The 144,179-nt window shown below is 41.2% G+C and overlaps 2 protein-coding genes across 2 annotated transcripts; one reads left to right on the top strand and one right to left on the bottom strand.

Annotated features, from left to right (window-relative positions):
• Positions 1–31,448: 31,448 nt before the first annotated feature.
• Positions 31,449–137,561, bottom strand: NXPH2 (neurexophilin 2; the record flags this gene model as incomplete). Its single annotated transcript, XM_079781701.1, is given in 3 exon segments — positions 31,449–32,192; positions 137,510–137,527; positions 137,529–137,561. Coding segments are annotated over 3 exon segments (795 nt in total).
• Positions 126,572–128,437, top strand: LOC307106512 (tRNA (guanine(6)-N(2))-methyltransferase THUMP3-like; the record flags this gene model as incomplete). Its single annotated transcript, XM_079783085.1, has 2 exons — positions 126,572–126,739; positions 127,261–128,437. The coding sequence occupies 2 exons, from the start codon at positions 126,572–126,574 to the stop codon at positions 128,362–128,364; spliced, it is 1,272 nt and encodes a 423-aa protein (XP_079639211.1). The 3' UTR covers positions 128,365–128,437.
• Positions 137,562–144,179: the final 6,618 nt, after the last annotated feature.

The following is a 144,179-nucleotide window of genomic DNA, read 5'->3' as shown; positions in this document are numbered from 1 at the left end:
GTTCTTCCTGGGAGAAATCTGTGGTCCATAGATGTTTACCAATTCACAACAAGGTAAGGACAACAATTTAAAATAAGAGTATAGGAGCTGTTATAGCAAGCTGAGAGAGTAATTTTACATTTAATAAATCTAATAATAAAATTGGGGCTGTATTTATATCTTTTCTGTTTTTTTATGTTAGGAATTATTTTAATGAGAAACATATAAAAAATAGTTAAGCAGTATACTGGCATATAAAAATGTGGCTCCAAAATAAAAAGAGCAATTTTTTAAACATAGTGACCTCTGAACGGCATATGGGAAGGATATATTTACTAATACAGTAAGGGGCAGTTTCAGTATAACACAACAGGTCAAGTGTGCTGAGACTGGCATCACTACTGGGGCTTTCTCTCTGCCTCTCCCACTTACTGTGATTTTTAGAAACTACCTACTCTGTGCTTTTCTTATTAGCTGTTCAACAATAACAATTTTATCATAGTCATAATCAAACCCGCCTTTTGGGGTTTCTATGAATATATGAAAATTGCTTAGAAGAGGATCTGGCATGTTGCAGCTGCTCAATTAAAGGTGTTATACGTTAATAATTTTCAAGAACAACTAGTCAGCTCAAAAAGACAATAAAATACCTGGACTCCCTTACATGAAAATGTCCCAGTTATTTATGAGTATTAATTAGAAAATGACCTTTTCAGAGGCAGGTGCTGCATCGTATCAATCTTGGCAGCCATAGTATCTACCCTCGTGGCTGGCAGTGGACAGAGATGCCTGGAGCACTCCTCCCTGAGCCTTAGCAATGCCTGGCTCTTCTTGCCATCCAACCTCGACTTTCCAAGTCCTTGCACTGCCCTGGCCGTGTGGTTTGCACCAAGACTCCCAGGACCACTTCGTTAAAAGTAGCTCATCATTCCCTTTCACTCTCTGGTCTATTATTACCTGGTTTGTTTTCATCACATTTGTGATCACTGCCCCAAATTATCTTTTCCCTTATGGAGTTACTTAGCTACTGTTTTTCCTTTGCCACTAGAATATAAAGCTTATGGACTCAGGAAACTTGTGTGTGTTGTTATTTGCTACTTCCTCACATCAGTGCCCAGAACAGTGTTAGGCACATAGTACTTTCTTTTCTCCTTTATTTTGTATCGTGTTTTAAGGGCCTGCTCACTCAGAGTCAATCACAAATTAACAAAACAAAATGAAGCAACATGTAAGACACAAAACTGGCTCTTTATTTTTTTTTTTATTTTTTATTTTTTTTTTCAATTTTTTTATTAAGGTATTATATGTGTACATATCTTACCATTGCCCTCCCCACACCCCCCTCCCATATATGCCCCCACCCCCCAGAGTTTTGCATCCATTGGTTATGCTTATATGCATGCATACAAGTCCTTTGATTGATCTCTTATCTCCCCCACCTCTCCCTAACCTTCCCCTTGTAATTTGACAGTCTGTTTGATGCTTTACTGTCTCTGTATCTATCTTTTTGTTCAAGATTATAATGTTCTTTATTATCCATAAATGAGTGAGATCATGTGGTATTTTTCTTTCATTGACTGACTTATTTCACTTAACATAATGTTCTCCAATTCCTCCCAGGTTGCTGCAAATGATGAGAATTCCTTCTTTTTTATGGCAGCATAGTATTCCATTGTGTAGATGTACCACAGTTTTCTGATCCAGTCATCTGCTGACGGGCACCTAGGCTGTTTCCAAATCTTAGCTATGGTGAATTGTGCTGCTATGAACATAGGGGTGCATATATCCTTTCTAATTGGTGTTTCTAGTTTCTTCGGATATATTCCCAGGAGTGGGATTACTGGGTCAAATGGGAGTTCCATTTTCAGTTTTTTGAGGAAACTCCATACTGTTCTCCACAGTGGCTGCACCAGTCTGCAATCCCACCAGCAGTGCACGAGGGTTCCTTTTTCTCCGCATCCTCGCCAACACTTGTCGTTTGTTGATTTGTTGATGATAGCCATTCTGACAGGTGTGAGATGGTACCGCATTGTTGTTTTGATTTGCATCTCTCGGATAATTAGTGACGTTGAGCATGTTTTCATGTGTCTCTTGGCCTTCCTTCTGTCTTCTTTTGAAAAGATTCTATTTAGGTCTGTTGCCCATTTTTTTATTGGATCATTTATCTTTCTTTTATTAAGTTGTATAAGCTGCCTGTAGATGTTGGAGATTAAACCTTTATCAGTGATGCCATTTGCAAATATGTTCTCCCATGCAGTGGGCCTTCTTGTTGTTTTGTTGATGGTTTCTTTTGCTGTGAAAAAGCTTTTTATTTTGATGTAGTCCCATTTGTTAATTTTCTCTTTAGCTTCCATTGCCCTAGGGGCAGTGTCAGTGAAGAATTTCTTTTGGCATATGTCTGACATTTTGCTGCCTGTGGATTGCTCTAGTATTTTTATGGTTTCCCGTCTTATGTTTAAGTCCTGTATCCATTTTTAGTTTATTTTTGTGTATGGCGTAAGTTGGTGATCAAGCTTCATTTTTTTGCATGTATCTGTCCAATTTTCCCAACACCATTTATTGAAGAGACTGTCTTTATTCCATTGTATGTTCATGCCTCCTTTGTCAAATATTAATTGAGCATAGTGGTTTGGGTCAATATCTGGATTCTCTATTCTGTTCCATTGATCTATATGTCTGTTCTTGTGCCAGTACCAGGCTGTTTTGAGAACAGTGGCTTTGTAATACAGCTTGAAATCTGGTATTGAGATCCCTCCTACTTTATTCTTCTTTCTCAGGATTGCTGTGGCTATTCGGGGTCTTTTTTTATTCCAGATGAATTTTTGGAGAGTTCTTTCAAGGTCTGTGAAATATGCCGTTGGTATTTTAATGGGGAGTGCATTGAATCTATAGATTGCTTTGGGTAGTATGGACTTTTTAATGATGTTGATTCTACCAATCCATGAACATGGTATGTTCTTCCATCTGTTTACGTCTTCCTCTATCTCTTTTTTCAGTGTCCTGTAGTTTTCCGTGTATAGGTCTTTTACCTCCTTAGTTAAGTTTATTCCTAGGTATCTTAATTTTTTTGGGGCGATGGTAAATGGGATTGCCTTTTTAGTCTCTCTGTCTGTAAGTTCACTATTGGTGTATAGAAAGGCCATAGATTTCTTGGCGTTAATTTTGTATCCTGCTACATTGCCGAATTCATTTATTAAGTCTATTAGTTTTTTGACGGAGTCTTTCGGATTTTTTATGTACAATATCATGTCGTCTGCAAATAAAGACAGCTTTACTTGTTCTTTTCCAATTTGGATGCCTTTTATTTCTTCTTCTTGTCTAATTGCAATGGCTAATACTTCCAGTACTATGTCAAACAGGAGTGGTGAGAGTGGGCATCCCTGTCTTGTTCCTGTTCTTAGGGGAAATGTTTTTAGTTTTTGTCCATTGAGTATGATGTTTGCTGTGGGTTTATCATATATAGCTTTTATTATGTTGAGGTATGAGCCATCTATTCCCACCTTGTTGAGAGTTTTTATCAAGAAAGGGTGTTGGATTTTGTCAAATGCTTTTTCTGCATCAATTGATATGACTATGTGATTTTTATCTTTCAATTTGTTTATGTGATGTATCACGTTTATTGATTTGCGGATATTGTACCATCCTTGCATTCCTGGGATAAATCCTACTTGGTCATGGTGTATGATCTTTCTGATGTACTGCTGGAGCCGATTTGCTAGAATTTTGTTGAGGATTTTGGCATCTATGTTCATGAGGGATATTGGTCTGTAATTCTCTTTCATTGTGTTGTCTTTATCTGGTTTTGGTATTAGGGTGATGCTGGCTTCATAGAAGGAGCTTGGAAGTGTTCCTTCCACTTGAATTTTTTGGAATAGTCTGAGGAGGATAGGTTTTAGTTCTTCCTTGAATGTTTGGTAAAACTCTCCTGTGAAGCCATCAGGCCCCGGGCTTTTGTTTGCCGGAAGCTTTTTGATGACTGCTTCAATTTCGTCCATAGTTATTGGCCTATTGAGCTGTTTAGATTCTTCTTGATTGATTTTTGGAAGGTTATATTTTTCTAGGAATATGTCCATTTCCTCCAGGTTGTCCAGTTTGTTGGAATAGAGTTGTTCGTAGTATTTTGTAACAATCCTTTGTATCTCAGCGGGGTCTGTTGTTATTTCACCTCTTTCATTTCTGATTTTGTTTATTTGGGTCCTCTCTCTTTGCTTCTTGGTGAGCCTGGCTAGAGGTCCATCAATCTTGTTTATCCTTTCAAAGAACCAGCTCTTGGTTTTGTTGATCTTATGTATTGTTTCTTTGGTCTCTATGTCATTTATCTCCGCTCTGATCTTTGTTATTTCCTTCCTTCTGGTTACACTGGGCTTTTCTTGCTGCTCTTTTTCTAGCTCTTTGAGTTGTAGGGTTAAGTAATTTATTACCATTGTTTCTTGTTTTTTGCAATAGGCCTGTAGAGCTATGAACTTCCCTCTCAAGACTGCTTTCGCTGTGTCCCATAGATTTTGGATTGTTGTGTTTTCATTGTCATTTGTTGCCATGATGTTTTTTATTTCTTCCTTGATCTCTCTGGTGACCCAGTCCTTGTTTAATAGCATGCTGTTTAGTCTCCATGTGTTTGATTTCTTTGGATTGTATTTATTGTAGTTGATTTCCAGTTTTATGCCACTGTGATCTGAGAAGATGCTTGATATAATTTCTATCTTCTTGAATTTGAAGAGACTTTGCCTGTGACCCAGCATATGGTCTATCTTTGAAAATGACCCATGTGCACTTGAGAAGAATGTATATTCTGTGGCTTTGGGGTGAAATGTTCTGAAGATGTCAATTAATTCCATCTGGTCTAGTGAGTCATTTAGAATTGCTGTTTCTTTGCTGATTTTTTGTTTAGAGGATTTGTCCAGTGGTGATAGTGGGGTATTAAAGTCTCCTACTATGATTGTGTTGCTATTAATCTCTCCCTTGATATCCTCCAGGAGTTTTTTTATGTATTTGGGTGCTCCTATATTGGGAGCGTATATGTTTACCAGAATTATTTCTTCTTGTTGGATTTCTCCCTTTAGTATTATGAAGTGGCCTTCCTTATCTCTTGTTATGGCATTTACTTTGAGGTCTATTTTGTCAGATATAAGTATTGCTACCCCAGCTTTTTTTTCATTTCCATTTGCCTGAAAGATATTTTTCCATCCCTTCACTTTCAATCTGTGTGAGTCTCTTGTTCTGAGGTGGGTCTCTTGTAGACAGCATATATATGGGTCGTGTTTTTTTATCCATTCAGCTACTCGATGTCTTTTGATTGGAGCATTTAGTCCGTTTACATTTAAAGTTATTACTGAAAGGTATTTGTTTGCAGTCATATCTATTTTTGTGTCTGTATTCCTTCTTACCTGTTTATTTCTTCTTTTTACAGTATTCCCTTTAGCAATTCTTGCATTGCTGGTTTGGTGGTGATAAACTCTCTGAGGCTTTTTTTGTCTGCAAAGCTCCTGATTTCCCCTTCAATTTTGATTGATAGTCTTGCTGGATATAGTATTCTTGGATTCAGTCCTTTGCTTTGCAACACTTTGTATACCTCCTTCCATTCACTTCTAGCTTGTTGTGTTTCTGATGAGTAATCATTTGACAATCTGATGGGTGTTCCTTTGTAGGTAACTCTCTGTCTCTCTCTTGCCGCCTTTAGGATTCTCTCTTTATCATTTATATTTGCCATTGAAATTATGACATGTCTTGGTGTGGGTCTTTTGGGGTTGATCCTGCTTGGGACTCTCTTTACTTGCGTAACTTTTATCTTTCCCATATCCGGGAAGTTTTCTGTCATTATTTCTTCAAATAGATTTTCTAATCCCTGCTGCTCTTCTTGTCCTTCTGGCAGCCCTATTATACGCATGTTACTTCGTTTCATGTTGTCCCGAAGCTCCCTTAGGCTTTCCTCCTGCTTTTTAATTTTTTTCTCCAATTGCTGTTCAGCTTGAGCTTGTTTCTGTACCTGATCTTCTAACTCACTAATTCGGTCCTCTGCTTCTTGTAGTCTACTGTTGAAACTTTCCATGGTGTTTTTGATTGTAGCTATATCACTTTTCATTTCTTCCTGATTCTTGCATAAGTTGTTGATTTTCTCATCCATCCGATGTATAAATTCCATGACCATTACTCTGAACTCCTTTTCGGTCATGTTGCAAGCTTCATTTTCACTAATTTCCTTTCTTGGCGACTCCACATTTTCTTTCCTCTGTGAGTTATTTCGTTTCCCCATTCTGGCTATTACCAGAAAGCTCAAGCTTCTGTTTGCGTGGACCTGGGCCGTGTGCTGTGGGGACTTCGCTCCACCCTAGTTTCACTGAGGTGCTCTGACACTAGGACGTGTGGCTGTCTTTGGTTGGTGGGAACCAGACTTGCCCAGGATCAGCGTCCCCAGTGTTCTGTGTGGTCTCGTGTGCACATTTAGAATCAGGGGCCCTGTCTGCACCACACTGTTGGTATGTGCCGAGAATGAGATCCTTAGCATGTGCCAGGAGTCAGAGTTTCCCTGTGTCTGCACCAAGACTCGAGTGTCAAAGTCTCTGTTGCCTTGTGCGGTTTCTCGTTGAGAATCAGGGTCCCTGTGTGTGCACGCACCAACAATTGGGGTCGCTGGCTCTTAGTGTGAATGCGCTGTGAGTCAGGGATCCCAGGCAGCTGTGTCCGGCGTGCCAAATTCCCTGAAGTGGAGCTGCGTCCTGTGTGTGCTCTCTCTGCTGAGCCAAACCGGCTAGAGCGCACTTTCTTAAAAACCTGAAGGTGAGCCGGCTCAGTGCACTCTCCCGAAGTCCCAGAAGGGGGGCGGAGTCTGTCCTGCGCGCCAAATTCCCCAAAGGGAAGCCCCTCTGTGCAGGCTCTTAAGAATCTCCGAAGGGGGAGCTGTGACCCGCGAGCCAAATTCCCCCAAATTCCCCGAAGGGGAGCCCTCTGTGCGCACTGACAGATTTCCCCGACGGGGAGCTGCTTCTGTCCCGTGCGCGAGCGTGCGCCAAGTTCCCTAAGAGGGAGCGCGTCCCTGTGCAAAGCTCGGCAGCTTGGGCTGGGGGCGGGTCTATCAGTTACTATGGCGCTGTCTGTGCGCGCTCCTGTGAGCAGCTTGGGCGAAGGGCGCGTCTATCAGTTACTATGGCGCTTTCCGCGCACCTGTGGGCGCTCAGCAGCTTGGGGGAGGGGCAAGTCTATCAGATACTATGGCGCTATCAGCGTGCCTGCGAGGAGGGGGATAGGCTCTTTGACTCACGGAAATCTGCCGGGAAGTCTGGATTCTTGTTGTTTGTTTGTCTGAAGCTGTGATAGCAGTTCTCTGTCCCCGGTGGCTGCAGGGTCCTGGTTTGTGTCAGAAGCCAGGATCCGCGTCTCAGGCAGCTCTGTTTCTCAAGATGGCGTGGTCTCTGCGTCCGCACCAGCCGCCGAGAAGTGTCCGCTTTGTGCGCGGGGCTCCGCCGTCTAGGGCTGCCCTGTTCGGGAGCCCCTTGGAAGACCTGCAGAATCTAACTGACCCTATCTCATACACACACACACACACCACACATCTACACTCTCCTCTATGGGTTCCTCACTCACACTCTCTCTCTCCCTACCTTCCTGCCGGTCGCCATCTTTTTCTCAAGACACAAAACTGGCTCTTTAGCACAGATGTCTGAGAGACTCATTCAATGGGACTTATTTACCATGTTCACATGTACATAAACTGAGCCATGGTGTGTCCCATGACTTGCCCAAAGGCTAACAAGTAGTCATAAACCTATAAACAGCCTTTGATCAAGAATTTAGAGACAGGACCTGATCCAGGAAGAGAGATCTCATCGGAGCTGACTATAGTTTACTGCAGACTCCTGTGTGGTAGACAGGGAGGCCCCTGCCGAGGCCATTTGTTCAGTCCTCTCTGTGCTCCATTGTTAAAGATGGCCCCGCAGACATCTATTTACTAAACCTTTGTTTTCCATCTCCAGGTGAATTGCCTCCCTGCCCTTTGAAGCCCCAAATCCCCTCCCCTGCCCTCTGCCTTAGCTCCAGGATGGCATGTAAACCTCAACTGCCCAGCGCCCCCTTGGGTCTCCATTCTTATGGCAGCCTGCATGTATGCTCAGATAATAAACTTTGGAAATGTCCTCCTGTTCATCTGTCTCTGTTAAATGTGATTGTTAGCCCAGCTAGAACTTAGAAGTTTGTAGGAAAGTTGTTTTTTGCCTTTGTTTTTGGTGCTCTCACAACTGGCATAAAAGCCCGGATCCTGGCCGTATGTTCTCTACGCTCCTCCGTGCGGAGTCCCGTGCCTTTAGCAGGCTGACACATTGAGCTTCTTAGATTGTACAGGTGTGAGGGTGTGTGAGTTGTTAAACTTTTTCATCGCAGATGACCAACAATTTGCCCAGACTCTGAACGTTCCCCCAAACCAGGGCAACAGCTGACACCCCGACACTTGTGCTGAAACAGTGGGGTCCTGTCCTGGGCTCTTGAACGAGGCCAAGGATTTTCATTAGTACCGCATTTGCTTTGCTAACTAAACACGCTTATTTGGTTTTAATATATCAGGCTTTGCTATGCAGAACTAGATTAAACTGTCAATCATGTCCCCATATTTCATATTGTTTCCTTTGGGCAGGGGCCTGCGTGATGTTGCACACATGTCTCGTCAATAAAACAGCCCTCTGGATTGAAATCTGTTCAGGACTTAGAGTAAGATGTCAAATTAATTGTACTGAAATAATGAGTTAGCACCAAATGCTAATTAAATATTGATGAAAGCCATACTTTCAATTATCTTCATTATAGCCCCATGTTTTATGTAGGCATTAAATGCTTGCAGCGCCGGTACGCCTGGCAATTAGCTGTGCACTATCAGAAAAAGCCGGAGTTATTGCTCTCCAAGTTAAAAGCACTTAGAAACCACTCGGAACATAGAAACTCAGAAAAAAAGGCAGAACTTTTCTTTTTCTGAAAACGTGTGAAATTCTATGAATTCTGTGCTGCCCCTTTGCAGGATTGGACGCTGCGTTAGTTGACTGGGCTGATTAGCAGTCAGAGGCCCCTTGACGTTCCTCATGAGCTCTGCTGAGTCAGGGCTGTTTCCACTCCAGTTCACTGGCGGCAGCCTCTTCTCTTCAACACCTGCACCGCCTCTCCCCCTTTCCTGCCTGTAGGTGAAATGCCTGCCCCTGGGGAATAGGACCATTATTACCACCGATGGAGTGGGGATGAAGATAAGCAGCCCCTGCACCGTTTGCATTGGAATCACCAGGGTTACGAAGTCATGTGTAGATTCCTCAGCCCCAATAGATGACCCCGCAGAGGAGGAGGAGGCCGGGGGTGTGGATGATACAGGTTGACAACAAGTATGTGACCCAGCGTTTTTAACCCTGGCTGCCTAGTAGAATAGACCTGGGGTCTTTGAAAACATTGACTTTGTTGATCTTAATTAAGTAGGACCACAGTACATATGTGTATGTGTGGACACACACACACACAGACACATTCACGTGATTCTAAAATGTAGATAGGTCAGGGAACCAGTATAACGGATCCTTCAGCAGTATGTACACTTTGCCCTTCTTTCTACTTAGAAGGTTTTCTCCCTGCTGTGCTTGAGAGTTGGTTCGGTTGATGAAGGCTTCTGGCTTCTGGCATCGTCTAAAACAGGGGTGGGGAACGTCTGGCCTGTGGGCCATATGAGACCCTCAAAATCATCTGGTCTGGCCCTGCCATGGCATTAGGGGTGAGTATATTAAATATTTGACCAAATACAGCAGGCTTATTTTTTAAAAAATATTTTTTATTGATTTTTTTACAGAGAAGAAGGGAGAGGGATAGAGAATTAGAAACATCGATGAGAGAGAAACATCGATCAGCTGCCTCCTGCACATACTGGGGATGTGCCTGCAACTAAGGTACATGCCCTTGACCAGAATCGAACCTGGGACCCTTCAGTCTATAGGCCGACGCTCTATCCTCTGAGCCAAACCAGTTAGGGCAAGCAGGCTAATTTTTAAGTCGATAATTTTGTATGGCCCATGAATGATGTTATAAATATCCAAATGGCCCCTGGCAGAAAAAGGTCCCCCACCCCTGGTCTAAAACATTCTGCGCTGTGGAACGTGGATCTAGTCACTCCTGACTCCCCCAGTGGCTTCCACCTCACTTTTACACTCAGAGTAAAAGCCAAAGTCCTCACCTTGCATGGTCTAGCCCTGGCCACTTTTTTAGCATCAGCTCCTACCACCCCCCCTTTGCTCATTGGATTCCAGTCACACAGGTCTTTGTGCTGCTCTAGAACAGGCGGAGCACACGAACCATATTTGTGGCTGGCTTCCTTCCTTCAGTCACGTCTGTGCTTAAGCAATATCTTCCCAGAGCAACTTCCTTGGCCGTTCTACGTAAAAGAGCACCCCATCTCTGCATCACAACCTCTCCTCCTCACCCCCACTCTATTCATCTTTCTAGCATTTAGCTGGAGTACTTTCCGCTTCTTTTATCATCTGTCTCTCCTCTGAGAAGGTAAAGTCCATGAGAGCATGGACTTCAAGGGCCCACTCACATACCTAGTGCCTGATAGGTGTTGAATGAATTAGTAAAGGAAGGCCGGCGAGAGGAACAGAACTGACACTGCTGAGCACTTTCTATCTGCTGGGCCCTGCGCCAGGCTTCATAACCACTTTTGGGGATAGTAATGTTCTCACCGTTGCACACCTGAGTTCAAGACTCTAATGCTCTCTTTCTTCTATTTCTACTTCAACTCAGTGAATGCATACAGACAGCTGTAGAATCAAATTCATTGTTTAGAATGACATTTATGGAGCATTTACCGTGACTCTCTTCCAGACCCTTCCACATGTTACACGTGGTTCTGATAGCAGCTTCCTCTCTTTACACCTTTGCCGGAGGTTAACCAGCCTGTTAACATGCTTGCATGTGCTTACTTCATTTGCTGAAATAATGTACAATCCAGGAAGTGGATTTTATTGCCTCCATTTTACAGATGAGAAAACTGAGGCTCAGTGAAGTGAAGCAACTTATGCAAAGTCATACAGATAATGGATATGCCCAGGACTTCCGGCCTCCAAGTCCATACGCTCCCATGGCTCCATGACAAGCTGTCTCAGTGGTACCTGAGAGGTAGAAAAATGCTTACTCACAAACATGTTTATCTTACTATTACTTACTGGAGGCCCAATGCACGGAATTTGTGCAAGAGTAGGCCTTTCTTCCCCCGGCTGCCAGCAACGGTTTCCCTCCCGCACCCGGGACCCGGGACCCGGGCTGCCCTCACAGCCCTGACTTAGTCCAGTCTAATTAGCATATTACGCTTTTATTATTATAGATAATAGCTATTTATAATAGATAAAGTGCATATAGTGAGAGGAACATGAACCTTGCCAAAGGAAGAGAGGCAGAATAATCATTGAAATAATATTTCAGAACATTGGAAATAACTTTCTTGTCTAATTAATAAAATGAGGGTGTTATATTCATGGCATTCATGGGAGGGAACATTACGCCATAGTGACTGTGAAGATTTTATATGTAATGTTTTAGCACACGATTAAATGAGGTGGGGAAAAGTTCAGTTTATTAATGTAGCATGCAGCAGGTAGCTGTCCAGGCATCCAGGTCTCTGCTCATTTTGCCAAAAAAGCAGGCTGAACTTTCATTCATAAAATCAACAGCTCCCTTAGTGAAGCAGCTGCGGAGTCAGGAGAGAATAGACCCACCCCTACTGCCACTTCCTGGGTGGGCTCTCGTGGGCATAAGCCTATCAGCACACCGACCTTGTCACTAGGGAGTGGCATCTCCCCTAAGTGGGCCAGAGCATGAAACTAAGGGTTTCTATTAATGATTTAGAGAGAAATCGTCGCTCAATCTCCTTCATGATGGAGTGGCACAGGGTACAGAGTCTGAAGCTGAAATGGCTGTTTTGCTGCTGCAAACAATGAAGCCAGCCTGAGAACAAAGCCCACCCTGTGAAGAGCAGAGGTGACAGAACTGCAGAGAAAGGAGCTGGAATAGTAGAGAGAAAGCTGTACTTTTGGAATTTTCTGTCTCATGAATTAAGAAATGTCTTTGATGGCTTAAGCCAATCTGATTTGGAATTTTGGTGAAACCATCTTACCTGATACAATTAAGTAAAAATAGCAGAAAATAAAACTGCAAGCACACATAGTTAAGGTGTTATTTTTGCACATAATGTATTTCTCAAAATGTTTTTAAAGTCAAATAATAGTGTGAGATGACGATTGAACGGAGGTAGGCAGGTTTAAATTGAGTGAATGAGGGGAAGTGCCGAGAAAGCAGTGCGCAGACAGATGTAGCAGCACGTGAAGGACCTCTGCTAGAAAGGAGAGATGAGCATAGAAATTAAGTTAAACCAGTGTGGCTGAAGGGTATGAGTGAGGGGAGGGTGGCACTGATGCAGGTGTTCCGGGGGTCTGGAGACCCGAAGATCCGGAGACCTGAGGGTACATAACCCACTGTGGGTTCTTGGCTTTGCTCAGGAAAGAATTAAAATGTGAGCCAGGATAGAGTTCAAAGTGAAAGGGAGTTTTTTTTTTTTAAATACATCTTTATTGTTCTGATTATTACAATTGTTCCTCTTTTTCCCCCAATAGCTCCCCTCCAGCTGATTCCCACCCCACCCTCTGCCCTTACAGCCCCCCCGCACTGTCCTCATCCATAGGTGTACGATTTTTGTCCAGTCTCTCCCCGTACCCCCCACACCCCTTTTCCCCCGAAAATTGTTAGTCCACTCCTTTTCTATGCCCCTGTTTCTATTATATTCACCAGTTTATTCTGTTCATCAGATTTTTAATTCACTTGATGTTTGGATTCACTTGTTGATAGATATGTATTTGTTGTTCATAATTTTTATCTTTACCTTTTTCTTCTTCCTCTTCTTAAAGAATACCCTTCAGTATTTCATATGATATTGGTTTGGCAGTGATGAACTCCTTTAGCTTTTTCTTATCTGTGAAGCTCTTTATCTGACCTTTAATTCTGAATGATAGCTTGCTGGGTAGAGAAATCTTGGTTATAGGTTCTTGCTATTCATCACTTTGAATATTTCTTGCCACTCCCTTCTGGCCTGCATAGTTTCTGTTGACAAATCAGCTGACAATCGTATGGGTGCTCCCTTGTAGGTAACTAACTGTTTTTCTCTTGCTGCTTTTAATATTCTCTCTTTGTCTTTTGCCCTTGGCATTTTAATTATGATGTGTCTATGTGTCTTGATGTGGTCCTCTTTGGATTCCTCTTGTTTGGGGTTCTCTGTGCTTCTTGGACTTGTAAGTCTATTTCTTTCACCAGGTGGGGAGAAGTTTTCTGTCATTATTTCTTCAAATAGGTTTTCAGTATCTTGCTCTCTCTCTTCTTCTGACACCCCCATAATTCGGATGTTGGTACGCTTGAAGTTGTCCCAGAGGCTCCTTACACTATCATCATATTTTTGGATTCTTTTTTCTTTTTGCTCTTCTGGTTGGGTGTTTTTTGCTTCTTTGTATTTCAAATCTTTGACTTGATTCTTGCAATCCTCTAGTCTGCTGTTGGATCTCTGTATATTTTTTAAATTTCAGTCAGTGTATGCTTAATTTCTAGTTAGTCCTTTTTCATATCCTCGAGGGTCTCACTAAATTTATTGGCCTTTTCTAGAAAATTCTTGAAAAACCTTATAACCATGGTTTTGAACTCTAGATCCAGTAGTTTGCTTTCCTCCATTTCTGTCATTTGTGACCTGTTTCTTTATCTCTGCATTTTGGCTGCTTTCCTGTGTTGATAGAGTGGCTTTGTGTGCTAGGTGTCATATAGGGCCCAGTGGCTCAACCTCCCCAGTTATCTGAGGTGGACACTCTTGGTGCACCCCATTTGTGGGCTGTGTGCAAAGTCTTGTTGTAGTTACACCTTGATTGTTGTTGGTATCACTGGGAGGAATTGACCTCCAGGCAGATTGGCTGTGAGGATCAGCTGTGTCTATGATGGGAGAACTTCTGTGCTGGAGACACACTTATGAGGCAAGACTTGCTTCAGTGGGGCTTTGGTGCTCACTGAGTCTGCCCCCTGAGTGTGTCCCTTATGGATCTGAGGAGTTGTAATCTGGATGGTCCTACTCTGACCCCTAGGTACACTGGCTCTTGGATCTTCAAGGAGGTGCTAATTTAGCCTCTGCCTGAGGCCACCCAGCAGGAGCTTCGGAGAGATCTGCAGATTTCTCTTCTTTGTTTGGGTTTTGGAGGTGCCCAGATGAGGCCCAGCTGTGAAGCAATGCAAGTTGCTGCGGGGCCTTGGGCCTTCTTTTGGATGTTCTGGGTCTCACTGACTCAGCTACAGTTTTTAGGTAAGTTTAGATTTCAAAGGACCAGGCCATTCATATGCAAAAGTCTCTGCGCACAGCTGGGGTGGGGTGGAGTCTCAGGGCGCAGCAAACAGCAATGGCTTCCTGTCAGCCCTGCCCTAAGATGCCCCCGGGTCTCAGTGTCCCTTGGTAATCGCTGCAAGCACCTCTGAGAGAAAGCTGCCCTCGAGTTCCACCCGCTGCCAGACAGTCCAGTTTCTCCCCATATGAGTCTGGGTCCCCAGAGTCTCGCATGGAACTGGAGTTCAGAGCAGTCAGGAGCTTGTATCTCACTCCCGCTTGAAAAAGACAGCAGCGTACTCAGTTGCCAGCTCTCTTCATGCACGCGCCTCCATATCTCTGCCTTTACTTCTGCAGCTCCTCTGAGTCTCAATGTGCTTTTCTCTTTCCTTCTGGTTGTAGAATTTCCACTCAGCCAGCCTTCCTGTGTTTCTGGATGATGTCCGTTTTGTCTTTTAGTTGTAGTTTTGAAGTTGTTGTGTGAGGCAGCAGTTCAGGTGTTTACTTATGCTGCCATCTTGGTTTCTCCCTTCCCCTTCCCCCCACCTCGTGAAAGGGATTTTATTACTGAAGCAGTGAGACCATAATGGCCTACTTCACAGACAGAGCAGCCCCCTTTTAGTGGAATTTGCTTTCTTTATTGAGGTTCATTTAATCAGTGGGTAGGGTATTCAATGTGGGGGAGGAATACTCAAGATTTCCCCAGGAGAGGGGTGGGGATTTCTCAGAGGAACTCTTCTGGCCATTTTGTGTCCTTATATGGGCTTTCTGTTTCAGATTATGGTGGTGCGGGTGTATGCTAATTTAGTATGCTAATGTATTACAATGAGCGTATAATGAAGCTAGGGGTTACTGTTAGGTGAAATTAATCCCCATGATGGATTAGGCTGGTCTCTGCAGGTATTAAACCAATAAATCCAGTAGGGTATGGTATTTCTTCTTCTTTTTCAAATTTATCTTTATTGCTGAAAGTATTATAGATGTCCCACTTTTTACCCCCATTGGCCCCCTCCACCTGGTCTGCCTTCTTTTTGACAGCCTCTCTAACTTTATTTATTTATTTATTTATTTATTTATTTATTTAATACATTTTTATTGATTCCAGAGAAGAAGGGGGAGAGAGAGAGAGACATCAATGATGAGAGAGAATAATTGGTTGGCTGCCTCCTGAATACCCCCCACTGGAGATTGAGCCCACAGCTGGGCATGTCACCTGACCTGGAATTGAACTGTGATCTTTTGGTTCATAGGTCGACACTCAACCACTGAGCAACACTGGCTGGTCTGTAACTTTTATTGATTGCAACTGTTCTGCCACATACCCTATCTCAGGATCTAGTGGGCCTGGGAATATTGGGAGCGTCCTATCAAGCAGATGTTACTTTTTAAGTCACAAGGAGTTGTGTCTTAATTCTAAGAGCAAATAGAAAGTCAGTACAGGTTTTAAAGGGAGTTTGGGGAGCAAAGGCTGGGTTAATATGGAGGGAGAATCAGATTCACATTCTGATCTGGAAAGACTATTCTTGCTGTAGAGGGAATGAGTGAAATATGCACTTAGGGCCCATGTCAGTGCACACGGAAGTGGGTGGTGGTTGTACCACAGCATAGTTAGTGGAGAGGGAGAAGAATGGGTGATTTCAGAATAAAGTCAATGAAGTGTTCTGATAGACAGGATATGGGGAGGTGAGGGCATTCCTCAGTCTGGGGACTATAATATTTAGAATTTACCAATAATTAGAAAAGGTATAAAACATGAAGCTGTATGGCAGTATACATTAACAAAATTAACACGGAGACCATAGACTACACTGAAACTGGAGTAGGGTGGGAGCTGGAGGGGTGGTACAGGCTGTAATGAGCACAGGCTGCAGGGAGAATGGCCCTGAAGGAAACGGAGGATTTGTACAGGGAGTGGAGTTATATGATTAAAATAATGTAGTGGACTGTTTGCTATCTCCAGGTATGCAGAAAATCATTTTTAAAAAAATACTCTAAGAGAGACTAAAAACCTGTGGGACCAGCCCAAGGTTTCATCCAGGTGACAGCAAAGGTAACTTAGTCCACAGAAGAGGCTGGAGGGGTTTGAGATAGAATCAAGTTGGTTTCTGCTCAAATTCTGTTGAGTCTGCAGTGTATTAAAATATTGATTGCATGTGTGTCTTTTGGCAGTGCTAGTGATTTGTGGGAACCTACACCCCAGGATCAAAAACAAATCTGTGGGATTTTACCTACAGCAGGAGTTGGCAAACCACAGCACCACGGCCAAGTCTGGTTCCCAGCCTGCTTTTGTAAGTAGCTTTATTGGATCATGGCTGCTTTAGCAATACAATGGTAGAACTGAGGAGTTGTGACAGAAAACCTTTGGCCTGCAAAGCTAAACGTATTTATTACCTTGTCCTTTAAGAGAAAATTTGCTGGATCCTGATGTAGAGAAACATAAGAATGAAAAGTTTACTTTCTAGTGCAGCATAATTTTAGAGATATACTGGTTTAATTTTTTTAAATTCACAAATATGTGGAGATTAAGAAATATACTTCTAAAAAGTGACTGGATCAAAGAAGAAATAAAAGGTGAGATCAAAAGATATACAGAGACAAATGAGAACGACAATACAACATACCAAAACTTCTGGAATGCAGCGAAAACAGTAATAAGAGGAAAATTTATATCATTATAGGTCTATCTTAAAGAAATAAATTTTAGAGATAAAATAGGCAGGTTTAGGGAGTTTTAGGAATAAAGAGGTTTCATGGGGGAGGAATGCATAGGTGAAGGCTTAGAGCAGCCAGAAGACATACATTCACAGAGAATAGAAAAGTGCCACAGGGTATGGGGAAAAAGGAAACAAACTTTCACAGAGGATAGAGAAATGTCCACTGATGGCAGAAAGAGGGAAACAGATTTTCACAGGAAATGGAGAATGCTACAAGATAAGGGGGAGAAGAGGGGAGCACCACGTGGGGTTTGGACTTTGAAGCTGATAGTCTGCAAAAAGAGTGACCAATTAGAAGAGCATAGGATCATAAAGTGGGGAAGGGGTCCAATTAGAAGGAAGCATGAAGAAACGAAGAACTGCAGCATTTATACACCTTCGATAAAGGGGCTTTGTGGGTTACCCCCATGGGACTTCCTCCCTACATGGGAGTTTATATTTGCTTCCAATAAATTTCCACCCTTTTCATCTACCATCTTTTGTCTGTGGCTTCATTCTTTGAATCCATCTGGACAAGAACCCGGGAAAGAAATCACCCTTGCATCCTGCTCAGGAAAACAACCCAAATCAGTAAGAAACAAGAAAAATCTCACTTAAACAACATTACATCTTAAAGAACTAGAAAAAGAAGAATAAAACAGCCCAAAGTCAGCAGAAGAAAAGAAATAATAAAAATTAGAGTAGAATTGAATAAATGAAAAAGAATATGTAAAAAAAATAATACAACAAAGAGCTCGGTCTTTGAAAAGATTAATAAAATTGACAAACCAAGAGAAAAAAAGAGAAAAGACTTAAAAAAAAAAACAAACACACACAAAAAAGCAAAATCAGAAATGAAAGAGAAGTTACCACAGACATCACAAATATACAAAGAAGCATACTAGAATACTATGAAGCTCTATTTGCCACCAAATTCAATAATCTAGAAGAAATATATAAGCTTCCTAGATTGAATCATGAAGAACTGGAAAATCTAGAGACCGATCAACAGTGAGAAAATTGAAACCGTGGATGAAAAGAACAGGCCACATGCTGACCTGACAAGCTCAGGGAAGGCCTGCATGGCGGTCTTGCAAACTCAGAGACTTAAAGTAACCACAAAGGATGGGCTAAAATTAAACTTTAACTAAAATCAGTTACGGTGGGTAGTCACATACTAGGCCAGTGTCTTCCCTGACAAAGGTCAATCTTTACCTTAACTGAGCCTATTGTCTTTTTGGATCTATAATAACATATCCTTTGAAATGTCTGGGTACCTTGTAACTTCCCTTTTCCAGACCCCTCAAAACACAGGCACTGCTCTGCCAGAGTGGAGACCACAAATCCCCTCATTGTTATTGAGTTAATTGTTGACTGTTAACTATCCTGTACCCACGTAAGAAAAAGAAGTGTGTGTCTATCATTTTATTTTTCATCCAATCTCAGAGGTTTTCCTGCTTTGCTTTCTTCCACCCCCCCTAATATATCACCAGTGGATTTCATATAACCCACTTACGTCTCCTCCTTTGATTGGAATTGTCTAAAAAAAGGTAAAAAACTGCCATTCTCTGGAGCATTATCCTAATACATTGAGATTCTGCTTCCCGGAAATTGTTGACACTTTAGCTCAAATAAACAAAAATTCTTTACAGGTTTGAATGTTTTTTATGTTAACAAACCATAATCAAAAACCTTCCCCAAAAATAAAAGTCCAGGACCAGATGGCTTCACTAGTGAATACTACCAAACATTCAAAGAAGATTTGATACCTATCCTTTAAAAAAAAAAAAAAAATATATATATATATATATATATATATATATATATATATATATATATATAGATTTAGAAAGGAAGGGAGAGGGAGAGAGAGATAGAAACATCAATGATGAGAGAGAATAATTGATTGGCTACCTTCTGCATGCCCCACATTGGGGATTGAGCCTGCAACCTGGGCATGTGCCCTGACCAGGAATCGAACTGTGACCTTCTGGTTCATAGGTTGACATTCAACCAATGAGCAACACCAGCAGGGTAGGAATGATTTCTGAATGATAAGTCTATCAAACTTACTGCCTCCGCATCCTTTGGTAGTTCCTCTATTCTTGTAATACCTCTGTAAATAGTCCCTTTATTAAGTTTACTCCAAAATACTTTTTCAGGGTGGTTTTTGGTTTCCTGCTGTGGTACTGACTGATAGATACATCACCTAAACTTTTAAAGAACCATTTTGAAAGATGGACTTTAATAATTCTACAATTATGGCCCCAAATACATGGTCCCAGAAGGTAGCCTTTCTCCTTCCCAATTGAATTAAATACATGTTATTGAATGCACCAGGGATCAGGCACTTTGCTAAGGGCTAGGGAAGAACAGTGAACAAGAATAATGAAGAAGAGGCCATGGTCTGAGCAAGCTGACAGTCTAATAAAAAGGACAACACTTTGCTTATACAAGTTGCATACCCATTGTTTACCATTGCATCCACATTGTACCGTGTGTAAGTAAGGTTGCACCTCAAGGCAACATCTGTTAAGAAGTACATGGTCTCTAGCTATAGTTACTCTACCATAGACCATGTCGTTACCACTTTATAAGAAAATCGAGTAACAAGAATATTCGATAATTGGTAGTTTTATTGACCTGTGCTTAGACTAAGATGCTAACACTCATCATGGAACCCTCCATGTGGATACTCAGAGAAGAGGTACATGAAAGTCAATTGAGAAAGTGTGGGGATGAAAGAGTTAAAATTTCTAGTTGGGTAACACCAGGATGTGTTTTAAAATGTTTTCTCCTTCACTCTACACACTTGTATCATTTGTGAGTTGATCCCATCTTGCCTGCTTTCCCCCCATCCCTCACTACAGAGAACAGAAAGATCATCATTCTTTTATTTGCAGCTGATAGAATTTTATTATATTGAGTTAGAAAAGACCTGAACAAACAACTCCCTTCTGATTTTTGCCAGAAAAAAAACAATGTTAACAGCTTATTTCTTAACTAACATTGTTATTTTAGGAAATGTCCTTTGGTAAATGTCCTTTGCTTTATTGAAAATTTACTTTATATATTTTCCTTGGCAGGCCTTTTGGAAATAGTTTGTTTAGTGGCGCACATCAGAAAACTGCCTCACTGATAGCTGGGCCATTGAGAGGTGCTTTTGGGAGAGCTTGTTTGGGGAAGGAGAGCGGCCAGGTTTTCTTCTTTCTCCCACTGATTTTCACATTCGAACTATTATAACCAGGCTTTGTGGAATAAAATGTTGAGGATCCCAAAGTTCACTATTTTACATGCTGGAATGAATTAAAAATAACCTCTGTTAACTATCTTTAACCTGCTCTTAATACCCTTGTTTCAAAAGGATTTTCTTTCACATCATCATTTTATGTGATTGCACAAAATTCTATTGCACAGATGCAACTCAATATTCTTAACCAATGTCCTATCTGAAAATTTCAGTTGTTTTTAGTATTTCCATATTAATAACAGTGCTTCAGTGGATATTCCTGGCACTCAATCTTTGTGCTTATCTAGGACTAGCTTCTTGGTACTGCAACAGTGAATAAGCAAAATCTAAAGGCTTTTCAAGATACTGCCTTTGAGAAAGGCAGACTATGAACAAGTTTCCTTTCCTGCATACATTTTGCCTTGGATATTAAAAAACAAAAACCCTTTAAACACTTTTTCCCCCTAATTTTTTAGGTGGAAAAAGTGTATCACAATTTATGCTAATTTGGTTAATGATGAGAATGAAAACTGCTTTCACACATTAGCCATTTATCTTCCTAACCTTCGTCCTACTCTCCCTTTTGTACTAACTTCCTTCTTTCCTCCCTCCCTCTTACCTCCTTCCTTTTTTTCTTCCTTCCTTCCTTCTAATGGCAGGTTCATGCTCATGGCAGACACTGTAATTGGGCTTTCCCAATGTCCATTCTCCTCTTCTTTTTCAGTGAAACAACTTCAATTTAATTCAGGGCTGTCATCTGCTAAGTTGAATTACAACAATAACAGCAACAACTGTATTTCTCAGCTTATCTTGCAGCTAGGTTTGGCCATATGTCGCAGCAGTTCTGGCTAATGAGACAGATGGAACCGCAGGAAAGGACTTTGGGGAAAGCCCTTTAAAATGGGGTGGTAAACCAGCTTGTTTGTCCTGGCTTTTGTACGATGGCCTTCCTTTGCCTCCTGCCTGACATAAGACTGCATTGCTGCAGGCCTTTCCACGGTGAGGTGAGGAGGTGAGCCACCCTGTAGCAAAATTATACCTGACAGCTTACCTCCAGATTTATTTTACATGAAAACAATAAAACTTCTTTTGCTTGAGCTGTTCTAAGTTAGGTGCAGCTGATAAAATGTTTTCTGTCCATATTTAATTGTAAAGAAAAAATACATATATGAAGAATGTATATGTATTTTTAATCCTTACCTGAGGATATGTTTTTATTGATTTTTTAGAGAGAGGAGAGAGAGAGAGAGAGAGAGAGAGAGAGAGAGAGAGAGAGAGAGAGAGAACCATCAATGTGAGAGAGAAACATTGATCCGTTACCCTGACTGGGACTGAGCCCTCAATCTAGGTATGTAGTAGGTATGTGCCCTGACCAGGAATCAAACCTGCAACCTTTTTGGTGTACGGGATGACACTCCAACCAACTGAGCCATGAGGCCAGGGCTGAAGACTATAATTTGATAATTGATCTAAAAAAGGGCTTTAGACATAAAGTGTATGAACACCTTATTTTGTGAGTATTGCCATCATTGCTTATCTTTTTTCGTGTGGTCTATATTTATATTAAAAAGTTCAAGTATTACATGTATAAGTCTTTTGTAGTTTTTGTCTTAGTGTCACATTTGGAAATCCTTCTCCAGTACATGATTATTCACTTACATTTTCACTTAAAACTTGGTTTCATTTTTTTTTTACATTGAAAAACTAGGATGACATATCTACTATTTTCCCCTTCCCGGCTCATGCACACATTGCTAATTAATTCTGACACTCATCCTTAGTGAGCAGCCAAGTAGGCTGCAAATTCTTTTCAACACCATCTTCCGGACCTCTACTACCAAGCAATAAAGTTTCATGTAGCATAAAAGTAATTTCCCATCCTTGATTTACAGTATTTTAAAAAATTTTATTCCTACATGACACTTTACATACTTTCTTGGGCATGATGGAGCATAAATAAATATATAGGTAGACTGATCTACTGGTACCTTTAATAATATTGGTCAAGCATCATTGAGGTCAGACAACCTGCTATTAATATTTCATAGACTAGAGAAGAAGCTGAGAAGAGACTTTATTTGGTAATTATGTAGCTTCCAATCTAAAATGAAAGTCAGTATAATTCAAATGATGATATCCCTCAAGCGACAAAATCACTGATTTATCTAACTGAATAAACAATTATTTAGACAGACACATGTTTTCTTTTGGCCTCTTACTTCCACAATATAGGCTAGTGTTTGCGTAATCTGAATGCTGGTGGAGAGTCTGGGTCCCTGGCATATTCAGAACCATGCCATTTTAATGGCACGACTTCTGGGGAGATGAGCATCTTTGCACAATAGCTCAGAAATAGGAAGTAGTAATTAACAAATTAGAAGCAATAAGTACAAATCTTTAGGAAGCAAACGGTTCTTCAGCAAGATTTGAGGAACTAAAAGTAAGTGGAGCATCAGTAGACCCTAAAAATAAGTTATCGGGAGCGTGGAATTTAGGAGTTATGGAGATTTGTCTTTGACCTTAAACTTGGCCCATTCCTTTATTCTCCCTTTTGTAACCTGCCCACCTCTTACTTAACATACAACAGGCTGATAACTATTATGCTTTTCTGTTTTGCTCTCTCCTTGGAATGCAAAGGGGCACTGCAGTTACAGATGCCCATACAATTTAAAGGAAATGATTTTTAAAGTATGCATTCTATAGTTACTTTGAGGTTTAATGTATATTATTGGGCCCTGAAAGGAAATGCCTAGACAACCTCTGAAAGCTTCCCTTTAGCTAGTGTCTGCCACAGTGCTACTAACTGAAGATGAGTGGCTGGCTGCTCTGATGTTATCGATGGTGATACCACCGCATAAAGTAGGAAGAAATAAATGGGACTGGGCTTCATTGGTTTAATCTCTAGAAGAATCACGGAGCTAAGAAGAGAGGTTGTGGGAGGGGATCAATAGTTGACAAATGAAAAGAGTCTCAGTCAGTTGGAAAGGGCATTTATTTTCCCATGACGTAGCGGAATAAATCATTGTGGAATCCCACAACTCAGGGCTGTCTTTTGCAAAATAACAGTCTCTGTTGTGTGTGTGTGTGCGCGTACACACCTTTAACTAAAATCTTTGAATGCTATAGTACAAATTTTCTTACTCCATTGTAAACTCAGAAAATAGAAATGTAACTATCTAAATTGATTCTAGAAGAAAAGCAAATCTATCATCATCGCCATTGTCCTGGTCAAGAATTTAAGTAACATGTAAATTATGTGGAACAATGCTAGGTACCATGGAATGCGCAATAAAATGTGATTTCTGTTCCTGTCAAGTATTTTGCCTTCAATAAAGTAGCTTATTGCCTACAAGCAACATATGGTTTCTATGTTCTTTTCTATTGAGAGATTTATCTGAAATCATTATGTTTCTCTCACTAATTCTTTGTATAAGTCAAATTTATCTTCACCTTAGGAGGCCTCTTGGTTGCATGTAACATAAATTTATTTGAACTATATTTTGGGGTCATTCTATATCTGCCCTTCATACTCTCCATCCATTCACTGTATTCCAGCTCGTGGCTGGTGTCTGCCACTGTGCTGCTCTGTGCTCTGTGAGGCTGAGCTCTGTGGACTCCTTTTCTTGGACCATCTTGTTGATTGACTTCTGATTGGGTTTGGCAATGGAAGGCACCATCAGATATGAATGAGGGTGAGAGAAGAGAGATCCGGATATTAATTTCTTTCCTCTGCTCTTTTTTTGGGCAGCAGCTATATTCCCTTAACGACAGCTCCCCTTAGGCGAGGCGGCCTTTTCTCACTGCTCCCGCTCTCACTGGCTCTCAGTGTACTATTCCTTCCTTTACTTCTTAAGCCTAAGGTAGTAATGGCTTCCAGCTGTTGCGCATTTATGGGTGCCTCACTGTTTTGTCAGTTTTTATTGTGGCAACAAACAACTGCAAATTTTCAGTAGCTTAAAGCAACCGACGTTTGTTTTTTGCTCATACATGAGGGCTATGGGTCAGCTGTGGCTCACATTCCAAGTGTCCTCTCCCTCCTGATGCCACGCTGAAATAATATGAAGTTTTCATGACAGAGGGCAGAAACTCAAGAAAGCCAACCGGAATTCCACAATTGCATGCAGAGCTTCTGCGTAGATAGGGCAAAGGTCAAGTCTATTCACCCCTGTGTGGCCAAAGCATGTAACATGGCCAAACCTAAAGTCAAACAAGCGAGGACATGGACTTCTCCCACAGGATCTCAGACTATCTGGGTGACTATGTTTTTGCTAGGATGGTATCAGATCCATAGTAGACATCAATAAGCATCAGTTTCCTTCCCCTGTAAGGACTCTTTCACTTCTACAATATTCTAACTTGCATTGTTCTTTCAGTGAAAGTGGAGTGGAATTGTGACAATGCTAGGTGTTGTTTGCTACATAGGTGCCATAGGGTATTTGTTTATTTCTCACGTAGCAGTCCAAAAGAGTGAGTTGACTTTCCAGAATCTATTGGGAGAAGAATCTGAGCTTAATCCTCTCCATTAAGATTTGTAATTTCTGCTTTGACTCATCAAATTCTGAAAAATTGTTTTATATTTTTTAAAACCATTCTTGTCACAGAGTAAATGACAAAAAAGAGAGAAGGTGAGGGTGTCCCATTGCTTACACAATCCTGTGTGTATTCCATTTTTGAGTTCCTATTGAGCCACACACTATTTTTCATGTAATTTGCTTAGGAAATGTTCTTAGTACCTTTTAATTCCAGTCAATTTTTTATACATAAGATATAATGGTATATTTATTATATTACCCTACTGTAATAATTGCAACTACATGAAAAAATACATGTGTGAATCTATACACACATATCCATATACTAGTATAGGGCTAAAGATGAGAAGAATAATATAAGGATAAGTATATTTAATTTATTAGTGATGGAACTAACATGGGTGATATTTTTAAATTTTTGACATTAGAAAGTGATTTATTAAATTTAAAAAGGAAACAATAACCAATTAATGCATGGTAATGCTTCAACTAACCAGATACACAAATGGGAGCATCCTGGAAAACTGAAGGAAACATTTTTAATCATTTAAAACACTTCAAAATATATTAACTTATCTCTGTAGGATACATAAGAAAGTTACCGTTTGGTTTCCTCTGGAGAGGGAATCAAAGTGGCCATAGAAAGCGGTTGGAGGGCGGTCTTCCACGTCGGTACCTTTGGAATCATGATCCCACTTAATGTATTACTAACAAACCTAAAGATAGAAAAGAAACATATGCTTCTTCCCTGTCTTTGCAGGTTAAGTAGAATTAGCACAATTCTGAAATTGCTTTTTTATTACCTTTTAAGAATTCTCCACCTCTGTTTTCCATGGGTCATTTGTAAAACGTATGTTTTTAAGTAAGTTACTCTCTGATACATTTTAATGCAACTTACCAACTTAAAAGGCAATAGCTTTGTCTAGGTATTGTGGGGCATTCAAAAAAGTATAATATGTGATCTCCAGCTTTGGTTTACTTACTTCTTTTTTTGGATGTTAGAACACATGGAGAAGTATAAAAAATGAGGCAAGTTCAAAGTTGTGCATGTGAAATTATTACTGCAATGCATAGCATTGACTGAAAGAAACAATTCAAATAGATGGAGATCAGAGTGGGCTAGAACATCGATAGGGAAGACTTTATGCAATATTTGTGTGAGGTGCAGTAACAAATCCATCTTAGTAATTCGGCGACTGAGAGAATAGAGTATTTGTTTATTTCTCACATAGCAGTCCAAAGCAGGCTGGGGGTTAGCAGCATGGCTCTCTTCCATGGTCGGAAAGACACTCAGGTGGGCAGTGCTTTGCCTCCTTCACTGTGTAGCATCTCAGGTCCCTCGGGGCATCTCTTTGAGAGAGCCAAAGGGGAAGAGCACAGAGAAGCATGAGGGCACTTCCATATGGGTCTATAAATATGAGTCTCTGCGTATGAGTCCAGGAAGCATACAGAGCTTCTCCTCGCATTCCATTTACTATAGCTCAGCAACAAGACTGCATGAGACAGGGGCATGCGATCTAGTTAGCCGGCCATATAACTGACCTTTCCATTGCAATGGGAGAAGGAGGAGCGTCCGTTCTGATGGACAGCTGACAGTCTCTATCACAAATATGGAACATCAGTGATTTGGAAGAAGAGGAGGAAGAATGGCTTTCCCCAGGCAGAAAGAACAATAAGAATCACCAGGCTGTTAAATCTCATCAGGTCTCTTTTATATGATAAACAAAACTTATCCTAGATGTTTTCTAAAATTGTTTCCAGCTTTCAAGTTTCTGTGCTTCTGGCAGCTAGCATTCAACGGGCATTGTATTCAGCTGGAGCAATGCACTTACGTCGAAAATGGTGCAAGATAGCGTTTACATCACATGGGTAGAGTGGGGTCTTGAATAGTCACTGCATTGCACTGGGAATGTTTTAAATATCAAGTGACAGATACTGAACATAGCATACACCTTGCCAGGTGCTATGGAGAACACGAAGAAGTTAATGCAATTTTTTTTTCTTGGAGAATAGATTACATACTACTTATGGGAAGCTGAGTTGGATAAAGACAAGAGAAGATTGAAAATGAAGGATGGGATATGTTCCCAGGCTTCCAGACTTCACAGCATGACAGAGGAGATAGAGGTGAATATGAAATGACCCTCGAATGTCATCTACAGTATTTTTATGAAGAAACAAGTCTCTAACATGAGCTTGTTTCCCTGTGATTTGTCTCCTACAATTGAAAATATTAAATTTCCATTCTTTGGAAGTTCTGATTAATTATCTTGCGGTTAACTATAGTTTTACTGCAAGTAAAAGTGTATAACTCCATCTCTATTTTATAGACTGATTAATTAATTTAAGATTCTTTATGTGGTAGAATCAGACCTTTAGGGAATTAAGACATTCCACACAATTTACCTATTTCTATGAAAATACATTATCAGGTATTATAATCACTTAAAAATTCTTCCAAATGTAGTATTCAATGTAGCTACTGTTAATTCTTAATGAGATATACCTATAATACTCCAGGATTCTTATCTTTTAATATAATGGCTCTATCCTGACTTTATTTTTCTTTAGTTTTAGGTTTTAAAATTTTTGTGTTTTTAAAGAAGTTACAATCCTGAAGGTTTTAGAGAGAGAACATTTTCATGTTTAGTTTTGGCCTCTGGATCATGTCTTGATATAAGCTCACTGCAATTATTTTTGTTTTGTCTTGAATATCTGCTTTAGCTTAGCTTTCTTGTGTAACCTAAGACCTAGGACCAGGAGTCAAGGCACCTGCATTTCAGTTGGGTTTGTCACTTATTGCTGGGCATGTCCTTTACTCTGATGGGGCCTCAGTTTCACTTGCCTGTCAAAGGAGAGGGTTTAACTAAGAGACAGTACAGGCCACACCCTCTGCAATCTTACTCTTCCACGTGTGATCACTTTTTTTTCATTTGGTTAGCAATCTTTTAGTTTAACATTTTGTTTCTACTTTTAATTTTTCAAAAATTTTTGTTAATCCTCACCTGAGGATATTTTATTCCATTGGTTTTTAGAGAAAGTGGAAGGGATGGAGGAAGGGGAGAGAGAGGGAGAGAGAAACATTGATGAGAGAGAGACACATCAATTGGTTGCCTCCCAAACCTACCTTGACTAGGAGGGCCAGAGATCTAACCTGCAATCCATGTACTTGCCCTTGACTGGGAATCGAACCCACAATTCTTTGGCTCTAACCATTTAGCATACCGGCCAGGGTTAATTTTTGTTTTTAAAAGTGTCCATTCCTTTAACTTTTTAAAACAAAGTATTGTCAGAAGTCCATTTGAATCACATACCCTAGGGTGCTTATTTACTATGAAGATTCTTAATTCCTATAGCACTTCCATTAAATCAGACTTTCTAGGGAAGTTCTTCTCAGTTTTTAATGCTTATGCAAGTCTCACGAGGATTTTGTTAAAATGAAAACTCCAATTCAGCGTCTGGGCTGGGACCTGAGATTCTACATTTGTAACAAGCTTACAGGTCATACTGCTGATCTGCCAACCACACTTTGAAAAGCCATAATGGCAGGTCCAACCCAGCAGAACCTTATCTTAAATGCAGACAGATCTCTAGCTCAATGTTAAATGTTTAAAATGTAGCAATCACGCCTCAATGTAGCATGCAGCGTCTGGGTCATATCAAGTAAAGAAGAAAAGCGTTTTACAATAAAGATTAAAGACTATAATGCAATGTGTATCAGGTGCTCTTAGGAGTGGCCATATCAGAGAACCATACTCGTCGTTGCTGTTACTTTAGATCATGAGACTGTGCTGAAATTCCAAGTACCACGACGTAAGGGAGTGCTTCTTCTTTACTGACTGCCGCCGGCCTGCTGTGCACAGGAGCCTTCTCCCTTTTCCCTTCTGCAGATTTGACAGTGTGTGTGGCCGGTGTGACCACATTGGACTCGGTCATGGACATACGGTCTCTTTCCTCCTTCTGTGTGGTGATGAGTAGAAAGACTGTTTCTGCTGAGGGGTGAAAAGGTCTCCAAACTAGTTTGCTTTCTAGTAAAGCAGGCCTGGAGAGCCCCTGAGAAGACGCCTGGCATCACCCTGAGGATTACATTTCTGCTAGTGTTGTTTTTCTAAGTTTTGAAAATTTTTTATTGAGGTATATTGATGTATGGCATTATATTCATTTCACATGTATAATCTATTAGTTTAACTTTTATTTTTAAAGGGTCTTTTCCTTTTAATTTAAACAATTTGTGATTGGGTGTAAAATTGTCTTACATTAATACCCTTGAATATCCGTTTCTTCCACCGCAGTGCGCAAAGGCAAAAATGGTTTTGTAGAAATGTGTGCATTTGCATGTTGAAATGGAATCTGATTTATATTGTGCCAAGCGCCATTACTGACAATTATGTAGGCTTTGAAATAAAGTTATGACTTAAAAATACATGTGGCATATGTTCTACTCCAATTTAAAAATACGCCTGGGGCAGCTTTCTTTTCTTTTTTTTTTTAAATCCTGCTGAAATCTAAACTGATTTAGTGTGGTTTTTTTTTCTTTGTGTGGATATAACGTTTATGTCACTCAACTATTGAACATCAGATAGCTTTAAATCTCATTTCATGTTATAATAATAATATGATCATAATGGCAACTCACACTTAAGGAGTTCTTACTAGATGCCAGGCTATGTGCCAAGCTTTATAGTAATAATCCTTTTACTCTGCTTTATAATCTCCATAGTTGAGCTGCTCTGTTTAATACATATGGAGAATCTTAATGCTCAGTTGATATCGCGCGCACACACACACATGCACACATGCAAACACACATATGTATGTGCATACACAATAAATACTTGTGAAGAAAAGAAACAAGAATAGTCTTAAAAAAATACCCTGAAGTCATGTGACAGATTTAGCAAATTCTTTTTATTTACATAGAAATGTGTACACATACTTTCTCTGTACACAGAAAATTCTAAGTATATATACATCTATGGTTCCCACATATTTTACAATAAATAGTATTTTAATCTTGTTTCTAGACGAAAATAAAAGATGTTTCGAAATATTTCACACCAACCACAAAATTACAAAAACACCTGATGAACTCAGAGCAAAAATTTCAAGTCTGTACTACCACACACTAAGCCTAGTACAATTTTTGCAAAAGACAAAATGAAACACGGTGCAGAGAGCAAGGAAAGGAAAGGGATGGAGATGCAAAATAGAGAGCAGAGCTGTTGACTTTTTAACGATGTGCTGGGAGCAGTTTTGTTGGTTGGGACTGGTTTTCCTTCAGTCCTCAATTTAGTGCTTCACTTTAACTGGTTTTTACAGATAAGAAGGGGGGGGGAGGAGTAAACATCTAAAAGTTAACATGTAAAAAAAGGTAACCATTCTATGAGTCTTACGGGTTCTCAAAACCTTTTCACTGGTCACCCAGCCCCTCATTCTGTGCTAGTTCCAAGGTCATCCTGTTCTACCATCCAAGCTGACTGTCCACCCTCAGAGACAACAGGAAGTACACCAATTGTGTACAAACATTAATTTTTAAATAATTTCAAAAGCCTGATGAGTCAGGTATCTTGGTTATTAGTACTTAATAATAATTGGTAATGTTTAAATAGACTCTATTTCCACATAGAATATGATCGTTCAAATAATTAACGATGCAAGGAGAACTTAACCTGGGAGGCTGGGAATAATGAATCCGTAATCCTGGAATGTCTTCCTTCCACTTGCAAGTTTTCTCCTATTGCAGCCTAAGAAGCATTCACTTTCTCCCCATTTCAGAGTTGTCCTACACATGTATAGAAAAATCATACTACCAAATGAATAGAAAGAGTTTATAGGTTACAGGGTGAATGCAGATTTATGACATTTTTTACAATCTCTCACAGCACTGAATTTGGCAGAAGAATCTAAAAGCATCATGATCTTCATTATTGTTGAATTGACTTATAATACATCCAGATTTGCTTTCCCAATACACCAATATTACTACTCAGATGAGAATTATAAAGGCGGTGACCAACATAGGGCTGTTTAAATCACGGTCACCCAACTCCAGCTCAGATAATAGTGTATTCAGTTGCACTGTGGCACTGTAACTTCACACACGAGTGTTGAAACAAATTTCACCCCTTCATCTCTCATCTCAGTAACCGCACAGATGGGGGGTGGGGGTGGGGGTGGGGTCAGCAATAATAATTAAAAAAAATCCCACATCAGAAGTGCAAGTCACCTATCAAATACAACCTTTACAGTGACTTTACTGAATGTGCTGTTTTTAAGGTAACCGTCCAAAACAGTTCAAGGCAGGCTCATTCCAAGAGCAATGTTTATCACATGCATAATTCGATTCTTTCTCGTTACATGTTGCTACCACTGATGCTTCTTTTAGGGAAACAGTATTCTGAGGACCTCACCATCCTACGTGACAATGATGGCTTCATAAACAGTTTTGACTCTTCCGATGAAGGTACTTATGATCGAAACAAATACACTTTACGCTTAAAGATGTTTCATTTCCTTTCCTTTTCTTTTTTAATTTGTAAACCTCCTGGGGAACTAAGGTTCACTGCCATAAACAGGATCCTTTACCACGAAGAGCTGGCTTGGTTCTCGGTCATTCCAATGACATAGAGACCCGTCCCTCCTCTCTGTCGCTGCAGAAGGACTCAGCCGGAAGATAAGTAAGGAGTCTCACTGTGGTAATTGTAGTCGGGGCAGACTTTTTGCACGAGTTTGTAGTCGACGCTGTAAAAGGCAATGTAGATGCAGATGACCTTGAAGGGTTTGGAGCAGAGCCAGGACACGTGGCTCTGCGTCTGCTCCTGGTAGCAGATCTTGGACGGGTCGAAGTTGCACAGGGCCGTCTTCTTCGCCCGGTCTGTTTTTTCATACTCGATGCGGCAGTTGAAAGATTTGGACTCCTTGGTCTCCAAGGAAGACGGCGGGGCCACCTCAAACTCCACCACTTTGGAGGGGGGCACCAGGCTCACGGAGACATTGCCCAGGCCCGTGGAGTTGTGTCGGAAGTAAACGCTGAACGTCCCGTTGCCGTGGTCAACAATCTTCCCCGTGATCAGGAGGTTGAGTTTCACAGTTTTGATGTTGGAGTGGAAGTCTCCCCAGCCGAACATTTTCTTAAACTTTCCCGTTTTGACTATTGGCCTCCGTTTAGTTCTTGCCAGAGGCTCCTGGACCTCCGTGGCGTTGGCCAGCCAGTCCCAGAAGCTGTCCAAGCTGTCCGCGTAGGCCAGGTGCCCGGGCTTCGGCCCCGGGGACTGTTTCACAAACAGGCGCAGCGGGTTGAGGATCCGCGAGTGAACCACGTTGCCCACCAAGGTCCCCGGGGCGTCTTTGTCCTCCCAGTCCAGCCCGTCTGTGGCGTGCACCACCGTCTTACTGTCACAAAACAGCTGTGGGGAAGAGAAGAGAAGTGCACGTGAGGTTAGACTTTGAGCACACGCCTACTAAAAAGCCAAAACACCAGGGGAATTCTGGCAATATAACTTCGGTTCTTGCTCAATAGCACTTGCACACACAGCTGGCACAGCAGTGTAACAGGACGAGGATTTAATTCAAACAACTAAATCCTTAAGTACAAACATTAAAGTGATGACTCTAAGAAGAAAATGTTTCATTTTAATGGGTTGAGGTGATTTTACTCTGTTTCCCAATCTTTACAATTCTGTCTTTCCAGATTGGGGAAAGAAGTATATTTTGGTCTCTTCTTTAATAAAACCATTAAATTTGTGATGTCTTTTCTTTCAGGTAGAAGACCAGTCTGGAATGTTGAAGGTTTCTCTCAAGGAGCTAGACACCATCTGGAGAGAAGATATTGATGTCTTAAATATGTTTAGACATATTAAGGATATTATTATATTCAAAAACAGGTCATATAATCTCATGCCTTTTTATATAATTCCATCTCAAACTCTGTAACAAAAAAGGAGCATGGCTAATAATAGAGTGCTGTACAAAAGGTTTAGCTGAAAAAATATAATTTTAAATTTAGTTGCCTTTATAGAAACAAATAAATTAGAAATGTATAATTTGAATTAATTAGTAGACTGTATACAATGCAATACATTTTATTACAACTGAATTATACTCTGAAAGATAGAACTGCTAAGAAAGAGTTATGTACACATGGCTTCTAGACTCCACAGTATTTTGGTTCAAATCACACTGCACATGATTTTTCTTTTGGTTCTTTTGTCATAGTGTAAGCGTCCCCGGGATTTCTAAAAAGCATTAGTGAAGTTCAGTATCGATTTTGAGGCCCAGAATCATAATACATGGAACTGTTGCCTGGAGTGAATATTTATAAATGAGTTATAAAGTCTGGAAAATAGAGGTTTCCAGGGGAAACACAGATAGCCTCTTATCTCTAATGGCACCGACCAAGCTGGTGATGATTCTTGGGAAGACTGTCAGCATGATGAAGAGGATGAGAAGGGAGTGAGGCTGTGTTTATGGACTGTTTCCCCAACCCTTTCGAACTTGGCAGAGCACCTCACGAAACTGGTTTCAGATTATTACAAAAATTATTGCTTTCTATCCAATTTTGGAAAAAAAAGACATAGCATGGATTATAAATATTGTACTCAACTATGTGGTAGAGTTTAATAACATGTCATATTTTATAAGTTCTTAAAGGTTTAGAAGTTCAAATTCTAATACAGCTCTAGGAAAAGTCTGTTCACCTATGCCTCATCCCCCAAAATCACTTTAAAGTAGGAATCCAAGGGCTTAAATATATGTGTAGGCTTTCTTATTTTTGCTTTTGGAAGAAGAGCTCATAATATGTTTCGGCCTCTTTGATTAATTTCCTGAAGACTTTGCTTCCTCAAGTCTAGTATTTTTTAAGATTCTTTTCACTTAACTTACTGAGGTTTGACAGAAGGGCAAATTGATATGACGTACTTTCTTACTATTTTGAGAACCTAAATCCATACTTCCTCATCTTAGGGGCTTACACATCCTGAGTTGATATTTGTCTCTCTCTGCTGGTGTTGAAAGGCTAGCATATTCATTAGGAAAAGAAGGAGGGATCTGGCTCAAATATTCTGAGCATTTCTGATACTGTAACCGGCTTTCTGATTTTGAGTACTCTTAATTATCATGTGCACAAACCCCACTCAAATCAATTGGTAGTAGCCTGTGGAGGAGTACTGGCCCCAGGTATGACTTGAGTTTCCCGAGAACAGATGCAGCCTGGTGCAAGTGATGTGTCCAGGCCTCTCTCCGGCGAGACCCACGGACAGACAGGCAGGTAAGAAACCCCGTGATGACCAAGGTCCAGTTTCTCTTCTCTGTGATGATTCCTGTTGCCCAGTCTGTCATCTATTTTCCACTATTTCCAGTATTCCATGTGCTCTGCCCTGCTTGGTCAATGGTGACAGACACACCTCCCACTTGCTGAGAGTCATTGGTACATAACTTTTCCTTGATTCCAACTTCCTACTCTATTCCTTCATGCTTGCCTCACTTTCTGTCTTTCATAGGGTAAACCTTTTTTGACATTTTCCCCTTTTAGCTTGCCTTAAAAAAAACAACAAAAAAAAACCCCTAAATTCTTACCTTTGCACACATTCTGCTGATTAAATATTTTTTCACTCCCAAGCATGACAAAGTTTGCTGCCAGCAGCAAAATGCTGGGGATCCCCTCACCCCCCACTCTTGTTCTTAAAATGTTTTTTACATTATACATTTTCCTGCTTGGATCATTTTTCTTGACTTAGCACATTGCCCGATTTTCTCCTTACTTTCCTGTTATTGAAAACCTATAAACATTGAACCCATCATTCAAGGACAAGTTCACAATCATGAAGAGACTTAAATTAACTGGCCTTGGCACATTTTGAAATACATGATAGACCTCTTTAAGAGATAGACATTGTGACATCCTTCTCTTATCTCTAGGGATTATGTGGTGGTTCTGAGATTATTCAATGATGATAAAATGAAACATAGCCATTTCTGAGGCTTTTAAAAATTTTGAAGATTTTTTTGTGGTAATTTACTCTGTAACAACTTGACACAAACATATGTTACTCGCCCTAGGAAATGAGTGTAAAAAAAATCCAAGTTCATCAAATAGCTCAATTAGATGTGATTATTTTCTTTTCTTTTAAAAGAGCTCCTTAACTCTTCGAAAAAGATTTTCCATATGAGAATTTAAAACAGAATTTGATTTCTAAAAAAATAAATTCTAACAGAATACTTTTCAGGTTCAAACCTGTTAAAAAAGCCCTTGATTTTAAGGTTGGCCTTTATTAAAAAATAACAAAATTTATTAACACAGATCTATAACTGTTCTCTGTCCCAGTGAAAATATTCACTGACAGTTCCTTAGATGAAACATGTATGCATATATATTTCAATTTTTAAATATGTCTTTAGAGAGATGAAAGGAAAGGAATAGAGAGAAAGAAACATTGATGAGAAACATCATCGATTGGCAGCCTTCTGCATGCACCCCCATTGGGGATCGAGCCCGGAAGCTGAGAATTAAACCGGTGACTTCTTGGTTCCTGGGATGACACTCAAGCACTGAGCCACATTGTCCAGGCTATTTTAATCTTTTTCCTTGCCCTAGCCAGTGATGGCGAACCTATGACACGCATGTCAGCACTGACATGCGTAGCCATTTCTGATGACACGTGGCCGCTGAGGTGGCCGCATGCCGAGGATGAAACATTTGTGACTAGAGTCTTGGAGTTAGTTTTTTCCTCAAAGTGACACACTACCCGAGTTATGCTCAGTTTTTTGGTGAAGTTTGACACACCAAGCTCAAAAGGTTGCCCATCACTGCCCTAGACTATTAGATTTCTCACTTGCTTTGACAACAACATTAAACAAGTTGAGAAAAAGCTGTATATAACTTCATCTATTTAATTACTTTAAAGTACAAGGACATTTCTCACAAATACGCATTTCCATATCTAGATCCAAATCTCTAAAAGCTATCAGATAATGATATATTATTAAAAGGGTAAATATGTTTCTAGTTGTCTTAAAAAGCTGACAATTGTAGCTCCTCTCCCAACTTTCTTTCCTTTTCGTATAACTTGTTCAGCCTTCTCCTCTGGAATATCTTCTGAAAATTTGTGCATCACCACTGCCAGGGCATCCTCTCCTATGGTCGTGAGACCAAGACCACAGGCTCATGCTTTACCTCCAAAGACCTCACCAGGGATGACTGGGGTTGGATAAGCCACAATCTTGTGCCCCACACAGCCACACACTCCCAGCATGGAAGCAGCATGGTAGAAAAAGCACAGGACTTGGTGCCTGCTGACGCATCACCCCTTGTTTAAGTGTTTGATATGGACCTCAGTTTTTTCACCTATATGTCCTTTGCTGGTTGATGGTAAGGACTAACCGAAAGAACAGATGGAAATGACTGAGCCCAATCTCTGGCAAAGGCATTCGATGACTGATGGCTCTTGCATGGTCCAATGGATAGTCCCATGTCTCCGATTTAAGAATTGTCTTCCAAAGGCTTTATGGATTCTCAGGCCTTAGGCACCTGATTATGGTCAATCAAAAAAATGTGTTCCGTGTCATAGGATACATTAATGACCGAGGAGAAATCAACCTTCTTGACCCTGGAGCATCCATCAAGTTTCCTCCTGTTTCCAGGCTCACTGGCATATGAGGCACAGCCAGATGGCAGGCACCGGCGAGCACTCATGGCCAACAAATGTGTTTGTGGATTTTTGATTTTTGATTCCAATCTACCAAGTTAGTCAGCAAAGGGAGCTGAAAGTACACCATGTACACGATGAACATCCACAGTGCCCTCATTCTTGGACAGTTTCTATGATACAACTTGCTGGGGGAGGGCTGTAGGTGTTTCTGAACCTGTTGGCAAACACCCTGTCCAAGGCTGTTGGCTGTTTTCTACAAAACACATGCCTGTATCCCACTGCTTACTTTTGTACCTGCTGAGACTCTCTATGCTAATACCAGCATCACTGCTGTCTTTGTCCCATCATATTACAATAATAATGCAAAGAAAACACATTTAAATGCAAGCACAACATTCAGTTTCAACAAGGAAGAAAAAGAGGAATTGCTGTGCTTTATCTGTTTGAACATTCCCTGATTTCAACACATTCATCAAAGCTTAAGTAATTTACGTCTTGGCAGGGTGTATCAATTTCACAAAGCACACACATTACCTAGATACAATGATATCATATTAGTTTTTTCTGCATCTTACAGAAGAGCTCAAAAAGATTAATAAAAGCTCAAACCTTCATCAATTAAATGAAGCAGGTGGAAGGAAGGAAGAATATGAATAAGACTGTATTTCATTTCAGTTCTTTTGTTTTTAGTTGCGGGGGGCTGGGGGGGGGGAAGGAAGCTGACAGGTTCAAATCATTCATCATAACAAGCTGAAGTTGAATTTCACTGATAATTAAATGCATTTTCCCCAAGAGGCAGAGAAGCTGCAATGAATTTTATAGTAGCAGATGTGAGAACTGTCACAAATTATGGAAATAATTTATAAACTAAAAAGCATCTTCTGTAAATACTGTGTCAAGAAGATCCCTTTTCAACCATATTTGCTATGCGCTTTTCAGTAAACGTTTTATTTTGGAATAATTTTAGTTTACAGAAAAACTGTATTGTACAAAGAGTTACCATAAACCCGCACCCAGTTTCCTATACTGTTAATATCTTCCATTATAATACATTTGTCACAACGGATGAGTTAATCTTGATACACTATTGTTAACTAAAGTCCATACTTTACTTAGATTTCCTTATTTTTCCTTACTGTCCTCTATCTGCTCCAGAGTCCCATTGAGGATCCCACATTTGGTCCTCATGAATCCTGAGGTTTGTCTTAGTTGCGATAGTTTCTCAATCTCTCCTTTTAATTAATTAATTTATTTTTGTTTATGACCTTTAACGTTTTGAGGAGTACTGGTTAGGGTTGTGTAGAATTCCCTTCAGTGTGAGTTGGTCTGATGTTTTTCTCATGATTAGAATGGAGTTATGGGTTTGGGGGAGGAAGAAAGCAGATGTGTCATTTTTGTCACTTCATCTCAACAGCACGCTAGCACCATGACATCACTGTGGATGTTCATCTCAGTCTTCTGATGATCCTTCTTTTACTTTTAATTAATTAATTAATTAATTAATTTAAATAATTCTTTATTGTTGAAAGCATTACATATGTAGCTGCCCCCTCTCCCCCCCCCCTCCCGGCATTGATCCTCTCTAGCCCGCCTCCCCCCCATCCCTGCCCCAGGACCTCACTGCCCCATTGTCTGTGTCCATGGGCCATATATGATGATCCTTCTTTTAAAGTTTGATTTCAGAATTCTCACAAGGCTTGTACATTGTTGTTATCATAAGCTTAGTTTAATTTACATTAAATTCAGTGATACTTAATTTAGGGTTGGTTAAAAATAAGTCAGGAACCCTCAAGCATAACTCTTTACCACATCACGGAATGATCTCGAATCACCTCATTTTATTTGTTATTTAGGAAATTATACATTACTTATAAGTTATTCTGGCAATATTACACACAATAACTGTGTCTGTCACCATCGATATTATTATTATTACTCAATATTAATTTCTTAAAATTGGGGCCACTGATAATTGGTAACTTAATAAAGAAAAGCTTATTCTAGAAATGCATACTTAGAGTTGACATTACTTTCTGACTGTATTGGATCCAAACCCCCTTTTCTCAATTTGGAGCCAGTCCCTTGTACTTGATTCTACACATCCAGTGAGTCAATATCAGCCTTTAGATGGGGCTTCCTTTGCAGGCCCCCTGTTTGCCAAGGGGAATGGAGTCAATGAAGGAAAGCCTCACAAAGGAGTGCTCTGTGCCCACAGCGCTCTGGGTGCGGCAGGACCATGAATGTTACTTGGTTTCTCTTGGGATCTGGGGCAGTCAGACCTTTGCCACCATTATGATAAAACCCCTCACTATTCGTCCACCATCATGATAGCTTTGTTTCTTCCCTGCAGCTGCAAGAGGAGGTGGGTCCTAAACTGTGGTTGGAGGAGGGAGGAGAAGATGGGTATTGGGAGAGAAGAGAGCTTTTTCCATAGCCAGTGGCTAACAGAAGGAAACTTAAAGGCATTTAAAGCTTTGAACTTCTGAGGTTCAGATTTCATTCAATAGATACTATACCATTGTCAGCCCAGGTAGCTCTATCCTATACCAGTCCTAACATGTGGTGTTTCTCTCACTGGAACAACACCAATGGAAGATATATCACCCCCAGCCTGCTGTCCCTGGCCCTGTTTAACAATTCTAACTTACATGTTTCTTTAACACCTATTGACCCTTCACTCGCATGGTCTGGGGAGTAGGAGAGGCTTGAACTTCCTCTGAAACTTTGCACTTTAAGCTCATGGCCTCTCCTGACTCTAACACCCCTTGTTTAAGAAAGTGGGGGGCCTAAAACAGTTGGAAATATTTCCATAAGAAGATGATTACATTTTGCAGGAATAAGTTTATTGTTTCACTGACGTTAGCCCATACCTGCAACCATGAATGCTACTGTATGCCTGCATTGAGCTTGCAAATTATCAGACTGGGAGAAAAAGGGGAAGTCTATGTACAGTAGAAAAAAAAACTCCAGTGGCTGAATTGACCCAGAGAAACTGTGCCAAGAGTGAAGGAAGGAATGAAAGAAACAGGGCAATGAACTCCATCAGAACAGGTAAAAACCGAAGCAGGAAAGGGCAAGGAACAAAAGCATAGTGATTTGATGTACTGGAAGGAGCTGGGGTCAGAATACTGGCATGGAAATCTGGCACTGTCACTTGTGGTCCCTCACCCGGAGCGAGCCACATGCCCTCTCTGCATGTAGTCTTCTCAACTGTAACATAGTGGAAGGAAAAGGATGGAGCTGCACTTGCAAAGAGATGAAGGAGGCTGCATGGTAGAGAGTGAATTAGAGTGAGTCAGGGACTTGCAAGATTAGTTCTGTAGCTTAGAGAAGTGAGGAGACCCAAACTGTGGTCATAAATGCATGCATACATTTAAAAAATATTTTTTTATTGATTTCAAAGAGGAAGGGAGAGGGAGAGAGAGATAGAAACATCAATGATGAGAGAGAATCATTGATTGGCCACCTCCTGCATGCCCCACACTAGAAATGGAGCCTGCAACCCCGGTATGTTCCCTGAATGGGAATCCTTGACCTCCTGGTTCATAGGTCGACACTCAACTACTGAGCCAAGCCAGCTGGGCTGCAGGTCTTCATTTTTAATCACTGATTCAACACATAGTTCTCAAATACCTTCCAGCCATATTATTTCTGCTTGAAGCTCTGGGAGCACACTGCTGAGCAGGGCAGATATACTTCCTATCTTCATGCAGTTTGCAGAAGAGCAGAAAAATAAAGAACATTAAATAAATACTCATCCTATATAATAAAGAGATAAAATGCAAATTGACTGTCATGCCCTCACACAAGATGGCCACCCCCATGTGGTCACAAGATGGCCGCCACAAAATGGCCGGCAAGGGAGGGCAGTTATGGGTGATCAGGCCAGCAGGGGAGGGCAGTTGGGGGCGACTAGGCCTGCAAAGGAGGGCAGTTGGGGGGAACCAGGCCAACAGGGGAGGGAAGTTAGGGGCAACTGGGCCTGCAGGGGAGGGAAGTTAGGGGCAACTGGGCTGGCAGGGGAGGGTAGTTAGGGTTGACCGGGTCGGCTGGGGAGGGCAGTTAGGGGCAACCAGGCCGGCAGGGGAGGGCAGTTGGGGGCAATCGGGCCGGCAGGGGAGCAGTTAGGCATCAATCAGGCTGGCAGGGGAGTGGTTAGGGGGTGATCAGGCTGGCAGGCAGAAGCGGTTAGGGGCAATCAGGCAGGCAGGCAGGCGAGCAGTTGGGAGCCAGCAGTCCCGGAATGTGAGAGTGATGTCCAACTGCCCTGAGGGGTCCCAGATTGGAGAGGGTGCAGGCTGGACTGAGGGACACCCCCCACCCCCCATGCATGAATTTCATGTACCAAGCCTCTAATACATAAATAATGTCTCACTGATTATAATTGTCATGTACAGATATCAGTATAAGAGAGCAGGGAGCACTAGTCCTAAACAGGGAGACAACAGTGCAGGGACTGAACAGAACTGAACAATTAATATCTTTATTCTGATGATAGTTGATAATGAATGAATTCATGACAAGAAAACGAATCAATCTTGGTATTTATATTCCTTTTCTCTTGTTCCAAATTGTTTATCGATTTGTTTATAATTACTAATGAGAGTGTGATAACATTATAAGACAGTAGTTATATTTTTTTCTAGAGAAAAGCTATTTTTTTCTTTTCCCTTTTTTCAGCTTTATTGAGATAAATTGACAAATAAAATTGTATTATATGTATTTGCAGTGTACAATGTGATGACTTATTATACATTCATTTTGTGAAAGGAATCCCACTATTGAGTTCATTAATCCATCTTTCACCTTACATAGTTCTTTCTTATTTTTGTGAGAACCTTTAAGAAAGGATTCTTAGCAAATTTCAATTATACAATTCAGTATTATTACTTACAGTCACCATGCTATACAGCAGATCCTCAGAACTTACTTATAACTGAAAGTACATGACATTTCTCTTAAGCATAAATTGGCTCCAACATTCAGTTGGTACTTAATCCTGACTTGGAGGTGTAGTGCTCAGAGGTGGCACCTCAGTGGGCCTTGTCTGTCACCCCCAAACCTCCTAAGAGCTGCTAAAAATTTATAATATCTAACCTTGGGTTCTGGGAAAGTTAGACCTTTGCCATAATTATGGTATAACCCTTTTCTATAATTCTATATAATTAATGCAATATATATCAGTGCTTCTTGATAATAAACTAAATATGCTCTGGATAAATAATTATATTCTGAAATAATGTAATTTGTCTTCATGTTTACAGGTGTGTTAAAATATGCTAAAAGACAACAAATCTGGCCAATGTCTAGGTTTTCATAAGAACTGATGAATGTTGTAAATGAAAGGTAAACAAAACAACCTAACACTTTTCCTTAATCATAGCATTGAAGAGGCAGCTATGCCTCAAGTGGATGTTTTCAGTTTTCTGTGTTTATAGTGATTATAAACTATTTACAGCCTATACTGGTTTACCGTGAAACACTTGCCATAATATATATAATTAAACAATGCATAGGTTGAATAGATCATCTACCATTACCAATGAAAGCCACCTCCATAACTATTTTACAGTATACCAAGTATATAGTCCTCTATTTTTCAAAGAAAAATATGAGTTTCCAAGATCAGGCAAAATGAGCTGAATGCTCCAAACTTGTAGCTTTGTACCAAGCTGGGAGAGTTGGCTTTTCCTGATAACAGGACTGGCATATGCTACAAGAGATAAATTGATACAGATCTGTGCAAATATTTTTTAAAGGCAGCTGGCTTGCCCCTCTAGGATATCCTGGAAGCATTTATTAATGTTCTTTCAGAGTGACAATTATTGCTGAGTGCCCATTTGGAAGAATCCCTGGTTTGTTTAATAGATCTGTTTATAGTGTTATTCAGGATGGAATCTATGGAACTAGCAATTAATTATTTCACTGGGGGTATTCGTTTAAGCCAAGAACCCCCAAAGTGATCACTGTCACACAATCTAGAGGTGGCTTGCAGATCCCATTATAGCTGAGGAATTAGAGAACCAATAATGAAAGGTGGTCTAATGCCTAATATGTGTTGCACACATGTAGCTTATATAATTGGATTGCTTTAGCAATTCTGTCCTGTATCCTGTAGTTAAAACTAAAATGAGAACCTACTCAACAGAAAAAAAACAAAAACCAAAAACCACAGAACAAAACACAAACCCTGTCATGATCGAACTCAGCACCCCATTAAATTTTTTGCTTGTAAACAAATCTTGGAAAGCATTTTCTCTGGGTAGAAATTTTACAGACTATCATCCCCGCTGACAAAACAGGAACATGTATCTACTGCACAACACACAATGCCATGTTGATGATTAGTGGGATGGCTTGCCCTAGACTCATATTTCTGGGGCTCCATTACAGAACTGTCATGGCAGATTAAAAGAAGAATGGCACAAAGGGAATAATGAAGGATGACAGACTCAAACATATATCAATGCATTAATTGTACCTATTAATATTTTGTGGCATAATGTGGCATTGTTTCAAAATTCATTTTGCAAGTTGAAAAACAAATGATTGCTTAGGAGAAGAAAGCTAAACAGCGGACATCCTTTCTGCTGAGAGTAGCAAATTCATTTACCTTCCAGATATCTTTTAATAGCTACCCTTTACAATTTTCTAAATTGATACAGGAAACATAAATGTGAAGACAGAAGTCTTAGCAGTGAGAGCCAAAAAGCTAGATTGCAATGCTTGGCAGTAGCTTTATTGCTAAGGTTAAATATGGCAATTCTTATTTTATCTTGATGACAGTAATCTGGAAAATCAATGACACAACCTCTGCAGAAAATAGTACACACACACACACACACACACACACACACACACATACACACACACACACACACTCTGACACACAGAAATATCATGTGCATACCCTTACACGTGTACATGCACATACCATCCCATATAATAAAGAGATAATATGCAAATTGACCATCACTCCAACACACATGATGGCAGCCCCCATGTGGTCAAACATGGCCACCCCCATGTGGACACAAGATGGCCGCCACAAGATGGCCAGCAGGGGAGAGAAGTTGTGGGCAATCAGGCCAGCAGGGGAGGGCAGTTGGGGGGGACCAGGCCTGCAGGGGAAGGAAGTTGGGGGGACCAGGTCTGCAGGGGAGGGCAGTTGTGGGGGACCAGGCCTGCAGGGGAAGGCAATTGGGGGTGACTAGGCCTGTAGGAGAGGGCAGTTGGGGGCAACCAGGCCTGCAGGGGAGGACAGTTGGGAGGGACAAAACCTGCAGGGGAGGGCAGTTGGGGGGGACCAGGCCTTCAGGGGAGGACAGTTGGGGGTGACCAGGCTGGCAAGGAGGGCCATTAGGGGTGAACAGGCCAGCAAGGGAGGGCAGCTAGGGGCAACCAGGCCTGCAGGGGAGAGCAGTTGGGGGTGACCAGGCTGGCAGGGGAGGGCAGTTGGGGGTGATCAGGCCGGCAGGAGAGGGCAATTGGGATTAGATCAGGCCAGCAGGGGAGGGCAGTTGGGGGCCAGCAGGCCAGCAGGGGAGCAGTTAGGCATTGATCAGGCTGGCAGGGGAGCAGTTAGTGGGCGATCAGGCTGGCAGGCAGAAGCAGTTAGGGGCAATCAGGCAGGCAGGCAGGCAGGCAAGCAGTTAGGAGCCAGAGGTCCCAGATTGTGAGAGGGATGTCCGACTGCAGGTTTAGGCCCAATCCCAGAGGGATCCCAGATTGGAGAGGGTGCAGGCCGGGCTGAGAGACACCTCCCCCCATGCATGAATTTCCTGCACTGGGCCTCTAGCACTATCATAATATCATAAATATTATGATATGGCCTTGCTTCCCAAGTAAATAGAGTCAGATTGCAGGCTCATTTAATGCAAGTTTTGAAATTCAAACAAAGTATTCTTTTGGTAATCCAATAGATAGAAACTCTTCTTTTGGTGTTAAGGAATAAATAACTTAACATGGTAAGTGGCACTGTCTGTTTTCACCCATGTGTCCTTACAAACCCCATTCAAGTTTTCAATGAGTGAGAAGAGCTTCACATGATAGAACACATAAATGTTTCTGAAATACACTGGCCTGTGAGAGACAGCATGAGTCTGTGTCTTGACATTTAAAAGTTGGCATTTAAAAAGGAAAGTTGCAACAGAGGGAAGAGCAGTCAAATGAGGAGTAGAAATGACAGGTACTGAATGTCTATTGCGTGTAGGCAGAGTTCTACTGCAATGGTTATTTTTAGGTGTCAACTTGGCTCAGTTACTCAAACACTAATCTAGGTGTGGCTGAGAAGGTATTTTGTAGATGTGGTTAACATCTACAATCAGTTGAATTTTTTTTTTAGTCCAAAATGTCAGCACCTCCTCATTACATTCTTTCACCAAACATGACCTTTATTAATTTAAAATAATTTTTCAAACTTTTTTAGATACATAGTATATTTTGCTTAAATGTAAACATTCAGTCTATGGGGTTTTTACAGGATCCTACATAGATGTGCTGCTTTATTATGATCCAAAATAACTATGTTTTGTAACATCAGGGACTGTTTCCATACTATAAAATACCTATTTAATAAAAAACACAAATGCATAGTTCTTGTGCATATGAAACTGATAACTGTGTTACAACTATTTTTGCAATAATCATTCCTGACATGTATACTGAGAATTACAGCATCTTCATAAGCAATCTCAGTTGATTCTTACACCTCCTTTGAGAAGTGTGCAGGGCAGGAAATAGCTTTAGAGAGCTTAAGGGCTTGTCCAAGGTCCAAGTTTTGAGAGGCAGCAATACATCTAGAAATCAGGTCTCTTGTATCAAGTCACTGCTCTTTCCACCCTAACACTCTAATGGGCCTGATACCCAAAACAAAACAAAACAAATCCTCAATCAATACAATATAAATAATATAACACATTTGCCTTATAAATAACTTTTTTCTCATTACAAAGTGAAAAGTTTACTCTAGAAAATGAATAAGAAAATTGAGGAAAATTAAAGGCTGATAACAACTGTTAATATTTTAATATTTATTCCTATGTTCTTCCTATCTAATATAAATAACACATATTTTATATGTAATCTTTAGTTACTTATAATGAACATATGTAGTATTCAGTTGCATAATAGCTCAAATACTCTATAAGAAAAAAGTCTTTCTATTACTAAGAGTAAAATCTAGATCAGGGGTCCTCAAAGTTTTTAAACAGGGGGTCAGTTCACTGTCCTTCAGACCGTTGGAGGGCCGGACTATAGTTTAAAAAAAACAACTATGAACAAATTCCTATGCACACTGCTAAGTTGGCTGCTAAGCAGGACAGGCAGCGGCGGCAAAAACACCCGGCAGGCCGGATAAATGTCCTTGGCGGGCCGCATGTGGCCTGCGGGCCATAGTTTGAGGACCCCTGATCTAGATTCACGTCAAGGTCAGTTTCCTATAGAGCTCTCCTCCCTAAATCTTTTTTTTTTTTTAAATATATTTTATTGACTTTTTACAGAGAGGAAGGGAGAGGGATAGAGAGTTAGAAACATCGATGAGAGAGAAACATCCATCAACTGCCTCCTTCTACTGGGGTTGTGCCCGCAACCAAGGTACATGCCCTTGACCGGAATCGAACCTGGGACCCTTCAGTCCACAGGCTGACTCTCTATCCACTGAGCCAAAGCAGTTAGGGCCCTCGCTAAATCTTGAAAGGACACTCAACTGTTCTCTCATTTGTCACTTAAGTCCACATCAGAGGGATCTCGGATCATTCTGGGCAGAAGCAAGATCCCTGTGCTCTGGCCAGCTGGGGAGGCAGCCCCACCCTCAGAGCCCAAGGAGTCTGGTCAGCCCAGCTCTTTGCATCTCGAGCTCCATATTCAGAGTCATTCTTTTTTTGTCCCTCTGCACTTTCCAGTCCAGGCTGGCGACATTTTTGGTATAAAATTCTTAAAATCTTGTCAATATCCTGTGTAGTTCGCCGGTGTCCAAGCCGTCAGCAAGAGTGACCTCCACACACCTTCTAGATACAGCATCTCCCTTCCTGGTTCATGCTGAGATGGTTGCGGGGATCCATGTGTCATACACCTGGGTGTCTTTAGCAAAAGTGGTCCAGTCACACCTTTGGTGCTTTTCTCCAGGTAACTAGCTGGACTCTAAGTAAAGGAGATTCATCTTAATGTTGTGGGTGGGCCTCGTCCGCTCAGTTTAAATGTTTTAAAAGCAAAATTGAAGTTTCCCTGGAGAAGAAGGAATTCTGCCTCAAGACTACAGCATCAAACTGGAGAGTTTTCAGGGCCTGCCCGGTGGATGTGGGACTTGCCCACCCCACAGCTCCAAGAGATCATTCTGAAATACAGCTCTTTAGGTAAGTATTATCTATCTATCTATCTATCTATCTATCTATCTATCTATCTATCTATCATCTACCTATCTATTATCTATCTATCTATCTATCTATCTATCTATCTATCTATCTATCTTCATCATCATCATCATCATCATCATCATCATCATCATCTATTATCTATTTATTATCTCTCTATATATCTAAGTACCATCTATCTATCATCTATCATCTATCTATCTATCTATCTATCTATCTATCTATCTATCTATTATCTATCTATCTATCTATCTATCTATCTATCTATCTATCATCTATTATCTACCTATGATCTATCTATCCTACTGGTCTGCATCTCTGGAGAACTCTGATACACTGCCTTTTGATTTAATATTTATGTCCATATGTGAATATCTTATTTTCATTACTCAAGGGTGCCTCTTGCTTTCTTAGGTTGTCCACAGAACCTAGCAGGTGCAGACTTAGGGTCAAGTGGCTCCATGTTGCTCCCAGAGTAAACTGTGAAAATTTAGATCATCTACTTGTCGCATTGTTTACTGTTATATTATTAATTCATTTTTATTTGACTCTTCCTCTTGTAAACTCCTGGATGACAGCTACTATGTCTTGTTCACCTTTATGTCTCCAGCACTTGTCACAGAGCTCGGTTCACAATCAGTGCCCAATAAAAACCGAATACATCAATCTGACTGGCACCGCATAACATCCTAGGTCTTTCACAGTCTTTTACTTCCTTAGGCTTTACTCTTAGGCCACTTTGGGAAATGTTTTAAGTCTTAAATAAAACCTCGCCGATAAAGAAATCAAGTGGGGAAAATAGTAGATATGGGGAATGAGGAGTTACAAGTTGGGAGAATGGAACTGAATAATAAGTAATACTTTGATAGGAGAATAATGAAACATAAATAAAAACATTTAAAAATAATATTTGAAAAAGTTGGTATAATTATGAAGAGAATTCATTTATAGTTTCATAAACATGACTGAATTCTATTACTTTCAAGGAGTAATCATTCCCATGATGTCACCCACGATGTGTAAGCTGACATTAACTCACAGATTTGTACTTTTACCCTAGAGTTTATCTGGAGTTCAAGCTCTCTAGATCTAGCTTTCTAATAGACAGTTTCACTTGAATTGAGCCATGAAAGTATACAACACCAGTTTTGCACTTTGTAAAGCACAATGTGATTGTTCCATGACACTGTAAGTAGCAGTTAAAAGTGAGAAAGGACATTTTTAAAAATTGGGGACCCAAGAAGGAGGGCTCTTAACTGAAACACTTCCTTACATAATCTCCACTGGGCTGGCATTCTGTTTGTACAAGCCCGTGAACTTTTGTGTCTTGCTGACAACTGGCACAGTAGCTATACATACCGGGACCTCTTTCAGGCCCCTGATACTTGGCTAACATTGGTTGAGGCTTCTTTCTTGGTGTTGGCAATTATTTGCAAGCAAGTTCAGAATCAGTCTCTTCTGTCTCTCTGGCAATCTTCTAGTAGTAGCCTTCCCCCCAACCTCGCACACCTCTCTTCACACCTGGAGCAGAATCCTAGGGAAGGTCAAACAGGACTGTCCTGGGACTAGGAGGTAATTCAGAACGGCAGGCAGTGGCCAGGCTCTATGTTACACACATTTCCTGTCAAGCCACACACATTAGGCATTGGGCCCAGTGAGTTTTCTAAGTTTTGGTTGTGAGCCTTTAAATAGCTTCCTATCACCTAGTGCAGTGTTTCCACACTGAGCAATGATACCTTTTCCCCCTTGAAGTAAGTGTTGGTAGACTCTCAATGTTATTTATTAATGCACAATTATATATGAGTTCAAATGTGAAACAAATATTATAAGCTTCATGAATGAGAGCAATGAGGATCTTAAACATGAAACTTCAAATTAGAGGTAATAGATGATGGTTGCAGTCATAGCTTCAGAATAACTCATGGCAGCATCTCCTCCACAAAGTGTCTGACCATCTGATCGACTTGGTAACTCACTACCTTTTGGGCACTGACCATTATCTATACTAATAAAAGGGTAATATGCTAATTAGACCGGGTCAACCAGCCATCTTCCAGATGTCCAATTTCCCTCCGGACAAAGCCATGGTGGTGGGGGCCGAGGCAGAGGCAGTTAGGGGCGATCAGGCTGGCAGGGGAGAGCAGTTAGAGGTGAGATCAGGCTGCCAGGGGAGGGCAGTTGGGGGTGAGATCAGGCCTGCAGGGGAGGGCAGTTGGGGGCGAACTGGGCTGCAGGGAAGGGCAGTTGAGGGCAACCAGGCCTGCAGGGGAGGGCAGTTGGGGGCGACCAAGCCGGCAGGGGAGCGCAGTTAGGGGCGATCAGGCTGGCAGGGGAGGGCCGTTGGGGGCAACCAGGCTGGCAGGGGAGGGCCATTGGGGGTGACCAGATTGGCAGGGGAGGGCAGTTGGGGGCATTAGGCAGGCAGGCAGGTGAGTGGTTAGGAGCCAGTGGTCCTGGATTGCGAGAGGGATGTCCTACTGTCAGCAGTCGGACATCCCCTGAGGGGTCCCAAATTAGAGAGGGTGCAGGCTGGGCTGAGGGACACCCCCTTCCCCCGTGCATGAATTTTGTGCACTGGGCCTCTGGTATTCCTATAATAGCACTGAGCTGGCAGGTCTCTCTTCATGAGGCTGAAGTCCTTAAAGATAGGGAGATTTTCTTATTCTCTGCTATATTACCAAGCCCAGCACAATGTCTAAAATGAAAGAGACAAATTCAGTAAACATGTGTTGCTGAAAGAGTGTAACTCTCCCCATAAAGTGTTATCATTTCAATGTTAACCAAACGACTTGAAATTATATGTATTGCAAAATCATAAAATATTTTTAAAATTATTGGGGATCAAATTCATGATGAATAACTGACTGGGTTTTTTTGTAGGAAACCTGAAGGAAAAAAGTCACACTTTAAAAAGGAATAAACAATTCCTGATGGGGTCCTGGCCACTCTGGCCCTTGGAGCCTCGAGCATGCTCCTAGCCTCTGGGATCCAGAAGAGAAGGGTTTGGTGCTTGGTTGAGGTCAGATCCAGGAAGGGATCTGGAAAAGGGATGCTGTGGCTTATCCTGTTTAAACAGGGAATGAGAGAGAAAGATTGCTGTGGAGAGTATTCTCGGGTGTCCAGGGAAAAATTTGCACAGTACCCTTTGATTTGCCAGAAAGAGGTACACTTTTCCAGGAGCGTCCACGTCAAAGAGAAGGACTAAGAAAGGAGTTATTCAGATAAGTTACAGTGTTGTGGGAGAGCTTCATTTTTCAGACTACAACCTAAATCACAGGTAAGTGCTCCATTTCATCCAGTACCGCACTTGACTTTTGTAGACATACTTAACAATCTATTAAATAAGCCACAATACTTAGTAACCAGTGGAAACCTCCCCAATGTGTTACTGGGAAAAGGAGCAATCAGTGATGCACTAGGTCTTTATGTACAAACTAGCGTTCCCATTGCAGGAAAAATCCTGCAATAGGGTTTCCTGCTGCACTCTACCCCACCCTGCCTGCTCTCCTCCCTTGTCCCCCGCCCCGCGATCTCCGCCAGCCCCCCTGCTTTTCTAACTTCTCCGCCAGCCCGCTCTCCTTCCTTCTTCCCTGGCCCCGCCTCCGCTCCTCCCTTCTCCCCCCGCCTGCCTTCTCTGCCAGCCCACCTGCTTTTCCCTTCTCCCCCGGCCCCGCCTCCGCTCCTCCCTTCTCCCCCGCCCCGTCTTCTCCGCCAGCCCCCCTGCTTTTCTAACTTCTCCGCCAGCCTGCTCTCCTTCCTTCTCCCCTGGCCCCGCCTCCGCTCCTCCCTTCTCCCCCAGCCCCGCCTGCTCAACTTCCTTCTCCCCCGGCCCCGCCTCCGCTCCTCCCTTCTCCCCCCCCCAGCTTGCTTGCGTCTCTGCAGCTTTGCTCCCTTCTGCAGCTCTTGGCTTCTTTCTATGCTGTCGCGATATGCAAATTAGCCGCCATCTTTGTTGGGATAATTTGAATATTCATCCTGATTGGTTGGTGGGCGTGGCTTGGCTGGTGGGCGTGGCTTGGGCATAGCGAAGGTGCGGTCAATTTGCATATTTGTCTATTATTAGATTAGATAAGTATTAAGAATGAATCAACCTGTCAATTAACCAGTTTACTTTGGTGTTTATTGAGCAACTAATTATGATGCACAGACTGAGAAGCTGGAAATGCAGACTTATCTCCGTCAATGTCCATCCCTCATGAGATAATAGAGTCATTTATGCTTATTTCCTTTGTGATTCCCCTCTTGCAAGCTCACTCTCCTCCCTTTACCACCTAGTCTTTCCTGTCTAGCATGTCTCCACCCACCAGTAACTCAGCCTACAACCTAGAGTAATTCTTGAGCCCCCCTCCTTGTTTTCACCCTCCCACATCTAATGCATCACTAATTCCTATACTCTATTCCCAAATCTATTTTAAATCTACTTCTTCACCTCCATTGCCTGCTCCATCAACAATGCCATCTCTCTCCTGGACACCTTCAGAACCTTTGGTGTCTAATCTTGGTCTTTCAATTGCTCTCTACACAGCATCCCGAGTGGCCTCTGTACAAACAGGCCATGTCCCCCCACTGCTCAGACTTGTCTGTGGACTCTGCTGCACTGAGAATCGAATTCCGACTCCTCAAATGGTGAGCACAGTCCTTCTGGCTATGGCTCCTTCGCCTTTCCCATGTGCACTCCATTTGCTCCTGGGCAGTAGCCTTCTGTGACTTTTCAATTCTTCTTGAAAACCGGAGAACTTTGCTCATGATTCTCTTAAGACACATCAATACGCTGCCTCATTTTACCTCCTCTCGCTAGACTGCAAGTTCCTTTGAGTGTCCTGTAACATCTATTCCACACACATTTGGGGGCACCTCTGCGTCCCAGCACTGGGCTGGGAAATGGGATGCAATGGGGAATCAGACAGCCACAGCTCCCACTTTTTGGAGTGTGATATCTGGTGGAATAGACCGACAGAAAATTCATAAACAAACTCACTTACAAAATAAATGCAAACTGCGGGGAGTGCACAGAAGAAAACCGAAAGGAGGTGCACCAGAGAACAGGGTGGGTCACTGCGGACTGTGTGGCTTAGGGAGGTGGCGTTTTACGCTCATGTGAAGAGAATCAGCCGGAGCTCACTGTAGGGACACTGCAGGAGCCTTGCAGGCAGAGGGGCAGCGTGAGAAAGGCCCTCATGGACAGGTAGGGCTCAGTGAATTCCCAGGACTATGTGAAGGCAGTTAGTGGGCAGGAAAAGGGCACAAGGTGATACTGAGAAGTAGACAGGGGTCAGGTCATTTGGGCATCAAGTTAAGCATCTCACTTGTAGGAAGTGTTTAATAAATATTTATTGTGTTTTCGTAAGGTGAATACACTCCCACTGCAGAATTACACAGGTTAAGAAACTGAGGCCCTTAAAATTAAGAAAAAACTCTAGAAATGAGGTCTTCACGTTCCCAGTTGAATGCTCTTTCTAATATCGCTAAGAGTCTGTTAAGCACAAATTTAAACATGAAGCAGGGTTGAGATGTGATTACTCAGCATCTGAAGATGGCGGTGCCAGCTTCTATCTTGCACAGACTGAATGTGACTGACATGTATTAATTGACAGTCTTTCATCAGAATGTGTGACAGCTACAGAATTTTCCTGAGTCTATCTTTGTTCTAAAAGCAAATACTGCTTGGTGCCTAAATGCTCACTCTTCCCCAAACTCCTTTAGTCTAATTACCCCCTATGTTTTTGACACGGGGGAAGCTTTTCTTCACTATTGGGATCAAGTTCTATCTCTCTAATATATTCACTCTTGGAACCTGAGCAGGCTTGGTAAGCAGTCAAACTGGAGAGACCATGTGTAGAGGCTCTGAAATGACAAGAAACGGGAAGGAGCCCAGCTGAGTCCAAATTTCTAGCCATTCTTTCTGAGGCCCCTGGTGTGTGAGTGACGGCATCTTGGACCCTTCAGACCAATCCAACTGCCAGATGAGCACCCGTAAGTGATCCCAGGGAATGCCACTGGGCAGGAGGATCAGTCAGTAAGCCCTGTCCAAGTTTGGATCCACAATATAATGAGACGTAATAACATGCCTGTTGCTATATCACATTTTGAGGGTAGATATTTGAAAACATTTTTTCCATTATTATTTTAAAAATATGAAGTAGAGAACATACTTATTAACAATGACCTTAATGATTCTCTTTGCTAGACATTAAATACGTATTCCTCCGTGATTTGTGACATTCTGTGTAGATATAGCTAAAATAACCTGTATTGGGTTTTTTACTTAATACAAGAGTAAAGCATGATATTATTTATTCAAATGAAAAACACATTAAAATCATGCATAGCCCCACCACTCAGAAACTTACAATTCTACAAATGTTTCCACAAAATTCCATTTTATGGATGATCCTTTTATTCAAACAGTTCCTTACTATTGGGTGTTTAACCTTATTATATTGTTGGACTTAATTTTTTTTTATTTTAACTTTTTATTATAGAAATTTTAACATATGCACAAAAGAAAAAAGAATAATGTAATGAATTTCCATGTATCTATCGTACAATTTCAACAATTATATACATTCTGTCAACTCTTTATGATAATAATTCTTAAAGTGAAAGTTATAAAAATTATTGATCCATTTTGAGTTAAACTTTGTATATGGTTATAAATAGCAGCCTAGTTTCATTCTTTTGCCTGTGGCTTTTCAATTTCCCAGCACCATTTATTGAAGAGGCTTCCTTTTCTTCATTGTATGTTTTTGGCTCCTTTGTACAAAATTATTTGCTCATACACATGTGGGTTTATTTCTAGGCTCAGTTCTATTTCATTGCTCTGTGTGTCTGTTTTTCTGCCAGTAACATACTGTTGGAATTATTATTGCTTTGTAGCATAATTTGAAGCCTGTTAGTGTGACACCTCCAGCTTTGTTCTTTTTTCTCAGGATCGCTTGGGCTATTTGGAGTCTTTTGTGATTCCACATAAGTCTGATGATTTTTCATTCTATTTCTTTAAAACATGCTATTGGGATTTTGATGAGGGTTGCATTATATATTAACTTGGGTAATATGGCCATTAACATCATTAAAACTATTACAAACTTTTTAAACAGACAAAGCATTAGTACGGTATGTGAGTACAAGGTAATATGCTTAATATGCTTTAAGGTCGAGCCTCCAAATTAGAGATTAGGGCCTGCAAGTTTTTACACGGCCCTGACCCTTAGTTCCCATGGCCTCCAGTTCACCGGGTTCACCAGTACTTCCTGTTCGGTCTTGAGGGTAGTTTTGAAAAATGCAGTCAATAGTTGAAACATGGAGAGCACGTGTAACTCTGTGAGGTGATGGAGTAACAGCCACAGAGCACAGGTGATAAAGAGATAATCAGAACATTGTCCTGGCGGTGCGATTGTCTGGGTGCAGCGACCTGCAGTCTTAGCCTGGATGGTTCAGCCCTGAGTCACTCTGATTTGTGGATCCCACACAAAGCCCTGGTGTCTACCTAAACCCTGCCTCTAGGATTTCACGGTCCTTGCTGAGGCAGGATCTTGAAAAGTCCACACCTAACCCCTGGGCTCCCCTGAACACAAACAACCGAGCCAAAGCTGCTGCCATGACGTCCACAAGATTCTGAGATGCTCCTGCCACCGAGGAACCAGTGCTAGCTCCTCAGTCCCTGCAGAGCTTTGGTCCATTTATGTATTTCGATGATATTCGAGATATGTGTGAGCAGCTTTGATAATTCCCTTCAATGCTAAGTTACCATCTGTCTGTGTTGCTTTGCCTAAGAATTTCTGTCTGTCTTTGGTCTTAACAGGGCACCATTTTGCCATTATTAAAGGTGAATTCTGAATGGACACCTCAGAGAAGAAAACGCACTGTTAAGCCAGGCCAACAGAGAGCCGGTGAAATTCTTAATTGCTGGCTTTTATTTATTTAAAATACTCAGAATGTATATCATTTTTATACATAGCTTATTTGATCTTCAGATATATCTCACTTCTCATCTTGAAGTGACCTAGTTCTAAAATGTGACTGCCTCAGAATACGCAGAGATTTGTAATATTTATAAAGGAATCACACCAGCAGCACAGGATAACAGAGAAGAAAACACTTAGAGGAGGCCTGAGTCAGTTGTCAAAAACCTAAGAAAGTCTTTCTCAAATAAATTAAACATTTTTTCCTTCTTATTCTGTGCATGTCAATGGAAATGTATATTTCCATTCCATGCATATTCTCTTTTTAAAGTAAGTTTCAAACAAGGAATTAATGATTAATAACATTTAACACCCAGCTTGCCTCTTTTCCCTATCATCTCCTTTTTAATGTCTTTGCTTGATTTGCCTTATGAATGTGCTTATGCTTCTCATGCTTTGTCTCTCAATGTAGCTAACACTTCAGGGTGCCCACCTGCTGGCCACCATGGTCAGTTAAAAGATGGCTAAAAAGTAGAAATGCTGCTCACCACTTCCTCAGCAAGTATGCCCCTGTAAGAGAGAACTCACTGTTATGGAAGTGTGGGAGTTTCTCCATTAGTAGACTTGAGTCAGATTAAAAATGCAAGGTAGGTCTATGCCTGTGAATATGTTGGCTAATGATCAACTCAGATGCTCTGGCACTATCTACATCATCATTGGAGTCAGGAATTACCTTCTGAAACCAATGATGAGAAACAGGAGATTCAAAACTCACATAAAGCCTGGCTTCATTATGTGCACCTCTGCAGGGTCATCTATGAATGGGTGCTATTGAGACAGGCTAAGCTTCTCTGAAATGGATGGGAATGCTCTTCCGTTGTTGTTTAAGCCTCTCCCAGATAAGTTTAAAGTTTCTATTTAGGCACTCCCCAAAGAGCTCTGCTCTGCACCTGTGCTGTCCAGTGGATGCCAGCCTATGGGAACCTGGAAAGCAAATGGCTCCGCTCTGTGTCTGCATGAAGGACCAGCCCTATCCTATCTAATAAAGAGGGAATATGCTAACTGACCCTCACACCATTGCAAAGATGGTGGCGCCCACAGCCAATAAGGAGGGAATATGCTAATTGGCTGCCCACCCTCAAATATGGTGGCGCCCACAGCCAAGAAGGAGGGAATATGCTAATTGATTGCCACACCCTCAAAGATGGCGGCGCTCACAGCCACAAGATGGCAGTGCCCAGTCTCCTCAGCCCCCCAGCTGCCCAGGGCCGGCCCGAGGCGCAGACAAGCCTCAGATGTCGGCTTCCCAGCCGCTCAGGGCTGGCCTGAGGCACAGGTAAGCCTCGAATGGTGGCTGCCCAGCCTCCCAGGGCCAGCCCAAGGAGCAGGCAAGCCTCAGATGGTGGCTGCCCAGTTGCCCAGGGCCAGCCTGAGGCTCAGGCAAGCCTCAGATGGCAGCTGCCCAGTTGCCCAGGGCCACCCAAGGCTCAGGTAACCAGGGCTGGCCGAGGCTTGCACTGCCGGCAGTGGCAGCAGCAGAGGTGTGATGGGGCATCGCCTTTCCCTGATCACTAAGTCACCTCCCACCCCTGAAGGCTCCTGGACTGTGAGAGGGGGAAGGCTGGGCTGAGGGGACCCCCCCACCTCCAGTGCATGAATTTTTATGCACCGGGCCTCTCGTACTACTATAAGCAGGACCTGGCAGCAGTTTGGGGAGCCATACTCTTCGTTAATGTGTGCTCCCTTGGTGCATCAAGATCCTTCTCCTTCTCCTTCCCCTCCACCTTGTTTTCAGTAAATCTCTTCTTTTGAATCCGTTTTGCCTCTTCTCTTGATTTCTCTCTTGAGGTGGGGTAAGAACCCCTTTGCCGATGACAGTATGTGGTTGCCATATAATTTATAGATTCTTAATTGTGGCCAATTCTTGATGTGTGTGTGTGTGTGTGTGTGTGTGTGTGTGTGTGTGTTTTAATAAAATATGTGATTTGATAAAAGAAAGGGATTTGTAACCATGATGGCTGCCCATCAATAGTACAACCTGCTCCTATGATGGTATATGGGTTGAGTTGTGTTCCTCCGTCCCCAAAATGTTGAAGTCTACACTAAATGGAGACATTGTGTAGACAATGCCTTTGACTGAGAATGGACGGTGTGACAGTATCACTTCTGCCCAAATAAATGTATATATTTCATGCAATTTGATCTAAAAATCCTAACAAGGATTTTTGTAGAACATGAAAAGGTGATGTTAAAGTCCAGTCTGTTTTTACCTCTTTTCTTAATATATAAAACCTCTTTATATGATAAGGATATGAAGCTTTTTTATTGCCATATTTATTACAAGTAGTATATCACTTTGTGTTAGCATTTTAACTTCATTAGTCAGATTTCCAAGATCAAGAGATGTTTAGTATTAAAGAGGTAAAAATCACAATGGAAAGACACATTAAGGATAAAAATATGTACTTCACAAGACAAATCAAGCAAATAGCCAATGAATATTGTGATAAATAGATAACTATCCATTTAAAAATAATGACACATGTTTTCCAAAAGCTGGCATAGGTTTTTTAAAGTAGAACTACCAATGTTGAAGGTGGGAGAGTGCTTGGAAAAATAAACAAAAGCAATCTTTTTAGAGAGAAATTTAGGCACATGAATCAATATCTTTAAAAACTGTGATAACCTCAAACCCAGTCAGTCGATGTTTAGGAATTTTCCGTAAAGCAAAATAATGCCCCAAATTATTGACATATGGAAAGACAAATAGAGCAATGGAATAGAATAGAGAGCTCAGAAATGAATCCACATATATATGGTCAATTGATTTTCAACCACAGTGGCAAAGTAATTAAATGGGGAAAGAATAGTCTTTTCAACAAATAATACTGAAATGCCTGGATATCTGGATGGAAAAAAAAAAAATCAACCTCTTACACCATCCACAATAATTGGATCTAATGGACCTTAGACTTAAATGTAAACATTGAAACTGTAAGACTTCTAGAAAAAAAGTAAATCATTTTCAAGACCTTGGTGTAACAAAGGTTTCTTAGGATATAAAAAATTGAAATCATACAAAAGTTGGTAAAATTGTATGTCACTAGAATTAATGTCTGCTCTTTGAAAGATTCTATTAAGAAAATGTAAGACAAGTCACACATTGGGAAAACATTTTCACAATACATTTATCTTACAAAGGGCTTATATCCAGAATATGGTAAAAAAAAATCATTCAACTCAATAATAAGAAAAACAACCCAATTTTTAAATATTGGTAAAACAGTTGAGCAAAAGAAGATATATTGCACTAAAAATATACAAATGGCCAATTTACTCATTATAAAATTATCTATCACACTAGTCATATCAGGAACATTAAAATGAAATCCTCATGAGATAGCACTATATACCTACTAGAGTGGCTAAAATGAAAAAGACTGATGTATCAAAAGGTGGCAGAGATGCAGATTAACTAAAACTTTTGTACATTTCTGGTGGGGAAGTAAAAAGTAAAAGGCCATTTTGGAAAAGAGTCTGGCAGTTTCATAGACTTACACTAAGATAGACCTACACTAAGACCCAGCAATTTTACTCCTCTGTATTTATCCATGAAAAATATGTATATATATCCACAAACTCTTATACAAATATTTATAGTAGCTTTATTCATAATAGCCCCAAACGGAAAACAATCCAAATGTTCAAATAATGGACAATCAAATATGGGTAATTAAAGAATGGGTAATCAAATGGAACATAAAAGCAATAAAACTAGTAGATGAAAATTCAATTCACTATAGAGCCATATAAATGGATAATTTCATATAATGGAATATTACTGAACATAAAAAGGAACAAACTACTGACTTTGAAATTAAAAGAGGCAATATATACTGTATGGGTCAATTGATATGAAATTCTAGAATGGCAAAACTAATCTATAGGCAGATCAATGGTTTCCTTTGACCAAGGGTTGGTTTTTTGTCAACAAAGGAATTGGAGAGAAGTTTTCAAGGTGATGAAAACATTCTATACCTTGACTGTGGTGGCAGTTACACATGTATATACATTTTTCAAAACTCTTGGGACTGTACCCTTCAATAATTTAATTCTATTTTATGTAAATTATACCCCCTAAAAGTTGAATAAAAATTTAAATGATGCACACAATCTATATAACAAACATGTTATGGAAAAAATATATACAATATATCCATTTAATCAAGGTATTAAAATGTATTTTTTGGGGGGTTCATTAAAATAATATAAATAGAGAACATTTAATAATATGCTAAGTGAGGAAAATGATACACTTTGTAAAGAAAGTTTATATACATGTTAAAAATTATTTTCAAGAAATATCCCACAACATTAACTGGTTGTCTCAGGATAATGGAGTCTTAGTGTTTATTAATGTTTTCTTTGATATTATCTCTGTTTCATTTTCTACATTAAACCTATATTAGTTTTCTAATTTAAAAAAAATCCATGTATTGAAGAAAAAGTAAAAATAATAAGCTGATAAATAAACGATCTTTAGAGAGAATATAACTGGGTAATATTAACATCCAATAAAAAGTTCAACCTCATTACCAACTAAACAAATACAAATTGAAGAACAGATGCTTTTGTGACTAACAAATTAGCAAACATAAAATGCATGAAAATAACAAATATTTTTCAGAATAAGAATATCTACTTCTGGCCCTGGCTGGTGTAGCTAAATGGTTAGAGTGTAGCCACAAACCAGAGAGTCACAAGTTTGATTCCTGATCAAGAGCATGTACCTGGTTGCAGATTTGATCCCTGCCCCCAGTTGGGTTGTGTGTGGGAGGCAACTAAATGTTGAGTCTCTTTCACATTGATGTATTAAGACTAGAGGCCCAGTGTACGAAATTCATGCACATGCTCGGGGGGGAGGGGCCCCCTCAACCCGGCCTGCAATCGGGACCCCTTGGGGGATGTCCGACTGCCGATTTAGGCCCGATCCCACAGGATAGAAATTTGGGACCGCTGGCTCCTAACCACTAGTCTGCCGGCCTGCCTGATTGCCCCTAACCACTGTTCATGCTTGCCTGATCACCCCTAACCGCCTCTGCCTCAGCCCCCGAGGCTTTGTCCAGAAGGACGTCTGGAAGGTCGTTTGGGTGTCTGGTCTAATTAGCATATTACGCTTTTATTGTTATAGATAGAAATTGAGGGTAGGGTGCTAATATGTGGTAGGCCTCCTCAATGCACATTCTATGGAATAACACAGCACTGTTTCATTTCTGTGCTGGATATGTTCTTTTGCTAGTCTATGCAGTTTGAGAACAAGGAATTCTGTTTTCCCTATTTCCCAGTGAGCCATGTAAAGCAAATGGTAATAACCTCATTTTGAGGATGAGAGATCAGGGCACAAAGAGTTTAAGCAACTAATCCAAGTTCCCCAAGCAAGTGAGCCTTGGAAAATAAACAGAGCCCGCGCCTTTTATTGTCCCTGCAGGGATGCGTCTAATAGTGCATTTTAGCCCAGCATTCAAACCATTTTTAACATTATCTATGGCTTCCTTTTAATTGAATAGATTGGATAACAACCAAGCCCTTAGCAAAATACGTACTTAGCACTATAAGCATTTTAAAAACAAACCTTAACAATTTCATCTACTAACATCTGCTTTCTAAAATTTCTATTTTGCTACAACGGTTTATGATATAGCTACCAATTATTGCAGGACATCAGGCCGCATAAATATTTAATGATGCCATTCATTTCTGAAAGGGAAAAGAGAACCTTGACATTTAGGCGTAAATGGTTGAGGAATTTATCTTCCTATATTTTGCACTGATATTTAATTTGAGGTTCTTGGATTGAAGCCTCAGATTTATGATTGATTAGAATTGACATTGCTCTTGTGAAAAAAGAAACAACAGGTCCAAGATGGAGTCACTTGTGCTAAGCCCCACATCAGCAAAGCAAGACTTGCAGTTTTAGCTTCTCCCAGGAATGTGACCTTTAACCAGTCAGTCTGGAATTACCTGGTCAGCACTAGTGAGGTAATCTGCCTGATAAACCCTGGACTTCCCCAGTGGAAGGTGACCTTGCCTGAAATAATCCACTCTTTGCTAGAAACTTCCTTTATCCCGCCCCTTCTGTCTATAAAAGCCCTCCACTTCCTATGGCTCCTAGGAGCTCCTTTCTGTTTGCTACGACGGGACGCTTCCTGAATCACCTGATTCATGAATCATTAAACAAAGCCAATTAGGTCTTCAAATGTACTCAGCGGAACTTTGTTTTTGAACGCTCTTCAGGCATTTCTGTTCACCTTTAAAAACGGACTTTTCCCTGCCTGGTGCAGCGTGTAAACACTGGAACATTCAAGTCCATCAGACCAGCACCTGCTGACCATCCGTCTGGTGGACGTCTTAGTTAATGTCCTCCCTCTTGCTCGTTTCTTGAATGCCTGAGAGATTTCACTTTACATTTGCTAAGAATGGTTCATTAAAATACTAATTTTAAACTGTAATTATCTGTTGGTTCATATCGGGTTGAACCACAGTGGCGCTGATATCTTCTAACTGCAGGAGAATTTCACATCTGTTCTCCCTGGAGCCTCAAGCAAGAGTTACCTCACACAGGAAAGCAGGCAGTTTGAAAGAGATGGAGAGAGCTGTGCTTTAAGGAGGGCAACAAAGGCGGGCAGGATGAGTTGTAATATGGTAAATAGGCTCAACTGTAAAACTATTCATGATAATACCTCCTAGGGGGGAGCTGGGTAAAAACAAAAGCAGTTGGGAGGATTTGAAGGAGGCAACAGTTTGTCTAACTCCTGGAGGATGTACAATCTGCTGACCCAGGTAGGTGGGAAGAGGGTGGGTGGGTTATTCCTTGTTTTAGGATTAAGGTCAATGATATTATTGGTCTGGAAGAGCATCATCCAGCCTAGGGAATGCCTGGCAATTGGCAGAACGGAGTACAATTCTCAGACTTAAAGGTATAAATGCGTGACAAAGGGGGAAAAGGCAAACTAAGGCAAACAGAAAGGGCTTTAAAAAGGGGGACAGGAATAAAAATATGGACAGGACAGAGGAAGACAGCAAGGGCAAATAAAAACAGGTCCTGGGGAGGGGCCGCAGAAGTTTTTGAGCTCCAACTAACTACACAAGTCACTATAGGAGGACGGTTGGTAAGGAGGAGCATTCAATGCTGGCTTATTATGTGTTTGAGGATTAGGGCCTTAGGGTCCGATGGAGGGTATGATCTGCATGTACAGATGAGGAAACTAAGGCTTGGAGAGATCAGAATCTGGGTTTGAGGCCCTGGTTGTCTAACTTTAAACTCTGTCTTTCCCATTATGTGATGCTGCTCTTCAATATTTCACAGACATACAGATATGAATGGCATGAATCCTTCCTTCAAGGAGCTCACAGCCTACAGTATGCGTGGGAAAGCAGTGTCATCCATATGCTATAGAAACGCTCCTTAGCCTGGGGGCTCAGGCCTTCTTACAGACTCTGTCTATGGCAGGTGGGAAGTTCACCAGATAGCATCCCACTTCTGCGTGTGCCACACACAGGCATGCGCAGCGCTAGCTTTGTGGGAGCAGGCCCTGCAGGCTGCCCCAGAGAGGAGAGGAGCAGTGGAGGGCGTGGGCTGTTACTCTGCTTCAGGGTCAGGCTAGTGTAGAGTAAAGTGGGAGAATCCTCTGCCACACTGAGGTTACTTTACCATTTTCTAGAGACTGTTTATCTTTTAATATATTCCAGACGCGGCTCCTGACTTGAGTAAAATGATCAAGTTGGCCCATAGCATCCTGTTGCCTCGTGGCTCCCACCCACAGCACCCTCTATTAGGAGAATTACAGAAGATTCAAAATTTTTCCCACGAGAGAGTATTAAATGCTTTACAAATACAGAGTAAAATGCTGCTGCCTTTGTCCACAGGTGAGAATTCGCCATGAACAAAACCAGTGAAAGATCTTTAGCCAATCAGAGGGAAGGCGGAGAAGTTTAGGGGGGCCGAAGAACCTCGCCTCTGTTCAGAATACAGAAGGAGGCAATGCGAACGAGAGCTCAATTAAGCTTAATGAGAGGTAAACCAAGGGTGTTCTATTGACAAACTAATTTGGAAATCATTTAAGAAAAATGGTGCTTCAGCTCTAATTTATATCTGGAGGATGGGCCCTGTTCTCTCCCTTCTGTTAAATAACAACTATTTAATCCAGGAACTTAATGTCCATTTTAATTTAATATCGTCAGGACTCAGGGACTGGGTTGTTAATAATTTAGCTAACTGAGTAAAACCTAATGCCTCAAATCTTGAAGCAGGGAAATAAAAATTCAAGAATTCCTGTAGATATGGGATGCATAATATTTAATGCTTCAGAGATCATTAGTAAAAGAAAATATTACAGCCATGCATACCCTCTGAGAGTCTAGCTAATGAATGTCTCCCAGCTGCTGTTGAAAAAATCAGCGGTAGCATTGGTACCAATTTCAAGACAAAGCGCAGCTGACAGATGTTTGAAGGGATAAATCAGGCTGTACAAGGATTAAGATAATAAGTCCCCAGTGCCTTTTAAAGGCAGAGGTGCCACAGCAAACTGCTTCCAGCCATGTGGGTACAACTGAGAGGTGGATCTTGGTCTTTCTCTGGCAGCCCAGATCCCTGTTTTTCTATACCACCCCCTCTGAGTGGTATCTGAAACCTCGCACAGGCTCTAACCACACCAAGTTTCAAGGAAGAACAGCTTTTACCGTTATTTTTCTTTTTACTGGGGATTCTACTTCCGTTCCAATGTTTGGGATATGATGCGACTAAATGTGAATCAGGCCAATATAATGAAGCACAAATGAGTGATTCTTTACGTTTATTGTAAAGGATGCTTAGCAGTGTTCCAGCTATTATTAAAAAAAAAAAAAAAAAGGATGGCAAACAACCTCCTAATTGAGAAACATGTTCTAATTGGGAATCAATTATGTGTCTATTACTATTTATCATTGAACAAGGTGTGTTAGGGGGATTTAATACATATTCTAAACCAGTGATGGCGAACCTATGACACGCGTGTCAGCACTGACATGCATAGCCATTTCTGATGACATGCGACCGCTGAGGCGGCCGCATGCCGAGGATGAAACATTTGCTGCTCCTGAGGATGAAACATTTGCGAAATAATGTTTTTTCCTCAAAGCGACACACTACCCGAGTTATGCTCAGTTTTTTGGCGAAGTTTGACACACCAAGCTCAAAAGGTTGCCCATCACTGTTAAAGTTATACAACCCTTGAGAGCTAGAGGTCTCTCCTACAACACTGCCCTGGATATGACTTTACTACCTCACTCACTAAACCATATTGCAATGGTTTGAATGCATGCTTGGGACATTCCCCTTGTTCATACACGATGTGAATTTATTGAGGCCAAAACCTGGGTTTGTGTCACCTTGTGTCCCTCAGAATTTTAGGTAATGCCTGTGATAAAGCAGACTTGATAAAGGCCTAGCATTTTCCTGGGTGTCATGACTGGGCAAGGGCAAGGAGGCTTAGATATTTGGTCAAACATCATTCTGGGTGTTTCTGTGAATGTGTGTGTGTGGATGAGGTTAGCATTTAAATAAGTAGGAGTAAAGCTAATCGTTTTCCTTAATGTAGGTGGGCATCATCCAATCAGTTGAAGGCTGGAATAGAAGAAAAAGGCAGACCTTCCCCTTAGTAAGGGAGAATTCTTCCTGCTGACAGCCTTTGAATTGAAATATCGACTTTTTATCTGCCTTCGAACTTGAACTGAAATATTGGGTCTTGAGCCTGCTGACTCACCTTGCAGATCTTGGGCCTTGCCAGCATCCATAATCATGTGAGCCAATTCTTTATAATAAATGGTCCTGACTACAAAGAAATGTCTTCAGGCTACAAAAAATGCAAAATACAAGTAGCTATGTAAGAAATTACATGGCAGACAATGATTGACAGGCAACCCAGGCTCTCTGAGCCTGTGGTTCATTACTCTAGGTTTGTGTCAGAATAGTGCTCCTTAAAGTGTGAGCTACAAACTGTCACTAGTCCAGGATAAACACTTTTGTGTTTAGAAACTTTTATAGAAATCTGACTTTGCAGCAACATCCAATCATATTATTTTCATTCCACAAAAAATACCAGTTTGTAACTTATAACAAGCAACAATAGCAACAACTGGTCATTCAACCAGATGGTTTGAGAAACATTGGCCTAGAAAGCTGGTGCCACCTCTGACCAATTATATCAGACTAGGGGCCTGGTGCACGGAATTTGTGCATGGGGGGTCAGTCTCTCAGCCTGACCTGCACCCTCTCCAATCTGGAGCCATCTCCAATCCAGGAGTTTCTGTCTGTCTTTGCAATCATATGAGCGAATTGTCTGAGACCCCAACCCAGTTTGGCTTGGTGCTCACAGAATAATAGAGGTCTTTTTTTTTTTTTTCTTTGCTCCATTGGTGGAGATTTCCTAGAAGTTGCAGGATATCTTTCTTTTAATTTTTCCTCGACACTCTGACTTTACTTATGTCCTCACCTTTGCTTTCCCTCCATCCCCCACCCGCAACAGTAACTTGTTCCAGGCTTACTTTGCTCTAGTGTCTAGGAGATCCCACAACGCATCTGCCACAAGAACTACGATTCCCAGCATTCCTGGTGCTCCCTGTACTCTGGGCTTCTGCTTCCAGTCCAGGGGCTGCCACTAGAACTATGATTCCCAGAATTCCTGGTGCCTCCCCTGCCCCCCGTCCCCCCCCCTCCCCCCCCCCCCCCCCCCCCCCGTGCTCTTGGTTTCTGCTTCTGGTCCAGGGGCTGCAGAAACCAAAAGGACTGGGAACTTCAGCCGCCCCCAAGCTGGGCTGATAGGACCAGACACTCCAGTGGCATTCCCGGGACCCCAGCCACTCGGTGCCTGCACACTGCCCACAGGCATCCCATCTTTATTGGGTTAATTTGCATACTCACTCCTGATTGGCTGTGGGCATCGTGGGGGTATGATTAATTTACATATTTGTCTATTATTAGTATAGATGAGGGAGATGTGGAGCCTGCGCATTTCCTGGGATTATGCTCTTCAGGGAGTTCTAATGTGATATTAAGCCGATCTAACAACTGATTCAGTACCCAATCAGAATGGAAGCTGGTCAATGCCCACCAATCAGAACAGCTGCAGACTATAAACAATCAGTGCTACAATACCAGTAGCTGCTGAAGATCAGTCTTCACGTTAGAGGGTCCAGGTGGGATAAATCACCTCATGAGGAAGTTTGCATTTAATTGGGATAGGCACAGCCACATGCAAAGGGAAGGTATTTTTCTCATCCATATTGATGCACTGTAAAGGGATTCTAAATTGTAAATTTATACATACACACTGGCCATGGAGTAAAACCATATTATAGAATGGAGCAAAAATATATTGGGGCTCAAATTACATTCCTCAAAATGTGACAACTATCTAAAGTTAAAGACTACTTATAATGTAGTTATTGTGTCTTGTCTCCTAATAAGAAAACAAAGGAATGTCTATGCTATTAGATTTCTATGCTTAGAGTTACAACTATACCAAGTGGATAGTATTCAACAGTGTGGATCCAACGCCATGTTTTCCAAAGTAAACATGATTAAGCATTATCAACCTTACATATTTATTTTCAGATTTGTCATTTTACATTAATAACAAATTCTTTTAACAAATCTTCATGTAGTAGAGATGCAAAATAATCCCATTCCATAAAACATTATTATTCATATTAATAAGGTCTGTTTCTTTGTTTTTCTCCTTGATTTGAGATATGGAATTTTCATACTGAAAGAGAATGAGTATATATGTAGCATATATTTTATATATATAATGTGTATATTACATTTATACTGTGTATATTATATATGTGTGTGTGTGCATTTATATATATCCTAGTTAGGTTTCAGACATCTTGAGACAATAATCATTCTTTTAAAGAGAAAATATGTTTTTTAAAAGTTAAGATGAAGCAATGACATTTAGGACTGTCCTTATCTTGGCAATCTAAAAGCCCGAAGAATTCTTCTGCCTATTCCTTCTTAGTAGATTTTCCTCAGTTACTGATTCCCTGTGTTTCCATTGCAATTAGAGAAGTTGCCATTATCTAATTGAATTCCCCACAATATCCTGAATTTGCTCTACACAATCATTTCCAAGAGAACCCATGTGGTCTTTAAATTCTTTGTGATAATTCATACCAATATGAGTTAAAGTTTGTCTTCCTATAACGTTATTCAGTGGTCTATGTTCTCTTTGTCTATCTCTCTCTGGAGTCCTAGAGAATCTTCCATATAATAAACCTTCCAAAAGTTGAGGACATTCATATCATTGAATCAACCCCCTTTTAGATGAAATGCTTCTACTTGCATCAATCACAAGCCACCTTTCGATTCCCACGGCCACCCTGGTGACTTCACTCTGATGATATGCTGACTGCTCACTGTTTCACGGTATGCTGACTGCTTACTGTGAGTGGGCTCTTCCCTATTACTCAACCATGTCTCCTAAGCTGTATGTGAAACAGCTGTTTGTCCTATCCTGTTTCTGCCAGTTATACTGGTCATTTTTATTATGTAATTTAATAAAATATTATATAAGCTGATGAAATATGAGCGATAAAAGAAAGTTATCATTTATATAAAAATTAAGTTGAATGGTTGGAGAAACGTCGAAGATAAAATACTGCTCTTGAGCCCTAGCTGGTTTGGCTCAGTGGAGAGAACATCAATCCTCAGACTGAAGGGTTCTGGGTTCGATTCTGGTCAAGAGCATGTACCTCGGTTGCACACTCAATCCTCAACCCTGGTTGGAGCGCATGCAGGAGGCAACCAACTGATGTGTCTTTCTCACATTGATGTTTCTTTCTGTCTCTCCCCTTCCTTTCCACTCTCTCTCTAAAAAAAGAAAATACTGCTGTTGAAAGAAGAGCAAGAAAACTGTAAAAGAAAAGAACTGTAGAAATTCTAGAAAGATTTAAATTGATTGGGAGATATCTTCAAGTACTTGCTCCACTAAAAAAAAAAAGAAGCTAATAAACTTAGATAATTCATTAAGAAAGGGGTTTATTTAAGTGAGGAGATGAAAAAGTCTAGTCAGGGGATCCATAATCTGAGGGATGATATTCTAATTGTTATAACCAATCAGAACACACTCCTAGCCAATGAGAATGGAGGCCAGTCACAAACCATAGAAATGGCCATTCAGTGTGTTCTGAATGCAGGTCAGTTCCACCCTCAAAGAAAAAGGCTTCATCATACACCAAAAATTTTGTGAAAAAATGAACATTCATAATTCAAGTTAAAAAGTATTATATACATTTGGTATTTTTATACTAAATCACTCCTAAAGCGATTCTACTACATAATGAGCTGGAGATGGGATCTGAAACACAATCGACTGACCCCAAAGAGCATGTGCTTGACATCCATCTGGGTATTTTGCCTGCACATGCTTCACGCTATCATTTTTCTTTTACTAAATGCCATCGTCTATTAATACAGTCTAGGGTTCCGTAAGCGTTCTGGAAACCGTATGCACATTCGGAAAGCTTCCTCCAAATGGATGACTCACAACTTCAGTTTATTTCAACTAAAACTTTTCCATACCTGATAACCATGTCTTCTATTCTTTGGTGGTGTTCTTTCCATATCCAAGTGCCAGATAAAACCATCCCTTTGAACTTTCTTCTTTGTGGATTTGGCCTATCAGTCCAGCCTGCTGAGATCCTTTGGAATGCTGTCAGGTACCCTCCCTCTCTCTGAGTCTCAAGCCACCAGCTAATTGAATAAGACTTGCGTTTGCCCTTTTAAAATCTGACCTTGTCAGAAGGCTCCCTGGGCAGCCAAGCTGATTACTACACACGCTTCCTCCGTTTCTTCTTCACTAGGATGATTTGTGACTGCAGTCACAACGGGCTGTCCCAAGATGCCAGGCTGTCTTCCGGCAGAGCCTCATGCGTGGCGCTGTGCCTGTCTCATCCACAATTACATTTGGCCTAATACCCAGGGCATTTAATAAGTGGGTTTAAATCAGAGAATTTCATTCTTTTTCTGGCATAGGACCACAAGGAATGCCTACCTGGAAAAACATACACAACACAACAAAAACAGCTGCTGTTTTCCCCAGCCCTCCTCACACACACACACACACACACACACACACACACACACACAATTTCACAACTATCATCAAGGCCTAGAACATAAATTTGAAGGAAGAATGAGCACAGATGAATTAAGATGTTTCAGAAATTATCTGAACATACAATTGAGCCAGCATTATTGCTTACATCGGAATTTGAATATTGCAAAAGACTGTATGATTGCCTAAATCTAAAAATAATTTCTTCAATGGAGGCAGATGTAATGCAATTTAATATGTAAATTCACTAAAAAAAATTAAATCACCCTTTTCACAATTTGACTGAAAATCACAAAATTTGAGACAATTTCACCCCTTCACAAACGTACTGAAAATTCTAGAAAGTCAATAATACTCCACAGTTCTTAATACTCCACACAGAAGTCTAGAAAGAAGCCCAAACTAAGGTGAGGTTTCGTGCTTACTTATTATTCTTTGAATGTTCTAAATTAAGGAGACAAGTGGTAGGAAAGTTAACTCCTGTGAACTGGAAAACATCCAATTAAGTGGTGAGATGCCAACCTCTCCTTGACTCAGACTGGAGAGCATTTATCAAATCAAGACTGAGAACATGGGCTGCTGTGGATAACAAAACACTCCGATTCATTCTCTCCATGTTGACAAAACACACTCTCTGCCCACAGACCTAGGCTGTGTCCACGCACACACAAACCGATGTGAAACAAAAACAAGTGAGCATTTAAATTTAAACTAATTATGACAGCAAAAGCTGTGTTCTCTGGCATTCTACCAACCACAAAGCTGCCAAAAGCAGAACTTCCCATATTCCCATAATCCCCTGGTCCCCATGTGTGTTCTAGCAGCAGGGACTGGCGGTGGGGCTCAGTCCAGTCAATGATGAAGCTATTTATTTTTTAAAACATTTCTTTTTATTGATTTCAGAGGGGAAGAGAGAGGGAGAGAGAAATAGAAACATGAATGATGAGAGAGAATCGTGGATTGGCTGCCTCCTGCATGCCCCCTACTGGGGATCGAAACTTCAACCTGGGCATGTGCCCTGACTGGGAATCGAACTGTGACCTCCTGGTTCATAGGTTGATGCTCAGCCCCTGAGCCATGCTGGCCTGGCCAATGAAGCTATTTAGACCCCACAGGACTGACTCTGGAGTCGCTGGGGGCTGCTGGGATGTGGGTTGGCAGTTCCAGTTGAGGCGGATAAGGTCCCACAGTGGCCCTGCCCGCCCTTTCAGGCAGCGGGAGCAGCTGTGGGACACAGTATCCCTGAGGACCCTCAGGAACTCACAGGCTTGAGCTGCATTTTCTCTCACTTCTAACCCTACAAGCAGTCTTTGTAACTTCTCTTTCTTAAAAATATTTTTAAATTGTGACAAAATATATATGACATAAAATGTACCATTTTAACAGTTTTTAAGTGTACAATTCAGCAGCATTAAGTACATTCATGTTGTTGTGCAACCATCACCACTGTCTTTTTCCAAAACTCTTTCATCACCATATATCCACGAAGACTCTGTATCCATGAGGCAATAACTCCTTATTCACTCCAAGGCCCTAGTAACCTACTTTCTGCCTCTATGAATTTTATATACAGGGTAGGGCAACTACAGTTGTGAGTATGCAAAACACAGAGTTTATTCTTCTACTGTTTATTAATTATTGTATTTATTTTCCATATGAACAATCGTAAACCTACTTTTGTTCCCCCTGTATCCTATCTAATAAAGAGGGAATATGCTAATTGACCCTCACACCATCACAAAGATGGCAGCACCCACGGCCAATAAGGAGGGAATATGCTAATTGACTGCCATGCCCTCAAATATGGCAGTGCCCACAGCCACAAGATGGCAGCACCCAGTCCCCTCAGCCCCACCGGGGTGCCTGCCACCGGAGTCCCTCAGTCCCCTCAGCCTCCCAGCTGCCCAGGGCTGGCCCGAGGCACAGGCAAGCCTCAGATGGTGGCTGCCCAGCCCCCCAGGGCCAGCCCAAAGTGCAGGAAAGCCTCAGATGGTGGCTGTACAGCTGTCCAGGGCTGCCTGAGGCTCAGGGAACCAGGGCCAGCCAAGGCTTGCGTTGCCAGCAGTGGCAGCAGCAAAGGTGTGATGGGGGCGTCGCCTTCCCCTGATGGCCGGGTTGCCTCCCGCCCCTGAGGGCTCCCGGACTGTGAGGGGGACAGGCCAGGCTGAGGGACACCTCCCCTTCCAGTGCATAAATTTTCATGCACTGGGCCTCTAGTTTTATAAATAAAATATATAAATATTTTATAGAAGTGGACTAGATATTTTATATAAGTGGGCTCATACAATATTTGTCCTTTTGTTCCTGGCTTCTTTTACTTAACATAATGTCTTCATGATTCATCCATGTATAACATATATCTGAACTTCATTCTTTTTTATGACTGAATAACATTTAATTGTATGTATGTATGTACCATGTTTTGTTCATTCATTCATCTATTGATGCATGGTTGGGTTATTCCCACCTTTGGCTATTATGAATAAATTCTTCATGAACATTAATATAGTAGTACTAGAGGCCTGGTGCACAAAATTCATGCACTGGGGGTGGTATCCCTCAGCCCAGCCTACACCCTCTCCAATCTGGGACCTCTTGGGAGATGTCCCCTGTGGGATCGGGCCTAAACCAGCAGTCTGACATCTCTCTCACAATCCAGGACTGCTGGATCCTAACCACTCCCCTGCTGGCCTGATGGCCCCCAACTGCCCTGCCCTGCTGGCCTGATGGCCCCAACTTCCCTCCCCTGCTGGCCTGGTCGCCCCCAACTGCCCTCCCCTGCCAGCCATCTTGTGACAACATGGGGGCGGCCATCTTGTGATGTGAGGGTGTGAGGGTCAATTTGCATATTACCTCTTTATTATATAGGATGTGTTTGAATCCCCGTTTACAATTCTTTTCAATTTTTTTGTTTTTCAATACCTAGAAATGGACTTGCTGGATCATATGGTAATTCTATGTTTAGCTTTCTGAGGAACCACCAAACTCTTCCACAGCAAATGCACAAGAGCTCCAATATGCAGCTTATCTAAGACCCAAGCAGAGTGGTTAGTTCAACCTTGAAGTTACCCGGCATCCTAGCTCCACCTCAGACTCCATGAGGTAAATCTTGCTGTAAGCAATTATAATTCCCCAGCCCCAGACCAACAGCTCCTCCCTGGAGTTTGCCTCACTGAGACCGTTTTTCCAGGGCTCACACCGATTACTCTCACTAACATAGCTCCATTCATTCACTCGCTCTCTGTCTCCCTCTTGGCTGAAGCAGTCTCATCTGCCTCTGACTCATCTAAACCACCAGGCCCACACCATTCAAGTTGGCACCCCCACCCCCTCTTCCTCAGACTCTGCCTGACCTCTCTTGAGCCACTCAGCATTTCTTGTCCCTGCTCCTTAGTTAACATTGATCTTACTACCATCTACCTAGAGCCAGTTGAGGTGAGGTAAGATGCTCCTTTTGACTCTGATATCTGTCCTGTGGCTGGCATTGTTCTATTTAAAAACCTTAGTCAGAGAACAGAGGCTAATTAATGAACACTTCAGTGGGAATTTTCCTCACCCTTTTTCTAGCACTTAAACTTTTCTTTCAGTCATCCATCTGCCTCCATCTTACTTGGGGCCATAGTTACCTCATCACAACAGCTTCCACCCTATCCACACTTATCTATTTGCCTCCAAATTGCACCTTGGTAGAATCCATCTTGCCAACTGCAATCATAATATAGCTCCTGCAGCACAAATTCTTTTACTCAAACCCTTCAATATGATCCGAACAACTGATTTGAGCAGTTCAGTCCTCCAATGATGGCCCAAGCCACCTTCCCCACACCATCTGCCCCTATTTCCCAGCAGCTCCTGCTGCCCAGGCTGTGCCCGTCCCCTGCACCTGGCTTATAACTTGGCCTGTGGGTCCCCTTCACTAAGGCCCTTTGTCTAATGAACCTCTGCATTTTGTTCAAGGATAGAATTTCCTTGGTGACGCCAGCTAGGATGAAGTGCATATCCTCCTCTGGTATAGAATTTGGTTTATGGTTTGGCTTGGTTTAAAAAGCATTTAGTGAGCTCAGGGTGTCACTAGAAGAGGGCAGAAGGGTGGCTGCCAACGATCTCAATCAGGTCACCTTGAGGCATTCACTAATGTCAGCTCCAATCCACAGGTTGGTAGGTGGGGAACCTGGCTTTGAACAATGTATTCTGGGCAGAATTATTTCTTAGGAATGGATACCCATTAACTGAGCCCATAGAGCTGGTGTGTGGCTGTACCCACGCGCACGCCTGCATTACAGAATGTTATTATGCTAATTAATTTACAATGACAGCTTTAACCTACATGGACAAAGGCATGCATATCACATGAGTGGAAGAGTATCTCCCTCATGGATAGACTTCAACTAGAAGCCAATTTATAATCAGAATATTAAGTGAATGTAGAATCAAAAGAAGTCACTGGCTCCAAGAGTCAAACTGGGGATTCCTGTCACAGGGTCTGAACTGCTCACCTTCTTAGGCCAATGGGCACAGGACTTTGGGGTTCCCTCCTCTTTGGGCAGATGGCCTCTGTCAACTCCACTTACTCCATACAGCCTAAGCATAGTTCACTACAGTTTTATCTTCCTTCCCCACCTCATCACACGCTCCTTGAGACAGTCAGCCCCCTGTGAGTGTAGTTTTCTTTTCCCCAGATCTGCAGCAGCATGCTGGCTTTGGTTTATCCTCAGGCCAAGGTCAACCCTTGCTGTGTCTTAGTGTAACTGCCTACGTGTCCTACCAACACAGCAGATATTCAGCTAACGTAGAAAAAGGAGCAGAGACCATCTAATAAACAGTCTGGGATAAATTCCCTCCAATTCTTCCTTCAACTGATAAGTCTACCATTAGTGATTGTGTTGAGACAGTTTTAAATGATGGTTGTTCATGAAAATGCTCTGAATGTAAAAAATAAACTATCCAAATGCTCCCAGGCCTTAAATAGGTGGTTGTGGAGAAGTAGTTCAGGAGGGTTCCCTGCTGGGAGAAACTGGGATGGCCCGGGCCCTTGACTGCTGCCCTTTTGTCCATCTGCCTGGGGTCCTCCTTTACCCAGAGGCCTCAGCGTTACAGGAGAGCATGCCGACTTTTCTCGACTGTGTTGCTGACCCAAGCAAGTCTGAAGCGGAACCCTTATTCATTGGGAGTTAACAGTTTATTTTCTTCCTTGGCCATTTTTAGAAGCCTCCAAAGGAAGGAAGACAAAATGAAAACCGAGTGAACGTCCTCACAGCTTAGCAGCATGGTGCTGGGTTATCCGGCGTGTTTAGTATTTATCTCCTGACTTCAATGAGGGGAGCAAAGCGAATGGGAAAGGAAAACAAGGAATACAAAGCACGTTCTAAAGACTGGCTTTAACTGCACTCAAACTCAATTATAGGAATCTTTTGTAAAATATTGCAGAATTGGTACAAGCAAAATCTCCATTTGTCCAGGATCCCAAAAGAAATGCTAACACGATGTGTGTTCTGTGACGGGGCCACGGCCGCAAACAATAGGACTGGACACCAGTGGGCATGGGCATCCTTCCCGGCCTTTTGTTTCTCACAGACTCAATGTAGCCCGCAGGGGAATCCAATGTGTTTCTTATCTAACCTTTCTGTTTTCAGTGTGAATTACCAAACAGTCCCCCAGACAGTGATTCTTATCTCCTCACAAGATACATTTTAGTTTCTATTGGCACATTCCTATTCAGTGCACCACTCTCGAAGTATGTTAAAACATACAATTAGTGGAACAAAACTGGCCAGAAAAATCAGCGAGCACTTTTTCTTTTTTTCTTAATGTTATAATAGGAGCTTGAATATATGTCCTAATGTAATAGATCACTCATTTGAACTATAATTATTGGTTATTTCTGGCCTCAAAATTTGCACTGGAATAACGTAAATTTATTTTCTATTTCAGCTTCTGTTTTGCTGTGTGTGTATGTATGTGATGGCGGTGGGGGGCATGCTAAATAAAAAAGCAAATAAAACCTCTCTTTCAGACCACTACTTGTATGATTGTTTTGTATTATTGGCTCCTTATTTGAAAAGGTTCATTCATTCATCTATTTTTCACTCATTCAACTATGTATTAAGTGCCTGTCATGTACCTCACTTAATGTTGGATATACCCTCATTTTGCTGATCTTCACATCTTAAATTTCGTTGAAGTCCTAGAAATGAAGTAACCCTTCTCACATAAATATAAGACTTCCTGGTCCCAGCATGTTAGGGAGAGCCGTGGAGACTTTTTGACGATGATATGCAAGGTAAGTGCTGGACTCCTGTAAATACAGAGGCAGGGAGCAGGCTGTGTTCATTTTCCCACAATAACACACTTTGCTGCTGATAACCTGATAAAAAATAAGAGGTGAGGAACTGAAGGACTAGGTCCACCTCTGATATAATGGTGTTAGGTCACCTGAATTACTTTATTTCCACTATGTCCTCCCACCACATTATCTAATTTGTTTCAGTAGATTTATGCAAAATAGCACAAGGAAAAAAGTCTATCACCTAAAAGAAATTAAATTGTGTCCTAAAACAACTTGACTTCATGCCCAATATTATAACACCTAAAGGCATATATATATATATATATATATATATATATATATATATATATATGGACAGGTAGATATATAGGTAGATAAATGCTGATACTTTTTTTTTTTTTCAAATTGTTGATGCATTTGCTTGGTGACTCCTTTAACCAGAGAAAGACAGAAAACTGGAGAAAGCATTACATATGTGCAATAGAGCCAGTAAAGTTACTTGCAAAGTTAGTTAAAAGGCTTATTAGCTTATTTTTTCTCACACTTTTTAATGAAAATCCATAAAACATCGAGACTAAGCAAATTAGTTTAGGGATTAATTAGAGATGTACGAAAAGAGATGTTGGGCGAATACAAAAGAAATCGTCAAGAAAGTTATTTTCACCCTATTAATATGATAAGCAGCTGATTACAGCTTATCCTAATTCATCAAACAAATTCTTTCATCCAGTGCTCACCGACTTTTGATACGATCACTCATGGCTCCCCAGAATATTGCTATAAACATTCTGTAAAGATAACTACTTCCAGCCCTGGGCAGTGTGGCTTGGTTGGGCTGGAACGTCATCCTGAACACCAAAAGGTAGCGGGTTCAATTCCTGGTCAGGGCACATGCCTAGGTTGCAGGTTAGAAAAAGAAAAGAGTGACGGGTCTATCCTTAAAAAAAGATAAGTGCTTCCAGAATTTGTGGACCAGTGTTGCTGTGAGGAACCCTCTTGTTGTAGAAAAGATACAAGTTAGGACATGCTTTCTGATGATCATAAAAACTCAAACCATGAGATGCTCAGGACGGGGAGTATAGGAGAAGGGTAGGGAGGCCTTGAGGTCTTACACCAGTAGTGGTGCAATAAGTTAGATATTGAACTGTGGACCAACAACGTAGATGAGTGATCCTGAAAAACCTGTGTTGAATTGTGACTCAGACCAAATAGTCCCAGGTTGGTGCAGACTGTCAGTTCACAGCAGAAGCAAATACAAACACTCTCTTAAAGGAAGCATCCTTCAGGATCCCCATAGATGAAGAACAAACAAAAAGCTTATAATTGAAGATCATCAAGCTCAAGAGAAGCAAACTCCATGAATAAGAGTCATAGAAAATAACAAGGAGCAGATTTGGATCCTTAAGGACTGTAGAGACTGGAATTGTCAGACATAGGATATAGAATTATTATGGTGAACAATTTAAAAAATAATATAGGAAACAAACGAACAAGCAAAACACCACGTAATTACCAAGAATTGCTATGTTGACTTGTAAAAGAATCAAATAGAAAATTTAAAAATAGAAAATATTTTTGGGTAGAAAATGGCAAAGGACCCTTTTGAATAGAGCTAAAGAGAAAATTAGTGGACAAAAAGAGAAATCTGAAGAACATATCAACAGAGAGAGACAAAAAGATGGAAACATGTTTTTAAAAATTAAAAAATATGAAGTAAATAAAAAGTTTTAGCATATGTTTAATTAGAATTGCAGAAAGAGAGAAGAAAGAGAATGGGGAAGAAATATGTGAGGAGGCAATGTCTGAGAATATTCCAGGACTGATGTGTGACATTAATCCAAAGAGGATGAGTAAAACAATCCCATGAGTGGACATATCATAGTGAAATTTCAATGACAAAGTGGAGATATAAAATCTGAAAGTAAAATTTGAAGCAAAATATGGTGTTGTTTTTCTAATCAATGATGAAGATGTCCATTTTCTATCAACTCTAGGTAAACTCATTCAAATATACTGAAAAGAATTCTATTTCATAGTAGGTGCACTGCAGTCACTTTGGTTTTTATTTGAGTCCCTGTATATCTATATATATAAAAGCCTAGTGACTGACTGTTCAACCATCCAACTGGTAGCAATGACCACCAGGGGGCAGATGCTCAACACAGTAGCTGCCGAGCTGCCATGACTTGTCAGCTGTGGTTCTTGGGTGATGCACCTGGAACCAGAGAGCAGGGAGCCCGATTCCAGGGTGCATCACCCAAGCACTGCCCTCTCACAACTGGGACCCCTTGGGGAATGTCGGAGAGCCAGTTTCGGCCAGATACACACAGGCCAGGCTGAGGGACCCCACCAGTGAACGAATCTCTGCACTGGCCTCTAGTTTATTATAATTGACTATAAGCTAATAGCTCTCTTGGAACAAAAGCTGTTGTCTATTAAGTAGATCTAGAATTTGATTTGTCACTCTAAACTCGATTTTAAAAGAGCAGAGATTTTTTATACTAGACGTATGCAACTATTCAGCTCAGTTGTTTAGAACAGGGCTTCTCAATCCTGACTGCCACTTCAAATTGCAGGGGAATTTTTATGATGTATATTTTGCACAAATTTTATGTGCATAGTCGGATGAATTGTGACAAAGTGACACATTTCTGGTGCAGATTGGCTTTTACCAAACACTTTCTCTTCTGAATTTCAGGGCAGAACACATCTGTGGCAGGGCTCAGGTGTGTTTGACAGGCAGGCTTCCAGCCAGGGCATGCTGGCTCGGAGCAGACAGGAGGCTGGGACTCGCACAGCGATCAAGGAAGAAGGGCCTTATTCTGGTGGTAGAGGGTTTTCCTGTTGTTACTCTTTGTGTTTTCCCTCCCTCTCTGAGATGGAGGTCTAGGATGACCTAAATCTCCATTTCTTTTCTCTCTCAGGTCCAGGACATTTACAAGGACCCCCTCAATCTCATCATTCACTAGAGAATAGGACTTCAATACTAAGGGCAAAAACTTCCCATGCCAGCTATGTAGCAGCCCCTGTATAGTGGGGTGAGGTACAAGCTAGGGAAGTAGTTGAACTGGCTGTTCTAAATATAATTAACTTAAGAATCTTGACGTCTGCCTGACAAGCTATTCTTGGCTTTGTCCTTGTATTTGGAGTTTCTTTGGAAGATATCCTGAGAATTGCTTTCATCTCTGGTGTTTCTGGCTGTAGTTTCTCCAATCCTGCCTTTTCTGTTCAAAATTTCCTTAAACTTTCTGGCCCAGTGCTAACTCCATATTTATTTTGCTTTGTATTTTTGTCAAATCATTGTTGCATTGTCTTCATTTGTATACATCTTTTTTTGTAAATTTTTTCAATGAGGCCATGGGGAATGGGAGGTAGACATTTAGTCCTTTTCCAGACACTGATTCCTGATATCTTGAGTAGCCCCTGATGATCAGTTCCATCAAATTACCTGACAGAGCGATGGTCCCTGCTCACAGAACACAGTGAAAGAAGTGAAAATAGTGGAAGAAATACTGGATGAATGTCACGAGGTAGTGGTTCTATTCCTCATACTGGCATATGCTTGTTATTTATCTACGATCAAGTCAAGTCACCTTCCTGGGGCTATTTTATCATGTTTAAAATTGAAGAGCAATTGGTCAATATTTATCAAAATTAAAAATACATTGAACTTTTTAACCAGCATTCCATCTTTAGAGAATTTACCTTGCAAGTATAACTGCACATGTAGAAAATGATAGAGATGATTATTTATTATAACATTAGAGGAAATAATTTTTTGCTCTAATATTTGAAAACAGTCAAGTATTTCAAATCAATAGGAAAATAATTAATTAACCATGGTATGTCCACACAATGGAATATAGGTTTTCCCCACAATTAAAAAGTAGAGTGTTTCTGTGAATCCTGTTTTAAGCTGAAATGGCATAAAATGAAGAGGCAATTTATAAATGCATAGTGTTATCACATCCTTAATTGCATTCTTCATTTAAAATTTGAATGCTTAAGTATATTATTAAAATTCAAAGTGGTTTTTGTTTTGATAGCCAAATAATGCTAATATTATTTATTGAACAAATTCTTTATTTCCTATGGAAACGCTCTCATGATTGTGTAGTAATTTCCCACATTTTTTATATATGTTTCTCGATTGATTTCATTCTACTGTTCTATTTGCTTTTTCTTGTGCAAATAACATTTTTTTATTACATTAGCTTTAAAGTAAATTGAATGTCTGGTACTACCTGTACCACTTCATTATTCTTTCTCCCTTTTATATGCTTGAGAATTCTTGCATTTATTCTTCCACATGAACTTTCAAATTATCCAGTCTGGTACAAAAAATAAGTCTATTGAATTTTGGGAGGATTACATGAAGCATGTATGTTTACTGTAATAAGAATTTTTTAATAAAAAAAGGCAGTATGTTGAAATCAACAGAGGCCATTTCCACCACAGGAAGCACAATGCAAGGTTTCCTATTGGATGTATGAAGAGCACAAGCAGTGTCAGAGAATCCCACCTTCTTACTCAAAACAAAGCCCTCTCTAACAGCATATAGGTATGCCTGTAAACTTCCGCACAGGCAGACCATACAACACGTGGTGTTTATGAACCACTGTGTTCACAGACCTGTCCTTATCATAAACCAAACTTCAGTGAAGTGTGGGTGCTTCTTAGACAGCCTTGTCTGGGTGGTGAGGGATGGGTCACAAGGTCAAAAGCAGGAGCTGCCTGCTCAGGACTGCGGGTGTGAAGATGTAATTCCCAGTCATGGTCTTTTTCACAGACAATTAGTCCTATTTATATGACTGCACAATTGACGACCCAGGTCACTGAGTCACCATAGCTACAAAGGAAAACAAAATGCTCTCCAGTGAGGGGCCTGCAGCTCTTGGGAGGAGTTATCTATATATATAAAATCCTAATATGCAAATAGACCAAACTGCGAACAACCAAACAACCGAACAACTGGTCGCTATGATGTGCGCTGACCACCAGGGGGTGAGCACAGAACATGGTGGGCATTGGCAGCAGGTGGCAGAGCATGGAACATGGTGGGCATCGGCTGTGGCAGGATGGTGGAGCAGGGGAGTGGGAGCGCTTGACCAAGGCGGGGTGCTGGTCGCTGTCATCGGGGTGAGCCTCTGGTGGTTACTGAAAATTCTTTGCTCTGGTGCGCCGCAGTCCCGCCAGGTGCTCACACCTGCTGCTGGCGCCGGCCCCACTCATACCCACTGCTGGAACCTGAGCCACTGTTTGCACCTGCTGCCAGTGCCCAGCACCAGCCTGATCTGATTATCATTAACTAGTGACCCAGCAGCAGTTCTCGGGTGATACACCCCGAAACCAGAGAGGAGGGAGCCTGATTCCTCACAGGGCCGCGCGATTCCACCTTCAGCCACAGATTATGTTGTTGCTGGGGCACTGTTTGCCCTGAATCTGGTTTACTGCACACTTGTGTTTGCCTTCCTCACCCTGTTCGACAGCAACTTTGCAGAGTGCCCTCTCTCACTCCGGGACCCTTCAGGGGATGTCAGAGAGCCGGTTTCAGCCTGATCCCCGATCCCCACAGGCCAGGCCAAGGAACCCCACCTGCCGGAGGGACCCTGTTCACTCCACAGACGCCAGGGAGAGACCGTGGGAGGTTGGCTCCAGGGTGTGTCCAGCCCTTCTCGCCCAGTCCCACCCCACCGGCCACCTTCTAATGAATTTCCTTTCAATGTGCACGAATCTGTGCACTGGGTCACTAATTGATGATAATCAGAAATGTACAACATATAGAAATGGGGCAGAGAAGGTAGTATTTTGGTGTCCGGAATAGAAACAAGTGTTTACATGTGAAAATCAATGACATATAGCAAGCATTAAGTATTTTTGTATTGTGAAATTAAAAGATGCTGGAGGGGGAAGGCTGAGGAGAAGGTTGGGAGGTACACAGGAATTCAATGAGAAAGGCCCTAAATGCTAGGATGCTAGGTCAAGGGATCATGGCCGTTATGTCAAAGCAGTTTCTCTTTTTCAAAATGGAGTAAAAATATAAGGTTTACGTTTTACAATGGCCCTCCTGGCAACAGTAGAGAGGATGGACTACAGGAATTTGCAGGTAGTGTTTTGCGGTAGTACTGCAGGCAGGAGGGTCATTTTATTTCAAAGGAAGCATTATACCGTTGTCCCTTTTTTGAAAGTTGCATTGGGAGAGATATGGTGTGTGCGGAAAAAGCAAATAAAAAAAAAGTATGTTGAATAGCTAGAGAGGTGACATAAATTCTGGAAGTTAAGGAATCCCTTGTTAGGCTCAGTCTTGCTCTCTTACCTTTCCTCTCTCTCCTGCAAATTTCAGAACAACAAAGCCTTACACTTCCCCGGGCTGAGTAACCTTGTCAGCAATGGAGAACACCTGCAAGTTTGCAGGATTTAGATGCAGCAGGTAGATATGAAAGTGCAGTGTGCTTTAAACATTCTGTCTATATTGAGCGTGCAGACCCACACTAGCAATGGATGGAGCACAGCTATTTTTGCTTCAAAATCGGCTGCTTGATTTAGCAGAGAGAGCTCAGGCTGCAGAGACAGCCAGGCTGAAGGCTGTGGTCTAGTTGCTGACTTACACTATGTGTAACTTAATTTCTTCTAGAGACTCAATCTCATTTGTTAGTGCATCACTCATGAAATCTATACACTAGTGGAAGCAGAGGAGACATCAATAAACAAATATATTCCAAAGACAATGTGTGTAGTAAAGAGGAGGGGACCAAAGAACTGCTTTTTGTATGAGGTGGTCCATGGAGGTGTCCATGATGAAGTCCCATTTGAGCACATCCTTGCAGGAAGTGAGGAACTAAGTTTTAAAGATATTTGGGGAAAAGAGAATTATAGGCCTAGACATCAGCAAGTACAAATGCCCTGATGTGAAAGGAAGTAAGCTGGGCTTGGGAATATCAAGAAGGTATGTGTGTCAGAGAAGAAAATGGTGGAGTTGAGAGCAGGAGGGTGGTGCTGGTTAGACCATGGTAGATTCGCAAGCAGATTGGGGACCCAGCCAGTAAGCATGGGGAGGCATCCAGGCCAGCATCTCCTCTGAGTGACCATTCTGAGCAGATGAAGTCATTCTGAGCAGAATGAAGCCATTCTGAGCAGAATGAAGGCACCATCTGCCTTGCTTGAGGATCGTGAGGGCCACAATACTGTGTACAGACTGTAGGGGGAACTGGGAGGAGAGATCATTCCAATAGCAAAGAGATTCTGTAATGGGCCAGTAGAGCAATGAAGAAGGCCTAGACTAGACAAGGAGGCTGAGGTGCTATGGAGTATGTTATACTCTGGGTATAGTTCGAAGGTGGTGCTGGCAGGATTTGCTGATGGATGGCCAGTGGTGCTGGCAGGATTTGCTGATGGATGGCTCAAGGAATTGTGGCTGGACTTGTAAGAATAAAACAAAGTAAGTAAAATGCCTAGAATTTGATAGCTGCTCAAAATATGAATTCCTTCCACCTTCCTTTGAGACTCCTTAGTCTCTGCAACTCCAGATCTCTCCAGCATCTCAGCAGAAGCACAGCATAGTCAAGAGTGGTATGGGGTAGTGGGGAGGTAAAGAATAGTAGAAAACCCCACATCAATCAGATCTGAGGTTAGATTTTTCACCAAAAGTTCTCTGCTTATCAGATAGGTGCCCAATCATAAGTGACATGGGGAAGAAATAATAAAATAAAATAAAATAAAGCTATTGTCTATTGCCTCCTGTGTCCATGATAATTTATTTTCTGGGTAAACAAAAATGAAAAGATTGAGCACATTATTTTATATCTATCAGTAGGGCAAGCAGATACAAGAACTGCTTGAGATGAGATATTTTCTTTTCTAGAACAGCACCCATGATATTCATCGAAGGCTTTCACATTGAAGAACAGTCAAGAAACACAAACAGCCCTAGCTGGTTTGGCTCAATGTATAGAGCGTCAGCCTGTGGACTAAAGGGTCCTGGGTTCGGTCAAAGGCACATGCTAGGGTTGTGGGCTCGATCCCCAGTAAGGGGTGTGCAGGAGGCAGCCAAGCAATGATTCTCATCATTGATGTTTCCATCTCTCTCTCTCCCTCTCCCTTCCTCTCTGAAATCAATAAAAATATCTATACTAATAAAAGGGTAATATGCTAATTAGACCAGATCGACCGCACATCTTCTGGATGCCCGACTTCCTTCTGGACAAAGCCACGGAGGCGGGGGCTGAGGCAGTTGGGGTTAGGGGCGATCAGGTCAGCAGGGGAGCAGGATGGGGTCTAAACCAGCAGTCGGACATCCCCCGAAGGTTCCCAGATTGGAGAGGGTGCAGGCCAGGCTGAGAGACCCCCTCCCCGTGCATGAATTTCATGCACCAATGCACCAGGCCTCTAGTATTATTAAAAGAAAAAAAGAAACACAAACAAACTGTGTTTCTTCAGGCTCAAAGCTTTAATCCAAGTAGATTCAATGAAGCCTTGAAAAGCAACAATCATCAGTGGCAGAGGACTTAGCTCCAGAAGGAAGCAATGGAAAAAGTAAATCACTGGACATGACAAGTACTAAAAAATGGGTAGAGAAACCATGGCTAAATGTCCTTAGCAGAGTATCTAGCATTTGAGGAGGAACCAAGTCATTGGGTTCAAATCTGTCCCTAAGTCTAGTTTTCAATGATTAAGCCATAAGGCCACTCTTCTCCAAGGAAGTACTAAGCCACCTGTTTGGGTACAGCCTTGATTTTTCTTAGAATCCTGCTTTCCAGGCTGTGTCTCCATGGAAAACATTGAAGCTGGTCCTTTCCTAGGGTAAGGCATCTAAAAGGCCTTAGGTCTTACATCTTAAAGGGAAACTAACATTTACTTTGCTTCCTGTCATGTCCTCGGCACTCAGCTTAGTTCACAGTTCTGCTCTATGTTGACTATCTTTATTTTTAATATTCAGAGGCGAGACTTGAGACTGAGAGAAACCAGAACTCTCACCACAAGCCCCACAACTGTTCCATCCTGAAGCTGGAGGATGACGGAGCTGAGACAGAGTCTAAGGTCCTCGTCTTTAGCCTCAGATGCCCTTCCTCCCAGTACACTATCCATCACTGGCTAGTCTTTACACTCTGAGCCCCTGGGTGATTTCATCATTACTACTAAAGCATTCATTTAGTTGTTTCCTAATATTTTATCTGGAACAACTTTAGGTAGATAGAAAATTTTATCAACTTTAGGGAGTATTACATTATACTTAGCATGACTATGTTCCACCAATCTTAGCCATGCTTTCAGAGTTTGCAGTATGTGACAAGGCTGCAGCAAGAAATGAACTCCTATCAAACCTAACTTCACCAAACCAATGCTCTTGAATGGGCTGGTGTGTGTGTGGGTGGTGGTGGTGGTGGTGGTGGTGGTGGTGGTGTACTTACAAACAGTGTATATTACATTCTATATGACTCTGTGGGGCCAGAGTTCAGCAGATCATTGTTCACTGTTGGAAACCTGTTCTTTTTATCCTAACCATTTTCCCCTTATGTTATTATGTATTTATTTATTTTTATCCTCACCCAAGGATATGTTTACTGATGAGAGAGAGAGAGAGAGAGAGAGAGAGAGAAATAGAGAGAGAGAGAAACCTTCCTATACATGCCCTGAACAGGAATAAAACCTGCCACCTTTTGGTGTATGGGATGATGCTTCAACCAGCTGAGACACCCGGCCAGGACACCCCTTATATTATTTATTGTTATTTCTACCTTTAAGAAGAGCATAGTGTCACCAGGGAGGAACATTGAGTAGCTCATACTATATGACTCCTTGAGTGCTAAAGTAATTTGGCGAAATGGTAGAACTTCACCACTAATAAGTGTGTGTGTGTGTGTGTGTGTGTGTGTGTGTGTGTGTGTGTTTCTTGTCCAAATTGCCTTGTGTTTCTCAAAGAGGAGTATTATAATTAATAAAGCAAACAGCAACAGAGTGCTTATTATGCAGTGGGCATTATGCTACATGCTCTCTTTGGAACTAGGCTCTCATAACACAATAAATTACACATGGTTGAAAATCAATTTATGATAGAAGAGGCTACACCAATGAGGGGACAGCAGTTGCTGTGATTGACGCTGATACCATTACTGAGCCCTCCCTTTTTCTGGTGTTCCAGATATGGAAAACTCATGGATTTTTGTGTTAACAAACGGGAGCAGTGAAAAAGATCAGCTAAGATACAGCATGATTAAAATACAATTTGCATTTGCTTTGAAAATGTAGTCTGAAACATAAACATGGATTATGTCTATTCTATAACAAAAGAGGTGAGAGGCTAGTTAATTACTGGAATGTTTTATCTTACTATTTTAAACCTCTGCAAGTTTATAAATGTGCAGGTATCTGAAATGATGCACTACAAATATTTACTAAGTGACCAATTTTTAAACTTTTCATCTGATGCTTTGTGTTTAATGGACTCTGCATCCCCAAATAGGTAAGACAAGCTCACAAAACTACCCATCTTCTGAACTCAGATTTTACCCTATTTTACTATGTTCCAATCTGGGGTAGACATGGAGTTCTTGGGGGAGGAAGAAGAAAGGTGATTAATCTGTAATGCCATGGTTCCTTATATGATATGTGTATCTGACCAGTAAATATCTGTTGACTTGAAGGCAAATAATTCATTTATAGATGCTAAATTGAGACTATTTTAGGTAAAGTTCATGAATGCAAACTCCTTTTCACTATTCATTTTAATTTAAGACTGAGGCAAAAGGATGTTAGTTATGCTTATCCTATATAATAAAATGCCAGTGACTGAAATGACGGGATTGACCATGTGACCAGTCGCTATGAGGTGCATTGAACACCTCTTGGTCCCTCTCCCGGTCTACAGGCTCTGATCGCAGCATGGCGAATGGGGAACCTGGTGGGTGGCAGCAGGGTGGGATTGAGGTTTGGCAAGCAGGCGGAAGATGGCCCTGATTGCAGGCTAGGCCTAGGGATCCTACCCAGGCACGATTTCATGCACTGGGCCTCTAGTATCCTATCTAATAAAATAGTAATATGCAAATTAACCATCACTTCGCTACACCCACAAGCCATGCCCACCAGTCAATCAGGAGCGAATATGCAAATAAATCTAACCAAGATGGCTACCACCACAGATAGCAGGAGGGAGGCTCGGGTTTCCCCGGCAATGGAGGAAGCCAAGCTTTCCGCCTGCCCTTGGTGGCCTAGGCCTCCACTCAAGGCTACAAAGTTTCAATTATAGAAGGTAAATAAATTCCAACAGAAATGGCGGCAGCCACAGAGCTGGAAAGAGCAGGAGGCTAGGGTTGCCCCCGTCAATGGAGGAAGCCAAGCTTTCCACACACCCTGGCCAGCCCAGGCCTCTGCTTAAGCTACAAAGTTTCAATTATAGAAGATACATAAGTCCCAACAGAAATGGCTGCCACCAGGGAGCAAGCAGAAAGCTTGGCTCCGCTCCAGGCTACAAAGTTTCAATTGTAGAGGATAAATAAACCCCAGACACCAGGGCCTCTGCTTAGGTTGCCGGCGGGCATGGCTGGCCTGCAAACCACCACAGGCCCCTTGCTCAGGCCACCCCACACCCCAAGGGAACCCCCACCCTGATCCGGGGACACCCTTCAGGGCAAACCAGCCGGCCCCCACCCATGCACCAAGCCTCTATCTTATCTAATAAAAGAGTAATATGCAGATTGACCATCACTCCAACACACAAGATGGCTGCCCCCATGTGGACACAAGATGGCCACCACAAGATGGCCAGCAAGGGAGGGGGTCAGTTGGGAGGGACCAGGCCTGCAAGGGAGGGCAGTTGTGGGCGATCAGGCCAGGAGGGGAGAGCAGTTGGGTGGGACCAAGCCTGCAAGGATGGGCAGTTGGGGGAGATCAAGCCTGCAGGGGAGGGCAGTTAGGGGTGACCAGGCTGGCAGAGGAGGGAAGTTGGGGGTGACCAGGCCTGCAGGGAAGGGCAGTTGAGGGGGACCCAGGCCTGCAGGGGAGAGCAGTTGGGGGGTACCAGATCTGCAGGGGAGGGCAGTTGGGGGTGACCATGCCTGCAGGGGAGGGCAGTTAGGGGCAATAAGGCTGGTAGGGGAGCAGTTAGGCATCAATAAGGCTGGCAGGGGAGTGGTTAGGGGGTGATCAGGCTGGCAGGCAGAAGCGGTTAGGGGCAATCAGGAAGGCAGGCAGGCTAGCAGTTGGGAGCCAGCAGTCCTGGATTGTGAGAGGAATGTCCGACTGCCCCTTTAGTCCCGATCCTATTGGGATCGGGACTAAACGGGCAGTCAGACACCCCTCAAGGGGTCCCAGATTGGAGAGGGTGCAGGCTGGGCTGAGGGACAACCCCCCCACCCCCCGCCCCGTGCATGAATTTCATGTACCGGGCCTCTAGTTACATAATATTTGGCATAGCAGATGCACTGCTTTCTGTTCTTGAGTTTATCCCATTCTTGTCCCACCAACCTATGTATATAGTTGTTCTTTGTATTTCAAAATAGTATTCTGACATGAATTGTATTTTCTAGCTTCAGTGATCAGGGGCTCTCTCTGACAGCATCTCTGTGCTTTTTTAATTTTCCAGCATTAAAAACTCATTTACTGAGTGTAAAGAATTTTCAAAATGCACAGGTAGGAAGTATTATCATTATTCCAGTATGCCTACTTCTATCATTTACTGTCATTCACATTATCTCCATTTATATTCTTCTTTCATGGATGTATGGATTTGTCCCATCTGTGCTACAATCTCTTGACTGTATCTTGATACTGTAAGTATTTGCATATTCATTTTTTCTCCTCAGCACCATTCATAATATCTCCCAAGACATGGTCAACACAGAGTTTAATTAACCTAGTGTTGATATATTTCCCTCTAGATTATTAAGCAAGATATAGAAATTGTGTTATTAAATTGGACTATTATTATGCTATACTCTCCTTAAGGTTTCTAGAGATTAAATATATTCAATCCAACTACATTGCTTAATTTACATCAATTTTTTAAAAAAGGAACACACACACACACACACACACACACACACACACACACCTCTAACATAGCATCAAAAACCAAATTTGATTGGTTGGGTATGTAAGACATGTTTTTATATCATTTGACTGAAATAAATTATAAATTTCTGCCCACCCACTGTATTTACTTCTAATTTTTTAGTGTCCTGCCAAGGTTTCTGGAAGACAGAAACAGATGTCACTACAGAAAGCTAAGAGAGTGAAAATAGAAAATATTAGTTAGAAGCTCGAAGTTCTAGAGTTAGGCTGCCTGGGTTCCAAACCTAGCTCCCATACTTCCTGGGTACCTGACCTGGGGTACGTTTCTTAATATCTCTGTTATGGACTGCATTTGTGTTCCCCCAAAATTCATATGTTGAAGCTCCGCCTCCAAGATGGCTGCATTTGAAGAGAGAGCCTTTAAAGAGGTAATGAAGGTTAATGAGGTCATGAAATTGGGGCTTTAATCCAACAGGATTAGACTGTTTTAAGAGCAGGAGACACAGGGTGCTCTCTGTGTGCACTAAAGAAAGGCCATGTGAGGACATGGTGAGAAGGTAACCATTGTAAAGCCAGTAAGAAAGGTCTCATTAGAAACCAACCCTGGGGCACCTTGATCTTGGACTTCCAGCCTCCAGAACTGTGAAAAAATAGCCTGGCTGGTATGGCTCAGTGATTGAGTGTTGACTTATGAACCAGGAGGTCACAGTTTGATTCCTGGTTAGGGCACATGCCTGAGGGGGCATGCGGGAGGCAGCTGATTAATGATTCTCTCTCATCATTGATGTTTCTCTCTCTCTCTCTCTCTCTCTCTCTCTCTCTCTCTCTCTCTTTCTCTCCCTTCCTCCCTTTGAAATCAATAAAAACATATTAAAAATAAATAAATAAATTTATGTGGTTTAAGCCACCCAGCCTGTATAGTAGTCCTAGCAGAGCAAAACTCTCTAAAACTGAGATTTCAATTTTCTGGTATAAAAAAAAATGGAGTGAAAAGTCATTTCAATTACTTACCTGACATATAGAAAAATCTCATAAGTATTAGCTATTATTATTATTTTTAAATATATTTTTATTGATTTCAGAGAGGAAGGGAGAGGGAGAGATAGATAGAGGGAATCATTGATCTGCTGCCTCCTGCATGCCCCCTACTGGAGATTGAATCCACAACCCAGGCATGTGCCCTTGACTGGAATGGAACCTGGGACCCTTCAGTCCATAGGCCAATGCTCTATCCACTGAGCCAGACCAACTAGGGCAGCTATTATTATTTTTAATAAGAGGGTGTTTAATCTACCAGAAGTCAGACAGATGGCTTTAACCTGAAACACATTATTCCTTAAGGAATATAAAATGCTTTTAAACAAAGTATAAATAAAAAATTTCTACATGAAAACACTGCCAGAACAACAATGTAGATGAATTTATTCTCTGATAAAAAATGTTTGCATTGTGTAGACATCAAACTACGCCTAATAAAGTCAGAACTATTGATTAAAAATAGAAAAAAACAGTAAAAATATGAGATGTGGCTTTATAAACATTTAAATGATTTCTGCTTTCATTCTGCAGTTTAAATGTTTGGAATCTTGCAGACAAAGTTTTGCTACAGAGTTTAAGCCATTTCGTGGTAGTTTTTAAGGTATCTTATAAATCTAATTAATTTTCTAGAGTTAAATAGATCAGAACTTTCCTTCTATTTCTTTTTATACATGTTGGCCCACTCATTCAACAAGATTACCTGCTTTTCAAGAAAGTCACAGATTACCGGGTATGGGGCCATTCTTCTCCTAACGTTCAGAACTCTCTTTATGTCTTGCTAAGTATTTCATCAGAGAACAGGTTATACCTGTTGTTCTTAAGAAGAAAACGTTATTTATTCTTCTAAAAATGGATTAATATCAAATTCTGCTTTAAGTTCTATTCTTTTCTAGTTGTATACAGAGTTCTAATACAGTTCCAGTTATTTTCTGGGACAAATTGATATTTAAGTGATAATTGATATCACTTAAAGAAGTGGTATTTCTTCTTTTATAAAATGAAATTGATACTTGATCAGGTCTAGTTTTATATTATTATTATTTTAAATGAAAGAACAGTTTTAAGTACATACTTGCATACTTGGAGCCCACCCTGAAAGTTGGAAGTGACCTTAGCATTTGTCCTTGATAGTTCCAGATAGTTTCTTTCTATTCTCCTTGTGGTAGATGAGAGAAATGTGAATGATGATTAGGGATCCTTTTCCACTTCTGGATTGCTGTATGAGGGGCGATTTGCTGAACTCCATTAGGGGAAAGTTCAAAAGATGGTTTAAATGTCCACAATAAAAGCTTTTGATTTGCATTGCCCTTCCTGTCTCGATCTATATTTCCTCATTTCTCCCAGCCCAGTAAGTAGTACTTTCAGTTACCTCCTGGCAGAAATCTGGTAGTGATCTTTTCATACCTTCACTTCTGTCTGTGCTCATACACAGTTTTTCAAGTCTTGTCAGTTTTACCTTCACACCCTATTTTGTACCCAACCATCAGTCTCTATCTTTAAGATCACTACCCTGCAAGCCAATAGCTTTGTTCACTGAATTGCTCAGTTGGCAACACAATCACTGCATCCTATGGCCCCCTTCAGGTAACTCAGCCAAAAGAAATGTATTTCCTCACAGCTCTGGAGGCTGGAAGTCTGAAATCCAGGAGCCAGTAGGGTTGGTTCTTTCTCAGGTATCTCTCCTTGCTTTTAGACAGCTGCCTTCTCACTGTGGCCTCACATGGCCGTCCCTTTGAGTGTGTTGTCTCTGTCTAATTTCTTTTAAGGGCACCAGTCACATCGGAAGGGCCCACACATTTGATCTCATTTACCTTAATTACCTCTTTAAAAGCCCATCACCAAATACAGTCATATTCTGAGGTACTGGAGGATAGAACTTTAAAATATGATTTTGGGAGGGACATAATTCAGTCTATAACACTTCTAATGCCAGGTCATAAAAGGCTGGGCATCATCTGTTGTTCACTCTGGAGGCCCTGAGCCACTATGTAAGAAATATTTCTACTCCAAGGCACCATGCTATGAAGAAGACCAGTGGGCAGACCTCCTGGTTCATAGGTCGATGCTCAATCACTGAGCCACTGCAGCTGGGCTAAGCCACTTATTTTTGAAATAGCACTTCTTTTTTTTTTTTGCCCCAAAGTTTTATAGTTATTTCTCTCAGTTCTCATGAGTTATACATTGTCTCAACCTATAATCTGCATGTATGCACCTCTGCCAAAATCTGAAAATTATGTCTGTGTAGGCTGCTACAAGTGGGCAGGTATGGATGAATACGTGGATTAAGAGTTAACAAAAATAATAAGAAAAATGTGACTAATGTAGCAAAGTAGGCTATGGAACTGGATGATTGCTCTCAGACATCTTTGTTTAAATCCAGAGTATGTCAACTTGAAAATCATAATCTATGGACTACTACACAGCTTTCCAAGTTTGCCGATCTCATGCATGCTGTGTTAGCAGTAGGGCTCTGTGACTAGGAATATAATCATCTTGGGCAATCAAAAATGTTTTTAGAATCCTGTAAAAATTTGGCCCATGGGAAGTCAAAGAGAGGAGAAAAAGGTTGGGAAGATCCTCAGGTGAGCCGTCACATATAACAGCACTGGAAGAGACCTTTTACAAAGCACCTGCATGGTTAGTTAAGAAGAAAAAGTAGAAACACTGACCGTGTTAAACCATGAAGGTGAAGACTCTTTTCAGGAGAAGGTCTCCTGTAAACTTATGTCCACGTCAGAATTGTTTCTAAACAAGGAGAGATCCTCCAGCTCTCTCAGGTATGCTGACCCAGCCTTCTGATTCCTGTCCCTCAAAGCTTCATTATTCAGGTCTGCCCTTCTGCCTTGTCACCCAGCTTTATAAGCCTGTGCTGTGATCTCTTTGACCTCTCTTTCTCAGCCTAGGGTCTTTTAAGTGTTCCTTCTGCTGGTATTCAGTTGTGGCCTTGACCTTTTATTTGAAGTCCTAATAGCTGGCGCTTCTCAATTCTGAATAATATGGCTCTTCCTGGTTCCATTGCTTATTATTTTTATTCCATTTTTACAGGTTTGCTTGCTGCTATTGATTATACATGTCATGGCATTTTGACTTATAGACAAAGCCTCCAGGTTAAATGAAAAAATTCTGAGGCAAATCACACAATGTGATATTGTTCAAAGTAAAATTTCAAGCAATTGACTACATTTCCTCCTTCTCGTGCAACTTCTGTGACTAGTTGCTCTTAAGTTATCTCTTGTCCTGTATGACATGACATGCAAATATCTTACATGGTTTTCTTTTTCTTTTTACAAACTTGAGAAAAGTGAATTTATTGAAGTAACTTGTATTATATGTTCTAAGAATTATTTCTCATTTCATATAACTACATGGCCTATAATGAAATAATTTGAAGAAATTTTCTCAAAGATGATTTTTCTATTGGCTGAAATTTTCTATGAGATTCTTTAGTATGAATGATGCAGTGGTAAGTGCATTTAAGGAAATCAAGGTAAACAGAAGACCATTTTGTTAACTGGAGGTCACTTAGAAAGAATAGAAAGTTACCGAGCTTTAGAAAGAACATCTGACTTTAATGGATATTACTATTTTTTATGTTTCAATTATAGTTGACATACAATATTATATTAGTTTCAGGTATACAACATAGTAATTAAACATTTATGTACCTTACAAATGATCATGACAGTAAGTCTAGAATCCATCTGGCACTATATATAGCAGCATTATTTAGAATATCCAAGAACTTCTGAAATTTAGATAGGAGTTGAATGAACGTCTAGGTTTATTTCTGTATAATCAAGATGGAAATCACTTATGACTCAAAACTGAAAGATATTATTAATATATCAGATTACAGAACCAAGAATGAAAAAGATCTTAAACAGCAAGAAGGAAAGAGTTGAAATTAATAGAGAGAAATGTGAAGTCTTGCAAAACTTGGAAAAACAATTCTGCAGAAACTGTCATTTCATTAAAAAAACAACAACAACAAAAAACTAAACTATGCTTAATTGTTCTGTAATTACAATTAAGCCAACAGGGAATATGACAACTACGAGAGTTCTCCCCACTTCTGGCTGCATAATAAGAGCAGGACTTACAGGGCTCTCAAAGGAGATTACTGTACCCACGCAGCTCAGGTTGCACCCTGACATGCACACTTGGCTCTCAAAGGGGCATTGCACAAAGAGCTGTCCCCAGAAGATGCTCACCAGGATCTGGAAGGCTCCTGAACATAAGGCAGAAATAGTGGAAGGACTTGTAGTTATACATCAAGAAGACAGAGGATTTGGGGGAAAATAGGAATGCGTTTGTAAATATTAGAAGCAACATCAAGTAAAAGAAGAATGACACATTTTGGGTAGTTGTACAAGTTCAGTCTGGAATGCATGGAAGTTATTAAGAAGCAGGACTCAGCCTGGGGATATTCAATCCAATAAAAGCTTAATCAACTATCATGTTCTGAACATTAGCAATGCAAAGATAAATGGAGTTTAATCTCTGTTCCTCACCTTATATTTTAGAAGGGGAGTAAAAGTTCTAAGCATTCAGTTTCTTTTTCTTTTTTTAAAATATATTTTATTGATTTTTTACAGAGAGGAAGGGAGAGGGAGAGTTAGAAACATTGATGAGCTGCCTCCTACACGCCCTTCACTGGGGATGTGCCTGCAACCAAGGTACATGCCCTTGACCGGAATCAAACCTGGGACCCTTCAGTCTTCAGGCCGATGCTCTATCCACTGAGCCAAACCGGTCAGGGCCTGAGCATTCAGTTTCAATGTGTGTGGGTTGTTTTACCTCCACCAACAGGCAATGCTCTGGTCCCAGCTGGATGTCTTATCATTTAACTCAATTCTGATACGATCTACCCAGATACACACCAAAGGTTAAGGGGTCAGCCCTACAAGACTGCCCTGCTTCTTACTTCACATGCCAGTCCCAAGACCATGTCATCACCTGAGCTTTTGATGTGGTGACAAAGAATTCAGCAAGGGAGAAGGCCAAGAATAAGAGCCTGGTGAATTCAGTAATTTAGGGTCTGGCAGGAAAGAGAGTTGTGTCAGGTAATAAACTGTATTTAAACATAAACATGGTGCTATTTGGAAAATCCATGATAATGGATGCTTGAACTTGGAGATGTTGGTTTTCCTGACCTAAAATCTCATTAGTCCCCCGCTGTTCTGTGAGTATGAAAAGAACTTAAAGTTGAGACAGATTTTTGTAGAAGGATTTGGGTCCTATTACAGTGTCCTCGTTTCTCACTTTCCCATGTCTCCAAGCCCCCCACATTTTATAGGTATTTCAGAGTCTCTCTGAATGCGGATGTCTCAGCCTCTCAAGGGGTATTCTCTCTCATGTCAAAGGCAGTGGATAGCAGTGTTTGGGTGAGTGAGAACTGGGTGCCCCCGCCATCCCTTAGAATTGCTGGCATTGTAATCAGCAGCTGTAGAATACTTACACGATTTCCAGGCAACTAATAATTGGAGCCCTTCTCTGAATTATGCAGCGCGCCATCCTGTGAAGAACACCGCCAGTCTACCTTTTGGTTAACAACCCAATCATCAGCACAACGGAGTTGCTCTATTGTCTTGTTGAACAGAACATCTTCATTCTCAAATGCACTCACAGTTGAGTGCAGTGGGAAGGAAGCAGAGCTTGGATTAGGTTTTGAGTTCCAAATGTGACTTTATTACTTTTTTCTTTACCTTCTCTTTTCTTTTTCTTTGTCTATTAACTTATTTTCTTTATCTGTAAAATGGGAATGATATGTAACCAAGGGGGCTGTTCTGGTAATTAAATAAATAATGAAGAAAAGCACATGAATAATGTATTATACTGCTAATTTTATTTTGGAAAACATATGTTCATGTCCCCTCATTGTGTGCAAAAATCTTATCTAGTCTTTAAAGATATATGTATTATCTAGGTCCACAGGATAAAAGACGCAGAGAAAAAACACTGTGGGTATTCAAAGGATTGTCATGGCACTGATAAATGGGTCTTTTGTCCAATATGGATTTCCCCGATAACTTCAGTGTTCATTACAGAAGTGCCTCTGTTCTGTTCTCCCTTTTACAATTTTGTTCTTACAACAAAGGAAATCAAAGCACCCAAGTTCAATGCCCTGCAGTGCAACTCTGATCTAACTACACAGAAACAAAGGGTCACAGCCGAGGGGGCTGTCTGAATTCGCTCCCCTAGCTCTGCTGGGTAGTCTTGCATTCAGGAAATGTTATCGCTCATGCCACCTGTGCCGCAGCGTCAAAGTGGGCAGAATCCGGGCAGAATCGGGTGAATTGGGAATTTTGTCTCCGGTCAGCTTCTTTGGGGGTGGACATACCTATAACACCATCCTCAGACCCCTTGTGTACTTATGACTCAGATTCACTAGACAATACAATGAAGTCAGCAAATCCTGAAAGACATCTTGCTACTAATAGTTAATGAACGCCTGGGGAACAGGGTCTATTTTTTTTAAAAAAGAAGGGACTTCTTAAAACAATATTAAAGTCCACTACTGGATGCACGATGGTGAATAAAACTGCAATTGCTGTTTCCACAGGCGATGTTTTATTGCCCGAGGGGCAGAAACGTGCAGCACTGTATCAATGATAAAAACAAAATAACAGCAACAATAACCACAACTACCGCCACAATAATAATAATGTGCTTTCATTCATGCAACAAATAATCACCGCATTCCATCTTCGATTTCATGTTAGACTGCCCTACTAGGTGGGCACTGCAGCGAGGAGCCCACAGCCCCTCTGTAAAATGACACTAGCAGGCACAGACACCTGCAATATCCGACAACAACGTTTTACACACAGACACACACATTCAGAAGAGGAAGAGCTGATTCCTGCCTGTGATGATCAGAAAAGGTTTCCTAAGGGAAACAAACAAAATGCGGTAAGGACTATTTGGAAATAGAATATGGGAGGAGCAAATATATGGAGCGCAGAGAGGAGAAAGAGAATAGCGAGGGAGGAAATGGCAAGAAGTCCCCAGTTCCATGCCACACAGGTCTCCACGGTAGGATGGTACTGGGCAAGGCCAGGGGCACAGGGAGGAGGCAGGTTACAGCGGGACTCGGATGCCAGGTTGAGGAAGCGTGACTTTGCTCTGCAGTTCCGTTGATGGAAGCCACCTGCTCTCAAGCAGGGACATGACATACGGATCAGAGGCGCAGGGCAGGATGTACCCAGCAGAAGTGAAGCTGCCTCAGGTCCTGTTTTAGAATGAGGCAGGATCTGTATGTGTGTAAAAGTAACAAAACAAAATAAAATATATATTGTATTGGCACTGCCCAGAATGGATTAGAATGAGAAAAAAAAAAAGAAAAGGAAACAAAACCAGAAACAGGGAGAACAGGTAGGAAGCAGATGGGAGGATGCAGTTCTTGATCCTAGAATTATCTGGACATACAGAATTGGAGTCGTTTTGTAATAGACATGGTCATTTTACTCTAACCCACCTACAGCTGTTCACTGTGATCTTCTTGTGTAAAGTGGTGCCATTTGCACGGCTGTTCTACATCCACAGAAAAGAACCATGCATACCCAGCTGGAGTGGCTCAGTGGTTGAGCGTCGACCTATGAACCAGGAGGTCATGGTTCGATTCCCCATCAGGGCACATTCCCAAGTTTCTGGCTCAATCCCCAGTGTAGGGTGTGCAGGAGGCAGCTAATCAATGATCCTCTCTCATTATTGATGTTTCTATCTCTCTCTCCCTCTCCCTTCCTTTCTGAAATCAATAAAATATATACATTTTTAAAAAAGAACCGTGCAAACTGGCCCATGCTGGGTTCAAGCTCACGTGCAAGTCTCCGCATTAGGGCCCCACGACATGAATGAACTGAAAGCTAGAGAGCTTGGTTGCAACATTGGAAAGGGTCAAGGCAAGTCAGGAACTGGAACAGATTTCAGTAACCGGCCCTGGTCACCATAGGAAGAGCCAGAAGTCTTTGACAAAGTCTGTCTTGTGGAAAAAAAAAAAGAATGAAGAGCAGGAGGTGGTTATTTTTCATCGTTCTGGCTGAAGGTGCTCGTTTTTGGTTTCCTCTCCTAATATGCCCCAGAGATGTCAAATTGTTCTTGAACTTGGCTTGTTTGCTTGCGCACCCTTTCAGGAGATTACCATGGTGTGATAGAGGGTTCCACTCATCCTGAAATGAATCTGCTAATTAATTTAATTTTATCTCGGGCATATTACAGAGTCCAATTAAGTTCCTAAGCCAGTCACATCAGAATAAATCAACCATATTGTTACATAATTCCTTTTAATAAACAGAGTTATAATTATGTGAAGGCAATTCTGAGGATACCATATGCCACAAAGCAGGGAACCTAATTTATTTCCTTGATTTGGAGAGACAAACTCACTCATGTGTAATAAATTTTATCATCCACGTTTTAATTCTTATTACATTATAAAGTTTAAAGTCTCTTGCGTGCTTTATAGATCACAGGAAGAGTTAGTTCACAGTGGGGTTTGCGGAGGAAAGAGGCTGCGTAATGGATCCGAAATGATGTGCATGAGGCCAGGCTGAACATTCTGCTGAAGCCATGTTGGAGCAGGCACCCATTCCCCCTGTGATTTTAGACGGCCAATGCAAGTAGAGATGTGAGTGGGGGTTAGGGGGGAGGGGATACACCTTGAAATAGATCCTGAAAGAGGAGAGCCATGTTGAGACAACCTCCTTACTTCCCACCTCCCCCTCCACATTTTCCTGGCAAGTAATATGTGCTGTGTCAACTTCTGGAGAAAATGACTGATTTTAAAATATAACAGAACAGAAATCCACTTGGCAGATCTGAGAAAGGGAGTGCAAACACCTTTGTTTGACGATTTGGCCTGATTCCCCGTGAATGCTGCTGACGCCTCAGCTTTGCTGTGGATGGGAAAGGATGAAGCTGGCAGTGGGAGTCGGTCCACAGAGCATGATGCTCAGAAGCAGTTATCATCTCTGGCCAACATAGTGTTGGCAGAGCCGTGGATGCCCTGGCCCAAGAGCTGGATGATCTGCACAACCTCTCACACACTCCCTCATCCAGCCACTCAGGCAGCGATGAGTACTGGGGAGTGAGAGATGGTCATGGAAAATGTCTGGCCAGAGTCCTGCCAGCTACCGTGTTGCTTACCTTCTCTTTGAAGTGATTTTTCAGAATGGGAGAAAAATAGGAAATCATCCCCCGCTTTTGTTTTCATATTTCTGATATAATGAAGTTCTGAAATTGTATGATCCAAATCCCAGTAATTTCTGGAAGAGATAAACAACCTGATTTCTCAACTGGGGATGGCATCTCTTGTCATTTAACTCATTTCCCTATCTCCAGCGGTAGTGCCACTCATGAGTTACTTTGAGTGCTAAAATGAGATAACCTAGACACAAATGTCCTAATTTAACTAGAAAAAAAAATCTAGATTAAAGCAACAGAAGTAGCAAAAACTGACTTGAAAGTATTGAGTGTATTATGTACTTTCTATGATGGTTACATCTAATCCCATTCTGGATTGCTGCTAGAAGTGACTGGACGCCCAATACATTTATTCCTGTTTCCTTCCTGCCCTTACGTAATTAACCAGATGCTGGACAGAAGGGGAGGATCCCCAAAGCAGATAAAGCCCTCTGTCGCACTCAGTGTGGTGGGTATGTATGGGGAGAATGGTGCCGTGGTAAAACGCACTGTTGCTAATTCATGACACCAGGCACAGAATCTAGCACATTGCTCTGTACTTCGTGGGCTTGCAAAGTCAATCCCAGGCCATCATCATTCGCCCATAATTCTAGCCAACTGCCAGCATTCCAAATGAAAGAGATCAACACAAAATTTGGCTCCAATTGAACCAGTTCCTTACCAAGGTGTTAATCCCAGGAATAATGAGTCTTAGGCTCAGCATTCAGATTTTTTAATTTATTCTCAACAACTTCAGATGTGAGATACCTCGAAGGTGACACTTGACTCTATCCTCAGGCACTTAGCTGTAATTAGGGGCTGGAGCCCTGAAGAAGGTGCAGATTTTTTTTTTTTTTTTGGAATCTGCATAAGTTAAAAAAACCGAGAAACCCTGGGATGAAGTAAGGGCTTTCAAATAGAGCGTACTGAATAAAACAGTGGTTGCTTTTGATAATTAAAAGATAAATTGGGTTCTTATGGGAAAGTATCAGCATGTATTTTTTGACAGAAATTTTCTCACTAATATTTTTGCTGAATATTCATGTAAAAAAAACTCTGGTATAAATGTAGAACCAGAGATGAAATTAAAGGTTTCTTCCTATGGCTCCCAGACACACCATGAGTAGCTGCTAACAGCAGTGGATCCCATGATGTCTGAATGTGACATCCACTGAAGGAGTGCGTACAAGATGCCAGCGGGACACCTGGGAGAACAGAGCAAACCTCCCACCGGCTGAAACTCTATCCAGCCCTAGCAAGCAGGCATCTGCCTTTGCTACTTGGCCCAGAGCAAGTCAAAGTTATTCGATGAATCCAAATAATGTATGCATAACCCATGGACATAGACAATAGGGTGGTGAAGGTCCGGAGTGGGGGATGGTGGCAGGGCTAGAAGAGGTCAATGGGGGGAAAAAGAAACATATGTAATCCTTACAATAATAACGATTTAAAAAAGAAGAAATAGTGACCTAATTTAAATCCAGACTCAAGCTTTGCAATGTCAGCAGAGTGTTTTTGAAACTCAGGTTCCAAAGATATCCAGAAGGCCTAGAGACTGAGCTTGAACATAATGGATTACATCACAATAGAGAAATGGTAGTGATTAAAAATAACAAATATTGCTTGGTCTTGGATATGGCAAACACAGACAGCAACAATATTCTTATCATGCATTTTTCACTTCTAAATCCATGAATATTGGTATAATTTAGTGAGACCATTTCTCATTTGTAGAACTTTTGCTTTGGTAAATATTTGTAACTCATATTTCAAAAATCTGGCCAAAAGAAAGCATTCATAAGTATATTCCAATATATAGTGTCCATGTAGTTGTTTTGATTATTTGTGGTGAAGGGAGTTAGTCTACATCAATTAAATAAGATTTGCCAAAGCAAGGAGAAATGAATTTACATATTCAACAAGGTATCTCTTTGACGTCATGTTCATCTGGGCAGAATTCACTTCTAGTTGAAAAAGACTAAAATTAATGTCCATCAATTGATGATTGAATAAACAATGTGGTATATCAATGTAATGGAATATTATTCGGTCATAAAAATTGATGAAATACTAATATCTGCTACAGTATGGATGAACCTTGAAAACATTATGCTAAGTGAAAGAAGCCAGTCACAAATGACCACATATATGTTTCCATTTGTATAAGATGTTAATAATAGGCACATCCATATGAGAAGTACATTACTTTGTCTGGAGCTGTTAGGGGAGGAAGGAGATGAAGAATGACTATGGCATCTCCTTTGGGGTGATGAAATGTTCCAAAAGTATGTAATAGTGATGGTTGCACAACTCTGTGAATGTACTAAAACCCATTGAGTTGTACCCTCCGAAAGGATGAGTTTTATGGCCTGTGAATTATATCTCAATGGAACTGTTATAAAAAATGACTGAAGCTATCCTGTTATTTTATTTTTTATCATGTCTTTAAATAATCTACTCTTTTTATGAGCATTACTAGTAGAGGAGTTACATGGCCATAAGAAAAGCTATATACTTTCAGTATGTATAAAGTTATGGATTTATTGTGACAGTCAGATGGTGGTGTGTTTTTTTTTTTTAATTTTGTTTCCAGAAATAGGCACAAGTTTATTCCTCTAACTAGTACTGATAAATAACCTGTGAATTGTTGATTGCTTAATAATGGATCTCTTCTGTCAAAAGAAAGAAAAGTAAGAAGGAGGAGGAGAAGGGGAGAGGAGGAGGGGGAGGGGAGAGGAGGAGGGGGAGGGAAGAGGAGGAGGGGGAGGGAAGAGGAGGAGGGGGATAAAGATAAGGAGAAGGAGAAGGAGAAGGAGAAGGAGAAGGAGAAGGAGAAGGAGAAGGAGAAGGAGAAGGAGAAGGAGAAGGAGAAGGAGGAGAAGAAGAAAACATAACAGAAGTTTTTCAGAAATTAGGACAGAGGAAGCAAAGTATTTATTGTCATCTTTGGTACTGGTCCTACTCTTTCTCTTCAGTGTTTAGGGGCCCAAAACCACCTCTTAGACTAATATTTTCTTTGAAGAGCTCAGTGTTTTGGCATTGGTTAGGTGTCCATCTGATTCTCCCTGCAGTTCTGCTGCTGTAATCTGCTACTCCTGGCTGTCATCTTCCCTGGGTCTCCCTCCTTCAGGGGTCCACACCCCCTTCCCCTTCTTGGGCCTCCCCTGTTTTACAGAGCAACTTGAATATGCTTCCCAGTTACCTTCCCTTGGGCACAACTCCGTTCCTTAAGGTCTGGCTCCTTCCGCGGTGTGTAGAGAAGAGATCTTCTGGCCCCAGCCTCGCCAGGTGAGAATGTACCAGGAAAGCTCTCTTCTGCCCTGGTTGGGTGGGGGATCCGGGTGCAAATTGCTGCTTCTAGAAGGCTCTTCCCATCCCCATGCCCATATGCAGCGGATAATTAAATGGTCATGAGTTCCTAAAGAGTCCAGGCCTCACAGCCACGCAGCCTTTAGGGCAGTGGTCGGCAAACTGCGGCTCGCCGCTCTGTTGACTAATGAGTTTGCCGACCACTGCTTTAGGGTAAAGTGTAGAAATGTGCACCCAGCTGTCACCTTTCCATGTGTGGCTGCCAAAGCTATAGAAAAACTTGCAGCTGTTGCAATGATGAGCCGGAATCTCATCCGCACCTCTGTTCTCACTGCTCCAAAGACTAACAGAGAACACTCTCAGACTGCCTGCCCTGTTTGTTGCTCTGTTGCAACTGTAGCTGGGCTTGCCAGGCACCCAGTTTGCTAGGAAAATGGAATGAGTAATTCCCGTCTTATGCTAGACAAGAGAAGTAGAGTGAAGAGCCATTCCCTAAAACAAGACCAAGGTGGTCACAGGGTTTGCACTGGATGCTAACACATTGCTTTCTAAAGTGTTATACCAATTTACACCCTCACCAGTAGTACATAGAGTGCAACCTACCTAAATTCTCCCAACATACAGATGGATATGGAATAGGACCTTTTTGCTAGTGGTTATTAGTGAGGTTGACCATGCTTTCAAATGTTCTTGGTCATCAAGGTATCCACTTTTTTAAAAAATATATATTTTATTGATTTTTTACAGAGAGGAAGGGAGAGGGATAGAGAGTTAGAAACATTGATGAGAGAGAAACATCAACCAGCTGCCTCCTGCACACCCCCTAATGGGTATGTGCCCACAACCAAGGTACATGCCCTTGACCGGAATCGAACCTGGGACCCTTGAGTCCGCAGACGGACGCACTATCCACTGAGCCAAACCGGTTAGGGCTAGGTTTCCACTTTTGTGGACTGCCTCTATACAGCCTCTGACTTTTTTTTTCATGGATTCTTTGTAACTTTTTCTTATGGATTTGAAGTCTTGTACAAGGAAGTTAATTATGTAATCCTGTCTAATAACAGGAAAAAAATCAGAGAAATCTGAGTACATCAAAAAGAGAATGGATAGATAAACGGTGGTATATTTACATAGTGGTACACACTATAGCAATCAAAATGCAATACATGTTTCAAAATGGAAAAATCTTGGCAGTATAATGTTGGGTTAAGCAAACAGCTGCAAATGGATGCCCATTGTGTGATATGCTTTGTCGTTTTTAAGTGAGAATTCCTAAATATTATATAAATTTATTTACATGTACTTAAGTATGTAGAATAGCAAGCAAAGCTCCTCTACGATTTCAGGATAGCTATTACCCCTGTGGTGGGAAAGAGGAGAACTGACTTGCAGGGTTTGGGGAGGACAGGCAAGTGCTTTAATTATATCTAGAATGTTTTATTTATTAAATTTGATATACTTCACAATTACACAATGATTGAAGAATCATAACTCCGCTTGGTGATGGTTCAGGCATTCCACTCACACATGGGACAACATGGCTATGGTCTCGTCTACAAAGAGATGGTCAAAATCACCATGCACAGACTGAAATTCTGGGGGTGGTGCTCATAGTCATGAGGAAGAGGTGAGGAAGATGGCAGCACACTATCGCTCTTCCTCCTTTTATTATCTGAATGGAGTAAGTTGGCCCCTTAAGCCCATTCCACAAAGGTGTAAGGGGATGCTGCACATTGAGCACACAGTAGCAGCCACCGAACCTTAGCTAAGTGTCGTTTAGCCCCTCTACAGACCAGCACTGCAATGAGGCAGCCTACTGCCCAACGAGGCCACTTTGGGGGCCGTCTCCCCATCATGGTCCAAGCTGTGGAGAAGAATAACAGTACAAATGACAAAAATGTGTGCAAAAAGTATGCTACTAGCTAGAAAGACTCAATGCTGGTGAATAGAAATGGTCCAGAAATGGAAAATGTCAGCATTTGAGGTTTAAACACACACACACACACACACACACACACACACACACACACAAATATACTGTGGGAAATGTATGTATTATGAGAAAAAAAATCACCATACTTTTGCTTACTGGCTACTGGATTTGCTTTTAGAAATTAAAGATGGCATGTGACTACAAACCTAAGACTTAAGAGGAATCAATAAACAAAACAGAGCACTTGAAGTTAGACTAAGAATGGCATTAAAAAATATTCATTGTGATCAGCAAGCTTAAGGGCTATTCTGTAATCCTACCTAATAAAGACGTAATATGCAAATTAACCATCACTCCATGACAAAGATGGCAGCACCCACAGCCAATAAGGAGGGAATATGCAAATTGACGTGACAAAGATGGTGGAGGCTGGCCGGGATGCTTTCATTGTCGTCATATGAAAATGACCATAGGCCACTCCGGGCCTCAAGGCTGCGGGCGGGCGCAGGCGCGGAACAGCCGGGGTGGGGTGGGATGCCTGCTATGAGGGTGGGGGCGGGGGATGGAGGGAGCTACAGGAGGGCAGCAGGACTGGAGCGAAGGCGGAAGGTGGCTCCGGCCGGAGCGAAGGCAGAAGGCGGTGGCCAGAGCGAATGCCCTGGTCCCGGGTGCCGGAGGGAAGCCAGTGCCGGCAGCCAGGGGAAGGAAGGCCTATTCTTGCACGAATCTTCATGCATCGGACCTCTAGTTATATAATAAAATGGAATAAAAGAAAAGTAGTTTTGCATTCTCACTTCCACTTCTACTTCTTTTACTTAAAGACTACAGTTTGCTATTTTTATTGGACTTGTAATTTCTTTCTGGACTTAGTTTATCCAGTACTAAATTTTCAGGTTTGGTTAGTAAAGTTATTATTCCTTTATGTTTATAAAATTACTTTTAGATACTTTTCCTATACTACCAATGTGTTTTTAAATTTATGAATACTGAACATATAAAATATTCAAAAAATAAAATCTTAAAAAGATACAATTTAACACAAGTTCAAGAATTATAGGTTTCCCTGCACTTTATCTTTCATGTGCCTCTTTATCCCAAGCAGAATTGTTAGTTTAAAAAATAAAACAGCAAAAACATTCAAGAGTTTGAGGACAATTGCTTGACGTAAAAACAGAAAAAAAGTGATCATTTTAAATCACAAATAGTTAAGAGTACAGTTTATAATGTCAGGATAAAATAATAAATTCACTGACATGAAATATTTCTCTTAATGAAAAACCACAGTCTAAGTTATGTTCCTCATAAGAGATGAATTTAAATGAGCAAACATTCTTCTACCAACTTAATTTAAGAGCAGTGCAAGCGGTTTCTGGTACCTAAATCACACGAACCACAGAATAGCAGGGAGTGTGTTGCTTATATAAAGGATTTGTTTTGTTTTTCATTTCAAAGATGCTCGCTCAGAAGCTGGGCTGACACCAGGAACCTAGGGTATGGGTGTCCATTACCTGTGACTCTCAGGGAAGGTAGGGGAATTGTAGGCATTTCACTGATTAGGAAGCATTTCAATTTAAACATTTTTTTTTCTCTTGGTCTTAAACAGAAAACACACAAGTGATGCACACACAATGATATTCAGGGTGACGTGAGGCTCCTACAGCAGGAAAATAAGAATGCAATCTTTTGTTGCATCCAAAATACAGTTCTCATTTTATTCCTTTCCACAGTAAAGGATGAAAAGATGTTTCTTTTTATAGTTCGCCATTTACTATGTTCAAAAGAAGCATTTTGTGAATGTGAAAGTTCTTGAGTGTTCTGCTTTTTGTGTCTCTCCCGGAGTAAAAAAAATCTTGAAACATATGCAAATAATTAAACTCTACATGTTAATCTATACTCCAAATACAGCCAGTGGCATAAGCAAATGAAGAATTAAATCATTCATCATTTTTGGATATAAAAGAAGCTCATGAAATGAGAGAAAAACCTATCTAGGTATTCTGGATATCACAAACATCATGAATCTCGCCCAGCAAGTAGGGTTATAAATGTGTAGCAGCAGTGTGGGGCCCCATTCACCTGTCTAGTCATTCATTCATTCATTCATTCATTCGTTCGTTCATTCGTTCATTCATTCAACAAACATTACTGAGTGCTGCGACAAGGTCACAATCTATGTAGTTTTAGGGACGCAAGGTATGAATAAGACACAGCCCTTACTTTTTGAACACATTACACACAATTGGATGACGACAAACCTACTAGATAATAACTTCAAAAATTAAATTAAAAGAAAAAGGAGATGTATGCATAGCCCCAGCAACTTTAGGCCATTTTTAAAATCTACATATTACAGGCTAGAGCGGAGCACAAGTGTTGGAGCCCTCCTTGAAAATGGTAAAGGCCAGTGGTGGTTCCTCTCGCCATAGACTATGTTGTGGCTTCTCACATAGCATGTCCCCAGGACAGACCTTTTGGCTGAAGGAACGGGCAAGTCTGACTGAGTGCGAACATTTTGTGGCCAGACAAATGCATCCCTTGGTATCTAAATCAAACGAACAGCAGAATAGCAGAGTGTGTGTTGCTTATGTAAAGGATTTGTTTTGTTTTTCATTTCAAAGATGCTCGCTTAGAAGTTGGGCTGACATCAGGAACCTAGGGTATGGGTGTCTAGTTATAAAAATAATTAGAAAGAAAAAACATGTTCTAGGTTGTTGAAGAAACATACATAAGGAAAGTAACCAAGAGTTAGTTGATTAAGTTAAATGACGAGTTTATCTTATTAAGTATTTTCTAACAGTTGCTTTTATACTTTAAAAAGCATAAAATAAACCCACACCGGAGGTACTAGTTTCAACTCTTAGAACTGTGCTAAGTTTGGGAATAGATTTACTTGGTGAACGGTGTGTGATGTAACCTTAGAGTACTAACGAAAAGCTTTCTATGCTAAGCGAAATAAATCAGTCAGAGAAAGATAAATATCACATGATCTCACTCATTTGTGGAATATAATGAGCAACATAAACTGATGAACAAAAACAGATCCAGAGACAGAGAAGCATCGATCAGGCTGTCGGGCCTCGGAGGGAAGGCAGGGGAGGGTGGAGGTAAGGAGGAGAGATCAACCAAAAGACTTGTATGCCCTAATATGGGCATGACCAATGGACACAGACACCAGGGGGGTGAGGGCATGAGCGGGGGGGGGGGGGGGAGGGTATGGGGGGGATAAGGATACATATGTAATACCTTAATCAATAAAGAAAAAAAAAAAGAAAAGCTTTCTAGTTCTGGGAAACATGCTTCCAAACCTAGGGCCCAATTAAGCCTCCAGCTTGATAAGACCTCTTTAAATTCTTCTTTCTGCTGACATCGAAACCCTGCCATTGGCCGCTTACAGATGATTTTACTCATTTTACTCTTCAGCTCAAAGATGACTCCGTAGGTAAAAGTGTGATAGAATTAGCCTACATTTTATGTCTTTTAATGGTAGGCCCATTGATTTACTAGATTCTTTCAATATTGCATTTAATATTATCCTTAGCTTTAAAATCTGTAATAAATGGAAAATTTATGTCTCTCAATCCAGTTTTTTGGAAGAAGCAAGCTTGTTCCCATTATAACCTTTCTCAACTTAGGAAAAATAATCTAAGAAAAATGTAAGTCTATTTACATCTTTTGAGGATACAGTTTCCTGTTTTATTAAACTACTCTTTCAAAAGCTGCGATGTAATAACACCACCATAATCAGGAGAGGCAAAAAGGCTTTTTCCTGAACCAGATCATGTTAAATGGGGTAATATCAGGACCTTACCATCCTTCCTTTAAAATTTATATCTTATTATTTCAACGTTGTTGTTATTCAACCTCCAAATACCTAAGTTAGGAAATAAATGGGCATCATTGAATCTTTCATTCTCTTTAGTGGGCACAGATGATCTTCCCTCAGTTATTCCCATGTCTGGCTTCTTCATTTCACTCTGGTCTTGGCTCAGACGTGACATCAGGCAGGCTTTTTCTTACCAGCCTCTAAGAAGCTCTGCCCCCCTGCTCAACCCACACCCTTTCTCCCCAACCTCTCTCTCTCATTACCCCGGATTTCTTCCTGCGTAGCACCTCTTACTGTCTGAAAGCCTCCTGAGGATTTATTTTCTTGTTATCTCCTTCTCTCTCATAGAACTGATGCTCATAAGAGCAGGTACCTGTTTGTCAAATGAGCCAGGATAGCTTGGGACAGAGAAGGCACTTGAAAAGAAATACGTGAGGAAGGAATCCCTGAGTGCAAACATCACAGATTAGAGGATGTACCACCATGCTCTCCGGACACAGCTATGCCCGGAAACCCAGAAGAGAAGGATAATGTTTAGAGAACATAATTTCAGGAGCAATGGCTCTCTAACACATTCTCCAAGTGAATTAGAATTTGGAGCACAGTACAATATACATGGACTACATTACAATATCACCCCGGATGACTATGTGCATGGAATTGCCTTTTATTATTATGGCTTTAATATTTTAGTTAGATGCTCTGAGCAACAATCATATAAATTTCATTTTCATTTGGCTGCGAAACTATTGTGAACAATTCTTTTATTTTACTACCTTGAAATACCCTGAATAATACTTTTTTTTTTTTTTCAGAATCTGGAACAAGGGAAAGTTTTGCCTCTCTGAGAAATTGCTGTTTCCTCTTCAAAGGAGACATATAATTTCATCACATTTCCTGTTTTTCTTGGCTACCAGATAAAACAGTGGCAGCTTTTACAATGAATTTTAACAACTGCATTTTATGGGTAAAGTATTTGTTTATCCTCTCATAGTTCTGTTTAGATTTTTCAAGTTAATTTTCATGTATGTTACTTCCTAGGGTATCTTCATTTCTTATCTGAAAGGCTGTGAGGAATATTGCGTTTAAACTGTAATGCTACATATTAAATTTAATACTCAACACTAAGTATGAAATACCAAATTGAGTAATAGGCATCAATGAGATTGTAGGGAGATAACTTTAGAAATATTTGAGATGCCTAAATTGCTTTGAGTTTGGTTTCAAACATACATTAAATTATGAAATGGAAGCCTGAAGAGATTAAAAAATAAATTTTGGGAACAGAGCAATAAAGAATGGTGTCATTCTAGAGACCAGCATAGTTTTAAGACCTCCTTAAATCCTTCTTTCTGCTGACATCAAAACCCTGCCACTGGCCACTTACTGATGATTTTACTCATTTCACTCTCCTGTACCTAACAGTGTGAAAAAAAAAATGTAAAGAGAAAAAGTCCACTCAAATCTTTCCCACTCAAATCTCATTTACGAGACATAAAATGCGGACAAGCCCCCTTTTCTCAGCATCAGACTCCTACTCACAGACTTGAAGACAAGGGGCATCGCTGTGAGGTCTGGTGGGGCCTGGATGAGAGAAGAAGACATCTAGTGGGATCCCCCTCCTGAGGTAACGGCAGAGGTTGCCGGGAAGCCTTCTTATCTGAGGAGATTAGGCCTGGCACTTGGCCACTTCAACAGAGACATCTACATCCGAGACGTGTACATTGTACATCATACACACCTGAAACGGTTTTTATTTTTATTTTTTTACTTTAGAACAGCTTTAAATTTACAGAAAATTGTGAAGGTAGTACAGAGTGCCCATTTACCCCATATCTGATTCCCCTATTACTAACATCTTACATCACTATGGTGTATGTGTAATTAATAAACCGATATGGAGACGTTATTATTAACTAACCCCCGTACTTTGTTCAGATCCCCTTAGTTTTCCCCTAAAGCCCTCTATCTGCCCAGGACCCCACCCAGATTCACACTGCATTCAGTCGTGTCTCTTCAGGCTCCTCTTGGCTGTGACAATTCCTCAGGCTTCTTTGTTTCTGATGACCTCAGCAGTTTTGAGGAGTGCTGGTCAGAGATTTTGTGGACTGCCTCTCCACTGGGATTTGTCTGATGTTTTTCTCATGATTAGACTGTTTTTAGGAGGAAGACCACAGAGGTAAAGTGCCATTTCATCCCATTATGTTAAGGAAATATACTATCAATATGACATCACTGTTAACTTTAACTGATCCTTCGCCTGAGGTAGTGCTTGTCATGTGTTTCCACTACAAATTGATTTTTTACCCTTTCCATACAGTTCTGAATGGACAGAAGTCATTATGCACAGCCTGAGTTTGAGGAATAGATGCTCACTGCCTCCCTGCAGGGGCAGCATCTATATAAATTAGTTGGAATTCTCCTGCATGGAGGTTTGTTTATTCTTCCCTTTTCCTATTCAGTAATTTATGTCAGTAAGGACATGTAGATATTTATTATAATCCTTTGATTATAATGCTAATTTACTTTTATTTTTGCTCACATTGTCCAGCTTTTACCTTGCTATACTCACTGATTAGTTCCATGAGCTTTTGCTATTGCTGTTGACTCTTTGGGACTTTCTAGTTATACAATCACTAGTGATCCAGTGCACGAAGTTCATGCACGGGGGGGGGGGGGGGGAGGGGGGAGGGGAAGTCCCTCAGCCCAGCTTGCACTCTTTCCAATTGGGGACCCTTGGGGGATGTCTGACTGCCGGTTTAGGCCCGATCCCACAGTTGGACATCCCTCTTGCAATCTGGGACCGCTGGCTCCTAACTGCTCACCTACCTGCTTGCCTGATTGCCCCTAACTGCCTCTGCCTGCCTGCCTGATTGCCCCTAACCTCTCTGCCTGCCTGCCTGATTGCCCTTAACTGCCCTCCCCTGCCGACCTGATCTTGCCCCCAACTGCTCTCTCCTGCTGGCCTGATTTCGCCCCCAACTGCCTCTGCTTGTCTGATCACCCCCAACTGCCCTCCCCTGCTGGCCTGGTTGCCCCCAACTGCCCTCCCCTGCTGGCCTGATCTTGCCCCCAACCACCCTCCCCTGCCCGCAACTGCCCTCCCCTGGCCTGATCTCACCCCCAACTGCCCTCCCCTACCAACCTCGTTGCCCCCAACTGCCCTCCCCTGCTGGCCTGATCACCCCTAATTGCCTATGCCTCAGCCCCCACCACCATGGCTTTGTCCAGAAGGAAGTCGGACTTCCAGAAGATGGCCAATCTAATTAGCATATTACCCTTTTATTAGTATAGATGCCACCTGTGCATAAGGAGAGTTTTATTCATTTATTTCTAATATAAACATCATTTATTTATTTTTCTTGCTTTAATGTGCTGGCTAGAATTTCTAATATAAACATTTTTTATTTTCTATCAAAACATAGAAATACACCAATCCTTTATTATAAGACCAAGATCTTTTCTCTGAGGATGGGTCCACTGATGAAAGTTATGTGTCATATTTCTTACAAAACCCACACTTTCTCTAAGATTTCCAGTCCCAATTCCTTTAAGCCACCCTCCCCCTCCCCCTCCAAATGAACATACCTGCAAAGTAATCTGGGCGTAGAATCTGCCTATAAATTTAGGAAACTTTTTTCGCCAATAACCTTGCCAATACCTACTTCTCAAAAATTAAAAAAAACACACAATTAGCCTTTATTTAATCTCTCAAAGACATTTATATGAATTTTTATAAATGAAAATGTCTTTCTCTTCAGAATCAAAGTTTTTCAATTCATTATAATAATTAAATTACCGAATCACAGTAACAATTAAAGGCAGCATAAAAAATTTGGTTACAAATGTAACCTGACTTGATAACAGCAACTCTTGTGCTCAGAAAGGTATCTAATGGCTTCAAACTCTCAGTGTTCCACAGGATTCGTCAGTATGTTTGACCAAGAGAGTCAAAGCCACTAATTAGGCTGCCAAACCAGTTAAATGGGTTAAAGGTAATTTACTGTATTATTAACTTATAGCCTTAATTTTGGATCAATGCCTAAATGAGGCAACACTCAGCAGGTATGTGACCCACTCATTTAATAACTAAACTCTCACACTAAGCAAACTGACGTACCACCGTCTTCTTTTTGATTTTGTGCAAGTGTGACCATCTATAAGCAGTATGACTTTAACGGAAAAAACTGAACGTGAGTTTAAATCCACCACAATTCAAGGCTACCTGGGAAAGGGAACTAGCGGCTTAACGGAGTTATGCTGAGTACTTTACAAAATGTTGATGAGAAGCCATAGGAATCTAACTCTTGTTTATTGCAATTAGCCCCTAGTAAAATTTGGTTTCATTTTACATTGTTTTGCCACAGTTCTAAGAACCTATGGACAGCATTAAGTGAAGACTTACTGTATGTATGTATCCTACATATGTTTTTCTATATCTATCTATCTATCTATCTATCTATCTATCTATCTATCTATCTATCTAATCTGGGAGTTCTGCTTGTCTAGTTGAATACTGACTGGCTCATGTACCAATGACCTCTCTCCCAAAGTCCTGTTTGAGTGACAGGAGTGGTGTTCCAAGGAATACTATTGTTACAATGTGGCTTTCACCAAGCTGTGTGATGAGAGAAGAGAGAGTGCTTCTGTTGGACTCTCAAACACACTCAAGTTTTTAGGGATGTTTCTGTCATCCCCTAAATCCACAGACTAAAATTTACAAAAGAGGTCATAACCCTTAAACAGAGAACTCCAGAAAAACAATGATAATTGAACAAGACTGGAGCTCTCTTGAAGAAGCTGGTCACTAATTTTAAATATTATCTAGCTATAATAATATTAAATAACATTATCGAGGAGCTCTCCAGGGTCCTAGGAAGCCTCTGCTTAAAATCTGCTCTGACCCAGAGGACCATATTCCTCTATCCTTGTGAAATTCCTAGATATTCATAGAATTTAAGTCTGAGCATAACTTTAAAGTTCATATAACATTTACAGCAAAGAACAGGGAGGCTCATTTACAGGGAAGAACACTGAGGTTCAGTGTTATTGTGACTTGCTCAGAGCCACACAGCTAGTTAACAGGAATTCGATGTTCAAGTTCTATTTCCTGCACCTAATCCACAATTCCCTACAGTGGTCGGCAAACTCATTAGTCAACAAAGCCAAATATCAACAGTACAACGATTGAAATTTCTTTTGAGAGCCAAATTTTTTAAACTTAAACTTCTTCTAACGCCACTTCTTCAAAATAGACTGGCCCAGGCTGTGGTATTTTGTGGAAGAGCCACACTCAAGGGGCCAAAGAGCCGCATGTGACTCGCGAGCCGCAGTTTGCCGACCACGGACCTACACAATACTTTTTCTGTGCCTGCCTCCTGCCTCTGCCTGATTGAGCCCTGTGAACTCCCCATTGAAGCCTTCTGGCTGAAACATGCCCTGCCTCACTGTCAAGCATCCTAAGTTTGTTAAGCCAAATGCTTACATTTGCAAATTTCAGCTCTCAAACTTAAAGGCTCATAATTAAACACCGTGGCCTTCTGGACCTATTTCCTGAATGTTTTACCATGTCTAGAGAATTCTAAAGTCATCAGACTACACTTACATTAATTGTACCTCACCAGGAACACCTTGAAAAGTTCACTCAGAAGTGGTTCCAAAGCATTTCATCCTCATCTCCCATTTGGAGGAAATGATGTGTCACTGGAAGTGCAGACATTGTGACCACCACCTGAAGTTACAAAGCAATGTCTGGCCATGTGTGCTGGGGGAGCAATAGATTGTCATTTCAAGCTCCTTGTAACTCCTTTGAACCCCATAGGACTCTGATGCATGGTTTTAAAGGACGTATTTCTTTCTTTTCCCTTTCTTCATTTATTTAAACCATTGGGTTCCATTTATGACTCCGACTATTTGTTATAATGGGTGTTTTTATTAAGGTGGTGCATTTCACAAAATGTTCCAGTGTCCGGTATCAATCAGGACAGTAGGTGGTTTTAAATAACAAAAGTTGAATTACTGCGGTGGCTTACAGAGGCGGAGACTCAAGAAAAGAAGCCCCCGAGGCAGGCGAGGGCTGGCACAGAGGCTTTGCTGTCATTCCTCTCTGCCATCCTCACGGAGGAGCTCTACCCATGCCTGCTGCCTCATGTTCACAGGATGGCTGCTGCATCTATCATTAAAACCCACAATGTTCTTAGAGGAATATTTTACAAAACAAAGTAGAACCAGCTCCTTTAAGCTAGTGTTTCTCCCCCCTCCCCATTTTCTTTCCTTCTTTAGTTATCTATTTATTTATTTTTAGAAGAAATGGGCTTAGGAAACAAGTTATGAAGGTAAAGGAAAGGCCCTTGGAGCTTGGAAGTGAGGAAGCTAATGCTAATGTGCCTGGGGCAGGGAAGGAGGGGGAGGGGGAAGGGAAAAGCACAGGCATGCTCCCAGGAGGGAGAGCGCCACTGCTTCTTAACGTGTTCTAAAGCCTGCATTAGAAGCCCTTTACATGGTGTTTAAAACACAGGCTCCTGGGCCCCACCCAGAACACATGGTATCCATCCCCTGGACAGCAGCCCACGTAGGTGCATTTTTAGCAATCGTCCCAGGTGGTTGCATACTAAAGGTTGAGAGCTACTTTCTTAGATGAATGTGCCAGACTCAGGACTGAGAGGACAGGCTGGCAGAGTTCTCAGTCAGAGCAGATGTGGGCCATATTTCAAAAATCAAATGCTGGCAGGAGAAGAAGAATTTTAATTCTTTACAGGAACCAAGCTCAGGACAAAGGCCGAAGCTCCTTTTGCCAAGCAAATATCTAGGACAAGAGCAGCCACCTGACTCGACCAGATTCTACACATACAAGCCTATAACTGGGTAATAATGCTGCAGGCTCACATCCAGCCTAAGGGGATTTTAGGGGCTGGAGCTGGCTCTCTCTGAAGCTCAGAGATCCATAAAGGTCCAAAGCTTTTCTCCTCCTGCCTGACCTACCGCCACAATTCACCCCAACCTTTCCCTCCATCTGAGCCAACCCAGGCCATTCCAGACTTCCCTGTCTGCGCTCTGCCTACCCTCAACTAATCCGTTCACCAGAGCAGTCTCTAAAACGTTCTCCAGCTGCCCATGGCTAACCCCTACGCCAAACATTTTTCCTCTGATCTGTACGACTTGACCTCACCAATCATCTCTGCCTGTCAATTGTCCTAGCAATGGGGCAACCTTGACCGCCAGTTTCTTGGCCAGGTCCCCAATAGTCAGGGGATCATGGGATCATGGCATACTCCAGCCACATTTATGCATCACAGCCTTTCAATGGTATTTAGCTGTATTTCTTTGTGGTTTTGAAATTTCTGTGATTTACTAACACATCTGCCGTGCCTCCTGTTGGTTTTCAGCAAGAAGCTAACGCATGTTCTGTGGCACAGAAATGATTGCTATTCTGAGAGAGTATGTTGAAAATCTAAGAGAGTTTCTGTGCCATTTGAAGCTGAAAAAGGAGGCTTGGGCTATAGTACCCAAGCACATCTTCCTCCACCCCCAAAGTTCATTAAAATAAAGTTGGGAGAGTGGTTTTCTGGCCACTTGGAGATATGAGAATATTTAACTTTCAAAGAGTCTGATTGAAGTACATTATCTAAAGCAAAATGTATTTCATGGTAGGCATTCAAATGTATGTATTATCTAGAGATAAAAAAGAAGGTTGACAGGTTCAGCTAAAGAGAAACCTAGCAGCTCTGAGATCGAGAAAACGAAAAGCCAGGCATCTGAAGCTCACCATTTAAAGTACTTGGAGGTGTTCAAAGAGGGTAGCATGGGAGTAGAGCTAGGCATACAAAACATCATCCCTCTTCAGAACACAGGGTGACAAAGGTGGAAAGTCTAGATTAGGCTTGTTAAAATCCAGACTAGCATAAGGGTCAGGCACAACTGAAACTTAGAGAATTTCCTTCCTGGATAAGAACTCAGGTATATAGAGAACTGGGAAGTAGCCAGGACAACCTGAGTCCCCAGAGAAAGAGCTTAGATGGAGTTTCTGTTGAAAGCAGATTCAGGCATAAGTGTGTATGAGGGGGAGAAGAAAGATGTGAAGACAAAATTCATGACTTTTGCTTCTTTTGTAGCACTCTAGCCTATTCCTGACCTATCAGCAAATGAGAGCCTCCAACTACTCTTTTATATCATCAAGGTCAACTTGAGGTCATAGGAGAACACGAGCCATTTTGTTACACCACCAAAGGAACCAGATTTCACCCGAGTACTGGCATCGCTCTCCATGATTTACACTTTACCCAGAAGCATCTCAGAATTCTTAATAAAAAATCTTCAAATCTCTCATTAAAAAAACTCAAAGATGACAGCTTTTGCCCGCTGCTGGCCCAATAAAATGCTCTTCTTCCATTGCAGGCATTTCAATTAATAACAACTTGGATACAGTTGCTTTGGTTCTACATATCTCCAATATAAATCCAAAGACAAACAAGTCAAACCCAAATATTACAGAAGAAATTTGCTTAATTACTCGGTCAAAATTGACCAGGTCAATTTTGGTCTATTCATTTAAATGTTGTATAACATATAAGAAGTTCAGCTTGTTATACGCTAAATTTTCATTGTTCAGAATCCAGAAGAAAAGCTGTTCCTGGATGAAAAGTCAAGTACCTTTCCTTCCAGCCCATGTGGGGATGCGGTAGATAAAGAGGGAACATCTTTGTCCCACAGGAGGGGGCATGTGGCCTGCATTCCATTTTATATCATGTTTGCTGATAATACTCTTCAACTGAAAGTAGGTCCCCTCCCTGAGCTGTTTAGTTTAACGAGAAAAGGAACCATCATACAGAGCTCTGCATGATTCCTCGGGTCAGGGCGCACCTGCTTATGGGCACCATTACTTTACATTACATTTACTTTATACAGAAGGTGGGAGAGTTTGGGGCTATCTCACTGTTACAAAAAAGTTACAGTGCTTATTGATAGGTAAAGTGATGATTATTAAAACTATATAAGGCCTTTGAAGTTTTAAAAAAATCTCAATAATGAAATAATCACCTTGATTCACACTAAATAAAATTTTGATACATGGTGATTATAATTTGAAAAGACAGTAAATTAAGCTATACTAAGAAAGTGCCCTTAGTATATAAATAACATCAAATTAAACCCATTACCTAACGAAAAATAAATACATAAACTAAAGAGATTAATGTAGAAAGGCACTAAAATCTCAGGATTACAACCAGATTATGAATCTTGATCATAAATTTAAAATTGTTAAATGTCTAAATCATTATTTTCAAGGTATTTTTCTTTCAAACAATTTACTTTAAACGTTAGAAATACATTTTCTGCCCAGCTGGCATGGCTCAGTGGTTGACCTTTGAACTAGGCGGTCACAGTTCAATTCCCGGTCAGGGTTCATGCCAGGGTTTCGGGCTCAATCCCCAGAATGGGGCATGCAGGAGGCAGCTAATCAATGATTCTCTCTCATCATTGTTTCTATCTCTCTCTCCCTGTCCCTTCCTCTTTGAAATCAATAAAAAAATATTTTTAAGAGAAATACATTTTCTTATATTAATTATTTATTTCTGTAATTATATAAATATCAATATGTTAAAAAGGACAACAGCATGGCATATTGCACTAGAAATACCTGAGTCAATAATAATGATAGGAAGAGATTATAAAGCATTATGAAGCGGCTGTGAATAAATGTGAAATTTTATTTGTGGCTATCTGTATTTAATTCTAAAGGGCAAACAACCAGTTCCTTGGCTATGGTAAATATCTTTTCTTTGTCCTAATAGAAGAAAACAGACTTAGTCTTGAGAGAATCCGGTCAAACTGTTTATTTTAGAGCGGTGCTTTACCCTAGGCATAGAAATCTTGTCCCAGAGGACACTTATGATGATATTGTCAATACTAAGAAAAGTTAAGACCTTTTCCTATATAAATCCAGAGATCCAAAACAAAGGGGCTCAGGCACCCTGTGAAGGAGGTCAGTGACACTGAATTAGCAGACTAAGGGCTTAGGTTAAATATACCCAAACTTCTTCCTTGTAATCTGTTATAGGTGGTTTTCTACTGGCTTTGAAGTACAACCTATGCACAGGGTGTTACTGCGTTATTTCATTCATGCATTCATTTGAGCATTTATTAAATGCCTACTGTGTGGTTGGCTGTGGTGTTGCAGACTGATGTCCATATTTTCTGTGTCCATAGATCTCAACTGAGTTTAGTGGAATATACAGAAGATGTGCACCCACATTCACAATGCCATGAGGCAAATGCTACAGTGAAGTGTGCCCTGGGGGTGCAGGAGCCCAGAGAGGAGCACTCAACACACCTTTGGAGAGAAGTCTGCAAAAGCTGGGAAAACCCCTCGTGACTTGCGGCATTCTCCTCCCTCTGACCCTGGCAATGTGATCAGTGCCACTGCAGCTCTTTCCCTAGAGACAGGCTTTTATGTTCCACCCACCAGCGGCCAGTGCTCTGACAGCATCATACATTCATAAATCCAAAGGACATCTGACAGACTGTCTGATCTAGGGTTTCCCAAATCTGGCCGTTCCCAGTATCGCCTGTGCATTGGTCCCAGTATCGCCTGGTGCATTGGCCCTACCCAAGACACACTGATGTAACATGGAAAATACTCTCACTATGGCTGTAGCCCATGGACCAGCACTTGGAAATCACTGAGTTCAACCACCTCAATCTTCAGAAGGAAAATTTTAGAGAAAATTCATACCCACATAAATGAAATTGAAATGAGTCCATCAGATTTCAGGCACATCAGAGCAGCAATGGTAAAAATCCAGCAAAGACATTTAAGATGATATGCTTTCTAAAAGTACCTCCAAGGTATATGATATAAGCCATATAGAAGAGAACCATGTGTAAAAGAATACCCACATGATCAAGAACTATATAACAGGAGACAAATTGGGTTTAGGTACAGGATTTTGTCACAGTTGAGCTCTAAATTAGCTTTGCTCTTCCTAGTAGGAAAGTAAAAAAGAAACATTGAGTTGAAACTCTCATTATTTATACAAGGTATTTGCTGCCCTAACCAGTTTGGCTCAATGGATAGAGCGTCGGCCTGTAGACTCAAGGGTCCCAGGTTTGATTCTGGTCAAGGGCATGTACCTTGGTTTTGGGCACATCCCCAGTAGGGGGAGTGTAGGAGGAAGCTGGTCGATGTTTCTCGCTCATAGATGTTTCTAATTCTCTATTCCTCTCCCTTCCTCTCTGTAAAAAAATCAATAAAATATATTAAATAAATAAATAAGGTATTTGCTTTATATAAAAATATATTTTTGTTCCCTAAGAGCACATTCAAGGAAAAGCTTAGCATAATGCCATTTCTACAGCAGCCATTTAACTGTTGAATGAAGAAATGAGTGAAAGTATAAATATAAGTGTTACCAAAATGTGTTTTACTGTAGCCATTTCCCACATTAGTCTTTGATGAAAGCTAAGAGTCTATCAAATACTGGCTTGTTTAGGCATTTGTACAGAGAGAGAGTGGCATAACATAGGCCTGTAACTTTCAAGGTAGAGACAAGACATCCTCTTGCCAATGAACAGATACCACTTTTGACGAGGTGAGGATTATTTGTGGGCCTGTATGTGTGTATGTCTAAAGGCAGGAGCAAGAAGGTGCTACAGGAGCCTATGCCAAGGCTCCCCTCCAAGGTATAAAGGGACAGAGTGACAGCCCAGGTGCAGTCCCCTATAGCTCTCACTTTATCCAAATAAGTAAGGTCATTATTTATGCAAAGCTATAATTTCATAAAAATACATTTTACATCTTGACACCAGGAGATATTCCATTTCTTTTTTACCATGTTTATCTCTGGAGGAGAGGATGCAACTCTCACAGTATACCTTCCTAGATACAAAGGAGAAACTTAATTAAAAATGAGTTCCAGCTTAGTAATTAGAACGTTGTCCCTAGCACCGAGGGATCATGGATTGGAATCCCAGTCAAGGGCATGTACCTGGGTTGCAGGTTCCATCCCTGGCCCCAGTCAGGGCATGTACAGGAGGCAACCAATTGATGTGTCTCTTTCACATTGCTATTTCTCTCTCTTCCTCTTTCTCCCTCCCTTCCACTCTCTCTAAAAATCAATGGAAAAAATATCCTTGGGTGAGGATTAACAAAAAACAACAACAAAACTGCATTCTAATGTAGAAGAAAGTGATTCATCCTATTTATAAAATTAGAGTCACACATAGTTTACGTTTCAGTAAACTTGAACAACCCCAAATTTTTAATAAAAAGGACATGCATTCTAGTTCCTAAGTTTTAAGCTACTTTTAAAAATCTTAGAGGAAAAACACTGGATCAAATTTTCCACTCAAAAGTGAGACTCTCCAGTTTTGATATCCATAATATAATCTGGGTTTGTGATAATCTCTTTGAAGAATGTAGCCCACTATATTTTTAATTTCAACAAATATGCACATCAAGTGTGATTTAGCTCACATTTTTGTTAACCAACTGTTACTTGTAATTGTTATTTTCGGTTTTATTTGCCATATTCTACAAAGTATTTTCTCATTACTTTGCATCTTAAAATATGGAAATTTGAAGGCATTACTAAAACTCTCTGAGCCTGCTCTAACACCTGAGATCTGCACGGTACCTAAGGCAAAACGAAATGTGTGACTGTCCATTGGTGAGGGAATCTCCATTGGTGAGGAATAGCAAGAGAATCACTCATCATTCATTTACCTTAGAAAGGAAACAATGTCAAATAGAGATGTGTGCACTGGGCACAGTGCCTCACAGACTTGGCACTCACGCATATTGGTTGAATTGAACTGAACCGAAGGAAACTTGGCCTGAGATGAAAAAAAAAAAGTATTAAGAAAGAAACTAGGTCTATGCAAAATGCTGACCCCTTCCCAACAGTTCAAAGACAAAAGCATTTAATTAGGAGAAACCCAAGAGGTCACTTGGTTCAGTTCTCACAGCCAAGAGTCCTCTACAGCTGTGGTTCTCAACTGGGGTGTGTTTGCTCCCCAGTGGACACTTGTCAATGTCTGGAGACATGTTTGGTTAGCATAACTGGGAGAGTGTGCTACTGGCATCTAGTGGGTAGAGGCCAGGGATGCTGCTGAACATCCTACAATGCACAGAACACTGCTTCCCTTACCCCCTCCCACCCCCCCACACACAAGTAATTACTTGGCCCCATATTCAATAGTACCAAGCTGAGAAATGCTGCCCTACAGTATGAGCCAACAGATCACCCCTGCTTACCCACTTTTTAACCACTTTATTGATGCACGATTGGTGTATAAAACTGTAAATTTTTAATATACACAACTCGATGAGTTTAAAGACAAATTATCAAACTGTCACTACAATCTATGTCAGGAGCACATTCATCATTTCCTAGTGAGGGGAATCCATGGCCTCATGAGCTTGTTTCTACCACTGCCGGGCAGCTCTCCCTGCTAATAAGAGCTTCTTTATTTTGAAATTCATATAGAAATAATATTTGCCAAAAACACCACAGAAAAAGATATACATAAATATGAATTCACATTTTAAGATCAAAATGCCTTTTCCAGATGCTTATTTTAAATTTATTTTTCTAATCTAAATAATAGAAGAAATAAAAGAACATGGTAACTAATTAAATTTACATACTAAACTTTTGTTGTATTATTTTTAATTATTCTATTATTTGGTAGCTTTTAAACCTTTAAGTCTATTTCTTAATTTATTAACATCAGATAGCTTCTTAGCTTCTTACTATGAAAGATAAGAAAATTATCATGCTTGACTATCCTCACTTTTTGTATTCTCTTTACCTCCAAAGTTTTATATTATTTTATTTTAGGTCATTAATATTTATTATAGTTACATTCCATTCTTAAACTATATGTAAATCATTCATGCTTGATAAAGAAATGCATTTCAAAGACAGCAAACTAATAAACAGCATTTATAAAACTGAAATGATTTAAATGGAATTCCTACTAGAGCCATAGTACAGTACGATTGCACCACAGAAAAGGAAATAAAACCCCACACCTACCCAGGGTCAGAGGCTAAGAGATCCATCTCTAGTTTCCTTCATTTCTTCTGAATGATACTAAAGTACCACTGTCCCCCACATCAGCCCCTGCTCCCCTATTCTTTCTTGCTTTGCGGAAGTACCTCCCTGTGGATTTTTATTTTTAATCTTTATTGTTGAAAACTTTACATGTCCTGTTTCCCCACCCCCCACTGACCCCTTCTAGCCCGCACCCCCCAGCCTCCCACCCCAGGCCTTCACCACTCTATTGTCTGTGTCCATTGGGTTATGCATTTATGCATACAAGTTCTTCGATTGATCTCTTCCCACCCACCCCTGATTTTTCCATATGGAATGAGTGGTAACTCTCCAAAGATCCTTGCATGCACCAAATGCCATTTTCAATGTTCTCTTCCTCTTCTTCCTCCTCCATCCCCCTTCATATTTGATTGATAATTTGTCTGTCAGTTCAATACTCCTTTCCCCTCAGAACCTTGAAGACATCACTCCATTGCTTCTAATATCCAGTGTGGTGAATGAAATGTGTGTTTGTTTTGTCAGTTATCTATTTTGTTTTTCTGAAAGCTCTTAGTATTTTCTATGTTTCTCTTTTGCGTTCAGAAATTTCACCAGAATTTTGTTTGTTTATTAATCGGCCTATTCAACTCTGTTTCTTTGATTACGTTCCCTCCCTTCATAGCCTGTCATCTGTTTCTGGGGCTCCTCACTGGATTTTCTAGAGCCGTGGTCAGCAAACTGCGGCTCTTTGGCCCCTTGAGTGTGGCTCTTCCACAAAATACCACGGCCTGGGCGAGTCTATTTTGAAGAAGTGGCGTTAGAAGAAGTTTAAGTTTAAAACATTTGGCTCTCAAAAGAAATTTTTCAATCGTTGTACTGTTGATATTTGGCTCTGTTGACTAATGAGTTTGCTGACCACTGTTCTAGACTAATCCTCTGTGTCTCTTCACTGTCCTCTCAGATTTCCCATTTTGGTCTTTTGGCTCTGTTGTGTCCTGACTTCATCTTACAGTTCATCAGAAAGGGCTTCAGCCCTATCCTTTTCCCTCTTCTCCCTGACTTTTAAATTTTGTCAGTCATATATTTCATTTCTAAGAATTCTTTCCCATCACCCAGTTGCTCTTTCTTCAGGATGCAGCCTGCTCGCCTTTTCAGGATGGAATATCTTCTTGTCTCTGAGAATACTAATTAGGAATCTTTAAAATTGAAATATGTCCCTTGTGTTACTTATTCCCTCCAGGGTAGTTTCTGTTAGTTACTCTTTGTCCGTCTTTTTTGATGACGAGTTCTCTTAAATGTCTCATGATCTTTGGTTGTCTGAGGGAAAGGCCGTGCTGATTAATAACATAATGACCTAGAACTGGTATTCTCGGTAGGTGTTTGGGTCTCTTTTTCTAACAGAGGTCTTCCTTTAGTGAGAGCTTTGATAAAAATTTCTGTAATTGGAACATACAACTGATTTCTCAAGACATGTGAAACTGTTCATCCAAGTGTCCCACCCTTCTCAAGCTAAGACATATGACCCAAGCCAACCAGGCTCTCTGAATCAGAACATGACATCTTAAATGAAGTGAAACAAGGCCTAAATTTAAACAACAACAACAAATCAAACAGTTTGGTATTTATTCATCATTTTCATCATCTTGGCTAACTGATATTTTCCTGACACCTAGACTCTTAATTCTGCTCTAGAAATGCCTGGTTCTTCAACCTTTTCTGTAAGCTGCCCTGCTTTCATAAATTTCTTCCTTAAGTTCATCAGAGTCAGTTTCTGTTGCTTGCACACAAAGAACTTAAGCTGTTGCAGGTGAAAATAAAAACTGACCTTTATTAAGCTAGTGCTAGGTACTAGGCGTTTTACATTTTTATATATAGACATCATAAGAGATAGCTACAATTATCATTATTTTCTGAAGAAAGAAACTGAAATTGAGATTTATTGGTTTCATCAAGATGCTCGAGATAAAAGCACCAAGTCAGTCTGACATCAAGACCTATGCTTTCCCTGTCCTCTGAAGTATTTGTGGAGTATTAAGAATAAAGACCTGACTGCAGTTAAGAGTATGTGATGAATAGTGGATGAGAGATTCAAAGCTGAAAAACCAGAAAAAGAAATTTAGACTCAATGTGTTAAAAAAAAAAGGAACTGCAATCCAATTCTTAATAGTAGAGTGGCATAATAAAAGAGAATTTAAGAAAGATGATTCTGTGACATATGAAATTAATTTAGAAAGCTCGTGTTGGAATAAAGTCGGCCAGTGAGGAGGCTGCTGTAGTGATGAAATGGCAGCAGCTGGAGGGAAGAGACAGTTTACAGAAGGATTTGGAAGAAAATTTTCATAGGATTTTGTGACTGAATGGATATTGTAGAGGATAAAGATGAGCCAGAAATGACTAAAAAATTTCCAGTTGCAATAAAGAAAGCTGAGAATATATTTACCTTGCCTCCTTCCCAAATTTCCAAGGAAATGAACTAGAAATGTGAAAATCAGAATGAATGCCAAGAATCAACAAAATTTGAGAACCTCTAGAAGATAGAGAAGAGTGAATCAGATGATGGAAAAACCAAGTGTGCTGAGCAGTCTGTAACCAAACAAAGGTACCTAAGCCCAGAAAGCCAGGGTTTACCCCACCACAGAGTACCCTCTTCCACCCCCAAGTATGGCACAGAGGAGCTGGAAGTGCCTTGTCCACAGGCACTAACTAGGGCAGCTACCAGGATGCTGCAAGGTCCGCCATTGAGCAGAAAGAGGACTGAGGCTTCATTCACATTGGGCCACTTAATTACTAGTAACTATGGACTCTGCCACTGAAAGCTTCTATTTACACTGCTAGACCTGTAGAGAGAATAAAGGCAGTCCCTTAGCTACTATTGTCCCAAAACAATTAATACAAACTTAGGGGGGAAATATGGGGAATTTAATTCACAGGAATGGGGTAAATTGTTTTTTTTTTTTAAATCAAGGTAATAGTATATACAAATGTATACTAAATAAATTTGAAGATACACAAATAAAGCATAATTTTCTTTTAAAATTAATAAAAGGAATTCCATAAAGGTTGAAGAAAAATGTCTGAATGGATAAGTAACCATAAAGGAAATGAAATGTTTATAAAAAGATCTCCTTGCCTGAAAGAAAATGACTCAAATGAATTAAAATGACTCCCAACAAACTTCCAAGGGAAAAGCAATTATTAATTATTTTAACTTCTCCCAGAACTGAGGGAAAAAAACAGATTTTTTTTCTAATTGTGACCCTAGAATAATCCCAAGGCAAAACCTGATGTTTCACTTTGCTATATTTTACTTATGAATATAGAATCAGTGTTCCTAAATAAAATACTAAACATAAAAACACATTTATCCATTTATTAAAACATAGGTAGTTTAACATTGTTTTAAATAGCTTAATTTTAGGAAACCTATTATAAATAAACATAAGCAGGTTAACATTAAAAACATAGCATCATTTTGAGGAATGATAAAATGTATCTGAAATCAACTTCTATGATCAACATCAATTTATTCTAATATGGAAAAAGTACATTCTTAACTTGATAAATTACTTATTAGAAATGAAAAGTAAATATCATATTTAGTAAAGTTTAAAGTTGGAATCATAAAGAAAACATATCCACTTTCACAGTGTTAGTCAATAATATTTTGAAGGTTCTACCCAGTACATGAACAGAATAAATTTGAATTTAAGAGTCATAAAAGTTCAATACAAAGAACAAATATAAAATTATTTATAGATAATATGATTGTCTATATGTAAGCCCAAAAAAATCCAATTAAAATTATTAAAACTAACAATTCAGTTCAGAAATAGAACTGACACAAACAAATGTACTAAAATAAATAGCTCTCATCATATTCCAGCAAAAAATAATTTTTAAATGTCAGGCATAGAAATGGTATCCACAACAATGCCTTAATACATAAAGTGTTCAGGAATAATTAAATAAACAATTGTGCAAGAATAATACAAAATGTAATTAGAAGTTTAAAGTCTGTAGAAAAAATGAATTGAAAAATGGGGAATTATTTAAAAAAGAAAATCATAAAATAAGAAACAAATTGTTATTAATTATGAAAACCCACTTCACCTTCCTAATAAGTTATCTATAGTACATTTCTTCTTAAAACCTCACCCGAAGAAGGGAGGGGGGAAGAGACGGAAAGGGATAAGAAAAGGGAGAGGAAGAGGGAGAGAAAGAAAACATAGATGTGAGAGAGAAACATAGACCAGTAGCCTTCCGTATGCTCCCTGATTGGGGATCAAACACGCAACCAGGTATGTGCCCTGACTGGGAATCAAACCTGCAACCTTTCAGTGCACGGGACTACGCTCAACCAACTGAGCCACTTTGGCTGGGCTTTATAGGAATGTTTTAAATAATGAGGTGTTTTCCTCTAATGGATTGGCAAAATTTTTAAAATATACTATCTGGATAAAGATATAGGTATGGATATACACTGTAAGTGGTACTGCATTTCAGTAGTCATTTAAGGGAAAATTTATATTTATCCAAATTAATATTGTATATTCCCAGCACTGAATTAGTATTTTAAATCCTATGAATTTATTTTATAGATTAAAAATTTTTTAAATACTTCAAAACAATTAAAAAATTAATAAGGGACTGATTAAATGATTATGGCTCATCAATGCCCTGAAATACTAAGGCTTTCCAAAGATATAAATTATTCTACATTGTATTAAAATGGCCACAATATATTATTACATTAAACTATGTTATAGAACATTATGTTGTACTGATATAAGAATGATGATAAAAGCATACATAGCCATAATTTCTGGAAGGGTACACATGATTAAACTATTAACAGTGAATACCTCTTACTGTGTGAGCAGGCAGGGGTGAGAATGACTATTATAAACATTTCTGAATATTTAAAAATAATAAACAAAAATTTTTGGTTGGGTTCACCAGAAGCAGACAACAGCCCTGACTGGTGTTTGAGTGCAAATGATTTAAAATGAACTGCTCCAGGCTGCGTGACCTGAGCACGTTGAGTCGGCGGCGTGCGGGAGCCGGAAGGGTCTGCGCTGCGGGCCGAATCTTGGAAGCACTGCCAACATGTCTGATGTTCAAGAAGCCACTAACCAACTTTTGCATGTGAACCTTCATGAGAAGCAGAGGGGTATACACATGACAGAAAGTGTCCCCAGAAGTGAGTCCGAGCATCTTCGAGTCACTATTGGAGCCACTGTACCTACTGGTTTTGAGCAAGCAGCTGCAGATGAAGTGAGAGAGAAATTGAGGTCATCATGCAAAAGCAGCAAAGATCGGGGCAAGATATATTTTGACATTTCAGTGGAAAGTTTGGCTCAGGTTCATCGTCTGAGATCAGTTGATAATTTATTTGTGGTTGTTCAGGAGCTTAAAGATTTCCAGTTCAGCCGAAACCGGTTTGGCTCAGTGGATAGAGTGTCGGCCTGCGGACTCAAGGGTCCCAGGTTCGATTCCGGTCAAGGGCATGTACCTTGGTTGCGGGCACATCCCCAGTAGGGGGTGTGCAGGAGGCAGCTGATCGATGTTTCTCTCTCATCGATGTTTCTAACTCTCTATCCCTCTCTCTTCCTCTCTGTAAAAAATCAATTATATATATATATATATATATATATATATATATATATATATATATATATACATATATATGATTTCCAGTTCAAAGAAACAAAGGAAAAAGTCCTAAAGGATTTTGAAGAATTGGCTGGGAAGCTTCCATGGTCAGACCCTTTAAAAGTATGGAAAATTAACACCAGTTTCAAGAAAAGAAAAAAAAGCGCAAAAAGTTAAATCAGAATTTAAGAAAAGAGAAGATTGATAATGGACGAGACAAAAGAGAGGAGAGAGATGTCAAAAAAGAGTTGTCTAATAATTCCTTAGATTCACATATTTTAGACTACTATGAAAAGCCAGCCATCAAAGAAGAGATATCAACATTAGTAGGTGATGTTTTGGCATCTTGCAAAAATGAGACTGATGAGAGCTTAAAAGAAGACACTGATCCCAAAGTGCTCAAGTTTAGAGTCACATGCAACAGGGCAGGAGAGAAACATTGCTTTTCCTCAAATGAGGCTGCAAGAGATTTTGGGGGTGCTGTTCAAGATTATTTTAAGTGGAAGGCTGACATGACCAACTTTGATGTGGAGGTGCTTTTGAATATCCATGATAATGAAGTCATTGTGGGAATCGCATTGACAGAAGAGAGCCTCCACCGAAGAAATATCACACATTTTGGACCTACAACTCTAAGATCTACTCTTGCTTATGGGATGCTCAGGCTCTGTTCTCCTCAACCTTCTGATATAATCGTTGATCCGATGTGTGGAACAGGGGCAATACCAATAGAGGGGGCTACTGAATGGTCTAACTGCTTCCATATTGCTGGTGATAATAATCCATTGGCTGTGAATAGAGCAGCAAATAACATTTCATCTTTACTGACCAAGAGCCAAATTAAAGAAGGCAAATTGTCCTGGGGCTTGCCCATAGATGCTATTCAGTGGGACATCTGCAATCTGCCATTGAGAACTGGCTCTGTGGACATGATTGTAACGGACATGCCTTTTAGAAAAAGGATGGGCTCTAAGAAAAGAAACTGGAACCTTTACCCAGCTTGCCTATGGGAGATGAGCCGTATCTGTAAACCAGGGACAGGCAGAGCTGCACTACTTACTCAGGACAAGAAATGCTTTACCAAGGCATTCTCTGGAATGGAACATGTATGGTGCAAAGTACACACTGTTTGGGTGAACATAGGTGGTCTTCATGCTGCAGTTTACCTTCTGAACCGTACACCTCAACCTTTTGTTCATCCTTCAGGACAAGATAAAGAGGAACTTCTAAGTGCAAAGAATGATTAATAGTATTTGTGCTTCCTGACACTGGAAATGCCAGAATTATCTTGCTTTAAGAGAAAAATAGTATTTAGTATTAACAAAAAATAAAAATAAATAAAAATAAATAAATAAAATGAACTGCTCCAGAGAAGTCTGCTACAGGGTGGGGCAGTAGGCAGAGAATGGGAGGTCACCATGGAAGTCTGTGATGCCAGGCCAAGTCCCTTGAGGGTAGAGTCAGCCTCCTCCCATGGGGACACTCCAGAGGATTAGTTAAATCTGGGAGCAAAGGAGTAGGGCTTTTCTCATCCTGGCCCCCATCAGTCATTTGTCAGGAACCACCCTGGTGGGAAGGAAGCAGCAGTCTGGCTCCCAGTGTTTTCTGGAGAGGTGCATCCAACACCTGAAGGAAAGTTGCAGGCACCTAGTCCTATCTAATAAAGACGGAATATGCAAATTGACCGTAACTCCACAACAAAGATGGTGGCGCCCATGGCCAATAATGAGGGAATATGCAAATTGATGTGACAAGGTGAGAGGCGGAAGGCGGGTCTGGCCGGAGCTAAGGCAGAAAGGTGGCTTGGGGCCTGAGCGAAGGCGGTGCTGGCAGCCAGGGGAAGGAAGGCCTATTCTTGCATGAATCTTCATGTGTTGGGCCTCTAGTGGTAAAATGAAAACCCAAAAGGGGGCACAGAAATGCTAAAAAGAGATCCATAAAGGATTTGAGTAGAGAGCCAGTAGCATCCACTATCATATACTACCTTTATAAGAAGATATATATTTTCATAAAACGTAAGAAAGTGAGAGAGTGTGAGAGCAAGAACAAGTATGCTGGTGGTAAAGCAAAACTGGACATGAATGCTCACACAAGTTCTGCACATGTGTAAGTACCTGCAGTAATAGATGGCCTTCCCCCACCAGATAGTCCCCATCTGCCCATTAGAAAATAATAATTATATGGCCCTTATTAGAAATTAGGGCCTTTCTCTCTCTTTTTGTCCATGTCCAGCCAGGGCCATGATTTTAATCTGAAGTGGTAGAGGGTGAGATCTTGAGAAATCAGGGGAACTCTCAAATCCTCTGCTGACCCTAAGTGGAACCACATTACTTGCCATCAACTTACCCTTCAAACTACAAAGAAGCTGGAGCACTGGGCTTCAAACTCGGTGAGACTAAATTCTAAATAGAACTCTTAATTGAGGAGCACAATCCCAGAATCCATTTGTTCTGTTTGACTTGTTTGATTTTAGGACAAACTTGTTTAAAACATTCCTAAAATGAATGAGCTGAGGTTTCCACCTCAGCATAGCCCACCATTCTGGGCGTCAATGATGGATCTCACCACCTTCTGCTACAAATGGATGCTGTCTTGACCTAAGGGCTGGGCTGGATGGGCAACTCAAGTGTCCCCATTTGTGTGGTCTACAGTCCATTTCTGAAACCTTCAGTGCTTTGTTTCTTCATCTGCAAAATCGATGCAGTTAACTGCTCTGTTTACCTTTCAGAGCTGATGTGAAGATGAACCCTATGATCGCACACTTGAAAGAATCTTGTGAATATAACGTTTTATACCAAGTCACTTGTCGGGACAAAGAGACACCAGATTAAAAAGGAGGAGGTGGTAACTTCAAGATCTGAATCCGCGAATGGTGGAAGCACTTGTTCAGGAGGATGGGTGCGGCTTTGGGAGCAAAACATCCAGGTAATAATGAACAGTAAGCTATGGCGATGTGGCCTTGGAGCCAGAACAGCAGGGTAGGAACTGGGGTACAAATTTGGAAGTCATCAACAGGGGAGCACCAGGTAAATTCACGACTATGGAGTGCACACCTTTGAAAAGTTCACCTCCCTTTTCATTTCTGTGACCATATTCCTTACACTGATCCCAAATGTCTTCCTTTTGGATTATCCAAATGCAAAACTTCATTAAGAAAAATGATCATTACTACAGAATGCTATGTGGTTGTTGGGAGTCCTTTTTTGCTTGTACCCATAAACCCCTCAAAATACTGTGCAGATTTTCATACGCAACTGTTTTCACTAACTAAGCCACACACAGAAAGATGAGAGATATAATTCTGGAGTGGAAATCACATGGGCTTTTAAAAACCATGTAAATTACACATGCAGTCTCTCTCCTCAAATAATCTAGACTATTTCTTTAGTTACCTACTGTTTTGATTGACTAAATATACATCTATGCATCTTAAGGGTAAAACAGATGAGATTTAAAAATGGTCAGTATTGCCCTAGCCAGTGGTTTGGCTCAGTGGATAGAGTGTCAGCCTGCAGACTGCCGGGTCCCAGGTTTGATTCCGGTCAAAGGCATGTACATTGGTTGTGGGCACATCCCCAGTAGGGGGTGTGCAGGAGGCAGCTGATTGATATTTCTCTCTCATCGATGTTTCTAACTCTCTATCCCTCTCCCTTCCTCTCTGTAAAGAATCAATAAAATATATATTTTTTAAATGGTCAGTATTTATGACAATGCTTGAAAGTCACAATTTTATATATTCTTGCATGAAGAGATTTATATGAGTGTTTTTAATGACCTTAGAACCACTTTATTTGGCCAAAAACAGCAATATCACACAGTCAAGGTTGACTTTTAAAGACATTTACTCTGCTTAAAGCATAGCTGGACTGCACCCAGGAGTCAGGCTGTTTCAGTTGGCTTGTTTCCTCATGTTAAGAACATTAACGATTTTCTCTACCTTTGATAGGTCTCACATGCCTGTTCTTTGTTGGTTTTCTTTCAAAAATGTTGTACCACCTGCCTCTGAACTCCTGAAAGCTTTGGAGTTAGTTTATAAGTATTCCTGATTTAAATAGGATAAATTCCACCGAGGCATACAAAGGTCACATACTAGTTTTCTGGTTGAAGTATAGTATTAAACAGTAACGTTCCTTATTTTAATAGTTACAATTTAACTAAAAGTCAATCTACTTTTTATTTCAATTAAAACAATGACTGATTGTTAGTAGTTTACAATTTAAAAATTGTATAGAGGAAGGAAAGTCCTGAATGCACCATTTTAATAAAATGTTATTGATTTTGTTGATTATGTGTTAAATACTAGTAAGTGTCAATTCCTTTGGCCTTGCTTCACTAAATTTTCCTTTTATATAATCATGGATAACATTAAGTAGTTTTGCAGTTTTAAATCTACCTCTAAACATATAATGTCATTTCCGATGTGGTTAACAGTATAAACTCCATGTAAAATTTATATTTAAAGCAATTACGTTTGTATAAAAGACATTAAATTATACAATAACTTAAGATGTAGTTCATAAAAAATAAAAATTCAGAAACACTGTTTAAAAAGGAATAAGTTAGAAATAAATTTTCATCTACTTTATCACTAAGGACTTCATTTTACAGATGAGGGTCCAAGGCTGTTATATGACCTGCCCAAGACGTGTGCACACCTACATGTCTACAACCTGGAACCTGCTATATTCTGTTTACTGCTCAGTCTTCATAAAGACTCAGTGTGAGGTCTGGGTCAAAACAGTCAGTAACCATTGGTTCAATTTGCAATTTATTTAGAAGTAGAACCCAGGTCTTTCTTTAATCTTCACCCAAGGACATGCTTTTATTGGTTTTAGAGAGAGAGAAGAAAGAAGAAGGGAGGGCGGGAAGGAGGGAGGGAAGGAGGAAGAGAGAGAGATACCTCAATGTGAAAGTGAAATATTGATTGGTTGCCTCTGGGGATTGAACATGCAACCCAGGCATGTGCCCTGACTGGGAATCGAACCCGCCACCTTTCGGTGTATGGGGATGCTCCAACCTACTGACCCACATGGACTAGAGAAGAACCCAGGTCTTTTGACACTACATGCATTGTTCTTTCCAGCACACACCTGGAAACATTTAAAATGGCCTTCTCTATCTTGTAGTTTTATCGGAGAACAGTATGTGATAAACTGTGTGAAAGAACTTGAAAAATGTAAGCATATGAAATCTAAGACAGCATTATTATCGTTGTGGTTTAAGTTCATAAAACTCCCCACTTCTCTTTCCATAGGTACATAAATCTAAGAAAGGCACAATTTACAAGAATGGCAATTTTAAAGACAACTATTTTAATTTATTGAATAATCTGTCTAGGAAAAGGAAAATACATCCTACAGCTTTTGGATTTGAATAACAAAACTTTTGTTTTTAATAGTAGTTAAGGAAATAGAATTCTTTACTATATACTAATCTTACAGCATAAGAAAACAGTTATTTGAAGGTTTTTAATCTAGATTTTCATACATTAAAAACAACATAAAATGGAAGTTTTCAATCAATAATATTTTAGAATACTTCCTATAATATAAAATCTATACTGTAAATTGCTTTAGATCCTTTTTATTGAGCAGGATAATGAACTAAGAATGGAGTTGTCATCAACACCAGTGTTCATATCACAAGAAATAAAAAGTTCAAATAGGTTCTTAATAATAAAGCCTCAAAAAAACACTGACTAGGGCATCTGAATTTGGCACAATTAAAAATATTCATGATGAAATAGTGTTACAAAATCTTACAGTGGTGCAATAAAAAGGTTAAGTGGGAAAAATAATTTAAAATAATTTAAACATATTACAATTTACATTATAACCACTGTGCAAGAATAACATAGAAATTACTTTATTAAATCACCATCCTGTGTACTATAATAACACCTGGAGAGTAACCTCACATGGATGAGTGCTCAAAATCATTTGGACCAATTTTTTAAAGCAGCTTTAAAGTAATTGACTCTCAAATCAAGATATTAAATGCCAGCTCCTAACTGGCAATAATGCTTATGGCTAAGATAGAAATGAGATTCTTTACAGAAACGCTGACACAGCCCTAACTGTAGGCATTTGACTGTGCGGCTGTAATTATTTTTTCAAATCTTACCCAGCAAAGCTTCAGGTAAAGAAGTCTGCAGAATATGTAAACAGTAAGACAGTCCTAGGGCTTTTACAAAACCACAAACCTGTGATACCTTTACACTCATCTTTGATTGCTGCTACTAAATGACTAAATCATGAAAAATGTATTGATTAGCTCTTCAATAGGTAAAAGGTGGGTAACATTATAATATCAACATTTCTTAATTCATTCGATTTGCAAGGGCTACACATTTTAAGTTGACAATGTAAAAACCTCTAAAAGGTTTTTTTCAAAACAGCCTTCTGCCTTCTTTAGTGTTTTGACCACTAATCAGAAACAATAAAAAATAATTAAGAAAAATATCCAGAACTAAGCTATAAAATAAGTTCCCATGAAGAGTCAGTTTCCCGTGTGAAAGGCATTTAAAACTGAACCAGGTAACAATCTCAGAATAGTCCAAAGGAACATAATTTATCCCAGGTGGTGAATGGCTGGAGTAGAAGACTTAAATGTCTAATCCTAATTCTCATTTTTAAAAATGCCTAAGATAATGATACTTTAAAAGAGGAGTTAATTTTAAAGCCCAGCCAACTCTAAATTGTAACCATGAAATGATGTTTTCTCTCCTTTGAACAGACATCTAGTCAACAGATGACTATTGATCCTACACTAGGAAATACTGATTTGATGTTTATTGATCAAAATTGTATAAGGGAAATTGTGATTTTTGAATGAAAAACAGTCATGAGTTGTCTATCACGTCTTGTACAGAACTGGCAATAAATAAATGTTATAAATATCACACTAAACAAATATAAAAATTATTAATTTGTTAAGATGAGCAAAAATATCCTTAAGTTTATGTGGGATGATACTATGTAATGAGAGTCAACTTAGAATTCTAACACCTGCTTGATAAGTATTCTGATTTTATAGGCTTCTCAAAATTATCTAACTTGCATTACTTTTAATTTCTATTTTACTTTATAAACTCATCATTATATAACAGAAAAATAAGTAGAAATGTATAACAAACTTATTTTAAAAATTGTAGTTAGATTTTATCTTAAAGTCAACCTAATCATCCATTTAAATTTAATCTTTTCATAATCTGCATTTTACTTAAAGGTAAAAACCACACTTATTATGAGTTCTAAATTATGCAAATCTGTAAGAAGTTGTCATTGGAGAAGTCTACTCTGGACTATGTCATGAAATAACATTCAATTTATTATCATATTAATTTCAAATGGTAATTTTCTCTTCATTATATGGCAGAAAAGAAAGAATGCACTGTTAATCTTTTCATACAGATATGTTGCTGAATAAAAATTTCTAAGAAAATAATACATTCAGGATTGATATTTAAATTTTGCAGGTGCCTAGTAATCCTATTAATTAAGTATAGCAACCTCTCTAGTAAAACACTAGACACAGGCCAGAAAAAACCGGCAAACAGGTAACATACACACATATGTCATAGGCTACCTGCAATATTTATCAATTCAGTTTGTTGTTTTCTCAAAAATTTGAAATATCACAAAAATAAGTAAAAACATTATAGTTTTTGTACCAGTGTTATGGGGTTAGTAGCTTATGTGGGTCCAACTCCCAAAAAGGCTGCTTTCAGATGAAACAGGCAATTTTCTTAAAATTAAATTTCAATATCCCCAAATGAATCCACTACTCATTAAAAATATTTAGCATTTTAAAAAAAGTATATTCTTCAGGCTGGCAGTGTGGATAGAAAAGTAAAATCCAATTCCAACCATAACCCAATCTCACCCCTGCTCTTTCCCTACAAGGACAGATCTACTAAGTGCATATGGTTCTTAGAAAATTGAAAAAACTGGTTTTAAAATCATGAAAACATTTTATCCATTTGCTGTTGGGACTTAGCAAAGAAGTTCAATATCAGCTGAAAAGGGTACAATAAAACTACAAGCCATCTGAAGGGCCAAAGTATGACTTGTGCTTTTCGATACTTGCTGGGGTGGGGCGCATGGTGGGACTGAGGATGTGCTAATGTAGACCTACCCTGCCCAGCATCTCCGTTTTCCTTCCTTACCCCTGGTGTTGTAAGGCTGGAAGCAGCTCTAAGAATGTGGGCAATGTAAATAGCTCTTTATTGTCCAGAAGGATGGCAGTGTAAGTAATGTGCGCTTATCACACAGTTGCAGCTCCCCACCTCACTTACCATGATAAAGTGCTCCCGGAGCAAAAACATTACAACCCAAGCACAATCCAAAATGGATTAGAATTTGACATAAGCTTCCTTAAAAACTAATCAATCAATCCGTGCTGCAATATGAGAATCCAGCTCTTAAGGAGGGTATGCAATACCTTCAAGATGTAGTTCCTATTCCTTATTGACTAGGGACGTGGGAAAAAATCTAATATTTGCAATATGGTATCTGATAGGTGAACTTTTTCCTAACACATGCTGAAACATATCTCCTCGTCTTTAAGAGTCCAACACAGTTCATGGCTACTAAATACAAAATTAAATGAATGAGCTAAGATATTCATGAAGATATTCTGAAGACCCCCTACCTAAGTACCTGATTTCCCCAGGCTTTTAGAATTTTATTTACATATACCATACAAATACTGCTCTATTATATCGCCTTTTATTGGGCTCCACAGTAAACATTTTAAAAAGCAAGGGATACTAAAGACTAATGTGACATATATGTTGCTTGCATAATGCCTGGCTTAAATGTAACATTTATTTTAACATGCAGTGTTGCCTATAGACAGTATGTGCTGGTTCATTCAAGGACACATTGGAGCGTCGCAGCATTTCTTCTTGATGCCAATGAAGACTTTCTCAGTGAATGCTGAGCAGGTGAAGCTAGCTCCCATGTAACAAGAGTGGACCAGCCCTTCCTTGCAGCACCTCTCCCTTTCTAAGACCTTTTGGAGTCTCTTCCACCCGCAAAACTTGCAAAGTATCTCTGCCTCTACAATATCATACATTTCATAAAGAAACTTTCATAAGTTAGTTGATCTTTCCCTGTAAAGGAAAATAATAGAAGGAGATAGAGGAGAAGGAAGGAAGGAAAAAAAGAAGGAAAGAGAAGGAAGGAAGGAAGGAAGGAAGGGAGGGAGGGAGGGAGGGAGGGAGGGAGGGAGGAAGGAAGGAAGGAAGGAAGGAAGGAAGGAAGGAAGGAAGGAAGGAAGGAAGGAAGGAAAAGAAGGAAAGGAGGGAGGGAGGGAGGGACCGTCATTCTCTAAGTGCTTGGGTTCCTTCATCTTGCTTTCACAGCCTGGAGCGAACTGTCTTCTGTATGAGCGCCAAAGAAACCATGCATCTGGAGAAAACCCTCTAACAGCACCCTGTCAAGACCAGTGCCAGCAAAGCAGGAGGAATCCATCACAGACGCAGACCGAGCCAAAGTGGTCCCCTTCTGCAATTTTACTTTAAAAGTTGTCTTCCTGAAGGTCTTATTTGGGGATCTCCCTTAAGTGTAATTAACTAGCAATACACACAGTATACGGGTATATTTCAGAAGAAGGAAGCAGGGTGCCACGGGGTGGGGGGGGGGGGGGGGCCAGGAGCAATGAGATGCAATGCCCACAGTCGCCTTAGCCTCGCTGGAGACCCTGACCCACCTTCTGATACCCTTCCTCGGCCCCCGAGCCGCCCAGACCCGGCAGGAAAGGTCTTGGGGGACATACACACGGCGTAGAGATGCGCGGAGTTGGGTGTGAAAGTTACATCCGCGTCGCCGCCAGCACCAGCACCAGATGAAAAAGGAAGAGAAATCCAGTCTGCCCCCGACCCGAGTCGGTCTTTTAGCCGAGTTTCCCCCCAGAAAGGTGCCACTAACCGGCCGTGTGAAGGGGGATGCACGAGGCAGTGGTTTGGAAGAAGTGTCTGCGGGCAGCCGGGCAAACACCACGTGAAAAATAAAATCCACCAAGCCCCTCACTCTGGGCTGGAAGCAGGTCTTCCAGCCCATCCTCACCGCATTCCTCTACTCTCACCCCCTCGCGGCCGCTCCTCGATAAACCTCCTGCTCCTCTCGCGCCTTCTTCCGGCCACTTTTCTGCCTACTTTCCCCCCGCCTTCAAGTCCCAGCCCTCGCTACGCCCCTCACCTGCCTGCGGTCCCTCTTCTGCAACCCCGACTCTCACCTCCAACTCCTAAAGGCAACCCCCCCAACTCTCTCCCCTGCGCGCTCTCCCAGCCCCGGGTCCCGAGCAGCCCGAAGGCTCCGCTTCCGACCGGCCGCCGGTGCGGTTTTCCCGCCGAAACGCGTCCGGGGCGGGGGCGCGGCGGGCACTCACCAGCTGCAGCAAGCCGGGGGACCACGACGAGGGGCAGCGGCCGCAGGCGCATGGTGCCGGCTGGCGCGGCGTCTCAGGAGCTGCGCGCCCTCGCCGGCCCCTGGCGCATCTCCACTTCGGGGGGACCAGACGGAGGCGCCGGGGGCACCGCGCGCGCTTCCCTGCCGGATCCGAGCGCAGCGCCGCGCCCCGCCGCGCGGGCCGGGTGGGCGGGCGGGAGGGGGAGGGCGGCGCTCCTGTCGGGCCCCGCGCGCGCCCCTCCTTGGAGGGGGTCTGGGTCTGGGTGAGCGCCCGAGGCGTCCGCGGGCCGGAGGCGGCGTTCCGGGCGCTTGGGTGCCGGGTTCCCGCGTGAGGCTGCTCAGGGATCCGGTCTCGCCGTGCCGGTGCGGGTCCGAGCGAGCGCGCCAGGGCGCCCAGCGAGGCTTCGGTGCCTCCTCCGCCCCCTGCCCAGCAGAGGGCCGGGCCCGGGTGGCTGGCGCCCTCCTGCTACCCGCTCGCCTTTGCTGGGGAGGTGAGAGCGGGGAGGTCTCCTTGCGTGGATGCGGGAAAGAGGCTCCGGAGAGCACCTTGGGGAGTTTGGGGGGAGGAGGGAGGGCGAAGGCTGGGTCCTGGGTGCGGAAGGGCGTGCGGGCTGCGAACTGGAAAGGCTGGCGCTGGGAGACAGGGCTGGGCTGGGACACCGGAGAGCGCAGCGCCTGCTCCTAGACAGCCCTGGCTGGAAGAGCCCGGAGCAAGCGGTGCAAAGTGGTTGTGGCGGCTGGAAGGACCTCGGAAGTGGAAATAGTGGGAACCGGGAGGGACCTGGAGGTGGGGTAGCGGCGGGACTCTGAGCCAGGTGAGGCGTCCTGGCTCACTCGGGTTAGAGGATTGTAGAGACAGCTGGGTGTCCCGGAGACCCACGGAGCTGCGCTGCGCTGCGAGGAGCCTGTGCCGGGCGGGGGAGGAGAGTAGAGAGGAGACCCCGCTGCAACTCCCCCTGGGGAATCTGGGAGAGGGGCGTGGTGAGGCTGCAAACCTGCTGCTGGCGAGCCTCGGCCCCGTGTTAATAACCCTCCTTTGAAGAGATCCTTAACCTTTAACTATCTCTGTGCTGGACTCTCGAGTGGAAAAGTGAAAAGGCAGTGGGGCTCGCAGACTCCCACACGTTCGCGGTGGGCGAGAATGTAGACATCACCCATCAGCCCTTTCATTGAACAGATGGGAAACCCAAGGTCCAGAGAGGTAGTCACTTCTCCAGGGGCGAGTCCCGAGGCAGCTGCTTCGATCGAATAAGCAAAGCAAAGCTATTTCCTACACCCAGAATCACAAAGCTTTCGCAGGAGAAAAACATGTCGAGGAAAGGGAGTGCAATTGCGATTGGTTTCCAGCCTTTAAAAAATAAAACACAACAAAAAGTGAAGTTTGGGGTTGGAATTTCAGGGGAAAAAAGAAGCTTCCTTCTCCTCCTCTTACTATTACTCACCCCACCATGGAAATGAGAGAGAGCTTTGTAAGTAGGCAAGGGCCAGGTCTGAAGTAGAGCCGCCTCGGGCCCTGGGTCCTAAGGGCAGGAGGACTGACTTCCATAGGGCCAGGTCCCTCCCTTCCTTTCACTGGGTGTGCCCAGATGGTGGCTTTGGGGAAGGAGGGTATTCCAGAGTGTTCTGGGACCCCAATGTGGCTTTCAGATGTTGTGTTCCTGAGGCTGCAGGTGGAGTATCTCTCTAATACAGCTTCATTCTCTGTATGGAGAGCAGTAATCCAGGGCCAAGTATCCTTCCTAAGCCCTTGCCAAGCCTGAGTGAGGGGCTCTAGAACCCTATTGCAAAGGATGCACCAACTCTGTTCCTCCTCTGCTCAGCCTCAGACTCCTATTCCTTGCCATAGACTCTTAAACACAAACAAAATCACTATTTGCATATCTAAGTCTATTACACCTCCTATCCTACCCCTCACCTCCACAAAAATCCTCTCTTTACCAATGTTTAGATCCCACTTCCAGAAAGTTGTTATATCTTAGAAGCATAAATAAAATAATTTCAAAAATTGGAAGAGCTCACTATAGGTTGATCTTCTTGTCCCACTTTAGGTCCCTGGAGAGGGCTGCATTTTATTTACAGACAACCTTTGGGAAACAGAGGACTTGATGTGGAAGGGTTTGGAAGACCGAGAGGATCCCCGTTTTGGAGAGGAAGGAGGGCAAATGGCTTTGCAAAGTGCAGTACTTCACTTGGGCTCAATGTCCTCTATGCCTGAGCCTCTGCTGACTCATCTATGGAACCAAACGGTGTGGTCCTTCTTGGTGTAACAGGTTCCAATTCTGTTATCACTAACTCTGAATGAGAAGTGCATGACTTACGCTATTGAAATAAATAAGCTGTATAATGACTGGAACACTTCACTGTGTGTTCCTTTTAATTCATATTTCTTAGACCATTTTCTGAACTTTGGGGAAACTTACACATAAAATTTTAAAGTGGAACCTAAACTTGGATGTATATACTAGTAATACTAAGTGTGCTCACAAAGCAATGTACTGAAGGATGTTGAATTTCAAGCTAAAAGCTAAGGGACACAAGAGAACTTGCCTGATCAAAGAGAGAAGCACCAAGGATGCCATCAACTAAAGTCTGGTAATACTGTGTTTATTTATAAGGTGACCACTGATGATTTATTGTATTCCCTAAATTTTGGTGTAGATATTGTGGGAATGTGGAAGGAAGGGAGGAAGGGAAAGAGAAAGGAAGGGGGAAAGAAGCATAGGTCGAAGCAGGAAATATGCAGCAAACATGTGAAGGAAAATGGAGAAAGCTACTCCAGGTGGGAGGAACAACATAAGCAAAGACACAGGGGCGGGACTTTGTATGACACAATTGAGGGGTGGACAATAAGCGGACCAGGCTGGCTGGAGGAAATGTGATAAGAAAAAAGTGAGAGGAAAGGTAGGTTATGGGCTAGCGTGCAGAAATCTGGGAATGCCAAGCTAAACATGCTAGCTTGATCGGCAGGAAATAAGGAGACTTAAAACTTTTTTGGAGTAGAAAAGTCATACATCAAGTGGCATAAAGAAATATGCAGTGGTAACGGCAGGATGGTATTGAGGAGGAGGTTGCATGAGGAGACAGTCATGGTAGTTGGAAAGAAAGGAATGGAGAGAGAGAAGTGGGTGCAAAAACTATTATATAGGAACAGTGAATTGAAATTGGTGTTGGAATATTTTAAATCATCCCTGAAATATTAGAAGATTTTTTTTTAACCATTAGGACTTATATGCATATATGCATCACCCATGGACCCAGACAATAGTGTGGTGAAGGCCTGGGGTGGGTGGAGGGGGCAAAAGGGGGAAATGGGGGACATCTTGTAATACTATCAAAAAATAAAAGTTTCAAAAAATAATTAAAAAATAATAAAAAGACAGCATCATCACTTTCTCTCTTAGAGGCAACTAACAATCAGAAAATCAGATCTTTGCCTTTTAATTTTGCAAAGGTGGTTTTTGCAGTGGGAGGCGAGTGAAAATGGTCTTTCATATAGACAAGTAGCAGAAAGGGAGCCTACCAAATTTTACTAGCATAGGATTTCATTGTAGTACTTAAAGAAGGCAACTTATAGGAATATTGTCAATGTTCTGAGAGCAAATTTGTCAACTTCTGTCTATGTCTCAACTGGACCATTAGCTTCTTTCGTGTGCTTCTCTGTATTACTTTCCTCACCCTTGACTGTTCAGCACGTCATACCAGAATGTGGATAAGAACATAACATTTCAGAGCTGCAGTGGATATTAGACAGTAACCAATTTCTCGCTTTGTACTTAAGGGCCCGGGAGCGATAAAGGCTCTGTGACTTGCTTCAGGTCAACGGGAGAGGTGTGGGCGAATCTGAAACTTGACTCAAGGCCTTTGGTTTCTCAGTGCAATGCTCTTTCCAATTGCTCACTCTACCTCGGGAATTTTTCTACTGGCCAGCAGTTATAAAAGTTTTGATGTAGTGAATGAATGAACCCTTCGCTAATAAGAGTTGTGGGAATGATCTATGGATGCTAAAAGCCCCAGAGTCTCTCTTATTATCAGGAAAAGAGGTTTGATGGTACTGAGCCTGAAGCATTGATCCGGTCATAATTTTAGAAGCGTGAGAGATAAGGAGAATTACATGGCACTGGGCTACTGTGCAGCTTCAGAGAAGTGGGGTTTAGGACTCAAGGCCATGGCAGTGCTTACCCCAAGGAGAGGGGGAATTCTCGGGGGGATTTTGGTCTTCTTAGACCTCTATAATGAGAAGCTGGTGGGCTTTTTTCTAGCAATTCTTAACCTCTAAAATTCTCTTGAGTTGTCATACTTGTTGACTAATTGAATATTCTTGGGTCACTATCTAATAAAACATGATGCTGGATAACATCAGTCTCAACCCTGATTGCATATAGAATCACTGGGACTTCGACATCTCTAAAAGGGGGCTTGAGCATGGGTATTTTCACCCAGGAGATTCCACTATACACCAATGGTTGAGAAATACTGCTCTCCCAGAAACTTATTTTTTTCCTTCCTTCCTTTCCTCCTTTTTCTCTCACTCTTCCCTCCCTCTGTCTCTCCCTCCCTCCCTCCCTCCTCTCTCCTTCCCCCCCGACTTTTCCTACAGAATTGTAGCCCCCACATTTGCAATGCACTGAACCTCTAATAAAATATCATTAGAAAATAATAAAAACATCATCACTTTCTCACTTAGAGGCAACCAACAACTAGAAAATCAGACCTCTGCCTTTTAATTTTGCAAAGGTGGTTTTTGCAGTGAAAATGTGAGGCAAGTGAAAATGGTCTTTCATATAAACAAGTAGCAGAAAGGAGAGAACTGGCTATTTTCTTTATAGGTATACATTTTATCACATAAACTCATCCGTGGTTCCAAGTTCAAAGACAAATCAAAGGATTCCGTTGTAGTGAGATTGTTTCTTCTCAGCCTTGGGTGGCCACAGCACTCTCTCTTCACCATCTTTTCACGTGGATGCCAGAAGGTGCTACCGGGAGTGTGCTGGTGGTTGATGCCACTGTCAACAGCCAAGGGGAGAGGCTAGAGGGAGGGAAAGAGGCAGCCCGGGGTTCCCAGGGAGTCCTGTGACGAGAGGGTGACTGGGTGAAGAGAACATCACTCAAGATTGGAAGGCAGGAGAGGGCATCTCTCTGTGTGCTCAGGCTGCATCTCTGCCACCCACGTCGGACTGACTGGATAAACCTGCCACTGACTTTCCATGTGTTCCCAGGCATCCGCCGGTTTGACTGACTAATCACCTTTTGTACTTGCACATGACATTTGATGAGTATCATTACTAGGAAATCACTTAACCTGCTTTAGATGTTGCTTCATACATGCAGGCAAGGCAGGAGAACAGAGCCATAGAGAGTTAGAACTGGAACATCTCGCCTACCCCCTCAGTGTATAGGTGAAAACACTGAGGCCCAGAGAGGGCAAGTGATGTTCCCAAGGTCATACAGCCGGGCAGTGGCAGAAGAAGACTAAACCCCAGAGTCATGGCTCTTTTGACTTTACTGGGCTTACTATGGGGTGGGGTAGAGCTGGGGAGTGCCAACTCCCTCTGATCCACAATGATTAAGAAAGTGCAGCCGAAACCGGTTTGGCTCAGTGGATAGAGCGTCGGCCTTTGGACTGAAAGGTCCCAGGTTCGATTCCGGTCAAGGGCATGTACCTTGGTTGCGGGCACATCCCCAGTGGGGGGTGTGCAGGAGGCGGCTAATCGATGTTTCTCTATCATCGATGTTCCTAACTCTCTATCCCTCTCTCTTCCTCTCTGTGAAAAATCAATAAAATATATTTTTTAAAAAAAGTGCACATTTAAGAACACTATCTTAGCTAATCGGATGGAAATTTTCCAATCGAAGAATGCTTAGCATTCCTAGAAGAGGGGAGACAGAGATCTGGGGTGAAAAGAGAGTGGAATGGCCCTCTCACCTCTCCTGCTTATTAATAGGGCACCTCTCGGTGCAAGTGCCCAGACACAACTCAAATAAGTCAAACGGCTACAACAGAAAGGCATTTGATGGCTCACATGAGTAGGAAATTCAGAGGCTGGAAGTCGTCTCAGGCAATTTGAGGCTAAATGAAGAAATTTTTGAGCAGGATCCTGGGTCAGTCATCCTGAGGACGGAAATCCATCCAGGTGGGCTGGGGGCAGCAGCTGCTAAAGGCTGGACCCTCCAGAGCAGGGAATAAAAACCTGTCCTCCGAGGAGCTGACTTTTTTAAAGAGCCTGAACACCAGTTTTCTGCAGGAGGAATTTGAAGTTGTTTCTTTCGCTTTTTTCACTGATTCTTTTTCAGAAGCCTTTTGCCCTTGACATGGTCTCTCCTCGCTCAGTTACCTCCAATTTCTCTTTAATAGATATTTGAATGACTCTCATCTCCTAACTCCTCACACTCCAGCGTTCTGTATCTGCTTGGGTAGCACCGTAGTATCCATCACCTTATTTAACACAGACCAATACTTGCTGTATCAGATGAACTGAGGTCGTGACATGCAGAAGATGGTTTGAAATCCCGGGATGGTTCAAAATCACCGCTTGCTTTACCTTTTCCTACCTCTAAAGGAACGTAAGTTGCTCCTTATACACCATGGAGGCCATCATTTATCAAAACACAGCAGCAGCTGCACACACTCGTAGGTTTAACCACTCCAAGGC

Source organism: Cnephaeus nilssonii, assembly GCF_951640355.1.
Source record: "Cnephaeus nilssonii genome assembly, chromosome: 10".
Lineage (NCBI taxonomy): Eukaryota > Metazoa > Chordata > Mammalia > Chiroptera > Vespertilionidae > Cnephaeus > Cnephaeus nilssonii.
The sequence above is the reverse complement of the archived record's forward strand: the minus strand, read 5'-3'. Positions and strand labels throughout refer to the sequence as shown.